Here is a 144179-nt window from a genome sequence, read left to right as displayed (position 1 = left end):
AAATTGAACCAACCTTTTAGAATTTTTTTTCTTGACTAATACATGTTTATTTTTACTTATTTTTTAAATTTTAATTCCAGTATAGTAAACACACAGTGTTTTATTAGTTTCTGGTGTACAATATAGTGATAAACAATTCCATATATTACTTAGTGCTCATCAAGATAAGGGTACTCTTAATCCCCTTCACCTATTTCACCCAGTCCCTCCACCCATCTCCTCTCTGCTAACCATTAGTTTGTTCTCTATAGTTAAGAGTCTGTTTTTTGGTTTGTCTCTCCTTTTTTCCTTGTTCATTTGTTTTGTTTCTTAAATTCCACATATGAGTGAAATCATATGGTATTTCTTGTTCTCTGGTTTATTTCACTTAGCATCATGCTCTCTAGATGCATACATGTTGTTGCAAATAACAAGATTCATTCTTTTTTTGGCTGAATAATATTCCATTATAAACATACCACCTCTTCTTTATCCATTCATTTATTGTCGGATACTTGGTCTGCTTCCATAATTTGGCTGTGTAAATAATACTGCAATAAACATAGGGGTGCATGTATCCTTTTGAATCAGTGTTCTCGTATTCTTTGGGTAGATATCCAGTAGTGCAATTACTGGATCATATGGAAATTCTATTTTGAACTTTTCAAGGAACATACATATTGTCTCACACAGTGGCTACAACAGTTTGCATTCCCATCAACACACACAGGTTTCCTTTTTCTGCATATCCTCACCAACATTCTTTCTTGTGTTTTTGATTTTAGCCATTCTGACTGGTGTGAGGTGATACCTCATTGTGGTTTCGATTCGCATTTCCCTGATGATGAGTGACGTTGAGCATCTTTTCATGTGTCTGTTGGCCATCCATGTGTGGTCTTTGGAGAAATGTATCTTCATGTCTTCTGCCCATTTTTTAATTGAACTGTTTGTCTTTTTGATGTTGAGTTGTATAAGTTCTGCAATATTTTGGATACTAACCCTTTATTGAATATGTCATTTGCAAATATTCTCTTCCATTCAGTAGGTTGTCTTCTAGTTTTCTTGGTTGTTTCTTTTGCTGTGCAGAAGCTTTTTACTTTGATGTAATCCCAATAGTGTCTTTTTGCTTTTGTTTCCCTTGTATTAGGAGAGACATCTGGAAAGATACAGCTCTCATCTAGGATTTTTATAGTTTCAGGTCTCACATTTAGGTCCTTAATCCATTTTGAGTTTATTCTTGTGTAAGGTGTAAGAAAGTGGTCCAGTTTCTTTCTTTTGCATGTTGCTCTCCAGTTTTCCCAGCGATGTTTGTTGAAGAGACTGTCTTTTTCCTGTTCTACATTCTTGCCTCTTTGTTGAAGATCAATTGAATATATCATAGTGGGTTTATCCCTGGGCTCTCTATTCTGTTCTATTAATGTAAGTGTTGATTTTTGTACCAGTACCATACTGTTTTGATTACTACAGCTTTGTAATATAATTTGAAGTCCAGAATTGTGATGCCTCCAACTTTGTTTTTCTTTTTCAAACTTGCTTTGGCTATACAGGGTCTTTTGTGGTTCCTTACAAATTTGGGATTGTTTCTTTTAGTTCTGTGAAAAATACTGTCAGTATTTTGGTAGGAATTGCATTAAATGTGTAGATTGCTTTGAGTAGTATAGTCATTTTAACAATGTTTGTTCTTCCAATCCATGAGCATGGAATGTCTTTCCATTTATTTGTGTTGTCTTCACTTTCTTTTATCGATGTCTTATAGTTTTCAGAGTACAGATCTTTTACCTCCTTGGTTAAGTTTGTCCCTAGGTATTTTGTTCTTTTTGGTGTGATTGTAAATGTGATTGTCTCTTAATTTCTCTTTTTGCTGCTTCATTATTGGTGTATAGAAATGCAACCGATTTCTGTAGATTGATTTTGTATCCTGCAACATTACTGAATTCATTTATCAGTTCTAGTACTATTTTGGTGGAGTCTTTGGAGTTTTCTATGTATAGTATCATGTCATTAGTAAAAAGTGAAAGTTTTACTTCTTCCTTACCAATGTGGATACCTTTTATTCCTTTCTCTTGTCTGATTGCTGTGGAAAGGCTCTCCGTTTTTCACCATTGAGGATGATGTTAGCTGTGAGTTTTTAATACAAGGCCTTTATTATGTTGAGGTATGTTTCCTCTAACCTACTTTGTTGAGGATTTTTATCATGAATGGATGTTGTACTTTCTCAAATGCTTTTTCTACATCTATTGAAATGATCATATGGTTCTTACCCTTTCTCTTATTATGTGATGTATCACACTGATTGATTTGTGAATATTAAAGCATCCTTAAAACCCAGGAATAAATCCCACTTGATTGTGGTGAATGATTTTTTTTGTAAGGTATTGTTGCATCTGTGTTCATCAGATATCGGCCTATAGTTCTCTTTTTTTGTGGTGTCTTTATCTGGGTTTGGTGTCAGGGTAATGCTGGCCTTACAGAATAAATTTGGAAGTTTTCCTTCCTCCTCTATTTTTTTTTTTTTTTGAATCATTGTAGAAGAATTGGTATTAACTCTTTAAAGTTTTGGTAATGGGGCGCCGGGGGGGCTCAGCCATTAGGTGTCTGGCTTCGGCTCAGGTCATGATCCCAGGGTGCTGGGATCGAGCCCCGCATTGGGCTCCCTGCTCAGAGTTCCCTCTGCTTCTCCCTCTGCTTCTTCCCTCTGCCTGCTTCTCCCTCTCACACTCCCCTTGCTTGCGTTCCCTCTCTCGCTGTCTCTCTATGTCAAATAAATAAATCTTTTTTTTTTTAAGATTTTATTTATTTATTTGACAGAGATAGAGACAGCCAGCGAGAGAGGGAACACAAGCAGGGGGAGTGGGAGAGGAAGAAGCAGGCTCATAGCAGAGGAGCCCGATGCGGGGCCCGATCCCACAATGCCGGGATCACGCCCTGAGCCGAAGGCAGACGCCCAACCACTGTGCCACCCAGGCGCCCCCAAATAAATAAATCTTTAAAAAAAAAAATTTAAAAATTTAAAAAAATAAAGGTTTGGTAAAATTCACCTGTAACAAGAGAGCCATCTGGTCCTGGACTTCTGTTTTTAGGGACTTTTTTGATGTTTTGGGGAGTTTTTTGATTATTGTCTCAATTTCATTGCTGATAATCAGTCTGTTCAAATTCTCTATTTCTTCCTCATTCAGTTGTGGGACATTATATGTTTCTAGGAATTTGCTCATTTATTCTAGATTTCCAATTTTTTGCATATAATTTTTCATAATATTCTGTTACAATTGTTGGTATTTCTGTGGTTTCAGTTGTTGTTTGTCCTCTTATTTCAGATTCTGTTTATTTGAGTCCTTTTTTTTTTTTTATGAGTCTGGCTAAAGGTTTATCAATTTGGTTGATCTTTTCAAAGAACCAACTCCTGGTTTCATTGATCTGTTGGTGTTTTTAGTCTCTATTTTGTTTATTTTTGCTCTATATTATTTCCTTCTTTCTGCTTGTTTTGGGTTTTGTTTGTTGTTCTTTTTTTTTTTTTTTCTTAATATCCTTTAGGTGTAAGGTTAGGTTGAGGTTTTTCTTGCTTCTTGAGAAAGGCCTGTATTACTATAAATTTCCCTCTTAAAACCACTTTTGCTGCAGGGGCGCGTGGGTGGCTCAGTTGTTAAGTGTCTGCCTTTGGCTCAGGGCGTGATCCCAGCGTTCTGGGATCGAGCCCCGCATCAGGCTCCTCTGCTGGGAGCCTGCTTCTTCCTCTCCCACTCCCCCTGCTTGTGTTCCCTCTCTCGCTGGCTGTCTCTCTCTCTCTGTCAAATAAATAAATAAAATCTTTAAAAAAAACAAACAAACCACTTTTGTTGCATCCCAAAGATTTTGAAGCATTATGTTTTCATTTTCACTTGTCTCCATGTATTTTTTATTTCCTCTTTGATTTCTTGGTTTAGTAAGATGTTATTTAACCTCCATGTATTTGTACTCTCTCCAGATTTTTTCTTGTGGGTGATTTTTAATTTCTTAGAGTTGTGGTCAGAAAAGATGCGTGGTCTGACTTCAGTCTTTCTGAGTTTGTTCAGATTTATTTTATAGTCTATTATGTGACCTACTCTGGAGAATGTTCTCTGTGCACTTGACAAGAATGTGTGTTCTGCTGTTTTAGGTTGGAATGTTCTGAATATACCTGTTAAATCCATCTGATCCAATATGTCATTCAGAGCTACTGTTTCCTTGTTGATTTTCTGTCTGGATAAGTGTGGTGGTAAAGTCCCTTACTGTTATTATATTACTATTAATTCATTTCTTTATGTTTGTTATTAACTGCTTTTTGTATTTGGGTTCTCTCATGTTGGATGCATAAATACTTAAACTTGTTATATCTTCTTGTTGGATTGTCCCTTTTATGATTATATAGTGTCCTTCTTTGTCTCTTGTTACAGCTTTGTTTTAAAGTCTGTTTTTTTTTTTCTGATATAAGTATTGCTACCTCAGCTTTCTTTTCATATCCATTTCCATGATAAGTGTTTCTCCATCCCCTCACTTTCAATCTGTATGTGTCTTTAGGTCTGAAAAGAGTCTTTGTTGGCAGCTTTAAGTGGGTCTTGATTTTTTATACATTCCATCACCTTATGTCTTTTGACTGGAGAGTTTAGTCGTTCTGCATTCAAAGCAATTTTTGATAGGTATGTAATTATTGCCACTTTGTTACTTGTCTTGTGGTTGTTTTTGTAGTTCTTGTCTGTTCCTTTCTTCCCTTGCTCTCTTCTCTCATGATAAGGTGACTTTCTTTAATGAGATACTTGGATTTCTTTCTCTCTCTCTTTTTTTTTTCTTTTGCATATCTTTTTTAATCTGGTTTTTCATTTTTGGTTACTATTAGGTTTGTATATAACATCTTCTGCATACAGAAATCTATATTAAGTTGATGGTTGCTTAAGTTTGAACCGATTCTTTATTCCTCATCCCTCCCCACCTATGTTTTAGGCTTATGCTGTCATACTTTACATCCTTTTATTTTATGAGTCCCTTGACTGATTTTTACAGATATACTTACTTTTATTGCTTTTGTGCTTTCTACTTTTCTAACTCTTACTTATGATCGTTCCCTCCCACTGGTTAGTGGTCATGAATTCCTTTAACATTTATCTGGGAAACTCTTTATTTCCCTTCTATTCTGAATGATACTCTGCTAGATAGAGTATTCTTGCACTTTCAGCACTTTGAATGTATCATGCCATCCCCTTCTGACCTTCAAAGTTTCTATTGAAAAATCTGCTGATAGCCTTGTGGGATCCCTTGTATGTAACTGTTTTCTTTTCTCTTGCCACTTTTGAAATTCTTTCTTTATCACTACTTTGTGCCATTTTAATTACTGTGTGTCTTGGTGTGGACGTCCTTGGGCTGATTTTATTGGGGGAAATCTCTGTGCCTCTTGGATCTGGACTTCTGTTTCTTCCCCCAGATTTGGGAAATGTTCAGCTATTATTTCTTTAAGTAAAGAGTCTGTCCCATTTCTGTTGAAGCTTCTGCTTCTGGGATCCCTATTATACGAACGTTATTACATTTGATGAAGTTGCGGAGTTCCCTAAGTCTATTCTTATTTTGCGTAATTTTTTTCTCTTACCTGCTCAGCTTGATTACTTTCCATTACTCTGTCTTCCAGGTCATTGATTGGTTCTTCTGCTTTCTCTAGTCTGCTGTTTATTCCATCTAGTGTTTTTTTTTTTTTAAAGATTTATTTATTTATTTGACAGAGAGAGACAGCCAGCGAGAGAGGGAACACAAGCAGGGGCAGTGGGAGAGGAAGAAGCAGGCTCATAGCGGAAGAGCCTGATGTGGGACTCGATCCTGTAACGCCAGGATCACGCCCTGAGCCGAAGGCAGACGCTTAACCGCTGTGCCACCCAGGCGCCCCCCATCTAGTGTATTTTTAATTTCATTTATCATATTCTTCATCTCTGATTTGTTCTTTTTTATCTCTTTGTTAAAGGCGTCACTGAGGTCCTCTGTTCTTTTCTCAAGTCCAGTGAGTATTTTTATGATCATTATTTTAAATTCTCCATCGGGAATATTGCTTATCTCTGTTTTGCTTAGGTCTCTTGCTGTGATTCTGTCCTGTTCTTTCATTTGGGACATATTTCTCTGTCTCCTCATTTTGTGTCTGTTTCCACGTGTTAGGAAAGTCAGCTACATCTCCCTATTCTTGAAAGTAGTGACCTTATGAAGAAAAGGTCCTGTAGTGCCCTACAGTGGAATGTCCCCTGTTCATCAGAACCTGACACTTCAGGGGTGTCTTATGTGTATTGTGTGCATTCTGCTGTTGTAGCTGAGTCATCTGCATTGCGTCTCTTTGCCTGTTGTGGGCAGTGTTTGGTCCCTGTGGTGCTAGTGTGCCAGTCTAGGGACACCTGGGCTTGAGGTGAGTCAGACCAGGCATTTGCCAGAGATGCAATAGCACCAAACTGCAAGGTGCTTTCCCTCTGATATACCCTGAGAAATTTTCATTGGTGGGTGGCCTGCAATCACACCACCTGTCTGCCCCCAGCTCTCTGCTGGGGCATCAGTCTGACTGGTATGTGTGGTTATCTTTTCCTCTCCATGGGGCAGGAGTCACTTTGGAGTGGTGCTGGCCCCTGTTTGGGCAGCTTGCACACTGCCAGGCTTATGGCCCTGGTTTGCATGGGCTTTGGCCAAGAGCATGTTAGAGGAGACAGATCCACAAAGCACACAGGGGCAGGGCACACAGTTTTAATAAGATTTGGGTGGGTAAATGCAGCATTGTCAAGATTTGCACCAGTCTTTTGGGGGAGGGGACCTGCAGCACTGAGACTAAGGCAGGACTATCTCTGGAAAGGGCAGACCCACCAAAACACAGGGCACTGGGAGAGGGTTGGAGACCTAGGTGCACTGTTATCAATTAGGTAGGAGTATGGGCACTGCACTGGTTCCCATAGGTGGCCATGTGTTTATGCTGGGGGTAGGGGAGGGAAATAGCCCCTGCCTACTCCTTTGTTCCCAGAGTAGTCTCCTAGGGATGTCCCTCCAGGATGTGCTCTGACATTAGTAAACATCCCTCCTTCCTGTATGCCACAGGTGTTTTTCAAACTGCTGTTTCTATGCTGTACCTCACATGGGTTGTTTCTTGTGCTGTGTCTTTAAGGGCGAGGACTCAGTTTCCTCTGGCCCTCCTGGCTCTCCCAGAGCTGAGCCTGCTGATTTTTAAAAGTCACACTGGTTGTAACAAGGTGAACTTAGAGCCCTTCTTCTCTGCTTTCTTCCCAACAATCCCTAGAATTTCTTTTAAAAAGGAGGAAAGGGCGCCTGGGTGGCTCAGTCAGTTAAGTGTCTGCCTTCAGCTCAGGTCATGATCCCAGGGTCCTGGGATCAAGCACCATGCAGGGCTTCCTGCTCAGCGGGGAGTCTGATTCTCCCTCTTATTCTGCCCTGCGCCCTGAGTGCTGTCTCTCTCTCTCTCTCTCTCTCTCAACTAAATAAATTAAAAATCTTAAAAAAAAAAATGGAGGAGGAAAGTTTCATTCCAGCCCAACTAGCACAGCTGCCTGGGATACACAATCTTCATAAAGAATAGAGTGTGCTGGCAAAGGAACATTTGGTGCAGGGTTATATACGGTTTTTACATGAGAAGTTACAAATTATTAGACAAAAAATAATTCAGAATGTTGCAGACCTTAAGTTTCTAGTATATTCTGCGCCATATGACTTTAATGAGAACTAGGAAAGTTTTTTACTTTTTCTTATCTTTTGTGTTCAGAAATTTCCTTTTCGATTATTTTCTTTAATGAAGTAGATATACAGTGTGTGCTTGGGGCAGAAATAGAGCCCATGCTTTGAGGTTCTGACAAGTCATTTTGATCTTGATAAATGTTAAGTACAGCTTCCCTGGGAGCCAAGGTGCAGGGCCCACAAATATTAAAGTTGAAAATTACTTTATCAATTGATAAGGAAAGAGGTGGAACAAGTGTATAACAGGAAAATGAGAGGCAGCGGGGAAAGTCCTGTGGAAGCCGGGCTGTGTGAGTTCAGGGGAGCTCTTAACCTTCCTCCTCCACTTGCCTCACCATCCTCCTTGTCTATGGAAACTTTCTCATAAGGGACCAATGGTAAATATTTTAGAATTTGCCAGCCATTGGGTCTTTGTCACAACTATTCGGTGAGAGCATCCATAGACAGTAGGTAAACAAGTGGGTGTGGCTATATTCTATTAAGACTTTTGGGGCACACCTGGGTGACTCAGTCAGTTAGGTGTCTGCCTTCAGCTCAGGTTATGATCTCAAGGTCCTGGGATCAAGTCCCAATCAGGCTCTCCACTCAACAGGGAGTCTGCTTCTCCTTCTCACTCTCCCTCTGTGCTCTCTCTCTCAAATAAATAAATAAAATCTTAAAAAAAAAAAAAAAAAGATTTTAGGGGCACCTGGGAGGCTCAGTCTAGTTGAGTGACCAACTCTCGATTTCAGCTCGGATCGTGATCTTGGGGTCATGGGATTGAGCCCCATGTCAGGTTCCCCACTCAGTGGGAAGTCTACTTGGGATTCTGTCACTCTCCCTCTGCCCCTCCCCCTACTTGTGTGCTCTCTCCCTCGTTCAAATGAATGGATCTTGTAAAAAGTTAAAAAAAGACTTTATATTACAAAAGTAGGCAATGGCACAGGTTTGGCCTATAGGCCATGGCTTGCTCACCCTTGGTTTAGATAAATGTGATGCTTCTACATGCTAGGGGTTATCATTGAGTGATCATTCCATGTATTATTGTCTTATAAATAAGTTCCCAGTTCCAGAATCTCAATCTGTGTATCTCCTTCTATAGACATTTGGGTCAAATGGTATATAAAAAATCTGATTGTTTTGGAACAGAGATACAGAAAAGGAGTGTATTTACTCCATCTGTGTGAGCATCTCCAAGTGAGTGCCTACCTGGGTGCCTAGGCCTCACATCCACATGTCTGCACAACTAGTTATCTAACTCCCAGAAAATAGCACTGCTAGTAGCCCCTAGATAGGCCAAAGAGAAAGAAGTGGTGATGGACTATAGTCACTGGTAAAAAGGAAGAGGCTGGGGCGCCTGGGTGGCACAGCGGTTAAGCGTCTGCCTTCGGCTCAGGGCGTGATCCCGGCGTTCCGGGATCGAGTCCCACATCGGGTTCCTCGGCTAGGAGCCTGCTTCTTCCTCTCCCACTCCCCCTGCTTGTGTTCCCTCTCTCGCTGGCTGTCTCTATCTCTGTCGAATAAATAAATAAAATCTTTAAAAAAAAAAAAAGGAAGAGGCTGCTTTGGTTGGGCAGCTGGGGAGATCTGCCCAGGTCTACAGGCCTCTGTGAGTGAGTGAAGAGCCTAACATTTGGGTATATATCAAGGTGATTTCAGCTAGCGTGAGGGGGCTGGGCATTGGTGAAGGTTATACAGACATTTCAGGGGGTTTTCTGCCCACATGTGCCAGACATGATCTGCTCATTCCAAGCACAGATTAAGAAACAGAGTTCCGTCAATGCAGCGCAAGGTCATACCTAAGATATAAAGGCTTGCTGGCGCTGCCATCATGTGGTTACTCAAAATCATAATTTATCCAGTAATATATGAATGAGTGAATTTTCCTGTAAAAAAGGCTTTATTGATGTCAATATAGAATTTATAGAAATTTTATTATAATAATAAAGTAGAAATCCACATGTACAAATATATGTACGCAATGATAACATTGCCTCTGTATGTTTCCTAATGTAAACACTGGCTATAATGTAGGTTCTTGAAAGGTTAATTGAAATGAGTGAAGTGCTAAGGTCCTAAGCACCTGTGGAAAGAATGTTTCTACTTGGGTTCTCTCTCCTGGAAAAAGACTTGGATGCATGAAGTTTATTTGGGAAGTGATGTCAAGAAGCCAGAGGATGGGAGAAGGAGAAAAGAGAGAGTAAGTTGGGAAATTGAGAAAGTCAAAAAGGTGAATTATTGAGCTGATTCCTAGTGTGGGAGACTAGAGATAAGTCCCAAGGTGATATTCTGAAGAACCACATAGATTGCATTTCAGAATTGTCCCTTTGAAGGGCACTGTGGCAATTTATCCAACAACCCATGTTTCCCATTGACCGGGCGCTGCCATAGAGGTCTTTAACTCCCCGTAAACTTACAGACCATGCTTGCACAAAATGGGCTGCCTTTCACAGCCTGAAGAAAAACCTGAGAGAAAAGAGAAGAAAGATGCCTGAGGTAGGACATAGCAGGATGCTGACAGGTACCATGACTGCACTGCCACCTTGAGTGTGAGAATAGAGGCAAGAGACAGAATGAACAGGCAATAAATATTGGAAATAACTGAAGCCCAGGAATTGGGAAATATGGTGACCTAACCTGAATTGTCTTTTCAGACAAAGCTTTGTGCTAAAAGTAATTTAAATTCTAGACAAAGAAAAAGTTTCATCTTTTTAAAAGCAGTAAAAAAAATTGGCAGACTGGTAGCAAATAACGTCACAAGGCCAAATTCCCAGGGAAAGTGGGAACCCAAAGAGTTGGCTGGAGGTTTGAAGCTGCTTTTTCCTGGTGGTACTTGCCAAGCGGGGGAAGGTACCATCAGTTTTGAAGGTGTTATGAGATGAGGGGCCAGAATTTAAAAGCAGAGAGTCTATGGGGATGTAATGTAAGCATGGTGATTATAGTCAATAGTACTGTTTTGTGTATTTGAAAGTTGCTAGGATAATAAATCTTAAAGGCTCTCATTACAAGAAAAAACTATTAACTATGTGTGGTGATAGATGTTAACTAGACTTATTGTGATGATCATTTTGCAGTATCTATATGAAACCATTGTGTTGTACACCTGACTAATATAATGTTATATATCATTTGTGAGTATATGATATATCAATATAAATATATATATAAATGGTATCTTAATTTTTAAAAGCCACATAAAAAACCATGCACCTAATTAACAGAATATTATGATTCAGGATCAAAACTTGCTAGTCTGTTGCTATCAATAAGAAAAGTAAAAGGTAGAGAACTTGGTTTTAATAAAATGGTACTAAACCAATTATGAGAAGTAAAGGCAATATAAAATAGAAAGGATAATTCTATATTCTTGCCTTTCGAGAGCACTGAGGATTAAAGGGATGACAACACAGTTCCATTTGATACAAAAGGAAAGCAATGAAGCTTCAATAGAAAAGTGTCTTTATTATGAAGAAGTATGTTTTGTTGGAAAAATACAAATTCTTAGTTTAGAATTTCCCATACTAGAACCCTGTCAAAGTGGTCTTGCTGCTATTTTAGGCACTTAGAGTTCTGTTTCAAAAAATAATCACAGGTCAGGATACTCTTTACCCTAATTGAGGTAAATAAGTAATTTTCCTTTTTTTTTTTTTTAAGATTTACAGAAAACAGATACTGTCTCATCCTTCTGAACATTATCCATTGTTACACATCTGTTAGAGTCAATTAGAACCCCAGCCTCATTTAAAAATAAAATTAGAATGGGATATATGGAAAATAGAATAGAATAGTATACTTATTAATATATGTTAATAATCTACCATGTTCCAGACACTGTGCTAAACATGTTCAATGTTAATATATTAAGCATATTCACTACCATGCTTCATGTGATTATCAGTATGATTGTGCTAATTCATTGCCTCGAACTCCAAATCTACCTTCCATTTCCTGTTCTTACAAAATAGAGCTGAACCCTTTAAGTATTTTTGCTTTGCAAAATGGCACTAGGTTAAGCTTTGTCAGTTGAGCATGTAGGGAGGACAAAAAAAAAAAAGAGAGTCTAGTAGGAGACGTCCTTTAGATGTTAAAAGACTAACTCAGTAATTCTTAACATTTGCTACACGTGAACATCAACTGGGATGCTCTCAAAAGATGCTTATACTTGAACTCTGGATCCCTCACCAGAGACTGATATATTGGTCTGGACTTGGAGCTGAGCATGAGTTTTGGTTTGGTTTGGTTTGGTTTTTAAGATTTATTTATTTGAGAGGGAGCGTGCACACATGAGAGAGCCAGTGGTGGGGGGAGGGGCAAAAGGAGAGAATCTCAAGCAGACTCATGCCGAGCTCAGAGCCTCACCCGGAGCTCACACTCATGACCCTGAGATCATGACCTGAGCTGAAATCAAGAGCTGGATGCTCAATCGACTGAGCCACCCAGTATGAATGTTTTGTAAAGATGCCTCCCCATATGATTCTAATTGCAGTCAAGGATGAAAACAACTGGAGTAGAATTTCAAAGAAAGCGTGGACTAGAAGTAAATCTGCTATCCCTCTTTCCCAATGGATTGTGCCCAAGTTTGATTTGGTGCAATATGAAAAAGAGAAAAATAAAAGTGAAGAAAAGGTCCCTGGGAAACTATAATGACAAGCTGGCTATCACATATATTTGCAGCCTGGGGTTTATTTTAAATATAGGTTTTATTATTAATATTATTATTATTGTTATTATTCAAATATGATGAAGCTAGCAGATAAAGAGATGATTGCCATTGAAAAGATAGTTGTTACTCACAGTTCCCAAGCAGACAGGTCATGCCACACATGCAGAGCCACACAGGGAAGCAAGAGGGTCAGTCAGGAGGCAGAAGAAGCAAGGTAAAACATGGGTGAGAGCCTTTACTGTGATTTTTGCAAGAAGGATCAGGTGAGGCATGGTAGTAACCTGTCTTAGGATGGGCTAGTTTGAATAATTTCAGTGGGCTCTGGTGTATATGAGATATCTGACCCTCGGGTGATTAGAGCACACATGTAGATAGTGGCTCAGAGGGTAAAAGCTGATAGAGGAGATGGTTGGGGTATGGACTATAGACTGGTTGGTTTGTATGTGAAAGACACACCTACAGGGGAGTCCCTTCCTGTCTTAAGAATTGGCTAGCCCTGGGATGGTCAGTCTCTCTAGTGTCAGAAAAGCCCCACGATGCCAAGGCATTAAGCACGTAAGTTAGAAAATGTAGTTATTACAGTCTACGGCCATACCACCCTGAACGGGCCTGATCTCGTCTGTAGTTATTACAGGAGTACATCTCTTGGATGGTCCAGCAACTCAAGCCAAGGTCTTGGTTTAAGGTTTTTCTGAACGATTATCTAGACACCTGGAAGAATTAAATGTAAATTCTGCACAATGGGAGATAGTTTCCTTGATTTCTCATACAATCCCTATAAGAAATTTTTTAAGAAATTAAATAGAAATAAAGAGAAAAGTAACCAAGCTTAAAGGAATCAATGAGCAAACACCCCCCCACACACACACACAAGGAGACTAACAAAGTTGAAATATGGGAAATATTAAATACAGATGGCAATGGTTACTGTGGGCTTTCACTCCTTAAACAAATAAAAGACAAACTTTGAAATATTTGTAATAGTAAACTATATAAAGTGACATAGCATTCCAAAAGGAATGGAAATTTCTTTAAATGAAAATGGAATAACAAAAATATATTATTAAAAGCAGATTAGAGACATCTGTGGAAAGAATTGATGTACTGGGAGATAATTCAGAATAAAATATCCTGAGTGCAGTAGTAGCAGGAGCAGCAGAAGGGGGAGGGGACGGGAAGGAGGAGGAGGAAGAGGAAGAAGAAAGAAGGAAGAAGTGAGGAGTCAGGGAGGATAAGGCAAGAAGACCTGAACTATGTTGAATGGGGATTCCAGAACAAAAGAGAGGCTAATGCAATCTGAAAGAAATATTGGCTAATATTTTCCAGAGATGCTGAAAGATTCAAGACCAATTAATCAAATAGAATATTTTCTGAAAATCCACACATAGACACACCACGGTTGAGCTGCAGAACCGCAAGGACAAAGGGAAATCTCAAAATTAGTTGGCAAGATAGAACAACTAACATAAAATCAACAGGGATATAGAGGACTTGACATCACTATCAACCCACTAGACCTAATAGACTTCTGCAGATCACTTTCCCCAACAGCAGTGGAGTGAATACACTCTCTTCTGAAACACACATGAAACATTCTCCAAGGTAGGTCACATGCTAGGCCACAAAACAGTCCTCGGTAAAAAGGACGTAAATCATGTGAGGTATATTCACCAACCACAGTGGAATTAAATTCAAAATCAATAAAGAAGGAAATTTGGGGATCTACCAGTATGTGGAAATTAAATAGCATGCTCCTAAATAATGGATTAGTCAAAGAAGTGACAAGGGAAAATAGAAAATACTCTGAGATGAATAAAAGCAAGAACACATGACATACCAAATACCAAAATGGATGGATGCAGCAAAAGCAGAGTTTAGAGGGAAATTTAAGTCACATATTAGGCCATAAATCAAGTCTTAACAAATTGGGGAAGATTGAAATCATACCAAGTATCTTCTTCAACCACAGTGATATGAAACCCCTAAAATCAGAAATAAAACAAGTTGCCCACTCTCACTGCTTCTATTTAACATAGTACTGGGAGCCCTAGCCAGAGCATTTAGGGCAGAAAAAGAAGTAAAAGACTTCCAAATCAGAAAGGAAGATGTAAAATTATCTCAATTTGTAGAAAAACTTACCTTATTTGTAAAAAATACAAAACAAAATTCTAAATACTCCACAGAAAAATTACTGGAACAAATATATAAATTCAATAAAGTTGTATACAACATACAAAAATCAACATACAAAACTCAGTTGCATTTGTATACACTAACAATGAACTATGCAAAAAGGAAATTAAGAAAATAACCCTATTTACAATAGCATCAAAAAGAATAAAATACTTAGGATTATACTTAACCAAGGAGGTGAAAGACTATACATTGAAACATACAATGTATTGATGAAAGAAATTTTAAAAGGCACAAATAAATGGAAAGACATTCTGTGTCCATGTATTGAAAGATATATTATTTGTAACATGTCCCTACTACCCAAAGCAATCTACAGATTCAGTGCTATCCTCATCAAAATCCTAAGTGCAGTTTTTACAAAAACAGAAAAAATAATCCTAAAATTCACATAAAACCACAAAAAAACCAAGAATAGCCAAAGCGATCTTGAAAAGACAGAACAAAGCTGGATGTATCACACTTCCTAATTTCAAAATATATTACAAAACTACAGTAATTATAACAGTATGGTACGGCATAAAGACAGACATATAGAACAATGGCAAAGAATAGACAGTCCGGAAATCAAGCCACACATATATATGGTCGAATGATCTTCAGCAAGGGTGGGAAGAATACACAATGGAAAAAATGATCTTTTCAACAAATGGTGTTGGGAAAACTGAATATTCACATGTGAAAGAATAAAACTGGATCTCTGTCTGACACTGTATAAAAAATCAACTCAAAATGGAATAAAGACTTAAATATAAAACCTGAAACTGTAAAACTCCTTGAAGGAAACACAGGGCTATCTTCTTGACATTGGTTTTAGCAATGATTTCATTTCTCAGATAGGACACCAAAAGCACAGGCAACAAAAGCAAGAACAAACATGGAACTACATCAAACTAAAAAGCTTCTACACACACACACACACACACACACACACAACCCACAGGGTGAAAAGGCAACCTATGGAATGGGAGAAAGTATCTGATAAGGAGTTAATCTCCAAAATATATAAGGAAATCCTACAACTCAATAGTAAAAATACTAATAACCCAGTTTAAAAATGGGCTAAGGACTCAAATAGACATTTCTCCAATGAAGACATACAAATGGCAACAAATCTATGGAAAAAATATTTAACATCACTAATCAGAGAAATACAAATCAAAATCACACTGATAGACCACCTCACACCTATTAGATGGCTATTACCAAAAAATAAAAAAAAAGTGGAAAAAATAGAATTCGCAGATGGCGGGAGTGCAAAATAGAGTGGCTGCTCTGAAAAACAGTAAGGAATTTTCTCAAAAAATTAAAAATAGACTACCTTATGATCCACCAATCCCACATCTGGTTCTTATATCCAAAAGAATTGAAATCAGGATCTCAAAGAGTTATCTGCACTCCCATGTTCATTGCAGCATTATTCCCAGTAGCCAAGATATGGAAGCAATCCACATGGCCATCGACAGACAAATTAAGAAAATGTGATGTATCCATACAATGGAATATTATTCAGCCTTTTAAAAAAAGAAGGACATCCTGCCATTTGCATCAACATGGATAAATCTGGAAGGTGTTATGTAAATGAAATAAGGCAATCACAGAATAAATACTTCATGGTTCTACTTGTATGAGGTATCTAAAATTATAAAATTGTCAAACTTTTTTTTATAATAATTTTTTATTATGTTAGTCACCATATAGTACATCCCTAGTTTTTGATGTAAAGTTCCATGATTCATTACTTGCATATAACACCCAGTGCACCATGATATATGTACCCTCCTTAATACCCATCACCAGCCTATCCCATTCCCCCCCCCTCCCCTCTGAAGCCCTCAGTTTGTTTCCCAGAGTCCATAGCCTCTCATGGTTCATTCCCCCTTCTATTTACCCCCCTTTCTTCTTCCCTTTCTTCTCCTACCGATCTTCCTACTTCTTATGTTCCATAAATGAGTGAAACCATATGATAATTGTCTTTCTCTGCTTGACTTATTTTGCTTAGCATTATCTCCTCCAGTCCCATCCATGTTGCAGCAAATGTTGAGAAATCATTCTTTTTGATGGCTGAGTAATATTCCATTGTATATATGGACCACATCTTCTTAATCCAGTCATCTGTTGAAGGGCATCTCGGCTCCTTCCACGATTTAGCTATTGTGGACAATGCTGCTATGAACATTGGGATGCATATGGCCCTTCTCTTCACTACGTCTTTATCTCTGGGGTAAATACCCAGTAGTGCAATTGCTGGATCATAGGGTAGCTCAATTTTTAACTTTTTAAGGGACCTCCACACTGTTTTCCAAAGTGGCTGTACCAACTTGCATTCCCACCAACAGTATAAGAGGGATCCCCTTTCTCCACATCCTCTCCAACATTTGTTGTTTTCTGCCTTGTCATGAAATTGTCAAACTCTTAAAAGCAGAGAATAAAATGGTGGTTGCCGGGGGCTAGGAAGACGGGGGTAATGAAGAGTTGTGTTCAGTGGCTTTAAAGTTTCAGTTATGAAAGAGGAATAAGTTCTAGAAAACAGCTGTACAACATAGATCCTATAGTTAACAATAGTGTATTGTGCGCTTAAAATTGTGTTAAAAGAAGGTGGATCTCTTGTTAAATGTTCCTGAAGAAAAAAAACCCTCAAAATAAAAAAAAATAAAAAGCACAAGGAAACTTTTGCAGGTGATGGATGTTTATAACCTTAATTGTGATAATAGTTTCATGGTTGTATGCATATGTCCAAACTCATCAATTGTATACATTAAATAGATACAGTTTTTGGTATATCAATTATACCTCAATAAAGCTATTTTTATTTTTTTTTTAATTCTTTTTAAGTAGGCTCCACATGGAGCCCAGTGGGGGCTTGAACTCATGACCCTGAGATCAAGACCTGAGCTGATATCAAGAGTCGATAACCTAACCAACTGAGACACCCAGGTGCCCCTCAATAAAGCTTTTTTTTTTTTTTTTTAAATAATCCTGATGGCACCTAGGTCAAGAGGGAGATATTAATCATTGAAACGATCACTGAAACAGAAACCACAATTTACATAACTGTACTATGATTTACTAAATAGATAAATTATCCAAGCAAAACAAATTATCTAAGCTCAAACTCTTCTAACATTGGGTCATTTCAGCCTGTAGTTTTTTGAAGAGACCATAATCCTGCTGATCTAACAATAACTCATCAGGAACCCATGTGTTCTGAAGACAAAACTACAACTATATCAGCAACTCACCTACTTCATGAATCTAAGTAATCCCTGCCAACTCTATCCTGTGTTACTTCCACACACCTCCCACCCTCTCTAATGCCCCACTTTGGAGATGCTCCTGTGGTGTTCTATGGTGTGCATTTTCCCTTGCTGCAAAAAGCTAAATAAATCTAACCTTTCCCTTGGTGTATTTTGGTTGGTGAGTGTTAAAAATATAAAATCAGTTAAGAAAAAATTTTATAACATAAAGTGTAATTGAAAATTTTTTTATTTATTTGTTTGTTTATAGAGAGGGGAAGGGAGGGAGAGAGGGAGAGGGAGAGGCAGAGGGAGAGTCCGAAGCAGGTTCCACGCCCCCAGCAAGGAGCATGACATGGGGCTCAATCCCACAACCCCAAGATCATGACCTGAGCTGAAATTAAGTCAGACACTTAACTGACTGAGACACCCAGTCGCCCCTAGAATTGAAAAATTTTAAAATACATTCATATATATATATAATACATTCACATATATATATAAATTTTAAAATACATTCATATTTATATATATATAGTTTAGCCCACTAAAATCTCCTTGTAGCAATAGCACTCACAATAATGAGCAAATCCAGCACCCAGATTTTTGTTTTCAAATAATTTCTGTTCCTTATAAAGAAACAAACAAACAAAAAACCAAGCAAACCGTGCTCGTTGTTGAAATCGCAGATTCTAGGTGCAGGGGAAAAATACAAGTTGTGGCTAGGACATATTTCTATGCCAGAGAGCAAAAGTGCACTTAAAGATTAACAAGATCAGATCAAAAAGGATAGAGAAGCTAGCTTGATGAGCATACTGTGGACAAAATTGGGATAATTTTAACATCAAAAAGAATCATGACTATCAGTGATTATAATCATACAATCTAAGCAAGTATCTAGATCTAACTGTTAGTGACAGGAATGATGGGGGAAAGAAAAACAAGGTAAACAACACCATGATGAAATGAACAGCCAGATTCTATGGGATATTCTATAAGAAAACTAATCCAGTTTCCTCAAAAAGTCAATGGTGTCTAAAAAATGAATCATAAAAACACAGAATGACTCTTTTAGTTCAAGTATAAACATATATAAATGTAAACTTGGTTTGATCCTGGTTCAAAAATATAAATAAATAAGACAGCTATAAAAGTATTTTGAAAGGCAATTGGGGAAATTTGAACATAGGCTATCAGGTTATATTAGAGAATTACTAATTATTATCTTTATGAGGTGTGCTAATAGCATTGTGTTCATTTAGGAGAATGTACTTATTCTTAGGAGATGCATGCTGAAATGTTCAAGGATGAACTACATTGAAGTCTGCAACTTAGTTTTACATGGTTCATCCAAAAAAAGTGCAAAGAGAGCAAATGGAAAAATATTAACAAAAATGTAATCTTGATAAAAGGTATATTGGTGTTCATTACACTATTCTACTTTTCTGTATGTTTAAAATGTTTCCGTTTAAGGTCGGGAAGGAGAAAAGAACTGCCCAAGTGAACAAAGACATTCTTATAGCGCTGTTAAAAATATGTAAACACTGGGTACAGTCTAAATGTTCTACAATAAGAAATTGCTTAAATTCATTTGGTACATACAGTCTCTCCAGCCATAGAATGAATTCAGTCAGTCAATAAATATTATCTCAGCAAATTCTTTGCATCATCTATTACCCAAAGCCCTGAGGACAGAATGATAAAGAAGGTAGAGAAAGTCTCAGCTCCCAGGGAGCCTACATTGTCCTAAGGGAGCAGCTGAAACAAACAAGTGAGCGAGATCATTTCAGATAGGAAGGACACGTGGCATGAAGGAAATGCCAGACGTCAAAGGAGGCTCCCCAGATGGAGGGGTTAGGGAAGGCCACGTGGCTGTGGTAGTATTGGAGCTGAGGCTTGAACAACAGCAAGGAACCGACCAGGGGGACACCTTCTTAATCTTCCTGTCCTCACAAAGGAAAGCCAAGTGCAAAGACACTAATGTGAGCACGACAGTTTCCGCAACTTGGAAAGGATGGTGGAAATTATGTATCATAGCGTAGAAGGGGGTTGGCGAAATGTTGCGTGAGCAGAGTGATATAAACCCACTTCTGTAATAGGATATTTTTTGGGAGATATGTATGCATATGGGATGGTGCAGTGCAGACTGTCAACAGCAGAGCAGTGAGAGTGACTTTCATCGTCTTTCCTTCACTGCCTGCTTTCCCTAAAGCATACACAAATAAACGTGTTATTTTATAATAATTAAAAGAAAGATGTATGCCCCACCCTGGGGGGTCAAAACAAAAATGCAGCTGCAGAAGTAGCCCACAGCAACTCCCGGGTGCCTAGAATGAAGGTCAGTCTGGACACCTAAGAACGACCATTCTGATCCCTCCTGGTGATAGTCCAACAAGTGGCAGCCTGCCCTGTTCGAAAGTGAGGGCTTCATACATTTTTAATGAAGAAAATAGGAGAAACTTCTAATATGCTACCAGCAGCAGGAAACTGGCTGAGCCTATCAAATTAAATGAAAGACCTAGTGCAGCACTGACTGCTTGTCAGCGACCTGACTGCTGCCAGAGAGGGAAGCAACTCCCATTGGTGGGAGCCATGTGACCATTCCACCAATTTCCTTAACCATTCTGCCAACCAGTTTCATTAGTTTAGAGGAGTATGCCTGCTTATCAGAAGATACCCACAAGAGGGCAGCAGAGGGTTATTTGGGTTTTGTCTTTTGGTTTTTGTTTGTTTGTTTGTTTGTTTGTTTGTATTTTGTTTTGTTTTGTTTTTTAAGAGCTGGAGTCCTCTGTAGAACTTGAGAGAGGAAGACAGAGGGGAGAGGGGGATATTTTTAAATAAATTTTATGAAGAAGCAACTGTGCAAGAAATTTACAAACTTTGTAAAGTTTGTAAGAGTTTGTAAGAAGAGATTCAGGGGAAACAAGCCAAAGATGGTAGAAGAAAGCAGTAAGGAAATCTGATTCACCAGAACCTGCTATTAGGAAAACATAAAAGGGATGAAAGGAAATCAAGAATAAAGAAAGATCAACGTTTCTGAGATGACAGGAAATATTAGTCAGCAAACCAAATATTCCTTTTTATTGTACTGAGAGGTAGTTTTGTAGAAGTACCCAAACTTTATATATATAAGTATCCAAAGTTTTATGCCTTTACGTTTTTATTGTTATTTGGGATTAGAGCACCTACAAATACATATGTACTTGAAAAAATATATTTTAAGCCTTTAATTTCTGAAGGTTTTTTTTTTTTTCCTCCCTGTATGTTTTCCTTTCCTCTCTGTCTTTCATACAAGTAGCTGGCTCTGTTTCATTGCTTTTGGAGAGATTTGAAGCAGAGCCCAAAGCAACAATCTCCAGGTTCTATTTCACAAAACCTAAACCCATGGGAAAATTTAGATGTGTGGAGGAGAGAAAATAGCAAAGAGAATTTACAGGCGGAGTATCTTGGAGGAAGTAATCAGGATAGAGGGGCTTTTCCCAGCCCAGAAAAGGATTTTCCTAGGAGCAGTGGAGGAAGCACAAGAAAAGATACGGGGCCCTGGGAGCCAAGGGAGAGCCAAGACCCTAGAAAGCAATGACTGTGCCATTTTATTTATTTTCTTTAAGGATTTTAGTTATTTATTTGAGAGAGAGAGAGTGCACAAGAGCTTAAATGGGGGAGGGGGCAGAGGGCGAAGCAGACTCCCCACTGAGTAGGGAGCCCGCTGACACAGGAGTCCATCCCAGGACCGTGAGATCATGACCTGAGCTGAAGGCAGTCACTTAACTGACTGTGCCATTTTAGACAAAGGAGATCAAGCACAGAGTTGCAAAGGGCCTTGTGGTAGAGCCCAGAAAGACCCACGTAGGTCTGTGTGAGGCCCAGGACTGCCATTCCTGGCTGAGATGTGCGAAGGCCAAGTTGAGTCCTTATGGTGCTCAGGTGGGGCTCATCTACAACACAGTTCCCCCACTGGTCATGGCCAGCCCTTGTCACGTAACTACAGAGTGCTCTTACAGACCCTCACCAACTGGAGGATGGGAAGATCAAATGGGGAAGGGGATAGAGAGTCCCATCTTTCCCCAATCATATGTGATTCTGATTTTTTCCCCAGAGGTTTATTATCTAGGTATGAGCCTCCTAGACCCTTGGTTTTCCACTTAAAACCCCTTTCATCCATTTCCCTGATCACAGAAATAAGAGGTGGTAGAAAAGTGGGACAGGAACACTCAAGACAAGAGCTTCCTTATCAACATCTAGTGGGGAAAAGGGTGAAGTATTATCACGGTGAAAGTAAATTTGATGTGTTGTCTGTGGGTTTCATTTTCTTTTTCCCTTACCGTTCTTCTTGCTTAATGCCAGTAAAGTACTGAAGATATGCCTGCTGTGTATTAAATGTTGAAATAAAAAATAAGACCATTTGCTTACTGCTTTCTGGACTGTTGTAAGTCTTCGAAGCCTACCTATTCTCATAGTGTAGCAGGCCTAGAAGTCTGAATATCCCCTGGGGTAGAACCATCTCTTCTGACCTCTTAAGCATTCTAATCCCTTTTTCCTTTGAAGTGCCTTCTCTTTTCTTTGCCCGAAGGCCCCAGACACTTTCCCTCCAGCTATCTTTGCTCTCCACTCTGTCCTAAATAATGGCATTTCTCTGGATCCACTGCTAGGTGATACCCGTCTTGTCTGATAAACTACTATGTAGCTCTATGTGGTTTGCATTCTGGTTTCTAAACACAGAGTGTTTGGCTGTAAGTTCCAAGGTTTTTTCTTCCAGGGAACCTACATCTGCACATCCTTCTATGCTGAGGAGCCTCACAGCATAGCCAGATTATGAACTGGCTCCCCTGCTTTAATCTGTTGACGTTATCCCATCATTTGACAAGTATTCAGTAAGAGTTTGCTGTGTTGCGGGCATTGTGCTGCATGTTAGGGGATCAAAACAAATAAGCCCTTGTCTTTTTATCTTTAAGGGTTTGTAGGTAACTAGGAAGGGACAGAGTTGAGGTTATTTAGCTCCACAGTTAATTTTCTGGAATTTTCACCAAAAGCAAGCAGGGCATGTCCAAAATCTGCTATGAAGTGCAATCATTTTCCTCTTGATCCGTGGTTAAGAAATGCATTCTTGTCGGTCAGGGCATTTTTGAAATGGCTGACTGTGTCTCCAATACACACACATACATACACTTTTATTAATCATTTTGTCCTGCTTAATCCGTGGGTAGCATGGAATGGCAGAGTTTTGGAAAGCATGCCCCAAATCCTGGGCTGAACTCAGCATGACCCCTTGCTTCCTTTTTCCCATTGGCTCTTTCCAACCCCAACTTGGCTTTGGAAAGTTCAGTCCACACTTGGCAGAAACTAAGGTGCTGACTAATTGTTGACCTAAGCTTTTTTTCAAAGCTTAAGTTGAATCATATTGAGGGAAATTCAACCAAAACAGCCATCATATTCCTTACAGTTGAACTACTATAGTAGTGAAGTGATACTTCTTCCAAATTTACTAATTTGACTGGAAGGAGCCTCTCCTGTGACTGGTTACTTTTTAGAAAGGCTGACTAAAACCAAATTTTCCTTTGAGAATGCCAGATAACCTTCCAGATGAAGTATTTTTATAGACAGTTGTAATTACCTAGGACAGATCCAAGGGTATGACCCCCGGAGTTCCCATGTCTTAGATGGGCTTTGAGCCAGGAAGGCCAGAATGTGCTCAGGTGGGTCACACAGCCTTCCTGGAGCTCTGTGCTCAGACCCCTCCTCACTCTCCTACAGGAGGCCCAGAGGAGGGGAAAGGGGAGAGGAGTGACAGCTTCCATACCATTCACTGACAGACTCCTAATTTCACCGCAAAGCTCGCCTGTTGGGGCCGGCAGAAAGGTTGAGTGATTACACTGAGTTTATAGTCACTATGGGCAACCTGATAACAGTACAGTTTTTATTAAATTAATGGCAAGTCTCGCCAGCTAAGTGTTTTGTTTTTGCTGGCATCCTTTCCTTAGTTCTAAAACTGAGACTGTGCATAAATGGAATGTGAACTGCAATTTTAGGGGCTTCAGAAGAGATCACTGCCCACCTTGCAGAGCCACATCTTTAGCTTGAGACTGGGATTTCTGTTTTAATGCAAATATCGCTGGGAGAGGCAGCCATTACACCTTATGGATCCTTTACATCTTGACCTAGATGAATTTCAGATTACTTCCTGTGACACAACTGACTAGGGCAGGTGAGATCAAGAATAGGAGGAGTGGGAGAGTGAGCACCTGAATGGGAAATAGACACAGATCTATACAGAAGTACTCAAGGGAGATGTGGCTGCTGCAAAATGTTATTCCCAGCCAACTGTAGTTAGAGCAAAGAATCTTCTGGCTGATACCTCTCCATGGTCACATTTTTCAGAATATTTATTCCTAGAGATAGAACTCTGTCTTTGTGAGACAGAGAGCTTGTATACACGGTCATATTTAAATAACTGTGCCTCTAGAGTAAAGTAAATGTTTATAGATCTGTAGATACACAACCCAGAAAGTGTGCATTTAATTTCTTGCTCCAGAATTAAGGCTTTGGACATATCGGAAAGGACTTGATAGCCCATAGGTCTCCAGTATGTAGAAATGATCAGTGTCCACAGAGTCTCCAAAGTTGGGAGCTCCTGTTTGCAATCATGTCTGTATGTGAAGGGACTTCATAAAGTGGTATTCCGATGCTATAATTTTATGGTGATAGAAACATTCTCATAACACTGCACCTTTTGCTATAATTGTAGGTTAAGCAAAAAGCCTGTTTATATTCCAAAGATAATTCCCAGTCCCTGTGCACAAAGGCACTATTTATCCCTCAATAATTTGTAGTAAATGCTAGAAATAGTTCTCTAGTACCTGTAAACATTAGTCTTCGTGTCTCATCCAGTGCCAAGAATCAAAGATTACACTTGTCATTTTCATTAAATTCCAATAAAAATTAAAATAAAAAACTTAAGGGACCTCAGCAAATTTAGCATATGGAAGAATAAAAGTTCTTGAGTGCCAAAAATTATTTCTTTATGTATAGAAGAAAGGACTCTGCCTGTTAGAAATTAAGATGTATGATATATTTTTAAAACACATGGTACTTATATAGGGACAGACACATAGACCAATGGATCTGAATATCAAGTTAAGAAGTAGGTCCATGTGCATATAGAAACTTGCCTTGTGATGGATATGGTCCCAAAAATAAGTGGAGAAAGAATGTGTGGCTTGTAAGATGGTATTAAGAAAACCAGTCATTAGATGGGAAATAAATAAGTTGGATCTCTACCTCACTCATAACATACACAAAGGTGAGCTTGGAAGCTTTAAGGAACTAAGAGTAGAAAGGAATCTGTAAAGATAATAGAAGAAAACATAGGAGAGCATCTTTGTTATTTTGGGGTGGGGAGGAAATTTTTAATAAGACCCCAAAGTCATATGCCATAGGAGGAAAATTATGGAGTTTCTTTTCATCAAAAGAACCTACTAAAATACAGGAGATTGAGCAAAGATAGTTATAGCATCAATAACTAATCTGTCTATATCTGAGTATTTCTAGAATATAAGTCAAAGGTAAAGTTAAGAAAAGGATGAGGATTTGGACAAGACATTTGAAATATCTAGCCCCAACAAGGAAATAGCATTTAGAACATTCAAGGAATAGCAGTACATTAACAAAAAGCAACAACAAAAATCTAGTTAAGCCAAAAAAAAAGAAATGAGCAAAGAATTTATATCCATATAAATTTATATGTGTGTGTGTGTGTGTGTGTGTGTGTGTGTGTGTGTGTGTGTGTTTATAACTTGACAGGAGAAACCTGAAAACCAGCAAGTATATAAACTTATGCTTAACTTCACTCGTGCTCAAAGAAATTCAAAAATAAATGATAGTGGGGCACCCGAGTGGCTCAGTCAGTTATGCATCTGCCTTTGGCTCAGGTCATGATCTCAGGGTCAAGGAAACTAGTCAAGGAAATGGATTCTCTTGTGGCCCTCCAGAGAGAACCAACACCTGGATTTTAGCCCCATAAGACCCATTTCAGACTTCTGACTTCCAGAACTATAAGAAAATAAATTTGTGTTGTTTTAAGTCACTACGTTTATGGTGATTTGTTCCAGCAGCAATAGAAAACTCATACAATTAGAAATATTTCAGACTCACTTTAAGATCTTCAGAGCTGTCCGAAAGGTAGTAGATACGTTTCCAACAAGGTTTAGCAACTAGTTAATACCAGATGTGGAATTAGCATCTGGGTCTCTCGATGCCTCAGTGCTAGGCTATTTCCACTGCATCTTTCAGTAGACACGCCTCAGTGTCTGGAGTAACAGCAACATGGAATTTGGAGTCAAATTAAATACAGACATTAAAAGTGTGTGACTTGTTTCCAAGAGAGCACAAGTTTAAACATCAGGCACAGAGACAAAATAATCCCTGTGGTTTTGTTATAGTGAATAGCCCAAGATAAAAAAAGAAATGTTTCTATGCTTAAAATCCAAATTTGGCTGTATGTGCAGTAGTGCAGTTCAGGTTGTATTCAGCTGCTGTGGCAATGCTATCTGCACATACTCATCAGTTCTTAATAAGAATCCCTTTCACAAGGTGAGGACAGCTACAAAAGATTCTATTATGGAGATCACTGTAATATTATAAAAAGAAAAGAAAAAGACTGTTGGAGTTGAAATCAGAATTAGGTTCAACTTCCAGCTCTGCCATTAGCTCTGTGACCTGGGTAAATCAGTTCACCTCTCTGGGTCTCAGATTCCTTATCCATGCAAGGACCCACATAGTCCATTACAGCTCTTCCATGCTAGAATATTCAGTGCTCTCTCAGGAAACTGAACCAGGCTGGGGCCAGAGAGAGGAGCCCTAATGTTCACCTGGTACCTCCTAAGAACCTGATGCTGTGCTCTTTGCTTCACCTCTGTCCTGCTAGTCCATACTCACAGCTCCACAACGTCATATTATGATACACGTTCCACAAAAGAGGAGACAGAGACCCAGGGAGTTCAAGTAACATACTCAACTTCATGCAGCAGTGTTAGTTAGAACCGATTCTGTCTGACTTGAAATGTAGTGGTCTACCACACCATGCCATCTCCCATCTCCTCCCCAAAGGTATATAATGAAACTAACACACATTTTTCAGGATGTAGACATTTCCACATGCATTTGTCCATTCACTCCTATCTGCAACCCTGCGACAGAGCTGAGGCTGATGAGGAAACCAACTCAGACAGTTTTCAGAAACCTGTCCAAGGTCACAGAGCTGGGAAATGGCAGACATGGCAGACCTTGGATTTGAGTCTCTGTTACACTTTGCTCCTTTCACGATGCCCCAGCACCCTCCTCTGCCACCACTAAAGGGACCTTGAGTAAGTCACTTAACATCTTTGAACTTTAATTCCTACTACTGTAAGATCTCAATTATAATACCTGCCCCTAAAGCCATCCTAAGGATTACAGAAGTCTGAGAAAGTATTTTCCAAGCTCTTAAGAATATACAAATGACAGGAGTGTTTCAGCTTCCCCTGAGCAGTGTTCATTTCTGTCATCTGTTTTAGCCTCTTCTTGAAAGTTTAGACAGAACAATCATGACACATCAGGAACTAAATACCTCTATGAAATATGATTCTGTAATGTCTAGCACAGGCTGCAGGCTCACTAAACATGTGTTTGCTAAGAGAAGAGCCATTAATCAGTAGCTGTCCAGAAAGACAGTCCTAGCAAATGCTCAGATCGTCAATAACAGCATCTAGGGTAATAGTCCATTAACTGGTATTGAAAACACAATTTCATGTCACTGCATTTCAGTGCCAAGGAAGATCCATTTGCCAAGAATGAAGTCCAGTATAACACTGAACCTGCTGTGGGATGGCAAAACCAAAACCAAGTCAACAGAAAAATTGTTTTGTAGGACAGATCATACAAAGTGGTTTTTCCTGCCATCTTGGTAAATGAAGATACAATGTGGTTAGCAGACACATCATCAACCACAAAGAAGGAGCTGTGTTGTCATGGCAAACCAGTCCTATCTGCAAATTCCTATGACATTAATGTACCCATCATATGGACTCACTTGAGATATAGCTGGATGTTTTCATGAGATTGACTTGGTTCTTGTTAATCATTACATTTTCCTTCATAGTAATTGTATTAATTTTTTTGTAAGTAAAGAGGCACCTTCTTTTGCTTTGTCTTAAGCAATGGTATAGTCTGTGAAAGGAGGAGATGGTGGGCCAGAGAAAAGAAAGGAGATAAAGAGGGTTCTTCACAATGATAAATGTTTATTTCATGAAAAAGTTATAATGTTTCCATGATTTTATTAATAATAGAGCCTCAAAATCAATCCTCAAACAAATGTCCAGTTGTTGAAATCATAGACTGTGTATTTGGCCACAAGAAATTAACCTAGTAATGAAAAATAAAAGGTAACTAGAAAAATATCTATGTATTTTAAATAACCTGTGAGTCAAAAAGAAGTAACAGTGAGAGTGAGAAATTATTTTCAACACTTCTTTGTAATAATAAATGGTGTATACATTCTTAATTTGAGTGACAGTCTCTGGGGTTATTTTTTGCTATCTAAAATATTTCTGTTCTGTTGGAAAGATACAGCATGGTACTTTCAGATCAAATATAATTCTCTGCTTTGTGAAAACACATTCTGAGAATCAGGATTGAATATTCATTTGTTAAATGTTAATAACATCCCATAATGTCTCAAGTTAGTTCTTGTTGGCTAGAAGCTAAGTGTTTATATATGTGTGTGTGTGTGTGTATTTTTTTGTATATGTCTTTTTTTGAGAGAGAGAGAGCGTGCACTTGGTGGGGGGAGGAGAAGAAGAGGGAGGAGCAAAGAATCTCAAGCAGTCTTCTTGCTGGGAGAGGGGGAGTGCTTCGATCTCAAAACCCTGAGATCATGACCCGAGCCAAAGTCAAGAGTCAGTCACTTAACTGACTGAGCCACCTAGGCGCCCCTAGGTTTATATTTTTAAATAACAATGGAAGAAAAAAATAGATCCAGTCACTTTATTTTAGTTTTGTATCATGTGTGTCAATCCCTGAAGGGAAAGAAGGTCTCTTTAATGTGATTTTCTGTTTGCCTAATTACATGAGTTTATGAGTAAAGACAATATGCTAGTCAAAATAATTTCTCAGCCTGACATAATAAGGATCAGCTTGCTATATTGGGAATAGTTTTAATTTTTAAAAATCTTATAATGAACTAGTCAAAAGAACACTTTCAAAAATCCTTTCTTTAATGGAATATTTACCTGTTGATGAGTTTCTTTGACTAGCGTTGTCGTTTACTTTGATTTTGAATTAATAACTTATATATTGAAAATAAACCACAGGTCTACCATGAAAAGTTGCTGGAGAATCACAGATGGCTCATTTTAAAAGGACATTACTGAAATATTTTTAATTAGAAATTTTGAAATATGTGGAGTCATTTCAAATTATTCCTGGGAATAGGAATCAGGAATGACTTCAATTCTCATACATCCCCAAAGCTGCTGCTTCTATCAATCCTTTTATTATTGTATAGATTCTGGAGGTGGAAGACATGTGCTTGGGTCTTAGCTCTGCTGCATACTAGCTGCATGCTTAAATTCTCTGAACATGTTTCTTCCTCTGTCAAATGGGCATAATGATGATACCTCAAGGGTTTATCTTTATCAAATCTGTCATGACTATGAAAATGTTTTATAAATTATACATGTTAATTAGTATTAAATGTTAATAAGTAACAAAATTCTACTATCAGTTATCAGCCTTAGAGACAAAGAACATACATTTTAAGTTCTTCCCTGTTCTATTACAATATTGAAAAAGCAAAGAAAGGTATTTAAAACACTCGGCAAATGAAAGTCATGAGTTGACCTGGGTATAACTGAATCTGTGGAATACTGAGGAGCTCGAAAAATTGTCTCCAGATTATTTTGCAAGCTCACTCTACAGGGAATGTGCTAACACAATTTAGTAAAAAATTACATGAATATTCTATCACATGGAGATGATAGTGGTGTGCGTTGCAGGGACTAGAAAGATAAATAAGGTAAAGTCTCTGTCTTCAAGAGCAAAGAGTAATGAATAGTCCTTCGTGATCCATCCATCAGTTGGGATCATTGTTTACAATATTATTCCCCCCATCTCTCTCCCTCTCTCCCTGGGTCTGCATGTCTTGCTGTGTAGCTGTATACACTTAAATGTACACACGTGTATATGGATATGGATGCACCATTGAGTATATGTTCATATATCATCTTAAGAGCCCCTGGGGTCATTTCTTACTCACAAAATTACTTATCCCACAACAAATTCTTATCTCAGTCTTTCCCACCTCAGTAAATGGCACCACCATTAACCTGGTTGTTTGAACTATAGGGAGCCTTGAAAAATAAGAGTGAAAATAAACACTGTTTTATAAATGAACTTGAAATCATAAGAGAAGATATAGTTAATAATGATTGAAGGTTTGTATGCCAGATACAGCCCATCTCATTTAAACCTCAGAACTATGCTATCAGTAGATACTTCTGTCAATCCAATGTGCAGATTAGGAAACTTAGATTCATGGTTTTAATAGCTTGCCCAAGGCCCTACAGGTAACGTGTGATAAAACCTGGAATTAAAACCTAACTCTGTCTTTTTGTAGAAACCATTTTCTGTGTGTGTGTGTGTGTGTGTTCATAAAAGTATGCGTAATGATTACCAAAAAAATGTAATAAGGAAAGCAAACTTAAACATTTAATCTGTAATGTGAAAAGTACAAAAAACCTTCTAGGCATATTTATAATAATCAGATAAAGATTAAAATGTCAGAGTCATAAAAGGACACATGTTAGGGGAATATACTGATTCCTCTTTAAGAACTCAAGGGCGCCTGGGTGGCTCAGTTGGTTAAGCGTCTATTGAGCCTGCTTGGGATTCTCGCTCTCCCTCTCTCTCTGTTCCCCCACCCCTACTTGCATATCTCTCTCTCTCTAAAAATACATACACACATATGTATATACATCAATGAAAATAAAGGAACCCATCAAGATATTTCAGTGGACCGTGTTGCTGTCTTAATACGGTAAATTGTTTTCAAAGATGGCCAACATCCTCTTGTCTCAGGATACTCAGGCCACTTCATCCTGGAGAGACGGAGTCTATTTCTCTTCTCTTTGAATAGGGACTGTCCTTGTAACTTGTTTTGTCAAAAATTATATGGCAGAAGTGACTCTTTGACAATTCAAAGCCAAGGCCTCAAAAAACATGGTAGTTCCTGTTTTTACCTCTTGGAAGGTAGCAACCATATAAAAAAGTTCAACCACCACGTTAGAGAGCCACTTGGATGGATAGGTGGGTGCCTGGAAGAATGGGTAGATGAATAGATAGTTAGACAGATGACAGATAGATAGACCAATAAATAGATATATAGACACCATGTATATAGAGAGAAGCCCTGGTAAATATGAGATTTTGAAGGAAAAGACAGAAGCCCAGCCAATCTCCAGCTGATCCAGCTCCCCACCCCGCCATGAGGCAGTAGACTTGCAAGTGAAACTTATAAAAGTCCCATTTTCAATTGAACCACCCAGGCAATACCATATGAACAAAGACAAGCCATCCCCACTGAACCCTGTCCCAAATGCAGAATCATGAGAAAATGAATCGTCGTTTCTGCCTGTTGTTTTAGTTACCTATTGCTGTGTAGCAAACCACCGCAAATTATAAGCAATACGTAACTGAAACACCTAGAAAATTGGTTCATATTATATTTTACATGGAGCAGCAGAGCCAAAAGTTATGAATGTAAAATGGCTTGCTCAGTTTGTAATCAAGCTGAAGCTAAACAGTAAGTCCTTATTACTTGTAGCTTAGTGGAGGCTGTGACTCTTTTGTTAATATAATGCCTCTAGTGACTTATTTTTGATGTTCAGATTTGGAAATAGCAGGGCTCTGGGCAAACATCCCATTTACCTCTCAAGGGAAATATAACAGATTTTGAAAGGTTAAGACAAAAAACCTAAGTCTTTTGAGAGATACGATTAAGAAACTGGGGTATCCAAACAAATTATAAATAGAAAATGTTCCTCCCAAAGTCTTTTTCAGTTTATTTAGTTTAAAACGGCATAAATTAAATTTAGTGAAGCTGCAGAGTTTGAAAAGGAGAATAAAAGAAGTTTAAAAAATGTCAGAAATCATTTTACAATAGCTGGAGACAAAGTCAAGTTAACTTTTTTTTAGAATTCCTGCCAAGCTGGGAAAAACAGATGAATGAGCTCCAGAGCCAACCCTCATCCTCAAAGGAGGCACTAGTTTCAGTCCCTCCTCCACTAAAGTTCAGTAAGAACTGTTGGAAGAGAGCAGTATTTTCTTGGATTGGATTTCAGATCCCAATCTGTCTTCATTGGTCATCTCGTGAAATGGGAAATGGCCAGAATGCAGACAAAACCAAAGGCTAGGAAAGGTTTCTGGATATTAAGAAATACGGTAAATGACTGCAAAGGAGACTCAGAAAACCTCTATGGAAATTCTGGAGGTAAAGGCCATCTGTCTGGCACATGTGTCACTGCGTGGATCACCGAATTTGATGGTCGATTGAGGTGATTGAGGGCCCTGTCCTCCCTGAGTAAGTCGCATGCATCCCTATCAATGCTGCAAGGCCAGCCCAGGAGGACACTATTCCTCACCAAGGACACATGAGTAGCTGCCCTTTCCTGCTGGATGCCCCAAAGAAGATCTCTCTCTTGGCAGCAGGGTATTCCGGAAACCTTTCTAAATTATATTAAGTGACAAGGACGTTTACATGCCAGCAATCTCTAGCTTTTTGACCCTTCCAAATCTAGTTACGCAGTGATCTAACAAACCTAAACTGTATCATGAATTTAAGAAATAATCAGTATATGCTCCAGGCTCTGAGCTGGAGAGCACATATGAAGAGTAAGAACTCTCTAATAAATAAATAAATCAAAGTAACTAATTCACAAATTATTTAAATTCCTATCTCTAAAACGAATTGTTTAGATAAGACTCTCAGTCACTGCAATCAGCACAAGAAGGGTTTTTGCTGAGCCAACTACCCTGACACAAAACAGAGTAATAGTACCTTATATTTTTCTTAAATTCCATTGATTTTATTCTTAATAGTTAAAATATCCATAGGATTCAAAATTCAAATGGGTGTAGTGTTAAAAGTCAAATTCCCATCCTGGCTACCCACCACCCTGTTCCTTTGCCGTGAGTTTCTTATATCGTCTTCTAAAGACATTTTATGCCTTTCAGGCATATGTTTTCCCCTTCCCACATGTTTTCAAACTATAAATGGACACTTTCTATCTGTGTATTGTCCTGCAGTGCACATTAAGATAAATTATGTTTTTAAGCCTCAGAACTCCCTGAGGTAGGCATTCGTTGTACACAAGTAAAGATACTGAGAAAACATTCAAAACACTTAACCCAAGGCAGAGATGGTACATAAACCTAGCTCTTCTTATTCCAGTCGACGTTCCCTTCACTGCACTCCAATATCTTTATTAATTCATTCATCCCTCCATTTATTTAGCACATATACATATACATATATACATATATTTTTTAGTAAGCTCCACACCCAACATGGGGCTTGAATTCATGATTCTGAGAGCAAGAGTCACATGCTCTAATGACTGAGCCAGCCAGGTGCCCCATTTAGCAAATATATATTAAGCTCCCATTATACGGAAAATATTATGTTAGATGTTTTGGGGTATATATATTTTGATTAGACTATTTCTTCTTCCTAAGAGCTTAAAATGTACAGTGAAAATAAAAGATAGACTGTTACAGTGTAGTTTTACAGCTGTACAAATTAATATGAAAGTCCTGCAGAGGAAGCAACTATTTTGCCTTGAGATATCAAAAAACGTTTCATGGTAGAAATGGCATTTGTGTCAAGCTTTGAACTACAAGTAGAACAGAAATAATGCAAACGTATCTGTACAAATGAACTGAATATATTTACAAAGTGTTCTAAGCATGGCAGAGTAATTTAGTTATGTAAATAAAGAACTTTCCATAGGAACAAAATGTGCAACCTCCCAAAATTCATTAATTTCTTCACATAGTCTTCTTTTATTCAACATCAAAATTGCATATTTAGGGGCGCCTGGGTGGCACAGTGGTTAAGCGTCTGCCTTCGGCTCAGGGTGTGATCCCGGCGTTATGGGATCGAGCCCCACATCAGGCTCTTCCGCTATGAGCCTGCTTCTTCCTCTCCCACTCCCTCTGCTTGTGTTCCTCTCTCACTGGCTGTCTCTATCTCTGTCGAATAAATAAAAATAAAATCTTTAAAAAAAATTGCATATTTAGTTATAAAGATGTGTTACTTTATGTAGAGTATAGCATATTTTGGACATTGAATAAAAGAGTAAAGCACACTAGTCTTATCTTCTACTTCTTGCAGTGACAAAGGAATCAGATCAACCCTCCCACATAGAACAACTAAAAGAAGTGGAAAAAATATGCAAACATATGTCTCAGGGCATCAAAGCACTAAGAAGGTAAGGAAAAATTAGGTGGCCAGTTTTGGATGAAGAAACCCAGAGGATTAAACCCAACAGTTGGGGCTGCTTTTCTCCTAAGGATATCTGCCAACTCCAGCAGTGACAAGTGAGAGGCCCAGAAGCTGAGCCAGGATGTAAACAAATTCACATGGTTAGTAGGACAAAATTAGGGTTCAGGACCTGCCAAGGATTGAAGACCCTGATAGCGCATTAGCTTTTTATGGGAATCTCAAAGGACCCTACAATACAAATAAGCTATTATCTAGAAGGGGCAGGCCTTTTAGGGACTCGTGTTCAGCTTTGAATATAATCTAATCTATTATATAATATATACTATATAATATAATCTACTATATAATATAATCTATATAATATAATCTAATCAATTCCTGATTAGATATTTGGGTTTGCAAACAAAAATGCTCTCTAGAAGAATATGACATAATCCTAAACATTTAACAATCTCTATAATTTTCTAACACAATTTTCAATGTCCAATACTCAATCAAAATTAACAAGCCAATGATGAGGCAAGTCAAAAAAAACACGAAGTAAAAAAAAAATAAGTCCACGGGCAATACAAATAATGAATGACCAGATATGTACTTTTTAAAAGTTATGGTTAACATGGTTAAAGAAATTTTTTAAAAGATTGAGTTTTCCAAGAACTAGAAACCTTTTTCTCTTAAGGATCTCGAAAGAAGGAAATTGTGCCAGATGATACAACGTGGGTGAACCCTTAAGACAGCATGCTAAATGAAATAGACCAGTCACAAAAGGACAAATATTGTGTGATTCCACTTATATGAGGTAGCTACAGTAGTCAAAACCAGCGACAGGAAGTGGAATGGTGGTTGCCGGGGGCCGGGGAAGGCGGAATAAGGAGTCATTGTTTAATGGGTATGAGTTTCACTTTGGGAACATCAAAAAGTTGTAGAAATGGATGGTGGTGATGACAGCATGACAGTGTGAATGTACTTCATGCCACTGAACTGTACGCATAAATAATGATTAAAATAGTAAATTGTATGTTATGTATATTTTGCCACAATAAAAAACTATAAGGGGAAAAAAGAATCACATGGAAACTGTAGAATTAAAAAAAATACAATCACTGGAATTAAGAACTCAGTGGATAAATTACGGCCAGATTAGAATGCCTTATATTACTGCTGAAGAGGGATTTGTGGGAATGACAATAGATCATAAGAAAAAAAGCCAGAATAAATCAAAAAGACAAAAGATGAAAAATACAGTAAATTATATAAGAGATAGAGGGGATATAGTGATGTATAACATTTACTTGACTTTCAGGGGGAAAAAAACATGAGAGAATGAGGCAGAAGTAATATTTGCAGAGATAATAAATGAAAAATCCCCACTCAATACCACTAAACTGTACACTTAAAAGTGAGTGAGATGAGGGGCACCTGGATGACTTAGTTGGTTGAGCGACTGTCTCTTGGTGTCAGCTCAGGTCACGATTTCAGGGTCGTGAGATCAAGCCCCACCTCATCTGCTTGAGATTCTTTCTCCCTTCGCCTCCCCCCCCCCCACGTCTCTGTCGGGCTCCCTGCTCAGCGGGGAGTCTGCTTCTCCCCCTCCCTATGTCTCTCCCCCTGCTTGTGTGCTCTCTCCATCTCTCTCTCAAATGAATAAATAAAATCTTTTAAAATAAATAAGTAAATCTTTTAAAAGGAGAGTGAGATAGTAAATTTTGTGTTATGTATATTTTACCACAATTAAAAATGTAAAAATTTTGAAAATAGTATCTCTGAGTTTAAATTACATAGAAAATTAAAATCACTACAAAAAAACATTTAAATAGGGAGAGAATATAAATGTAGTTCAAATGTTCTGTTCTTCTCATACATTCAAAAATGTAAGAATAAAGAGTTGAAATTAAAATGATGGAAAAATGATATACCATAGAAACTCTAACCAAAATAAAGCTAGTATAGCTATATTAATATCAGAAATTAGGCTTTAGAAGGAGCCGAGATGCCCTGCAACAGATGACTGGATTAAGAAGTTGTGGTCCATATATACAATGGAATATTACTCAGCAATCAGAAAGAACGAGTTCTCAACATTTGCTACAACATGGACGGCACTGGAGGAGATAATGCTTAGTGAAATAAGTCAAGCAGAGAAAGACAACTATCATATGATTTCTCTCATCTATGGAACATAAGAACTAGAATGATCAGTAGGGGAAGAAAGGGATAAAGAAAGGGGGGTAATCAGAAGGGGGAATGAAACATGAGAGACTATGGAATATGAGAAACAAACTGAGGGCTACAGAGGGGAGGGGGGTGGGGGAATGGGATAGACCGGTGATGGGTAGTAAGGAGGGCACATATTGCATGGTGCACTGGGTGTTATACACAACTAATGAATCATCGAGCCTTACATCGAAAACCGGGGATGTACTGTATGGTGACTAACATAATATAATAAAAAATCATTATTAAAAAAAAAAAAAGAAATTAGGCTTTAAGAGAAAAAATATTTCTGTAGATAAAGAGAGCCACTTAATGGTAGAGAAAGTATAATAATTCTAGATCTGTATGCATCTGATAATAACGCAGCTTCAAATGGTATGAAACAAAAATTAACCAAAACTTCAAAGAGAAATACATAAATCTATGCATAGTAGGAAATTTTAGCATGCCTCTCTCATTGCTAAAACAATCAGACAAAAATATTAGTAAGTCTAGAGAAGTTTTGAACAACACAATAATAATCACTTAATTGATAAGCCATTATTATTGTGAAACCAGCCCTACACCAAACAACTACAGCTGTCATTTTTTTGAACACTTGCTGGGCCATAAAACAAGTCACAGATTTAAAAAGTTGCAGTCATACAGAACATATTCTTACACCACAGTGGAATTAAGCTAGAAACCAATAGTGCAAAGATAAAGTGAAAAGTTGGAACTTTAAAAACATACTTTGTAAATAACCTGTAAGCTAAAATGGAAAATGAAATGAAAATTACAAAATACTTTGAACAGAATAATGAAAACAGTCAATACCAAAACTTCTAGGATTCAACTAAAGCCAAACATCTTTGGCCTTAAAATGCATATGTTAGTGATGCCTGGGTGGTTCAGTCGGTTGAGCGTCTACCCTCAGCTTAGCTTATGTTCCCAGGGTCCTGGGCTTAAATCCCGCATCAGGCTCCCTGCTCAGTGGGGAGTCTGCTTCTCCCTCTACCTGCTGCTCCCTCTGCTTATGTGTTCCCTCTCTCTCTCTCTCTTCCTCTGGCAAACAAACAAATAAATATTTTTTAAAGGAGAAAAGATAAAAAATCAGTGAGTTAAGCTCAATTACAAAACTTAAGAAAAAGAATAGCAAATTAAATCCAAAGAAATTAGAGGGGAAAAAAATATAAGAGCAACTAACAAAACAGAAAAACAAACAATTAGCAAAGAAGATAAACAATGCCTAAAACTTATTATTTGGAATGTGAAAGTACTGATTAATCCTGGGCAAGCCTGATTAAGAAAAAGAGGGAAAGTATAAAATAAATAATATTGGTCATATACAAGGTAAAATCAATATGGAACAGAAAGACATTAGAAATATCATAAGAGAATATTATGAAAAATAGTATTCAAATAAATTTGAAAATTTGATGTAAATAACTACATTTCTTCAGAAAAACATAACTTTCTAGAACTTATAAGAGAAGAAATAGAAAATTTAAATGGTACTATAACAATGAAAGGAATTGAATAATTAAAATACTTACCATAAAAAAGTCTCCAGGCCCAAAGGATTGCAAAAAAATTTCTACCAAATACACTACAGGAAAACTGAAGTGTATGTCTTTCTTACTGATGATCATTGATGCAAATATCCCAAACCAAACAAGACCAAATGAATACAACAATATATAAAAGGAATAGTGATTCACAACTGATTTGAGATTATTCAAAGAATGAAAAATTTTTAATTCAATTAATTTTTAAATCTATTGAGATAATCCTTCACATTAACAAAATTAAAAAGCCATATGATTGTCTCAAAAATGCAGAAACTACTCATTCATAATTAATATAGCAAACTATAAAGAGAGGATCTTCTTAATTTCCAAAAACTACATATAAAACAATTACAGAAAACACCATACCTAATGATTCAATGCCATTAGTGGATCTTTCAAAAATAGAAATAATACAATGCCAATAGGGGTCCTCCAATGTAACCATTTCTATTTCACACATTTGGACACTCTAGCCGGTAAAATGAATGAAGAAAAAGAAATGAAATAATTGGAAATCTGTCATTATTTGCAAATGGCATAAAAACATACATAAAATAAAAAAATTATCAGTCACATACACAATGTCAATATTATAAAACTCAACTATATTTCTATTTACAATATACCGTAGGTATATATGTCTGTGAAAACTAAAATTTAAAAAGATGTTACTTATATTGACATAAATAAGCATCAGATATCTAGAAATTAATTTGTTTTGATGTTCAAGATATCTACATGGAAAATTATAAAACAGAGAGAAACCAAATAAAATCATATATACTATATTCAGGAATAGAAAGCCTTAAAATTGTAAAGATCAAAGCCTCAAAGTGATCTATGAAGTAATTGCAATCTCAATAAAAATCACAGCAGATTTGTATATGTATGTTAATTTTCAAACAAATTCTAAGATTTAGATCAGAACACAAAGGGCCAGGGTGCCTGGCTGGTTCACTCAGATGAGCGTGCAACTCTTGATCTCAGGATCATGAGTTTGAGTCTCACGTTGGATGTAGAGATTACTAAAAATAAATAAATAGGGACATGTGGGTGGCTCAGTCGGTTAAACATCTCCCCCTGGCTCAGGTCATGAACCCAGGGTCCTGGGCAGACTCCTTGCTCAGCAGACGTCTGCTTCTCCCTCTCCCTCTGCCTGCTGCTCCTCCTGGTTGGGTTCACTCTCTCTCTCTCTCTCTTTCTGTCAAATAAACAAACAAACAAACTTAAAAAAAAAGAATACAAAGGGCCAAGAGTAGCCAAGACACTTTGAAAGAACAGCTGGGAAGACCTGCTTTATCAGATATCAAGAATTATTATAAAGCTACAGTAACTAAGACATCTTGGTAAGATGGCATTGAAACAAAAATAGACAAATAGAACAATGGACCAAATCAGGGCACAGAAAGCAGACTCACATATACATGGACCCTTGTTCTGTTAAAAAGATAGCACTGCCCATTTGGACAAAATAAGTGAAGGGGATTAAAAGGCAAAACCTTCACTTACAAAATGAATTAAGACGTGGGGATGTTATATACAATATAGGGAATATAGTCAATAATATTGTAGCAACTTTGTATGGTGACAAATGATAACTGTACTTCTTGTGGCCACCATTTTGTAATGTATATAAATATCAATATACTACGTTGTACACCTGAAACTAATACAATATTATATGTCAATTATTCAATAAAAAAATTTTTTAAAGTAGCATCTGGGAAAGGCTGATACAGGATTAATTAGATAGTGATGTAAAAAAAAATGAAACATTACCTCTGCCTCACACTATAAACAAAAACCAATTCTAGTGGATTGTAGACTTATATATGAAAGGAAAAACAAAAAAGCTTCCAGAAGAAATCATGGGAAAATATCAGGATTTCGAGACAGGGAAAAATAAAGAGGCCCCAAAAAGCAAAAACCATAAAGGAAAAGATTAATGAATTGGATGAGATTTAAATTATGAATGTAAGTTCATAAAAAGACTCTATTAAGGTAATAAAAAAGTGGGAGGAGATATTTTCAACCCATAAGCTATAAGAGTACATATCCAGAATATATGGTTCTCTTAAATAGGCTGTCACAGAATAAAATATCCATTGGCCAATGAACATATGAAAAGGTTCTCAACCTCACTGATCATCTAGGAAATGCAACACACCCATCAGAATATCTAAAATTAAAGACTGATAATATCAAGTGCCAGCAAAGCTAATAAGCAGGAACTTTTGTCCTCTTCAAGTGTGGTGTAAATTAGTACAACCACTTTGAAATACCATTTACTAAAATAGTCACGTATACCCTAAGACCCTATGTAGCATGGCTGTCTACGTAATTTGTAGGTCTAATGCAAAGTAAAAATACAAGCAGTTGTTCAAATCACAGGGAAAAAAGTGCTATTAAAGTTAATAAAACATAAAAATGTTTCCTTTCTTCCACATTCTCTTTGGCAACTTTGTCAGGATGTTGTTTATTTTCTCATTAATGCCATTCTAAAAGAAGAAAAATTAAATTTTAAATTATTAGTATGAATTATACCATTGATCTCTGTATTGTGCAATGGCAATTTTTTTGTTTTATTAGTGAGAGAGGGAGGGGGAAGGGGAGAGGGACAGAGAGAATCCCAAGCAGGCTCCATGCCCAGCGTGGAGCCCGAGGCAAGGCCGGGCTTGATGCCACGATCCCACAACCCTGAGATAATGATCTGAGCCAAAATCCCGAGTCAGACGCTTCACCAACTGAGCCCCCCCCCCCCCGTCGCCCCTGTGTAATGCCAGTTTTAAGCACAGATATAAGGGCATTTAACTCATACATGTAATCACCAAAATTTCACAACTTTTATTTTATAGTCTGTTCAAGCACATGTATTTTATTCTGCCAAACTGTGGAAGTTGCACAAAACTAACTGCTGTTTCTATTCACTTCTCCATATGCTCACGTTCTCCACCTTTGGCCTACTGACGACTAGGGAAAGACTAACAGGAAAAGCAGCTAGAGTTTGTCCCACTCCTCCTTTTCCTGCGCTGTCAGCATTTTCAGAGTGAAGTAGTTGGCTAATAAAGGGAAGTTCTGTTTCTTAGAAGACGCTGCGTTCTTTCCCCATCTGATGCAAGCTCGCTTTGAAAGAAAGCACAGCCTCGCAAGTCTGGCGGTGCCCCGCTTACTCAGTCTGTAGCTGCAACAGACATACCTTAAACTTGTTTTGAGTCTTGTTGAACCCCATGAATTATGGGTTCGTGGGATATTGGTCATATGCAAATGAAGCCACAAGGAACTGGGAACGTGCATACTGTGCCTTTCTCCTCCGCTTGTGCACATGTTCCTTATCTCAACAAATTTCGATTACAAACCCTAAGTTTCAAGATCAAGAATTTCCGGACAGTAACAGCAGAGCCTTAAACCAAGGGCAGGGTCCTTGTGAGCCCAGGCCCACCTGGGACTGGACAAGTTGCATGCCCATGTAGCCAGACCTGCCCAGCGATCTGCCCCCAGATTTATAGCCAATGGAAATGCATGCATATGTGCTCCAAAAGACATGCTCAAGAACTTTCAAAATGCCTTGTCTCTACTAACTTCAACTGGAAATAATTCAAATGTCTGCTAACGTGAAATGTCTCAGTCAGTTAAGCCTCTGCCTTTGGCTCAGGCCATGATCCCGGGATCCTGGAATGGAGTCCATCCATTGGGCTCCCTGCTCAGTGGGGAGCCTGCTTCTCCCTCTGCCTGCCACTCCCCCTGCTTGTGCTCTCTCTGTCTGATAAACAAATAAATAAAATCTTTAAAAGAAGAACAAATACATTCTTTGTGATTCCTTTCATATCAAGTTGTAAAACCACCAAAATGATGCTAGAAGTCAGGATAATGTATACTCCTAGGAAAGAAGGAAGGAGGCATTGATTGAAAGATGAATGAAGATAATACCCTGTCTTTTGGCCTGGGTGGTAATTACACAGCTGAGTTGACTTTGTAATAGTTTATTGGGCTGAACATTTATAATTTGTTCATTTTTCTGAGTTAAGTCATACTTAATTCTAGTTTTTCAATTAAAAACTGAAAATATGGAAAAATATAGGGAAAATATGGAAAAAAGTATTCCTGTATTTTTATTTATTATAGTTCTTCAGTGGAAATTATGAGTTGATAAAAAATTTTTATTTGACAAAATATTAATAATGATATATAGCATCTGCTACAATAATCATAGAAACATTAGTCAATGAGCACATTACAGACTTTTAAGTTTGATGCTTAGGAAATTCCTCTTTCATTACTATTACAATTCACCATCAGAGAGCTTTACTTTTCTAATGACATGATTTACTCCTCATAGCTGTAGGTTGTTCCATCTACCCCCAAATATCATGATAATGGAATGATTCATGGAAATTGAGATTTTTGTTAATGTTATTATTTCCTATAAGATTATGATTTTGTCAACATACATATAGTGATTTCTTAAATTTCTGCCTATAATTATCATGCATTGAGGGGAAAAAAGAAAGGAGAACAAACCTTGAATTCTTTTATGGACTCCTTGTTCAAGAGAACAAAAGTAACAATCCAGCCAGTCCGTGATGACAGCAATGTCTTGATTCCTATAACTGGTGAACACGTAAAGCATGTGAATTCATAATAATTAAGTTCCCACTCCTAGTGAGTTGGTTGTAGGAGTAAGTAATCTGTGAGAATCTTTTATTTCTGATGTAACTGGAAGAGGGATCTGTGAGAAGCAGAGAAATTCTCTAAGAAGACTGAAGTCTGGCCACAAGAGGGCGTTGTGAGGAGCAGAAAAGCTGATCCCAAGGCATAGAGATCTACAGCCATCAAGTGCCTTAAGAGAGATACTAACATCACCTTTATCACTAGCTGCAACCATTCCAAATCCTGTACAGCTTTTTGCCCTTAGGGTAAATTAAGAAAAATAGGTAATCAGTAACTACTTTTCCTGTTAGTTGACTCTACTTAATAAATAGCCCTCTTCCTTTTTTAGGACCTGATGTTGAATACTCAATTTAAACAGCCCATGTGGATATATTAGGGAAGACTAGAATAAGTTCCTTTCTCCCATCTTCAATTCTTCTAGTGAACTCCAGTTCCTACGAGAACAATGGATGACAACAGAACCGTTCTAGAACTATTCCAACCTTTTGTGACCATTAAATGTTACCTACTTATTGGATTAACACTACCTTGTTTGGCATCTATGTAGAAAAATGAAAAATATAAATGAAAATTACAATTGACAAGGTTCTATAACAATTCTGTACCTAAGGAATGAACAGATATGCTGTGACTATACCATGTCTGTGATATTTAATTGTAGCTTTTAAATCATTTTTATATATCTTTTTCAAATTCATGGATTTCCTCTGTATAAGTCTTACTCAGGTTGTAATACATTAATTGTTCAAAGTTAACTAGAAGTCAGCAAAGAGGAAGTATTTGTAATGACAAGGTAGGTGATGAAAACCCTTTGACCACATATTATTTAACCACAAATCTGAAGAAAGAAGCCACAAGATAAAGCCAGAAGTAGGAGTTGTCCATTTTCACTGCTAAGAATATGCTCAATTCGTTGATGTCAGTGCTTTATAAATTAGCCGTGCATGCAAGATTTCTTTTTCCTTTACTCTTTGCCTAAACTAGATTGTGGAATTTAATAACCAATTCCTTTAATGCCTTCATATAATTAATATTACTTAAGATATGGTTATATAACTAAAATAACTAATACTACTTTTTAGAGGGTGGGGTTAAGATAGTTTATATCTTAAAATCAGACAACTGGGAAACAAGTTAAAACTATCTAAAACTATCTTCCTCAGTCAGCATGTTGCCTGCAGTGGTTTTGAAGGTATGTCCACAAGTTCGTCGAATCTTCTCCCTTCAAGAGGTAAAGCTTAATTCCCTTCCCCTTGAATTTAGGTTAATTTTAATGACTAATTGCTGATGATTTGGGTAGAGCAGATGTGATGGTTTTCAGTTCTGAGATTAGAGTGTAAAGAGTCTACAGCTTCCTCATTGGGAATGTGCGCCTTTTGTCCTGGATCACTGAGTCAGAGAGAAATCATGTCATAACAGCCCTGTGGAAAGAGGCCCATGTGAGGAGGAACAGCCAGGGAAATGAGCCTGGAAATAGAACCCCAGCCCCAACTAAGCCTCCATAGCCTGCAGCCCAGCTGACAGTCCAACTGCAGCCACATGAGACATCTTGAAACAGAACAATCTGCTAAGCTGCTCCAAGCTTCCTGACCCTTGGAAACTGGGAGATAATCAATATTTGTTGTTTAAAGCTGTTGTGTTTGGGAGTAATGTATTAGAAAGTAGACAGCTACTATAGACCTTGGTGTCTGGAAGTGGGGTGCTGCCACAACAAAATTCTAAAATGTGGGAGTGGCTTAGGAACTGGGGAGTGGGCACTGAGGCAAACATTGATGAAAGGCCAAAGTGCCTTGAGGTAGCTATTAATGGATGCCACAGGGTCTTTAATAAGGCAGGGGGTGAGGGCTGGCAGGAAGGTGAAGTGATTGTTACTTAAACTCTGTTTCAATAGATATTTAATTAGAAAATGAGATGTCAGATCATATATACATTTGCAAATAAAGTTATAAGAACCAGTACTTTAAAAACCCCTCACCTGGGGCACCTGGGTAGCTCAGTTGGTTAAGCGTCCGACTCTTGATTTTGGTTCAGGTCATGATCTCAGGTTCCTAGGATCAAGCCTTGTGTCTGGCTCCCTACTGAGGTGGGGAATCTGCCTGAGGACTCCCCCCTCTCCGTCTGCCTTTCCCCCTGCTTGCTCACTCTCTCTCAAATAAATAAATATTTTTTAAAAAATAAATAAAACCCCTCACCTAATTGGATGATATAAAACATTGAGAATAGACTGGAAGGGTGAAGTCATAAAGAAATTTCACCTACTGGAAAGTTTTGTCCTTCTTCAAATGAGGTGAGGAAGTCTTTATGAAGCCCTTGGGAGACCATGTTCCCTGCACTGGGATGTGACCCAAGTCTGAGCGCTATGGTGGGATGCTGTGGCGACTGGTCTGAGGGCCAGCACAGAAATATTTAAGAGATTTGCCACTGTTGACTCATTAACAGAGAATGAGAGCTCGTCTTGGAATCATTTTTAAGGGGCTCTTACCTGTTCAATCACGGCTTTGGCCCTAGAGCACGAGGTCCCCCCAGCGTCTGGACTGCTAGAAATCTGGAAGCTAAGAAGGAGTGCCTGTCGCCAGCAGCATGAGGAGCACTGCAGTTCAGGCCGGTCTCAGAAAAAGTCAGCTTTAAACATCAGCCACCCAGAAAGGGAAAAGATAGAATGAAAGTACCTATCACGTAGGAACTTTCAGGTGCCTTTCCCCTTGTCCCTCCCTGAGCTCTGCTTTATGGTGTAACGTTCCGGGGAGATCTGAGGCTGCATCCTAGTCCCTCCCTGCTGAGGTTGCTAGGAAACAGCCCAGGACAGGAGGGGGGAGGAGAGGGGAAGGAAGTCTTACCTTTAAATGAAAACTAAAATGTGAACTAGACACACTAATTTCTGAATCAAGCTCTGTTTTGAAAGTTAAAGCAACCATGGGACTTTCTGTCATTAAGCCCCCTTGAGCTTTTATCCAGCAGCAGGAATAACATTTCACTTGCTGAATACAGTTTAAAGTGACAGTAGGAGGCAAAAATAAAATTGCTTTTCTTATTACATTCCTCAAACCATGCTTATTCAATATACCAGTTGTGCTTACTTTAATGAAAATACTATTAGGGCTAAATCATGAAAAAAATTTAATGGAAAATTGCATTGCTACCATGAAAACGTATGATTATAAATAATGGCCACAATGCCTTACATTTTAAAAGCTTTAAAAAAAACTTAAAAATCACCTTCACATCTTATTTTTCATTATCTCTACAACCCTCCACAGTGGTAGCAGGATAAGATATTAATTAAGTGCCACATCCAGAGACCTACCTACCCAGAGCTATCTAAACTCTCAGAGTTTGTAAATCCAATAAAGACTAATAAAATAAACGTATAAAGGACCCAGCTCAGCTTGGCTCCTCACCTCTGTATTTCCCCCCACCCAGAATCACTGGATCTGGATCCAGGTCCCCCCTGGCTGCTGGATCCCTAGACCTGACGCAGGGCTGCTCCAGCCCCGCATCCCAGAGCTGCCTGTTGCTCCCTTTGTTCTGAATCTGACTCTAGTGCTAGGTGCCACTTCTGAGATCTGGGCCTTCACTGAATTCCCACTTTGGGCATCTACCTCCTTCACTTGCAGCTGGCTTCTGCCCGTCTTCATTACTTGCCTATATTCCTTTTCCTTCCCAGGATTTCTTCTGAAGGTCATGTCTGAAGGATCGGAGGCCTGTCGAACAATCAGCCTAGGCGGTTGAGCCTTCATATCCCTTGACAAATCTTCCTCAAGTCTTCATTGCTATATCTTGCTCAAGTGCCAGAGTTCCCTGCTACTTCCAGGTCAATTCTGTTGCCAACTGTTAGCCTAGTTGAACCTGACTGTAGTCTTTGCAAAGTGTACTTAACCTGACAACGCAAACCTCCAGCTGATCATACTTTAGGGTCCAGCTCCCCTGTGGGTGGAATTATTGCCAGGTCCTATGCCCTCATCTTAACCTATTCCAATGGAAGTAATTGACATGCTCTACCAAATCTCAATAATAATGAGTTAACATCTGTTAATACCTTAGGTTCTAGTCACTGTGTGAAGTATGGTATTTTTTTGTCTGGTCTTACAACAGCCCTATGAGGTAGGTACCATTGCCTTTTACAAATGAGGAAATTGAGGCACATACTCAATTAGGTAACTTGCCCAATATTAATCGCTCGTAAGTGAAAAGGCCCGACTTGACTCAACCATGTGGAAGTTTCTAGGAAACTTGATAATTTAATGCATGCACATTCAATAGGGAAAAAAGGCATTCCATTGATCCAGGCAATGACACAAAAAAACTTAAACCTTGTATAAAAGAAAGCTAAATGCATTTTACGAAAAGGAAAGACAAGTGAGAACAGATTTTCTCACACAGGTGAGAAAAACTACAAAGAGGAAAAAAACAGTTGAGACTGCTACTAGACAACTGGACAACATTTGTCAAGAGACACAAGAGAAAAAGAACCTTCTGTCGCCAAAACCCTGGAGAGGGAAGGAAGCCCGACCTTAGCCCGGCTTGGACAAGAGCTGGAATCTCTCCCAAGCGCTGTGGGAAGCTGTTGGTCTGGCATGTCGAGCACTTTAATTCACTGTTCAGGAGGGTTTTCTACCGTCTAAGGAGAGAGAATGTGTGACATAGCTGAGTTTGGAGCCCAACAGAATGAGGGTCCGCAGCATCCAGGCTCCACCTCAGACTTTGAGATGATCAGCTAGTTTTTTCTGAGTCTCAGTTTCCTCAGTTATAAAATGGGAATATTAGCATCTACCATTCAAGATTAAGTTGTTGATGAGAGATACGTATGTCAATAACCACCACAGTGCCGAGCACAGCACAAATGCTTGGCAAATATTTAATGATAACTTGCTGATGGGTGGAGAGAGAAGGGGAAAGACCACTATGATGCCAAGAAAAAGATTCTAAGCTGTATGCCTAGCTCCCGGCACACAGCAGGCAAGCAATAAATATTTGTTGGGTGAACAAAGGAGTAACACAAGGAATAGATACATCCTAGTGACTCCACCTCATGACCCAGAATATAGTGCTTACATAAGAGAGGGCAGCATATGTCCTGGCATCTGAGGTGCCCCTCAAGGTTCTGTCATCCTCTGGGTCTCAGGGCTTCCAGATTCTGCAGGCTCTGAGGCAGGGCTCTGTCCCATTGCCACACCAGGCTGTCCTCGGGTGCTCGCCTGCTTTTCTTAGGCATATAGGATTCATTCGAAGTAATACACGTCATGCCTGTTCCGTTTCAGAACCTTCATACATCTCATGAGAATTTTTCTAGGCTTTTCGCTGGAGATAGGGCGGGTGGAGAAAAGGATAAACTGGTCATTTCAAAAGGTAGGTTCCTTAGTTGCTGGACTAACCTCGACGTCCAGATTCACGTTGTGGTAAAAGAGGGGCAAAGGGCATTACCTGAATATGAACACGTGAAAATTCTGAAGTGGCACAGATGTGACATCTATTACTTTGAAGAAGAATTGCAAGTTGGAGAGAAGGAATAGAAGGAGTGCCAGGAGTGGGCAGGATGGATCAAAGGAAAGTCACTATAGAATAAAGTCATACAAGAAAAATGCTTCGTCACACAGCAAAGTTTTTATCTCATTCTGAGAGACTGTGCTCACTCCATTACCGAGAATGAAATAACCTACAGCATCATAATGAGCTGAAGATGTTTAATCCTGGGATCTTTTTATAAAGAAGGAACAAAGAGTTACATATACTGCTGGCATTGAAGAGTAGCTAAAACTAGTAAATGATGCCATCTTGCACGCAATTAATAAAATACCCAAAGCTGGTGACATGGAAAGGGGAAGCCAGATGCTTCCAGGGGCCCACGCTTTGTGTGAGGGCTGACTCCCCAGAGCAAAAATGAATGCTAATGAAGAGAACTAACTATTGAAAGAGATGACTGGAGTCATCATATGCTGGTTGGTTTGGTTCCAACTCAAACAGCCAACCAGTCTGTGGTGCTCTGAGATCTTGCTACAGGCTGGCACCGTGCAACAAATAGCCCATCTGTATTGCTGGGGATGGCACCAATGAGAGCAGATATCTATTTACATAAAGACAGATTTCAACAGCTAAAATGAGCCTATATTTGGCATGGCTTACTCATAAAAACTGAGCATTTAATATGCCAGTAGGCTATAATTGGTCCAATGAATTGTTTTCTTCATGCATGGTAAATTTTCAGTGTTTTTCAAGAGGCTAAACCCACAATTTGCAAGGGCTTAAAGCTAGCTAACTAGAAAAGTTATTTTACATGTAGTTGGAGTGTAACAGTCTGGCTCTTTGTACTCAAAAAGTACTTATTACTTCCTTTCAAAATCAAGGGGGGGGGGTTGGTTGCTTTTTTTTATGGTTTATAAAATGGTTAAAAAAAAAAGAAGAAGAAGAAGAAGAAGCAGCATGCACTTTGGAGTCCAATGGAACTGGATTGTAAACTTCTTTCCAGTCCTTGCCGGCTGTGTAATCACAGTAATTTATGGGGCTCTGTTCCTGATCTACAAAATAAGGATAGGAACACTCACCTCAAAAACTGTTCTGATGCTGAATGGGACAAAGAAAACTTAGCAAAAAGTATGAAAAAAATGAATATTAAATAAATACTAGTTACCTCTGCTTTCTTCTTCTCTACACCCAATGTTCCAAGAGAATCAAATACAGTGTTTTAAAATTTAAAATCGTTATAGCTGTAATGGTAACAGGTATACCCCTAACACTAGTGCACAAATTGAATTTTTAAAAATCTTATTAAAAATAATGTTTAAATCAGAGTTTACACTTTAAAAGAATTCTGTAAAGTATCCTTGCTTAGAATAAATAACCACCCCTCATCAATCTGTTTTAAAATCCTGGGTTTCTGTCTCCTCTATGAATACTTTGCCTAACGGGGGATCTATCTCTTTTTAGTTCTTTGTAAGCCAATAATTACATATTTATTCATCAATGTCAGTAGATGTTGGAAAAGAGTATTGTATAATGTTTATTATGTTTCCTATCTAAAAACATACTGTCATCAGAAAGGTAATATTTTATTTATTCCAAATCATGGGTCATTGTTACATTTCAGTCTTCCTTGGAAAGGGACTGCCTGGGGTGTGTGTGTGTGTGTGTGTGTGTGATAACATAAAACAGAAGCATATATTCCATCTAGGACATAGTAGATGTTTAATAACTTTTTGTTTATTTTAGCAAATATTAAGCTATTATCAACCACTGACACTTCTAGAATTGACTCAATGGGGCAGAATCCCAAGGGTTAGTAAGTGGAGAAAGAAGATTGAAAGCATGGAGAGAGGGTCTTATCCCCTCCATTTGCAGTCGACTTTGGAGTTGTGGGCACTGAAGGGAAATATAAAGCCATTGAACATAAAAATCCAGTGTAAATGGAATATATCTGATAGAAAACATGGAAATACTAAAAATCGGTGTATAGATTATTGTCTTAATATATTGTCATTGTCTTAAAATGCTCTTCTGTTGTTGGATCATAAAAACAAAATGATAACCAAAATGCTAGTGAATTGTAGGTCAGTCTGATTTTGTAGGGAATGCAGCGTCAGTGGTGGTGATCTAGCAGCAGATACCGATCATTAGTACCATTGCTTCACCTGTTCTGCTTAATCCAGCTGATGCAGCGTCAGTGGTGGTGATCTAGCAGCAGATACCGATCATTAGTACCATTGCTTCACCTGTTCTGCTTAATCCAGCTGATGCAGCGTCAGTGGTGGTGATCTAGCAGCAGATACCGATCATTAGTACCATTGCTTCACCTGTTCTGCTTAATCCAGCTGATGCAGCGTCAGTGGTGGTGATCTAGCAGCAGATACCGATCATTAGTACCATTGCTTCACCTGTTCTGCTTAATCCAGCTGTGAATTCTGAATTTATTTCCAATGAGAAGAGATAAGGAATCATTTCCTAAGGACAATTTAGTTTTAAATTCTCCTAGAAACTGCTGTAAGAAACCTAAAAAAAAAAAAAAAAATTGAAATGCCATCTGCTAAACAAGTATTCTGGCATGACAAATTTAAACAATGTGAAACCCAAGAGATTAAAAATATGCAATCATACTACCAATCTTGGCTGGCATTAAAAAAGCAGATGTTAGAGGAAACTTTAGAAAGTATCCCATTAGAATATAATATATCTAAATTTCTCCCAAATGTCTTTGTTATAACTCCCCCCAATATTCATATGTCAATGAGGTCTTTGTGATTTTGTTGTTGAAGTTATTAACTTGTCAGATTGCGCTGGTTTTTCTGGGTCTGAAATTATAACTTCTGCTTTAGGAGAATGGGGGAGGTACTGTTCTGTGATAAAATAACCACTCGGAAATACATCTGTGGTATTGGAAAGACACACCATTTGAAGTGGTGAGTGCTACTGAGAGGGTTACTTATCTGCTAATATATTTTAAATTAACAAGACAAAGCAAGTGATTTCTAGCTCCCCACTACACGGGCCCTGCCATATATGGGGTTTAGTAAGGTACGTAACTTAACATTTCAGTGGGATTTTATTCTTACTGGATGACAATTTCTCTTTAACCTAACCTTAAAAGCAAAGGTTTTGAAATTTGGTCTCTATAATCTACTTCGTTAAGCATCTTCATTGAAAGAAGAAAGCATTTATCACACCTCACGATGACTAGGTTCAGTCTGTAAATCCTCCTTCTCTTTGTTCTTATTAAGAGATATCACACTGTCACTTACGAAAGAGAGACCGGGTGCATGCATAATCTGTTTATAAACATACAGCTCCTTCTGAAGAGGTTGCGGCAGCGTGCTGTTTAAGTTGGTGTTCATACAATACCTGACCATTTAGCACTTGACCACAATGGGGCTTCGGGGCACATAGAGCCACTTGAAGTCTCTCTATGGCCTATTAACCTGAAGGAAAATATTTGCCCTGCAGGGCTCTTGCTTTAGGGAAATAGCTCTACTCCTTGCTAAACCAAATAATTTAAGCAGTATGAGTAGGAAATGGGTCCATGGGCAGTGTTCCCCAAATTCTCACCCTGGGATGACATTAACCAAGAGTTAATTGTTTGGCTCTGACAAGTCTGACCTGAGAAGGCTTAGGCCAAAGCCCAGGGCCTTCATATTCCTGAATGGCCATTGGGAACATTGGCACTCCCATACACGCCCTTGCTTTTTGTTTTTGTAATTTTCTCTATTTTTTTTCTTTTATTCTCCTTTCGTTTCTCTCTTCTTTACTTCTTGAACTCTTCTTTACCTCTGTTGAACTCTACTCCCAGTCTCTTTACTAAGACAGACTATCCATCCCTACATGCGATGGGTATTGGCTGCTATCGGCTCACACCACCTCCCTCAGGAGATGCCTGGGGATTTATGTATCCCCATATCACCACTTCTCTAAAGGACTCCCTCAACAAACCACCTACAGGAATTTCCATCTTAGCCTTACTTCTGGAATACTAGCCTAAGAAATTATTATTATTATTATTACAACAAATAGATCTTAGGCCTTCCACTAACAACCATAGACACCCAAAGCACTCCACTAAAGACAATGTTGATCTGTACTGGATCAAAGTTTCCCTTTCCTGGTTCCACTTCTGGCATGACAGTGTGCAACTCAGAGTCATTCCTCAGTACAACTAATGAAATCATTTCTAAAACCATTTAAAAATGCTTAACCCTAGGGGCATACAAAAAAATGGAAATGGCCCTATGGGCATACAGCAAATGAGGAAACATTCACTCAAGAATATTTACTAAAACTCCATAAAACTGCAAGAGCCTTGGTATTTGAACCAACACCCATACCCTCCCTTCTTCGAGCTCTGTGAGATGGGAACTCTACTCCAGTCTAGAACAGTCAAGAATACAAGGTTCTGAATTCCCCCAGCTTCTAATGGAGGGCTATTTTCCTGGGGAAGGGCAAGACATTAGCATTTCTCATGCCGCCCCTAACTACTAGTTGCTGAGGCAAACTTCTGGGCAAATGCAGGCAAGAGGAGGGGACTGCATTCTTCCACTTGCTCCCACTCAGGGGACAAAGCTCTACCTTGGGCACAGTAGAACACTGAGGTCCCAGGTGCCCTTGTCTCAGCTCATGGGCAGGGATACCATGCCAAGGGAAACAAGCCAAGGACACCTGGAGTATTGCCCACACATCCACTGAGTTCCCAGTTCTTTAAGCTGGAGTTTCACTTAGGGAGAAGTGAGCTATTGCTCCTTCCCTCAGCACCAGAGCTGTGGCTCAGAAATTTTGGCAGGGAGAAAAAGCAGGCCATAAAACAGAAAGCTCAAGATCTTTCCCTAAAGGAACCAACTTCATTTGCAATGGAATATGACGTTCAAGCCTAAGGGTGCTTTCAAAAACAGTAGAGGTTTTGGTGAAAGACAGTTGGGAGGAGATTGATAGATTCATGAAAGATATAGGCTGAACAGTGAACCAAAGAGTTGCTGGAGAAAAATCAGCAAAGAAACAGGTGAAAGAGCTTTCCTGGAGTCTGAGTAAACCTCAGACACTGATGTCAGGAACTGTGCCTCCAAAGGAGCCTGAATTTGATTGGATTAGTGTGTGAAGCTATTTATCCCCTACTGCATTTTACAAACAATAGAGCAAGCAACCAGCCATTAGGAGCACTACACAGATGGATGTGGGCACGTAACCAGACAGAGAACCACACCAAAACCACTGAACTTTCAGAGTGACTGTGAGCATATCCAAGGATGGGCCCCCGAGGAACAACATCATAGGCTTCACCGTGTGTGTGTGTGTGTGTGTGTGTGTGTGTGTGTGTGTGTGTGTGTGTTTAGCAGGGTGGAGGGGAGAAGAGGGGAAGAGATTTCACTAAAGTAATGTAACCAGTCCCTAAACAAGTAAACAAGCTAATAACAACAAGGGAAGGGAAGGATGACCCAGTACCCAAAGTTGTTATAATATGTGATCTAAAATATTCTGTTTCCAAAATATATGAGACATACAAAATAAACAGGAATATGTGACCCATATACCAGAAGAAAGGCAACAGAACTGCCTGTAAGAGTGACCACATGTCAGACTTGTCAGAAAGACTTCAAAGATGCCATTATAAATATGTTTAAAGAACTAAAGGAAACCAGGATTTTAGAAGTAAAGTGTGATGACAATGTTACATCGATTAATGTAATTAATGAAGAGATTAATGGAGAGATAGCAGTTATGAAAAAACCAAATGGAAATTCTGGAGTTGAAAAATGCAATAACTGAAATTTTAAGATTCTCTAGACAGGCTAAATAGAAAATTTGAACTGGCAGAAGAAAGAAGTAGAGAAATCAAAAATAATCAGTAGAAATCACATAATCCAAAGGACAGACAGAAAAAGAATGAAGAGAGATGAACAGAGCTTCAGAGAAATTTGAGACACTATTAAGTACACCAAAATACCTACAATGGCAGTACCAGAAGAACAGAGAGAGAATGAACCAGAGAAAATATCTGAAAAATTAATGGCTGAAAACTTCCCAAATTTACTGAAAACCATAAATCCACACATCCAGGGAGTTCAACAAACAGTAAGAAGGATAAACTCAAAGAGATCCATAAATAGATGCATCATAGTAAAAATGCCAAAGAAATTTTGAAAGCAGCAAGAGAAAAATGATTCCCCACTTATACGGAAGTTCAATTACTATTAACAGTCAACTTCTCATCAGAAACATTGGATGTCTGAAGGCAATGGGATAACATATTCAAAGCCTTCAAATTTAGAAAACTGTCAACCAGAACCCTATATCTAGCAAAACTATCATTCAAGAATGAAAGTGAAATAAAGACATTTGGGTAAATAAAAACTGAGAGAATCTGTTGCTAGCTGATCTGCCTTAGAAGAAATACTAAAGCAAGTTCAACAAACTGAAAGCTGTTGTAACCCCAGAAAGTAATCTAAACACACACACACACACACACACACACACACACACACACACACACCAAAGAGCACTGGTAAAGGTAATTATGAAATTATACGAATGTAAATACATATTTCTTATCCATTGTTCTCTTAACTAAAGAGCATAAAGCAATATGTATGTAATTGTATTGTTGGGCCTATAACATACAGAAATGTAATGTATTTGCTCATAACAGCACAAGGAGGTGTGGGGGGACAAAGGTATACTGGGTCAAGAATTGACTTTAGATGTTAACTTGAATCCACAGGAACAAATGCAGAGAACCTAAAATGATAAATAAGATGGTTAGTACAACAGAAGCCGCAAATTATGTACTTGTTCTTTCCTCTTCTCTCAGCTTCTTTAAAAGACATATAAGTAACAACAATTATTGTTATTGGGTTTATAACATTTATAGAGGTAATACATAACAATACCACAATAACAGAGAAAAGGGGCTAGAGCTATATGGGAACAATGTCTCTACATCTCACTGGAATTGTTAATATAATTCTGAGCTGTTTTTGACAAGATATATATGGTAAGCCCTAAAGCAATCGCTAAGGAAATAAGTAAAAATATATAGCAGTGAAATCATTAAAGAAGTTAAAATGCAACATTAGAAAATATTCAAGTAATGAAAACGTAAGTAGTAAAGGAGAAATAGATGAACAAAAAAGACTTGAGGCATATAGAAAACATATGGCAAGGGTAAGTCCAGCTGTGCTCGTAACAGATGTGAATGGACTAAATAATTCAATCACAAGGCAGAAATTGTCAAACTGGGTTTAAAAATAAAACAGGATCCAACCACATGCTGTCTACAGGAGATACAGTTTGTTGCCAAATTACACATAAATTGAAAGTAAAAGGATAGAAAAAGATACATTATGTAAACAACAACAATAGAGCTGGAGGAACAGTTTATAATGATGAAACTATCAATCCATCAGAAAGATATAACAATTATAAACATATGCACCTAACAACAAAACACCAAAGATATGGAACAAAAATTGAAAACAATGAAAAGAGAAATATATACATATATATATAACATTCCATATCATTTTTAAGCCCTGGCCAGCATTTATTGTAAGTCCAAATGCACAGTTTGGGAGTACTTGATACAGAATTCATTCTTTTATACTTCTTATTTAAAAAAATTAACATACCTGAGAGTTAGCCTAATAGAAGGTAAAAAGTTTAAATTCAATAAAACTAAAATAACTAAAATTGCTTTTTTTACTTCTTAATCAGTTATTTTGGCCTCATACAAAAACAATCTCAGATGATTTCTTTAAATGAAAACAAAACAAAACAGAAATCACTTGACTGGCTGAGCTCTCCAGGAGATCTTTATATGGCAAAGTACAGGTTTTAAAAATCCACCAAAGCCTGACATTTTGTCCTATGGTTATTGCAACTAGGTGCATTTAGAGGACATTGATTTTGTTTAATAGCGGTTATATTGAGATGTAATTCACCACAAAATTCACCTTTTTAGGGTATACAGTTCATTGTCTTTTAGTATTATTCTCACAGTTGTGTAATCATCATCATTGTCTAATGTGAGAACATTATGTCACCCCAAAAATAAATACTATACCCATTAGCAGTCACTCTCTGCCCCTTCTCCCCCAACCCTTAACACACTATTTGTGTGTGTGTGTGTGTGTGTGTGTGTGTGTGTGTGTATTTGCCTATTATAGATATTTCATATAAATGGAATCATATGGTATGTGGTCTTTTGTGACTGGTTTCTTTCACTTAGCATATTTCCAAGGTCCATCTGTGTTGTAGCATTTATCTATACCTCATTACTTTTTATGGCCAAAAAATATTCCATTATATCGATATACCACAATTGCTTTATCCATTCATCGGTTGATTGATATTTAGGCTGTTTCTACCTTTTGGTTATTATGAATAATGCTGCTGTGAACATTCATTAATAGGTTTTTGTGTGGTGACATTTCATTTATCTTGGTGACATTTCATTTATCTTGAGTATATTCCTAGGGGTAGAATTTCTGGGTCATAGAGTTATTCTATGTTCAACATTTTGAGAAGCTGCCAGGCTGTCTTTCAAGATAGCTACACCATTTTTCAATCCCATCAGCAATGTTACGAGGATTCCAGTATTTCCACATCCTCACTGAGACTTGTCATTGTCTTTTTATTCTAATCATCCTAATGAGTTCTAAGTAGTATCTCCTTATAGTTTTGTTGAGTATCTTTTCATATGCTTATTGTCCATTCATATATCTTTTTTTAAGAAATGTCAACACATATTTTGCCCATTTTACAACCGTGTTTTTGTCTTTTTTTATTGTTGAGTTTTGTTTTTGTACATTCGGGATACAAGTCCCTTATCTGATATATGATTTATAAATATTTTCTACCATTCTGTGGGTTGTTTTTTTGCTTTCTCAACATTGATATTGTAATTAATGCTGTCCTTCTCTTTTTATTCACAATGAGTGAGAAAGAATACAAAATTTGTACAAATGTACAGATACAAATGCTCTTAAGGAAGGTCAGAAATAGAAGGCAAAGAAAGTTTGGTGCAAATAATGTCATCTTCAATGACATAACACCAAATATGTACTTGAAACAGTAAAATATGTCCATCTGCCATATCCTATTTCTAAAATCCAGGACTTCTGAACTCAAATCAGACTCTGCCATCAAAAACCATTTAACTGAATTCCTGCACTATGAATATCTCCAGTAGAGAGCACTAATGTTTCTTGAATATTTTGTGTAAGTAGTGTTAAAACGAGAAAAGGCTTAGGAAGCAATCACTATCCTTTCTGATTCCCACACATCTAGGAACCTAAGACACAAGGGCATTTATTCCACATTCATTAGCAGTTTATTGAGCACCCACTATCCCCAGGTACCATGTTAGGTCTTGGGATATGCAAGAAGAACCATATACTTTTCACTCTCAAGGAATTTAGAGTCTAGTAAAGAAGTTTGGCCTAATCTCCCAATAACCCCTTCTTCTATCCATCAAGGAAAGCATTTACTAACTAATCACCCACTTCCCTATCTCTAACCACACACATACATGTAGAAAAATGCATAGACTAACTGTCCTTGTTTGAAAACAATAGATTGAGAAGGGTCTTAGAGATAATCTACTCAAAACCTCTCATTTTGTGCATGGAAACTCTTAGTTCAGAGTGGTTCACTTACCAAAGATCATGATAAGAGCAAAATTAGTATGTTTCTGGAGCTATTCTAACCATATTATTTATTTAATCCTTACCACAACCCATTTTTCAAGTAGAAAACTAAGGCTAAGAGAAATTAAATAATAACAAAACTCAAACAGCTCATAAGGGCAAAGCCAACATTTGAACCCAAGTAGCCTTGCTCCAGAATCCATGCTTTTAGCCACTATGCTATATTTAGGTAGCTATTTCTAAAGGTAGTTATAATTTGTTGACTCCTATTTTTGCACTGTCCTATATGCTAATCATCATGGTTTCTGGCATCTGCAGAGCCAATCCTCTGGTCAAGTATTATCAAAGAAACCTCAAGATACTATGACACTTCAAAGCCACAAGCCACTCAAGTTGGAAAAAATGGCCCAATGCCAATGTGGATGTATATGTTACCAAGAAAGAGAAGACGAAGACGTTCACGGCCATGAGATCTGGTAATAAGTGATTCTTTTCTTAGCTAACTTTGAAAAATGTTGCCACTTGTGCATTATCCCCTCGTTTTCTCAAAGCATCCCTATGTACTCCTTTGCACTTCCAAATGCCAGTCTTTTAAATGTGTTGATTCTTCAGGCAGGTGTCAACATGTTAAACTGTGGGGGCTGAAGAGGACAGAGCTAGGGATTAAATCCTGAGACGAATATACAGAGTAGAGAATATGTGCATTTCAGAAATCACAGACTCCATTCTGCTTCATTTATTCATTCATCACTCAGCAAATATTTACTCTGTGGCCAGTATGTGCAAATCACTGTACCAGTTTTTGGGGGTGCATAGTACATGTGATGGATGTAGCCTTTATCCCCCAGAAGATGTTAGGGATCTGCAATTAAGCAGTTGTCATCTTTCAACCCTCTGGGCCTCTGAATGATGGCCGGGCTACAGGAGGATTCAGAGTGACTCAGCAAGGCTAGGGACTGCTAATAGATGACAGCACTCTTAGGTATACAGAGTATAGAGGTACGAGAATATTGTTCAGAAGTGACTATAATACACTGAGTAATTTGTGTGAACTTTAAAGTAGTTTATAAATAGAAATTTTTATTTGCATTTTGATTGTTATTTACTCAGAATGCACATAATCTTTTTGTCTTGGGCCCTGAAGAGCAAAATACTATATCTGCTTTTTGAACTGATAAGTAAATTAAGTAAATCCAGGAATTTTGACATTCAAGTTCACTCAAAGATAAAGATGAAAGTGTAAAGTTTCCACCTACCTGTATACCTGTTTTCATCCCCAGGATGCTTCCCCCTCATCTTTCTTATAATCAAGCTGTCCATAACTCCCCCAGCTACGCAAGGCCTTTGTCAGTCACCAGAAGCTGGCTGTTCTACTCACTAAAACAACAGGTTCCTTTGAAGCCCTGAGTTCTTTAATTCACTCATCGAGTCTCAATTTCTCTGAGAAGTTTTTCCCCCTTTAACCTACCTTCTCCTCTGCTAGTGTAAGCCTTAGTACTTTACCTACCAGTTTTGTAATGAAAAAGAACATCTGCTTTATTTTTTTACTGCCCTTTTTCATAAGGTAATTAGATCCTATTAAGCTATGATAAAGCATATTTGAGTCATAGGCTCTGAGCCATGTCAATATCCTGGGTTAGGAGATTCTACTGGGCCCCATATTTGCTCACTTATCTGGCTACAGATTTGCCTCTATTTTTTCAAGTTTTAAAACCTTTACACTTCTTGAGGGGATGTGTCCTTTTGCTTTTATATGCTCCAAAAACAATAGTTTGGTGGAGATAGTAAATTGGATGCAAAGAAGTTTGCAGAGCTAGGTCAGTAGAAGAATAAGTAGGTAATTGGAAAGTATGTCTGCATTTAGATACGAAGGATTCAGGAGACCAAGCCAAAGAGGATGGAGTTGTGGGGACAGACTGGACTTTGGTTAGTTAGTCTTCATGGATTTATCACATCCAGCCTAACATTCTCTGGAGGAATGCTGAGAGACTGTGGACCTGAGGAAGGCAAAGGCTGCATCCATCATATGGACCAGTGTATCCCCAGAAACTAGTATGGTATTTTGCATGGGATAAATGCTTGTTGGATGAAAAATGAGTGAAATGAAGTCTGAGACTTCTAAAACATGAATGAACTAAATCCATCTTCTCTTCTGATATAGTTCACAATAGATATATTAAACACCTTGTAAAATAGAAACTCCTCCCTACACCGTTAATGGCTTGACCTAGGTCTCGTGGCCAGAAGAGCCATGAGTAGAACCCAAGACTCCAACTCCAGTGCTCTTTCTTGCACATATCTCTTTCTTCTCCAGCTCTAAAATGTTCTGAATCCTGTTCTTTTACGATTATTTTTTTTATTCTTAATAAAGCACAGAGCTATATTAGCTCCTACCCTTAAACAATCAGTTTAGGGGCACCTGGGTGGCTCAGTGAGTTAAATGTCTGACTCCTGATTTTTAGCTCAGGTCATGCTGTCAGGGTTGTGAAATCAAGCCCTGCATTGGTCTCCACACTGGGTGTGGAGCCTGCTTATGATTTTCTCTCTCCCTCTGCCTCTCCCCCAACCTCTCTCTCTCTCTCTAAAAAAAGAAGAATCAGTTTAGACGAGAATTGAAGTCCAGTATTCAATGTATATTATAATTAACAGATGACCTAATATCAGGCCAAGAAATGCACAGGCATGCGCACATGCACACACAGCTGCTGAAGGGTAAAAAAAGGGGGAGAAATCAAGGTCTGGCTGGTGTTAGACTTGCATTACCTTCAACCAGATAAATGGAAGGGTTTACTACGGGGAACCTCAGAAACCAGTCACTGTAACAACACCAGGAAACCTCTTGCCCAGATTGCAATGTGGTTCATGGCGCACAGAGTGAATCCTTGCAGGATCCCAGCAAGCACTGTCCAGTCACTAGCAGAACTCATCAGGGCTTTTTAAAACCACTTTGCAGAAGCTGAGGAGTACCAACTCTGCTTTAATTCTAGGCTTTCAGCCTGGCTTCACTTGCAAATATTTTCTTAGAAGTCACCTCCTTTTTATTGTTAGAAAAGGGACAAAAGTCAGTAACTGGCTGGCTGCTGTATGGTGGATTCCAATATGTGACCCAGAAGACAGTATGTATTCTTTAAATGGGATGCATGGGAAACTTTCAAAGAAATATTTGGACAACTTCCCAGAAGACAGATCAGCTGGGGATGTCGGGCATCCTGCTGCAGGAATTGGTGTTTTTCCTTCGGAGAAGAGGCTGGGAGGTCACCTCTATAGCACTTTTCTCATAAGTAAGGGGCAGCATACAGTTCAGGCAGAGGGGGCAATTAGCATGGTGGGTGGTGAGAACACAGAGTAACTAGTCATGAATATTTCAGACTGCGACCATGATAAGGGATCATCTCACACTGAATTGCACAGCAGCCTTGCACAATTGCAGTCTGGATTTCTAGGTCAAGCTACTTTATTCCAAACACATGTGCAATGTCCTACTCATCCTGTCCTCAGAATTCCCACCACCGAACTCATCCTCAGGGGTTATTCTCAGAATTTTCCCCAGGCCCAGGAAAACGAATGTTAAACTTCTGAAGCCAGTACATTGAAAAGGCCAAGAAAACATGGTGAAGTATTCGCCAAAAATAAAAAGTCTTTATCAATAACAGTGTGCTCAGCCATATACAGCTGAACCAGGGGGATTCAGGCAAACTTTCTGAGAATGAAAAACTGTGAATAACTTCTAATTTTTGTTCTTTTCTTTTGACCTGACATCTCGGTAAAACTAACAAACTTGAACCATGATGCTGAGTCTTTATTTATTTATGTATTTAGCTGAGACGATATTTAAAAGTAATATGCCAGTTTAGAATCTTAAAGCTAACCAAACTTCTTCAGACCCATGTTCAGTATGATTCTCTTTCAACCTTGCATGGCCCACCAACCCTCCTCTTTAAGATGCTGTATGCTCTCTGGATATAACTTCTACACTAGAATGCATATCTTTAAGAAAATGATATACTATATTTATCTCGGTATTTCCCTCCCCCCTGTCAGGTCCCCAGTCTTTCTTTTATACTGTGTAGACATTCAATGTTCAATTAACTTAAAGAAAGAGGATTTTTCATTATCATAAATAATTTTTAGAATACAGAATTAGAAAAGTACTGTTAATATTGGATAATATTCCATCTTCCATTAATCATAAAAATTTTCTCAAGACTCAGAAAAAATGAAACTCTTATCAAGACAGCCACATGGAGCATAGCTTATGCTGATGACACTCAGAGATGTGTGGGTTTTGTTTTGTTTTTTTCTCTTTCAGAGAATCAGCTCAGAGGTAGCCTGCCAACATTTTAGACTTCAATTAATTTGGCTGTGGAAATAGTGATTGAGTCTTGTAGAATTTTTTTTTTTACCAAAATAACTTAATCAGAGAGTCCCTTAGAGAATTTCAGATACTCCTCTAATCCTGTAAGGACTGACATATTCTAAGTCATATTCTAAGACTCCATGGGTCCTGTTTTCAAAGAGATTACAATGTAGTGGTAAAACTGGGTACAGACATAAAAAGCCAAACAGTATTTGTGTTTCTCATTATACGGTCTACCCTGGGAGGCCAGTAGTTTCCAGTTAGTAAATATTTTCTCTTCGTTATGGTCCCATACTATGTGCATACTGTTAAAGTTCTCCAAGACTAGGATTAATGCAAGCAGGAGCTTATATGAAGCATCACAGGAGGAAGAAGAAACAAGAGAAACATATATTGGATATTTCAGAGGAGGGTTCCCAGAAGAATATCACAAATTCAAAAGCCCACATCCTCTAGTGACAATAATAAATGTTGTCATCATGGAGGGTGACTTTGTTCATGAGAATTGGAATAAAATAAATGTATTTATAAGTGACATATCTGAGATTAACCCAGAGCTAATGCAGTCTTAATGAACTCAATGACTTTAACTTCGTGCGAATGGCACCTTGGATTACCAAGCATGGAAGTCAGCTTTTAATTCATACCATCATTGGAATTGGAATCTTAACAGATCATCTGGTTTATAATCTTTTATTTTATAGACGAAGGGACTGATTCCCAAGGAAGTTAAGTCACTACTCACAGTCACACAGGTAGTGATATTGCTGTGATAGAAGATGGATTATCTGTCCATGGATTTGGAAGGGAAAAGAAAATTCCTTTCCAAACATTCAAAGATACATATGGAAAATTAGACATTTTCAGTTTTTGATCTCATGAATTTATAATTAGTATTGCTTGTAACAGTCACTTTTTTCCTTGCTTCATATTTAGTTCTGTATATTTTTCATCTTCCTCTGCAGGTGGTAAGCCGTTTGAGGAGCAAACCTGAGCCTAAATTGACTTAATAGACCTGTACACACACAGCGTCTCACACATAAACTCAGTAAAAACTCTGTGAATGACCAAATGCAGAAATGCTCTTTCAACCTTTCCTCCAAGGTTCAGGAAGAAGACAGCTGCCAACCCAGAATGGAAGGGACAAGGAAAGAATAGAGCAGTGTCAGAAAGACAGACTTCTTCTTATTCCCTTTCAGAGTAATTCAAATTGTAGTCCTAATCTGAACAGTCTTTGTAGGACACAATTGGTCTCGTATAACCTAGTTGTGCCCGTTTCTTTACTTCATTTACACAAACCCATCAGATCTGCCCCCCAAATGCTGTGTCTTTTATAGTCATCGTTTTATTCCTTTGGGAGGTCCCTCTACAAACAATTTTTTTAATGGGCATGTGATTGCCATAGCAACTCAGAGATATAAATGTTGCCTAATTGAATCATTGTGTTGAAGATGATAGTCTGTGCAAAAAGCACGAGATAAATCTGGGGCGGGGGGATGAGAGTGGGGACTGAATGAGGGTGACAATATTAAGTCTCTGAATTCTTGGGTTTGAATTAATTTTTTGTTTGTTCCATAAGGTGCATTGTTACTTTTCAAAGGCAGGGCCCCAACTGTAGAAGGAACCAAGTAGGGCAGTAGATGGGGTGGACCAGCAGTTTATTAGCAGTAAAACGGTGGTGATGGGTAAAGCATGGCCCCTCTACCATGTTCCCTCCCCGTCCCAAGGGTAAGGACTTCTGAGAGAGATGGATGATGTTGGAGACCCAGAACCCTAACTTAAGCCGTTTGGTTTGGCACAACTGTAAACTCTCCGGTCCAGGGACTGGGCCCTGGGGCCTTCCTAAGCCCGCTGAGTAAAGAAAGGTAAAGGGACTTCTGAGTTAAGAGGTAGGTTCCCCCGTGCTCCACCTGATCCTTCCCTCAGGGCCCAGTACATATTATGTAAATAACAAGTTACTCAGGGGTGCCCACGTGAAAAGGCGGGGGGGGGGGGGGCCGGGAATACAGTACTTCCAAAGTCTCTTGTCCGGTGCGCCCGGCGGACGGCCCTAAGCCCCCGTCCCTCCCGTCTCTCGAGAACAGCCCCCGCGCTTTCCAGCCCCCCGCGAGTCGTGTAGCTGTGCACTGCTGCCCGCCGACCCGAGGCTGTGGCGAGCCGGCCGGGGCGGCCACATGGCGCGCTCCGGGTGACGGCAGCTGCGCTTTGTTTCCACGGCTAGGGGTGAGTCACCGGCCCCCGCGCGCCCAAAGCTGGGCACACATTCGGGCCGAGGCTGCTGCAAATTTTACAGCAGGGGCAGCTACCGAAGCAGCCGCTGCCTCTTCCCCCTCTTCCTCCTCCGCCTCTGCCACCGCCACCGCCACCCCGCGGCCGCCGCCTCCGCCTCCCGCCTCCGCCCAGTCCCCTCCTCCTCCACACGCGAACTTAGTCAGCGGTTCGCGCCGCCGCGCCGCGATTGGCCGGCGGAACGCGCCGCGTCACAATGGAGCCGGTTGGAGGCGGCGAGCCCGGCAGCGCTGGGGCTTCCCGCTGAGCCCGCAGCAGCCGTCAGCCGAGAAAGTGCAGGCGCGGGGCCGCCGCCGGCGCGCCCGGAGCGGCGCGGGGCGCACGCGGCCGGGAGCGCGGGCGCCCAGGGTTGGGGTCGCGCAGGTAGGTCGGAGCGGGGCGCCCCCCGCTCCCGGAGGAGGAGCCGCGCGGACCCCGCGGGTGGAGGCGGAGGACGGGGTGAGGGGACGCAGCAGGTGGGGTTGGCCGAGCAGGTGCGGTTACCTGCCCGCGCCTCACCTGCGAGCCGGGCCTGCAGGCAGGTGGCGCGGCCGGAGATGAGTGGCAGCTTTGCTGCTCCCTTGTCTCCGGGAGAGAGGGAGCGACACCCCTGAGAGGACCTCTCCTGGGTGCTGGGGTCATTCGGGGCAAGAGAAGTGGGCGGCCACGACGGGGCGGTCCCCTCTCCGCCGCTGGAGCCTCGGCGCTGCACCTGATTGTGAGCCCTCCGCGCGGTGCGGGAACAGGGTTCTGGTTTCCCAGGCTAGAGTGGGCAGACCTCTCCCGAGGGCGTCCGCCTTTGGTCGCTCCCCTTTGCCCCCTGCCCTTGCGCTGTTCTTTGACAAACTCGTTGGTTACTCAATGTTCGCCTTCCATTTAATGGTATTGGGGTTCGTTTGTTTGAAAGGGGTGGGGGGGCAACCTATACCCACATAGAGAAGCCAAGAGTTTCCTTCTAGGCTACAGTTGAGCAGGTGCTGAGAGGTCAGAAGGCAGGAGGCTCGGTGTTGGCACACTACTCTGTGTCCCAACTGACTTCCCAAAGTCCATAGGTTGCCTTTGGTTAGATGACATTTGTGGAAGACTTTTCTTTGTAGTCAGAAAGACTCTGCAACCTCCTTTCCCTTCCCAAGAAAATGACAAACCTAAATTTAAAAACAAAAACCTATGCCTGAACTTTCTTGAATACATTAGCCTTGCCTAAAAACTGTTTTTAAAATTCTGGAAAAGATAGCAGTATGAAAATTTTAAATTGCAAATATGTAGCCAATTTGAAATACTCAATTTGTTCCCTGCTTTCTAGGAGAAAATTAAATGGCATGTGTCTTTATGAGACTGTGCTGTCTCTTAAACTAAAGTGTAGGGTTGAAGCACACAGAAGTCAAAATGCAGTAAAATTATTTAACAATTCCAGTGTCCTCCATGTGTTCAAGTTGTACCTCCTGAGAACCCAAAATGCTCCTTTGAGTTGTGGGTACTAAGGTGACTTTCTTTTGCCCCTGGCTTTCCTAGTCCGAAGCTCCACTCTTGAAGAGAATATAAAATGACGACTAATCCTCCAAGTAATTGGGCCTGTGTGATTTAAGAATATAAGCCTTAACATGTCTGATACTACTTTAAGTTCAGGTAATGAAGGAGGCAAAGTTGTTACTGATGGTACAGTTGAGTCATGGCACTTTTTCTTATACCTACTATCCCCCTAAAATGTTTTATAGCAAAAAATAAAAATCTGCTTGTTAGAATTAAATTTACTATTCTTCAAAACTTACTCTGTTTTTCTTCGACTGGAAAGGTGTTCCAACATGTCCAGCCTAACATGTATATTTTCACATTTGGAGTGATTTCATTTAACTGCTTGTTAAGATTTGCTTTTCTAAGACCATTCCCCATTGCTGTTTCATTCTTCAGAATCCTCAGAATGAAAGCACCAACATTAATTAAAATGAAAAGGGCCCTAATCAATACAACGTGAAGAAGATACCAGATCTCCAAGGTTTTTTTTTAATAGACTTCATTTTTTTAGAGCAATTTTAGGTTCACAGCAGAATTGAAAGTAAAGTGCAGAGGTTTCTCTTAAAGCTCCCTCCCCCCCATGTATAGCCTGCCCCATTATCAACATCCCCTGCCAGAGTGGTACCTTCATTATAATCAGTGAGCCTACACTGACACATCATTATCACCCAAAGTCCATAGTGTACGTTAAGGTTCACTCTTGATGGTGTACAAATATGTAGTAACATGTATCCACCACTGTAATAACAGACAATGATACTATGTCACAGTAGCACTGCCCTAAACATCCTCTGTGCTCCGCCTTTTCATCCCCCAACCCCAACAACAACTGATCTTTTTATGGTCTCCATAGTTTTGACTTTTCCAGACTATCATAGTTGGAATCATACAGTCTGTAGCCTTTTTGGATTGGCTTCTTACACTTAGTATTATGCATTTAAGTTTCCTCCGGGCCTTTTCGTGGCTTGATAGCTCACTTCTTTTTTAGAGCTGAATAATATTCCATTATCACTACAAGTTTTTTAAGACTGTGTGGGTATTTTCCTGCAGTGGCCTGAAATTCGTGATGCTTTTGTTCTGTTTTCTTGAAGTTGAAACAGGCAAATATTTTAATATGTAAAAGATTCTTCCTTTAGCCAATGTTTTTATTTGTAAACAACTTAAAAAAAATTTTTCAAACCTTTTTAATGGTATCTGAGTATTTTTATGTGCTTTTCTAATTTTTTTTTTTTACTGCCCATACAAAAAATAGCGTATTTAATCCTGGATTTTCATTTGGTGTCTTTCAAGTTGAATTTCCAAACTTTATTTTTTTTCTCTATTCCATCCCCTTGCTAGCATACACTGATAATATCAGAAATGAATGTATGCTAAGGCTGTCGTGTTACTCCAGACTTGGTAGAATGGTTTGCCTTGCCTTCCACGTAGCATGTCCTTCTCTGTTTGCCCAACTAAGAGAATACTGGATGTTCCACGAACAGTTCAAACCATTGAGTGTGACCACTCAAAAGGAATCTGGGAGGTCCAGTTACAGCGCAGAATTTTTCTTTAACCAGTTGTAAAATGCATTCTCATCTCTGTCGTGTGTGTTTTCAGATTCTTGTCCTTTCTTTTATTGCTATCACCTACTTTCATTTTATTTCCCATCTGTATTCTCTATACCTCCTACATACCTTTATTGTGAGTTAGTTTTTTTCTGATGTTTAAAATTGTGCCTTTGGCAGACATAAATTATTCTTCCTTTTCTGAATCACGGAGATTGATCTTAAATAAAATGAGGCTTAACTCCAGTCACTGAATCTCTCTGCTAAGTTCTTATCACTGCTGTTCATTTAGAAATTGAGCAAAGGGTAATAATAAACTCCCTGTTCTGTGACTTCCTCTCATTTAGGATTCTGCTCAATTGCAACACAATTTAAATTCACTTCTTCAGTGCTGTTGTGAACCTGTGTAAAGGAAATGAATAAAAATGAGTTGTCAGAGCTTTGTTCTTGACCTTTCCTTTTGCCTTTTTAACCTTTACGCTGTCTTTGATATGGGTCACATGATTCTGCTTGTCCCTCTCCAGACCGTGTATCTTTGAGCTTCATCTCCTGCTTCTTCAATTTCAGAATTCCTTGTAATTCTTTCTTCTTGTCTGTCTCATCCTGTGGCCATTTCCAGGGCTCCATTCTCTGGCGCTTACTCCTCAGCCAACAGCATCTTTCTCAGAAGCTACCAGCTGCGCTGCTTCTGTTTCTCCTGTTTCCAGCTCAGTGCAGGTGACTGAGCTCTCCCCCCACCCATCTCTGATGGAGACTAAATTCTTCATTGTTGAGTAGCATATTCCTTTTGATTCTCTTCTCACGTGTGCGATTGGAGAGCATATTTGAACCTTACTTCTTTTCTTCTGTAAAATTCCTTTTCAGCCTTTTTACACGGCCGCCCTCCCCACAGTCAATTGCAGATTATAAACAGGAGTTCTTCAGTTTCTACCTAAGAGTGTGGACTTTGCAGAAGGGCCTGATGAACCAGTTGCTGGATTAGTTAAGATTAGCTGCCAGTCATAGAGACCGCAAAGGACAGTGGTTTAAACAAAGTGATATTTGTTTCTCTTTCACACGAAAGAGACAATCCAGGGCTGGTATAATGGTATTACAGTCTTCTGAGACCTAGGCTGGTTCCACCTTATAGATCTACCACACATCAGAAGAGGCCTTCAACCTCATGGTCCTAGATGGAGCCATCACACGTGGGTTCCGAGTAGTAGAAAGGAGGAAAGAAGGAAGGTAGGAAAAAAGGGGAAAGGCAGTTTCCCAGAGGTGGTCATACTTATTCCCAGCAAACTTGGGCCCCACTAAAATGTGGAAGGTTCATATCCTTAGGAAAGAGGGAAGGAGTATTGTGATAGCCAATCGCCACAGTTATTCTACACCTCTGTTTTCTTGACTCTTATTACCCATTTTACAGGATTCTTAGGATTAAAGGAAATATTAACCTTCAAGCATCTAATACAGTATCTGGCATAAAACAAGCTTTCAGTAGATGATAGTTCATGTTTCTCCTTATTCCTTTGTCATAAATTGCCTGGTTTCCCTGCTACCACATCACTGACATGCAGATCCTATTTTTTTAAATACTTAAATTATTTGCCGCAGTTGGTAGTATCAGACTGTATGTAGTCTTGTACCTTTCCATGAGAAGATGCAATGCATTATTTCTAAATGTCAGCGTTTACTTCTTAGCTTAATGCATGGCTTAGATTAAAAACCTAGCTCTTGTAATCGAATAGACCTGCATGGGAACCCCCGCTCCACCGCTTCCTCGCTGTGCAATCCTAGCCTCCTGTACCCTCAATTTCCTCATCTGCAAGATGGGGCAAGAATCGGATAGGAGGATTAAAGTAGGAGTGCCTAATAAACTGCCCGATGAAGTAAATGGTAACTTTATTTAAAATTTGGCCTAATCTGGGTGAATCTTTCTGAGAATGAACTCTTATTCCATTAAAAAAAAAAAGTTTTCAAATTGTTCATCTTCATACATATCCAAATAAGCATTGTTAAATTGTTACACTTTTTGAGAGTTGTCTCCAAAATCAGTTTGAACCCAACTAGCAGCAAAGTCTTTCCTATACTTTTTTTATCAAAAACAGAACAGCTCAGCCTTAACCTTCTTCAACCTTGATTTGAATGATTTTTGGCTGATCTGCTTTCAGAAGCTGAAACATCTCCACCAATGAGTGTATTTCATAGTGGTTTTTAAGCATCTACTTAGTAAACAGCTACTGTGTGCCCAACACCGTGCCACGTTCTGGGGACAGAAGGTAAGCAAAAATGTACATGGTCCCTGCCCCCATGGAGGTTGCGGGTTACTGGGGGAGACAGGTGAATCGATCACTGCAATTAAATGAAAAATTGCCACGACAAATTTGTTAAGAAGGAGAAGGGTGTCTGGGTGGCTCAATCATTAAGGGTCTGCTTTCTAGCTCAGTCGTTAAGGGCCTGCTTTCAGCTCAGGTCATGATCCCAGGATCCTGGGATCAAGCCCCAAATTGGGCTTCCTGCTCTGCAGGGAGTCCGCTTCTCCCTCCCCCCTTCCCCTGCGCCCTCTCCCTCTCCCCTTCTCCCTGCTCGTACTCTCTCTGTCAAATAAACAAAATCTTTTTTTAAAGAAAGGAGAAGTACAGATGGTATGGAAGCACACGTGGATGTCCTATGGTTACAGGTAAATGGTGACTTTAGGAAGAAAAAATTGGCCAGTGAGCTGAAGTAAAGAGATGGCGTGGGAGTGTAGTTTGAAATGAGCTCAGACATGAAATGAGCCTGCCCCTAGGCATGGATCATAACATGTCACAGATCTCCAGCACCATTCCAAAGAAAGCATTTCAGAATGCTTGGAGCCATCTTTAAAGTAAGTGTATATAATCTATAACTTCTCCGTGTGATACTCTGAAAGGGGCTACATAATCCAGAAATAATTTAATTCTTTTATAATTTATTCATGCTACAGTGGCAAACTTTCAATACAGATACTTTTTTTGATACACCGAGCAGATGCATCTAAGAAAGTTGGCTATGAAGTAGGATCTTTTCAGAGAGGTCATCAGGTTGATCTGCGTCACCCTTAGCAAGTGGAATTTAAAGCCATTTGGCTGAATGAGGGCCATGTGAAAGACGGTTGGCAGAAGACTAGGTAGCCCATAAAGCAGCAGTAGAAAATGACCACGGGATGGGAGGCATGGGCAGTGTGTTCCAGAAGCTGGCTAGACTGTGCCCCAGGTGGCCTGTGTCAGGGCCAGTAGGCAACCCCAACATCCAGTCCCTCCAAGGCTTTCAGGTGTACATAGACAAGAACCCAGCTCAGCACATTGGCTTTGGGGTGCCATTTTTCCTTCCCCTCCAGCTGAGCTACGGGGGGATCCTTTGGAGGAAATGTCGCCTTTCTAGTCCAGGAGGGTGGGCAAGGAGGCTCCGCTTGCGTGCAGTGTGCTAGGGCTCGGCCAAGCCTTGGGGGCAGAGCCACCTGCTGTGATACTGCAGATTGTTTCTTGCCCTGAGTGGATAAATATAAAATGAATTCTGTTCCTCTAAAGATTTTTAAGCTCATCTCTCTAGGCAAAACTAAATGAGTTTGTTCTTGGCCCTATTTCAATGCCAAAATAGGCAGTCCTTACTGAGCAATGGCTTGTCTTCCCAAAGCGTTTGTGAGTCATAATGCAGTTTGCTGCGCATGGTGGCTTGCAGGCTTCCCCGAGAGAGTTGATGCTGTGCCAGTGCTGCCCTAAGGGGCCACAGGTCTTTCACCTTCACCCTCCCAGGAGTACCCTTGGAACTGGGACTTCCTTTCACTCCCTACTTGCCCTGGTATTTGGAATTCCTCCCTCCGTGGCACACCAACCTTGTTCCCACCTCAGGGACTTCTCAGTTGCTGTTCCCTGTCTGGAAATGCTCTTCCCTTATGAATTTACATGAATGCTTCTATCTCCTCAGTGAACGGTCAGCTCAAATGGGACTTCAGAGATGCTTTCCCTGATCTCCTCAGATAAAGGACCCGCGTCCCCCACACCTGCCCCATCATAGGTCTTTCAGATCTTGGTGTATTGTTTGCTTGCTTATTTGTCTTCCACTCCCCTTGCCCCCGACAGAATATAAGTTCTGCTGAACATATGGGTCTTGTCTTCCTTGTTTACCTCCTCTCGAGCCTGGTATATCGGAAGCTTCCCAAACTGTTGCATATGATATTGGGCACAAAAATTTACCCCTTTGAGCAGAGACTGGGGATAATACCTGCACTGCCTGCCTCACAGAACAAATGAGGGACTGGAGTCAGTGTACTGAAGATACTTCTGTTTCCCCAAAACTAGTTATTTGTCTTCTCAGAGTCCATATTTTTGGAAATAGCAATACTATTTACCCAATTACATAACCCATGAAATCTAGAAGTCATTCTGGGCTTTTCCTTGCCTCATTCCCCCCAACCGCTCCTTGTACAGTTTGTAACCAACTTGTCCAGGGACCATGTCCTTCAGGTTTTTCCATCCGCACTCTCCCTCCATGGCCCTTTCACTGCCCTGAGTCAGGACAGCTGCTACGGGTCTTCCAGCTGGTAGTTAGGTTTGTCGTCTTCTGTATCCTCCACGCCCTGCAAATTTGTTGTCCACACTGCAGGCAAATCTCATACCATGACTGCCCAGTTCAATAACCTTTAATGACTTGCTTTGCCACAGGATCGAGTCCAAATGTCTTGGTGAACCATATAATCAAGTCTTCCTTTGTCTGCTTCCACAACTTTCCAGCTTCACCTCTTGCCACCCTGTCATTTCTAAATCACCGATGTATGCACCATGGACAGTGTGCACAGTCACACTCCCCACCAGCCGTTCTAAACTCTTAGCAGTATACGGAGGAAGGCATGAGGTAGCCAGATGGCTGTACTCCATGGCTTTGTTCCTTCCCTCTACCCAGAACGCTGGTATCCTCTTGTCAATCACCTGCCCATCTTTCAAGGATCAGTTCAAGCATATGTATACTGAAAAACCATTGCAGATACTCTCCCTCTGCCTTCCACCCACGAGAGCTCTGCATTCCCTCCTCTGTGCTGCCTTGAGTTTTGTACACCTATTGTAATATCTGTGCCACGGAACACCTCTGTCACCTCCTAGATGCTCTTGTAAGGATTATTTTGTTTATCTCCTGGACTTCCTGGGCCGGGCATCATACTTGGCATGTACATGAATATCTGGGAAAGAATTAGGAATAAAACTCCACATACTTATTACCTAGTCCTGGGATTTGTTTTGGTAACACACTTTTGACTGGTATTTGACCAAAATTTGAAAGCTCTCCTTGAAGGTTGGAAGTAGGAAGGGATATTGCATATATGCTATTAATAGATATCAGTTGAATGGCCCAAATATGTTGTCAATGAACTAGTGCTTATTGAATATTTATTGTGTTCAGAGTTATGGATTTGGTAACTTGCAGGGGATGCTTTAGACAGATTTTGCACTTTTCTGAACTAGTTCTGGTTTCGTCTCTCTATTAGAAGTCAAAACTTTAGATAGTCAACACAAGCTCTTGGCTTAGAGGTAGTTTAGTGTAGTATCTCTGATTTTTTTTCTTCCAGTACCCCTTAAAGGATTTTGAAAAACTATGTGCTCTCCCCAATACACTTTAAAAGTTAATATCTAGGGGCACCTGGGTGGCTCTGTTGGTTAAGCATCTGGCTTCAGCTCAGGTCATGATCTCAGGGTGCTGGAATCGAGCCCTGAGTCTGGCTCCCCGCTCAGTGGGGAGTCTGCTTGTCTCTCTCCCTCTGCCCCTCCCCCCTGCTTGTGCGCTCTCTCTCTCTCTCAAATAAATACATAAAATCTTTAAAAATAAATAAATGAAAGTTAATATCTAAAGTTTTTTTTATAATTTAGATAGTTCTGAAAGGTGACATTTCTGATATTATAAATATTGATTTCTTTAGAAAACACTCTTTGTGATCTACCCAATGGAAACTAAATTAAATACCAAAGTAATTTGATGTCTATTATAACATCATCTAAAAAACATAAGAACAAGCTCTTCCAGAAGTCAGGAATTTTGCATAGTTGTTTCCCTTATGGAACTCATTTCATTTCTCTTTTCCTATAAAACTTAATCCCATTGTAACATTCTTATGTTTGAAAATCTTCCATTGATTACCTTTTCAAACTCTTGTGAGACACACACATTCATACATACTATATATCGTTTTTTTAAAGTTCTTGTGACAGTAAGGCTCTGTTTAATAAAATCTCTTTGGGTTAAGTTGTCACGATTTTTACTAGTACACAACTGATCAAAAGAACAAGTATATTAGAATTTTGATGAATTACTTTTAGATATAGGTAAACTTTTACAGGAAAATCATCTCTCGAGATTAATGGGGCTTAAAAATAGTTTATTTGTACACAAATATTACTTACTGGTAGAGTAAGATAGCCTTTTTTATCAAATCAAGTGTTTCTTTTTTTAATGTGCTATTTAAGAAATCTTGCTACATAAATAAGTACATGGGGATGAAGGCAGTGTAATTTACCCTTTTTTTTTTAGAGAGGGAGAGGGGCAGAAGAAGAGCGAGATCTTAAGGAAGCTCCACGCCCAGCACAGAGCTGGACATGGGTTTGATCTCACAACCCTGAGATCATGACCTGAGCCGAAGTCAAGAGTCATATGTTTGACTGAGCCACGGCGCCCCAACTCTATTTTTAAACTCCTGAGTTACATGCCAAAAGTTAGCTAGTGACTGATCCCAAAAATGATTTTCAGTTTTTCTATTCTATTCAGTTTTCTATTGTCTGTTGATTAGGTCTTGCTCTAGCTTTCAGGCAAAAAAATGGAAACTTTCCCCTGACTTCAAAACGATTTGTTTCTCAGTCATGAAAGTCGTTTACTTACACTGCATCTGTAAGCTTTACAGGCATTTCAGAATGGCCCTCTGTTTGGGGCTTGGAGATTTTTACATCCCAAGGCAGTGCGCTAGAAGCAGACTCATGAAAGGTGAGATAGTTGCCTTTCTTTCAGAATGTGGGAAAAGATAAATGTGAAAAAGAAAAAAAGGAGATGGCTAGAAAGAATCAAGATCACGTCTGGTATTTTGGAGCAGATACTTTTGAACAAGGGTTAATTGACGATCTACAAATAGATTCTACCAGAGTACCCCTCTCTCAAAAAAAACAAAAAACAAAAACCCAAATCTCATGCCCTGTTTGCAGATCAAGTGGTTTGGCTGCTACAGAAAACTCTTCAGTCAAATTAGCTGTCAACTCTAACGGAAAGGGTCCCTAATAGGCCAATTTAAAGATTTTCTCTTGGGGGGGTAGAGACATTCAATGGGGAAAGAGAGTGGTTAGAGCACACCACTTCTTTATATATACCCGATGAAAGTTAATTTGACACCAAAGTGATTTAATCACCATCATCCATTTTAAGAACACACAAATTTTCCCAAAACAGTTAGAAATTGTATATAATTTTTTATACCCACCGTTAGACTAGAAAATAGAACATTGCAAAAAGAACACGGGTAAAGATCACTAGACACTTGACGGAAGGTGAGCTGGGTCAGTAGGTGACTGGTTTCTTTCTTTTTTTTTTTTTTAAATGATTTTTTATTATATTATGTTAGTTACCATACAGTACATTCCCGGTTTCCGATGTAAGGCTCGATGATTCATTAGTTGCGTATAACACCCAGTGCACCATGCAATACGTGCCCTCCTTACTACCCATCACCAGTCTATCCCGTTCCCCCACCCCCTCCCCTCTGAGGCCCTCAGTTTGTTTCTCATAGTCCATAGTCTCTCATGTTTCATTCCCCCTTCTGATTACCCCCCTTTCTTTATCCCTTTCTTCCCCTACCAATCATCCTAGTTCTAATGTTCCATAGATGAGAGAAATCATATGATAGTTGTCTTTCTCTGCTTGACTTATTTCACTTAGCATTATCTCCTCCAGTGCCGTCCATGTTGCAGCAAATGTTGAGAAATCGTTCTTTCTGATAGCTGAGTAATATTCCATTGTATATATGGACCACAACTTCTTAATCCAGTCATCTGTTGAAGGGCATCTCGGCTCCTTCCACGATTTAGCTGTTGTGGACATTGCTGCTATGAACATTGGGGTGCATATGGCCCTTCTCTTCACTACGTCTGTATCTTTGGGGTAAACACCCAGTAGTGCAATGGCTGGATCATAGGGTAGCTCAATTTTTAACTTTTTAAGGGACCTCCACACTGTTTTCCAGAGTGGCTGTACCAACTTGCATTCCCACCAACAATGTAGGAGGGATCCCCTTTCTCCACATCCTCTCCAGCAATTGTTGTTTCTTGCCTTGTCTATTTTTGCCATTGTAACTGGCGTAAGGTGGTATCTCAGTGTGGTTTTGATTTGAATTTCCCTGATGGCTAATGATTTTGAACATTTTTTCATGTGTCTGTTAGCCACTTGTATGTCCTCATTGGAAAAGTCTGTTTATATCTTCTGCCCATTTTATGATTTGTTTATTTGTTTCTTGTGTATTGAGTTTGAGAAGTTCTTTGTGGAAGTAGGTGACTGGTTTCTAAGAAAAAGTCTCAGTCCTATTGGGGGAAAAGATATTTTTCAGAGTTTTATCAAGAATGCTAATTTCTTCCCAGGAGAAGGCTGTGAATTACAGCATGCTAAAAGGATTGGTCCCAGGCTAGATTTGGGATATTTTTTTCTTTATGGAGTAATGCATCCCAAAGGGTGAGGAGTTGAGCCTGCTGTCATCCTGCTGAATAAGGAGGCTTTCCTGGGGTCCTTCCAGTTCCTGGATGCCCTGGCCCTGTAACAAAGAACTCTGTACAGATGTCCCCTGCTCTCTTACCTTCCCCCAAATCTTATAGCTAATCTCTCCTGAAGTACTTTACAGGAACCCCCACCACGTTACTTATGTTTGTACATCACTTTTAACATACTCGAGCTTTCATTCTCCTGATGACCTGCAGTAGGGGGGGCAAATATTATCTGCAGGATATAAACATGGAAACGGAGTTTGTAAGGGGACATGGCTTGTCTAGGCAAACCCAACAAGTTAGTGCAGATCTGATACTTGATGAAGCAGCTTTTTCTACAGTATATTGCCTGGCGCCTTTTCCCAGATGTGTTACTTTATAAAAGGCTCTGAGGATTGGAAAACTTGCCTTAAAGATTAAGTAAAATAGATATGCTTGCAATGTGCTTAGTAAAATGCATGGCTGTTAGTAGGCCCCCAGACTTAAAAAAAGAAAGAAAGGAAAGGAAAGGAAAGGAAAGGAAAAGAATGTATTCGAGTTTTTGTTCTGCCATGCTTTATTTTATGGCTTTTAAAAAATTAATTCATTTTGGTTTTTTTGAGCACTTAATACTTGCTAGGCATTGTGCCAGGCACTGGGAATAAATCCAACAGTGAAAAGAGAAAAAAACCTTTTTTTGCATGGAGCATACATCCTAGAGGAGGGAATATAGATAATAAGCAAATGCAAGATAAAATGTCATGTACTAAATGCTATGAAGAAAAATAAAGCAGTGTAAAGGGCTAGAGGGTGGTTGTTGTGGGGTTTAGATGGGGTGGTCAGGGACAGCCTCCCTGGAGTGGGGACTTGAAAAGACCTGAATTTTATGCTTACCAGAGTCTGAGTTCGAAGACTTGGCTTTATTTGGGTAAGTTGATTCAAGTCATGGTATTCTAGAGTCATGTGGAAGAGACCTTGCAGAGTATCTCTTGATTTTTAACTTTATGTTATAGATATCCTTGAGGGTCTTTTCCAGAATAATATGCATATACTCATATGCATAACATTTTAATATGCCTTGAGATCATCCTTAGGTCCCCTCAAGTTCATATCCCCATTCTACTTCACTCCTTTCTTTTTCCTAATAAGACATTAAGGTTGAGAAAGGCAAAGTAAAAATTGTCCACAGAGTCACAACTAATTAGTGGCTGAGTCAAGATTCCCACAAAGTTGTCTGTTGCTTTTTCCACTAAAATCTGTAAGTTGCTGGAGTAGTTTTTTGTTTTGTTTTGTTTTGTTTGGGTGGGGGTGGGGGTGGTTGTGTTGTTGTTGTTGTTGTTGTTGTTGTTGTTGTTGTTGTTGAGAGAGGGGGATAGGGAGGTGCTGAGGGAAAGAAAGAATCTTAAGCAGGCTCCACACCCGGTGCAGAGCCTGACATGGGGCTCGATCTCACAACCCTGAGATCATGACCTGAGCCAAAATCAAGAGTCAGATGCTTAACCGACATGCGCCACCCGGGTGCCTCAGTTGTTAGAATGTTGGATTCTCTAAAACAATTGTAGTCTATAAAGCATCTTTTTTTTTTTTTTTTGGCACCATTTTTATTTACACAGAGTAGACACATGTAGTAAAAAGCCTGTGTAGTAAAACAAGTAGTTTATGTAGCTAGTGTGGCTCCTTTTCCTATTTCCTGACCAGATACAATGTAAATAACATCCCAGGTATTCCAAATACCCTACCTAGAAAGGAGGACTCAGGCAGGCCCCAGCAAAGGAAAAAGAAAAAGAAGATCTTGGAATGGGAAGAGTTCTTACAGGTGTAACTTTGGCCCATCATGACTTTAAAGAGCATAGAGGGACTGGTAGTGTGAAGATCTCTGAACCTATGGAGAGCAGAGGGGCTGCAGATGGTAACGGCCTTGCCCCAGTTTCAACTGAGGCAGTGACTCCCTAAGATGAAACAACAGTCACCCCCACTCACCACCCAGTGATTTCCTTTTGGGACATTTTATACAAAAACTTGGAAAATAAGCTTGTCACTTTCAGAAAAATAGTCATTGTATCAACTTATCTTCTCAGCCACACTTCCTTAACAGATGTCACAACTTTTGGTACTACAAAGTAACCAAAAAAATTTAATAGTAATCGTCCATACTGTGAGAGGAGTACCTGATTTCCAGAATTGCAGGCTGTTGTAAAAATTTCAATTTGCATACAAGATTTTCTAATAAAATATTTCTGGCTTTAAAACCTCAGAAACCTAGCAAGTCCACCTCCTATAAATATTGATATTTATTGACTTTTTAGGCTGCTCTCTGCTGTGGCCCACTTAAAGACAAAAACGACTTTTTTCAGTTAGCTTGCCCATTAATGTATTCACAGCTCTGATAGAAGAAGCTTTAGCCTTTTCTCTCTTAATCAGTGAAAGGCCCTTTCCCCCATATTCTCCATCCCCACCCCCATTTTGGGGTATTTCTAGCCTACTTTTCCATCTGTGTGCCTTGTTACTATGGTGATGGGCACCATAGAAAGAGAGAGAACAAAGCAGATGTAATGCGCATCTCCTACACGGTTTACAATGCTAAAAAGGGATCTAGGTTTTTCAGGCTTGGCTTGATCTCTATTGGTGGCAGAACTGGACCAAACCAACTTGGGGGGGGGCGGGTACCTGGGGCTACAAGCTGATTTAGGCTTCACTGTTCCCATTGTTCTGTACTTCACCAGACCCTTCTCTACCCATGAGTCAGGAGGGTGAAGGAAGAGAAATGGGAGCCTGCAGAGAGGATGCAGTACAGAAATTAGTGCCACAGTCACCCCACTGCAAAAGACAAGTATTTCTGCCAAAGCATATCACATGAGAGGGAATCTTGGACTGGTTCTAAGGTTTACCAGTTATTAATCCTATTGCTTGATTTTGCATTGTTTGACTGAATCTTCTAATAGAGAAGATTTACCAGTTTAAGCTTTCTTTCCTTCAAGGTACGTAGATTTTTTTAAAAAAATTAAATAACTAACTTGATTACTGCTAACAGTTTGTAGTGTTTGCTCCCATCCATTGAATTTCTTTAAAACAAGTTGTTAAACTACTAATGTGTGCTTGTTGTGTGCTTGCTTTAGAAAGACAATGAAGGGGCGCCTGGGTGGCACAGCGGTTAAGCGCATCTGCCTTCGGCTCAGGGCGTGATCCTGGCGTTGTGGGATCGAGCCCCATATCAGGCTCCTCTGCTGTGAGCCTGCTTCTTCCTCTCCCACTCCCCCTGCTTGTGTTCCCTCTCTCGCTGGCTGTCTCTATCTCTGTCGAATAAATAAATAAAATCTTTAAAAAAAAAAAAAAAAAAAAAGAAAGACAATGAAGTATTTTCTAGATATTGTAGAAATTGGTGTTTTCCATAAGATCTGGGAGAAGATGCCCGTAGGTATTTTTTTACATTTTTTGAAGTAATCTTTACTGCCTAAAGTGGGGCTTGAGCTTACACCCCTGAGATCGAGAGTCACATGCTTTACTGATTGAGCCAGCCAGGCACCCCCCATAGGTATTTTTTATCCTTCCACGTGCATGTTTATTCTTTCATATATTACATCTTCATGTATCATATTCTTGAGTGCTCCTAATGAATTACCCAAAGATTAAGTAAAATATTCCAGTTACTCCGCCTTCTGGACAATTATTTTTATTTTTTATTATTATTTTTTTTTAGAGAAAGAGCATGTGCACAAATAGGGGTAGGGGAGGGGCAGAAGGCAAGGGAGAGAATGTTTTTTGTTTTTTTGTTTTTTTAGATTTTATTTGAGAGAGACAGAGAACATGGAGACAGAGAACAGGGAGAAGAGCAGAGAGTAGAGGGAGAGGGGCAAGCAGAATCCCTGCTGAGAAGACACAGGATTTGATACCAGGACCCTGAGATGATGACCTGAGCCAAAGTCAGAGGCTTAACTGATTGAGCCACCCAGGCGCCCCAGGAGAGAGAATCTTATGTGGGCTCCCTGCTTAGTGCAGAGTCTGACGCAGGGCTCGATCTCATGACCCTGACTTTCATGACCTGAGCCAAAATCAGGAATCAGACACTTAACCGACTGAGCCACCCAGGTGCCCCTGGAGAATTATTTTTTAGTTTATTGTTATTTTTTAGGTTTTGCTTTGCTTATATTTTTATATTTAAGGGGCATGTACAGGGTAAAATAATTTAGCACAGTGTTTTAGATATAAGGTCCCCAAACATGACAAATTTTTGGAGCTAAAGGAAGCGGAACGTTCCATGTACCTACTGCACTGTGGCATGAGAGCCTGAAGTCCCTTCTAGCTGTAACTTATTTCTTTGGCCATGTGGTCCTTTCTTTTTACCTGATAAACGTGCATTTTGCCTGTTTTGTTATCTGCTGTAATGGCTTTCACACTGATGTGAAAATATACTTAGAATCAACCCCACACTCTATGACTTTCTTAAATACCTACACAGTGTATGCCTCGCCACCAAAGGCAGCTTTCCCCCTTCGTGGAATGCAGACATCCCTGGAGTGGTAGTTGGAACTCAGTGCTGACTCTGGCTCAGCCTCCGCCTGGGGTGCGCTTGGAGACGCACTTTTAACCCAATAAACAAGCGCACAGCTTAATCAGGAGGAGCCACAAGGAAGATTTTGAAACCAGAGGAGATGTCAGATTTGTTTTGGAAAGTAATGCCAGCAGCTGTATGGAGGATGTGTTGGAGATAAGAGAGGACATCTTGGGAGACCAAGCAGAGCAGTGGGGTTGGAAGAGGGGAGACTAATATGGAAGAAACTTGAGAAAGAAGTTGTAAGATTAAATAGTCCCATTTCCTTTCCTCACAAGGATCCTGTGGCAATTAATGCCAACTATGCTCACCGAAGTTTTACTGGTTTGACTGTTAACTCCTAACTTGTCAATCATTTTTCATAGAAGGAATGGATTAAGTTCTCTCCTGATTACCTGTTGGGTCCCCCCAAAGCCTCAAATGTCAGAGTACTGGTGAATATATGTTATATTAGCAGAAGTTTAAAAATCATAGCTTCTGCTATAGACTACTTGTTTCCCCCTCAAATTCATATGTGGAAACCTAAGCTCCAAGGTGATGGCATTAGGAAGTGGGGCCTTTGGGAGGTGATGAGGTCATGAGGGGGGAGCCCTTATAAAAGAGAATCCAGAGAGCTGCCTGCCCCTCCTACCGTGTGAGGACATGGTGGAGAAGAGATTTGCGAACCAAGAAGCAGGTTCTCACCAGACACTGAGTCTCATAGCATCTTAATCATCTTAATATTGGACTTCTCAGTCTCCAGAAGTGTGAGAACTTAATATTTGTTGATGAAGCCCCCCTCCCCCATCTATGGTAGTTTGTTATAGACTAAGGCAGGTTCTAAGCATGGATGTCCTGTGACTGGAATTGAGAAGAGACTTAGGAGAAGTAATATTTGTTCTGTGGCAAGAATAAGGACACTCTGCACAGGAGAGGGCTGCTGACACCAGGGCATCACTCCACGCAGGACAGCTCCTTGTCTTCCAGAAGGCCTGAAAACTGTGGGCACGTTGGGTATATTCTGTAGCCAGAGGAGAACAGAGCTTGTATTTGTGAGGAGTTTACTCCTTTGTGGGCGACTGTTCTCTGATCCCTCCCACGCGGAGGGAGTTTCCATTGCTTTTGATGGTATCATCAATGTGAAGGTCGAAAGTAGGCCAGGTAGAATTATTTCTCCTTTTGCAATTAAGAAGCCGGCATTCTGACCGACTGTGTAGCCTGGCTAAAGTTAAGGCAGCCGGGAGGCAGGATTCAAGTTCACTCTGCTCTGTCATTTTGCTCCGACTTCTGCTACACTTATTACTGAATGAAGGAGGGCATGAACAAATGCACTTATTTTGTCTTTTGTTGGTTCCACTAGGTAAGCTCCTTTTTATTCTTCTCAAAGATTTCTTGGAAGATTATTCCCATTCATGCTCGTGGTACTATTATGAGTTTACTAGTTGTGCTGGCTTAGGTCAGTCACACAGCTCGGCTTCCCTTGCTTCATCTCCAAAAACAATCCTCACGGAGTTGTTGGGAGCCTTGAATAAGTTAATTGACATAAAGGGTTTAGAAGACTAGTTAAGGTACGGTGCCCTTGTGACGAGCACCAGCTTCCCTGATTCTTACCATAAACCGCGGGTATTCAACTACTTCAGCCTCACATCCGCTACGTGGGGCAAAGTATTCCCACACTGGGCTTGTTTTTGTCTTATTTACCTAGGAGGAACTGGTAGGGCAAGTTCTACCTGATTCTTTGGATAATTTATAATTTGTCATTTCACTTAACTAGGCTTAAATGGAGCTTTTCCCTGGTCATTTTTAAAGTACAGTCAAATTGCTTAATGCTGACAAATTAGGCTTGTATAATTATTGATCAAATAGGCACACTATAGACAAATTAGGAAAAATTAGACCTGTCCCAGCACCAGATCAGAAACGCCTCTGAGTTGTTGTAATAGCCTGAAACTTTTTCAATCTTCCCATTCTCCAAAATTCAATTTTGAATTATTCAGCAGATGGACAAGTAAAAAAGAAAACCAAACCCCAAAGAACTATGGTTTCACATTTTTGATGGATATTTGGAGATAGGTAGACTTTAACCTTGAAAAATCGTTCATGCAAATTGACCATCTTAGGGACAGTACTCAAAATCGCACAAGTTGAGACATTATAAAATTCTTTTCATTTGCTAAAAGTCCTAGAATTCCTTTGTGGGTTTGTTGTTTTGTTTTGTTTTCTCCTGTTATACATGAGGGTAACAGAATCAGTGACTGATGTGGTTTCCTTATTTTAAATGGGTCTATGTGAGAGAAGGATTATTCTAATCATCTCATTTTTGGAAAACAAAGCATAATTTGAAAAATCTCTGTGAGTATGTGTGTTTATGGAGAGCAAGGTGTAAAGCCACACAGGGCTTACCTGGTGTGTGCAGGGGAAGAGGGAGGAGAGGAAGGACATTCTTTTTCTCTAGTTTACCCTTACAATGCTTGTATTTTTCCTCTTCAGGAAAGTCATCAGAGAAGTTACACGTGGTGAAGTCTTATAAAAAAACTTCTTGTTAAACAAAATGTTTCCTTTCCTAATGAGATTCTGCGTTAGTGCTTTGTTGTCAGTGTGCTGGGAATTTTGAAATATCCTCTGCGTATTTCTGTGATTTTAACCTAATAATCTCATTTGGATTTACCAGGTTTAGCAGCTGTTGTTTTCACCGACTATTGCTAAATTACATTAATGTCCAGAGTTGAAAAACTCTTTTTTCTTCCTTGACCAAGATTATTTCATTTTTTGGGTTGTTTTTTTTTTTTATTAAGATTTTATTTGTTTATTTGACAGAGAGTGCAAGAGAGCACAGCAGGGGGAGAGGTAGAGGGAGAGGGAGAAGCAAACTCCCCACTGAGCAGGGAGCCCATGACTCTGGACTCAATCCCAGGACCCAGGGATCATGACCTGAGCGGAAGGCAGATGCCCAACCGACCGAGCCACCCAGGTGCCCCAAGATTATTTAAAGTTTTATAAAATGTAAGCCTTTTTTCCAACCCTTGTAATTTTCATTTTCTTGCAAGGAAACTTACAATATTAACATTCCAATGGATGACATAGGTAGGCTGAACGTCTCTCCCAGGACACTGGTGCAGCTTGTAGCGTGGTATGTACAACAGTGTTTTTCTGATACAGCCATCTATCCTCTTTTCTACTGGGAGAAGGAGAGACCACGGTTCCATTGTAATTTAAGCAGTGTTTGGTGTGATACGATAAATGGTTGCACTTTGATATTAATGATTATTCTTTGGCAAAGCAGACTGCAAAATTGAGAGGCCAAAGGCTTTGATAATGTCCTAGGAGAGCATAAACTTAGAATGACAACAACTTTGTTGGGTAATTCTGCAGTTTTGTTTGGAGGGAATTGGATGATGAATTTTGCCTTTCCATTTAATTATTTCGTGTTAACAGGGTTCTTTTTAAGTAGCTGACAATATATCTTGCTTCCTTTGCTATTTCTTTTTAGGGCTCCTTCAATTCGTCTGTTTTAATTACAAGGCCATGGTTTTTGAAGTCTCAGAAAGAAAGATATGCTCTTCTGTTCCTCCCAGGGTTAATTCTGTTGATTCTGAATCCCACCTGATCTCTATACTACCTATCACATTCCCATTTTCCCTGTTGAGAGCTTAAATTTCCCTCCTACATTCAGGATCTAAAGCAGTTTTCCTTGTTGTCAAGTCATACGGCCAAACATTTCTGTATTTACAGGTAATGGCGTGTATCAACAACATGCTCTATCAGTTACAAAGCTATTTTTACATGTATAATTGCATTTGATTCTGACAATGCAGTGAGGGAAAGGGGGAGCATAACTGCAGTTAATTCCTATTTTATGGGTGGGCTCTGAGAAGTCACTCAGACCCAAAATAACACACAAACAGAAGGGTGGGGAGAACCCAGGCTCTTCAACTCCACGTCCAGTGTTATTTCTGCCTTGTCATACTGTGCCATCGTACCCTGGTCTGTGCCAGGAGACATTTCTCATATAAGGAATTTGGTCAATATACTGTGTAAAATTGTTGGACCAAATGTAATGCACTTTTAAAACCAAAATATTATTCTTTAATTCTTTCCCTTCTAAGCATTTGTTATTGCTGTGTATGTGTGGTGAGAGAGATTTCCTGCTTTCCAGGCTAAGGATGTTATAAGTGAACGATTTAAGAGGTTAGGAACCACAGAATAGCAATAAGAGAGATGTCCCAATGTGACATGAGTAAGTGACAAGTTCAGTGGAAACAACGTAGGAGGTGAGACCTTGCATGACGACATGGAATTAGGAAAGATGGGGGTGGGGGGAGGGAATGTCTAAGCAGAGGTGTGCAGGAAGGAATGGATATAATACTGAAATAGTTGTGGATGAAATGATATATCCAGGAGGACTCAAAATAATCTTGGGCGTGGGTGTAATAGGAGTTGATAATTGTTGAAGCTGGGTGAAGGAGACATTCGGACTTCCTTATACTATTATTGATACTTTTGCATGTGTTAGGAATTATGTTCCTAATAAAAAGTTTAAAATTAAAAAATGGCACAGGAAGTGAGTATGGCTGGCCTACCTGGAATAAAGGGTTTTTTCACAGGCATAGTGGGGAATGATGTTGGGAAGGCAGTTGGGTATCAGATTTGGTAGGAGAGGGCATTCGTGACTATATCCTGTGGCGTCTGGGGGAGTACTGATAGACACTAGACTTCATTGACTGGACTTGAGTCTTATCATGAGGTCAAGGCGGAGTTGTAGTGCAGCCTGGCATCCTCATGAGGATGGAAGGATGGCCACAACCCACTTCAATCTGTGTAGGTCCCACTCCATCTCGTCTGGTATATTCAGTCCTGGAAGGCACGTTAAAAAATAGCTTTTTACAAACCCGAGTTTCCATGGTGGGACACCTCGGGCACAGAAGAGTATCTCACATCTTGTTGAGAATCTTCCTAGCAGAAGATTCATTAACTTAAGCTTGTCTCCCTGGAGGGGACTTATTTTCCCTTCTGCCAAGTCCCTCTCCTACCCCTTTCCATACGCTCTCTTTCTGTGGGCCTAGGAGTGGGCAGTTAAAAGGGAACAGAGTCATTACCACGATTCTCCAGTAATATGAAGGTACGTGTGCGTGGTGGAATCTAATCTCCTGAAAACAGATTTTAACAGCAGACTGAGCTATACGTGGTGGCTCTGAACCATTTGGAAAGCCTGATGCTTTACGGTAGCTTTCTGAAGCAAAGTTCCTTCTTCTCCTGTTTAAAATGTTTCTCTACTGCTGAGGAGAAAAGAGGAAAGACATGTCAGAGATCTGGAGAGTTGGTACTATAAGGAATTATTAATTGTTTGGGTGTGATTCAGTAGCGTGCCAGAGCAGACAAGAGCCACGGTTTATTCTCAGGAACTCCTGCAAGCCAGCTGTTAAACACAGCCATGAAACAGTTAAATTATAGACACTTGAGCTATCAAAATAAAAGTGATACTCAGAACTCATCACTTCCTAATGATTTTACTGTAATTTGCTATTATCCATGCTCCTAAGAGTACTTCTGTCTCATGTATCTGCATAGTGCAAGTCCCACGTCATGGTGTCTGTGCATTTCTTCCAACCCCACATTCAGTGCCATCATGTCAGTAGCTCGAAATTGGCTGTGGTGGGAATAGTTCTGCCATACAAACTGGCAAAGACTGCGAATCAGGGCCTTTTCTTTCCCCCTGGAGAACTGATTGTTGAGTATCTACCAGCACACTGGGTATGATTAGGGTATTCTGGTTATATGTTTTAAAGGCTCTTTACTTTTTAGAGATACATTCTGAAATAGAACAGATAAAATATGATTTCTAGAATTTATTTCAAGTAATCCAGTGAGGGTGGGTATTGGATTGTTATATCAGAGTGCTGGGCACATGGACTTCATTATACCCTTCTCCTTACGTTTAGGTATGTCTAAAATTTTCCATAATAAAAAGTTAAAAACAGCAATTAAGGAATGCTACAATGGCAATAAATAAGTTGCCTTTTCCCAGTAGATAGTCTGGTACCTCTCGGTCCCTCAACTTTGATGCCAACATTCCTTTGATGAAGTATTATTCTCTAATTGTAGAGCCGTATTTGGAGTTGGTTCACATAGATCACTGAGTTTAAATGGCTGTTTCTTATGAAATAAAATCAAGAAATCACGATGTGCAGTCTGCCATACCCATGAGGACAGAGGAACCCAGGAGAACCCTCCCTAGGACACTGAAAAGCTTTCTCTTCACCGTGGGGGAAAATGCATTTGCTGGATTGCAATCCTGTTTGCAGTACCAGTTGTACAAACAGGAGACAATGAATCAAGTTATTGCTCAACAGGCTACTTCAGATTACATGACAGCTGTGTACCCTTTAGATTTATTTTCAGTCTAGCTGATTTGAGTCATTGCTCAAGAAAGGAGCGCTGTCAAGTGAATTGTCTTCTGTGCAGATGACGAGAGCCTTTCTAAACATTGCCTTGCTGATACAAGCGATGTGTTCAGAATTGTTGGCCTATGAATTCAGTTAGACCCAATCCAGTGACTTCAGAAACAGCATAGGTTACGTACTGACTGCATTTCACAAAGAGTGCACAAACACAGTGTATTTCCTCCCACGTGTCTAGACATCAAATGGAAAATGTGTAGCATAGATTACATAGAATATATCTCTTTTTCCCTAAATTTATGGTAAGAAAGTAGCCTAGAATATCTGTTTTGTAATTTTAAGTTATGTGAGTCTCTGGTCCATGTAGAAAGACAGACCTAAACTGTTCTGTAGGTTTAACCACAGGGGGAAAAAATCAGTGTCAAGCAATGAAAACAACAGATGTCAAACTCAGGTAACCTGGGTCAGAATAACAAAATGAAGCCTAGACTGAAACAGGAATCGAGATCAGGAAACCAGAAGTGAGAGTAGCACGAGTAGGACAAGAACCATGACTCGTCCTCCTAAGACAGAGCTAGACAGAGGGGTCACCGGGAGAACCTGGGACGTTTTGAGACCTGGCTGCGGTTTTCCCCTTGTCAACTCCTTTGTACCCATAATCTTCAGTGACCTCTGGGTCCCACCACAGCATAAGTCCTGAAGGAATTTCTTCAGAGTCTATAAAGAGAAATCATGGTTCAAGATTAAGTTGAAGCATGCAGCTTGAGACATGAATGCTAAGGAAAAACACATGTTAAATTCTTGAAGTATAAGAATCGCAGGACTATTATTGATTCACTCCACCATAACGTACTGAGCTCCTCCTATCTGGCTAAGTGCTGGGCATGCCTCAGTGCGCCCTACAGGTAGAAGCCCCGTGTTCTCAGAGCTTACTGCCTAGTGGGTAGATCTAGACAATAGACTAATTGTATAGTACATTAAACAGAGATGAATTAGAGAAAAGCAAAACAGGAAATATTCTCCAGAATTAGATTCCCCAAGGATACATTTTCCAAGTCTATCAAAGCTAGCAAAGATGATAGTTATAAAGATACGAAACACACCACATCTGGAATTCCTTTGTGTTTCCTTTAACTCTCTTGGTAAACCAAATATATTCACTCTTTTTACCACCACTAAGTTTAGAGCACAAATGAAAGTTGAAGTACTGTGGGAGAGGTAGCAGCTTTTTTTTTTTTTTTTTTAACACTGAAGTAAAGTGAAATATATGCCCTTACATATTTTGTGAGAGTGTTGGCAGTTCACGACCAGGAAGGCAATGGAGCCCCTACAACAAGGAGGCTTTGATTACTGTCAGGTGTCTTTGATTACTTCCAATCCTGTTTACCTCCAGTTGGACAGACAAGTGGAAGCCATTCAAAGCAAAGAGGTTGTGTGTGTGTGTGTGTGTGTGACAAAATACAGGCATTATATATTAATCAAGTTGATTGTCTTCATAAAAATTTAGTCTCATCCTTAAATGGAAATATTTAGAAAGGAAGGTACAAATGAATTTTTTATAGGAGATGGACCCAGGGTACCGTAAGTTTTTTATTTTAAATAATTTTTTCCAAGTTACCAAGCTTCTATAAACCCAGTATTAGCCAGAGTCAGTGCCAAAAATGTGCAGTATAACAAATTCAGTTATATGTCCTCCTCTTCCTAGAGCATCCTGCAAACTCAGTGTTTTAAAACCACACTCATCACTCTCCTCCACAAATTTTCACCATTGATCCTTGGCCAAGACTAGGGTGGTCACTTGGCCTTGAGCCGTGGGAGTCCTGAACATCTAGTCTGCCACCAAGTCCTCTGACCAATACCTGAGAAACCCTAGAATCCATGTCCATAAGCTATTTAGTAGAGTACCTGCCTGAAGATGCTTAAAAGTGTTTGCTTTTATACCCTTTTCTCCTCCCATCTAGGCACATCTTAGTTCAAACCTTCTTTCTTGTTTTCCCCTTGGACTATTGATCTGGTTCTCTACCTATGTTGTATATTTCCCCTTCTAATGAATCCTCCTTGCTACCACCAAAGGTGCAAATTCTAAATTTCTAAACTTAAAATTTGACACTGACCATATCATGTCACTCCCTTGCATAAAACCCCTTGTTGACTCCATGGACATGGTGCCCATGTCTCTTTATGACATGACCCTAAATGTCCCTTCATCTCACCTTGCTCTGCTTTCCTACTAGCTTCACTCTTGAGAGCAACACTCAGTCAAAACTTAGCTATGCCTGACTCCTTATAAAGGTTTTAAACCTTAATTAGGCTAATAAATTATCCTTGATTTAGAGCGAAAGAGCAAAATTCATGGGCTTGCTCATTGGTCTTCCAGTGAACATTGGAATATTAACTAGCACTTTACAATAAAGCCTTTTACCAGCCCGGCTTGATTCCTCTTTCCTGTCCCCATCTCTCTCACCAGCCAATATTTGTCAGGTTTTTCCCTCATAATACTACTTAAATTCCTTCATCCCTTGTCGTTTTCACTGACATCCCTCGTTCAGGTCTTCACTACTTAGTTCTTGAATTACTACAGTGGGATCCTACCTGGTTCCCTTGCCTTCGTTCTGTCTCACTCTCTTCTCCTGCCCCCTGTATCTCCTGTGTCCCCCACCCCCAGGTTAGTCCTCCTGAAACATGGCTTGCATTCTGTTTTAGAATCTCTCATGGTTCTCTTTTGTGAGTCAAGTCAAGCCATATTCTTCATTCTGGAATGTTAATCCTAACTGTCCTCACTATGTCACTTGTTTGTGAAGTCATCTCCCTCTGACTATGGACATTCTCCTCAGTGGGACCTGCTGCCTGTTGCTCTTCGTAACTTCCAGATCTCTCTGTTCTTGTTCTTCTACAGCTGGAGTTCTTCTTTCTGATCCAGCTCCTGCCTGTCCCTACAGGCTCAGATGCATATCGCCCAGGCTGCTTTCTTTAGTCCCTTTGCTGACCTTTGTACGAGGCAGCTTTGGATGGTAGGAAGAACACGATGGTTGGTATCAGTTATGGGATCAAGCTCATGTTCACAAAATGTGGCTTAGACAACTTGTTTTTCCCTCTCTGAACTGGTATCCTTATCATAAAATTGAGCAAACGATTTAAATGACTTATGGGGAAAAAATGCTCCATAAACTTTAAAGCATCATGCAGCTGTATCTCATTTTTGTTTCAACTACATACTGTTTATAATATATTTTGATATTGATGTTTGATGTTGATAATATATTTTCCCGTTGCCTAATCACTTAGAGTGTATTTCTCATCTTCCTAAATTTATGCATATTTTAGGGGTTGATCTAAGATGAAATACAAAAATAAAATGAATCTCAGTTACTGTTATTCCTTCTTGTCTTATCCATCCCACATCATAGCATACATTTAATAAGTTTTCCCATCAAGAGAATCCAATGAATAAAAGTGTAAAGTTTCAGGCACGATAGGAAAGAACTGTACAGGGAGTGAGAGAGCAGCAAGAAGAGAACAAGGTGACCAGAGAGAAAAAGCCCATCTAGGGAATTGGCCCCCTCAATACTGACTTTTTTCATGGGTCCATGGACAAGCTCAGAGGCCGTCTCTGCACCCTTTTTATACCCCAGCAGTAGAGTTGCCTCACTTGCATAGGAGTCACAGTTCTCGCACAGAGTAGGCTCGCAATGTTTGTTGGACTCACTACCCGCATAATTTTCCTGCTGTGACGCATCCTTACGCACACACAGTATGTTTCTATGCACACGTGTACGTGCCAGTGGATTTGTCTATCACTGCTTGTAATTATTCACATTTCTCTTTCCCTTTAAATTTCCTTGTCACATGTAGCAGGAGCGTGTCTGCTTCCTCTGCAGAGTGACGCTGATCCATTTGCAATGTGTTTGTGCAGAGACGGGGGTGCCTGATCCCTTGAGAAAGTCATAGGTACCTCCAGGAACTATTTATTTAAATTGCTAAGAAATATCCAAAAATATAGCATTATAATATTAAACTTATTCAAATCATACTTAAAATTGATAAGAATAAAGAATAATAATCAGCAAATAAGAACTCATTTTTGCAAGGCTGTCTTCTCGCCCCTCTCCCACAGGCAGTTTCCTGGGAACAAGAGATATGGTAGTGGAGTGCAGGAGTTTCTCATTCTGCTTAGTGTCCACCTTCGAAGAAAAATACCAACTGGCCACTCTTCCTGGATAACACTGTCCTTGGCCAGTAAGAATAACCATTGGGTACGCACAACTCTTACTATGCCTGCGCCACAGGGTCTTAGTACTCACTTAAAAAACAAACTAATCAAACAGTAAAATACAGTTCCTGTTTTCAGGGAATTTGTGGAGGGTAAGGGAATGATAGGAACCCCTGCAAAACAGTTACAAGACGCGGGATTTGCTCATTACCTTAGAAGCCAGGGTTACGTTTCTCCAAAGCAGGTCATTAAGGATTTGCGATTGTTTTGTTTCAGAGTAGAATTAGTGGCGTGGAAAATGCTAGCTTGAAACTGTGTTCTCCGCTCACCAGGCAGGCTGGGCGAGTGCTCACTCTTGAGATGACCCAGCCTGGCTGCAAGACAAGACATTTGCATAGAATATCAGGGAAATTGCCAAACAACAAAATGAAGACTTATGCTTTTGAGATTCCTCTTATTGCTGCTTTAATTAAATTGAAGTTTCCAAAGGAATGGACTTTCAAATGAAATTTTAATAGCGCCTCAGCTAATTCCAACGTATTCTTTCATTTTCCTCAGCTTTCACAATGTGATCATACTTGGTTTCACTTCCTGGTTTGTCCACACCAGCCTGTTGTTGCTGGGAAATATTTAAATAAAGCATTTATGAAAGAAGAATATTGTTTTGTAATGGATGAAAGCATTTGGGTTTGATTTTGATTTAGTTCGTGGAGTAATTTTTATAGTAGGAAGATTTCTGACGCCTGAACTGGCAAATCGGTTGCCCAAAGAAAACTTTAAAAACAACAACAAAAAAAACCCCAAAAAACCTTTGGCACTGCAGTTAATTAAGTTACCTTGTGGTGCAGTTGTCTACAGAGCTCTTTGATGAGGTACCAGTTGTGAAACAAATGAAATGTTGGCCCATAATTAGAGTAATTGTAACTTGATTTTAAGCAGAGGCTTGATTGCATGGTGAGTGACATAATGCCTAAGGATTTTTCCAAAAGAAGGGCCCAGGATATTCTTAAGCTGATGGCTTACTTATGGTGTGTTTCACATGGCCACTAGTCTGTCTGGCACCATTTTGTGTGTGTTTTTTAAATGACTGTTCTTGTGTGTTACAGCATTGCATGAAGTATTTGGCTGTTAATTCTAAAAGTGATATTTTTACCCCAAAGCATCTAATTTCACCAAGGTTTTCAGGTACCATCTAATGTCAAAAAAAACAAAACAAAAAAAACAACTGATCAAATCCATTTCTTTTGAAAGCACCAGTGAAACCGAAAAAGTCTGCTCCCTCAAAATCTAATTGTTTTGTCCAGGTGCATCATTTGACTGGCTACCCTGAAAGTTTAAATTTTTTGTTAGATAGGCTCTACACCCAGTGTGGAACCAGACATGGGGCTTGAACCCCCAACCCTGAGATCAAGACCTGAGCTGAGATAAAGAGTCGGATGCCTAACTGACCGAACCACCCAGGTGCCCCTGAAAGTTTAATTGTTTTAAGCATAACTATTTTTCTACTTGAGATTTTAGTTTTTCAGTTCATTTATGTTTTATTTTATGAGGTGATCTGATATCTACCCTAATACAGAAATAGGCCTCCTGCTCTTGTTGTCAAACCCCCTGCAATGAATTCTTCCTGATGCTTTCAAATTAATTTCCCTGATACACACTAATATGCCTATAAGTGTATTTTTTCCATCATTCCCCTGCTCAGATGCCATCAATAGTTCCCTACTGGTTATATGATCAAATCTAAATTACTTTCTGCTCTCATAAAAATATTTGGCTATTGATTCTAAAAGTGAAATTAAACTGACATTAAGTGACTCTGAAACAATCATTTCTCGGTGCCTGTCATGCACTAATAAGGCCTGAGCTATGTCTTGGAAAGTTCTTAGCCTGACATTGGAGACTTTCTTTACTATTTAACCGTCCTCTACTTATCTCCATTATTTCCGTCTCAAAAATTCCATTCCACTCTTTACTATTTAACTGTCATCTACTTATCTCCATTATTTGTGTCTCAAAAATTCCATTCCATCTGTATATGTTTCTTCACTAACTCCTAAAATTCACCTTGGCATTCTCCTACCTTCTTTATTTGTTCTTCCATTCCTCCACATAAAATACTATGTGCCCTATTATTAAGTCTCCTCCCTTCAACCTCCTTATCCCTTTGCCTCCCACCTAGATAAATCTTTTGCATCTTTCTTGACCACTCATAACTCCTATGCAGAAACTATTATTCCCTTTGTGTATATTGCCCTAAGATGCAACTGTAATCCATTTGAGCTTTCCTGTATTCATGCTTTATTTCATGAAAGCATGAGCTCCTTTTGAGGGTCTAGTCTGAGGTTGACACACACCCTTCTATTCCCTTCAACATCAGGGATGATGCTTTGCACCTTTGCAGAGGCGAGGTCATGATTGTCAAATGCACCTAGTGTCAGAGTGGATATAAGATATGACATCCTGTAACAGTTTCTGTTGGGGTCCCATCTCTGGCCATGACACAGTTGGTGGTACATAGGGTCCTCTTTATTTCTACATCCATTCAACTAGCAGCAGCTAAATTGTGGCCTTCCTTGAATGGGTAAGACTTTCCACAATAAAAACAGATGGTGTTGTCAAATATGAATGGAAAAACATTATTTCTTGTGTGTGGCAAGGGGAAGAAGAAAGAACAGAGGGGGGAACAAACACACCATTAGCTTTCTTGGCACAATCTGCCTTTCAAGTTTGGTTGCTAAGAAATAACCGTAGATTCATTTGCTGTGTACAAAGGAGAAACTTAGGTCACTAACCCAGAGATTATGCTTCTTATGCAGCTGAATTAGTCACTGAGCCAGACAAAGCCCCACCCTGATTTAGAAGTCATGTGTTAAACTTCCAGTTGGGGAATGTGACTTTTGTCTCCTGAGAAGCCATCAAAACTCTGAAATTCCCAGAGGGAATGTGGTTTCTCTGCTTTGCTAACACCAAATGAAGCTGCAGAGCCCTGCCGAGTTCTGAAGCCCAAAGCCAAGCCAGTGTGCAGAAACACTGTCTGTCACCTTTGTAATGTGGGCCTTCTACCTGATTCCTATTCGTTATTTGTGGGTTCTTTTAGAAGCCTGACCTTACTTTCTCACTTCAGTATGCCCTGAATGACCTGAAATTATTCTTAATGCCATGGCTGAGCTAAATCTTTCTTCTTTGCTGATAGGGCTTGAATCTGCTAAATGACTCAGGGGCCTTTGCATGTCAAATGGAATTTGGAGACTTGAAGACAAGATGATGTGGTGATCGTAGAAAGTTGCTGTGGTCTTTGCTCCAAGCAAGGGGATCTAATCTTGATTCTTTTATCCATCCATTTAATGTTTAATAGCAGCTTCTGCCCGTAAGAACACAGGGGGATACAGCATGATACATGTAGACCAGACCTCATAGAACTTGTAGTTTAGAGGGAAATAAACTTTTAATTGAACAACTGCATGAAGGTGTGTGATGAGCACTGTGAACCGAGGGATAGAAAACTAAGAGCTCATTGTGATGGGCTTGGTCAGAGTGGTCAGGAAAGGCTTTCCTTAGGAAGAATGTTAAGTCATGGACTCAGGAAATCAGTGGCTTAAATGACTATCGTGGTTGGGCTTTGAAGGTGAGCTTGAACTTCTAGGAGAACTGCTTTGCACTCTTTCAAATTGCAGGAGAATTAGCCCTCAGGTGTGACTGTTCCTATGCAGTTCTGTGCTACAAGTGGTACAATATGTATCTGGTCTTTGCCCCTGGTTCCTGGCACAGCATTAAAACCCTTGAAATTTCCTGACAGGAGCATCTTTTGTTACTCATAATGAGCCCCTCTCAGCCATACTTGAGTTTATTCTAATGGGGTGACTCTGGGTGGGCCCATTGAGAGCTTCGGGTTGGGGGCTAGTCACCAGAGGAACCAACCATGTGATTAGAGGGTTGGAAATTTCAATCTACCCTTGACCTCTGGGGAGGGGGGAAGGACTGGAGAGTCTTCATTGCCAATGGCCAGTGACTTAATCAACCATGCCTAGGTAATGAAAGTTCCGCAAACACTCCTCAAGGATAAGGTTTGGGAGCTTTCCAGTTGGTGCTTGGGAGGTTGGCATATTCAGATTGGGCATGGACGCTCCATACCCACCTCCCCCTCCCGCACTAAGACTGCCACCAAATACCATGCCCGAAGCATCACTTCCTCTTCCATTTGGCTGTTCCTGAGTTGTATCCTTTACAATGAGCCTGCTGGTTTGTAAGTGTTTTCCTGAGTTCTTTGAGTCATTCAAGTGAATTATCAGACCTGAGGGGGTTATGGGAACCCTTGGATTGATAACCAAGTCAGACAGAAGAGTGGGTTGTCGGGGTCCTGGGACTTATGACTGGTGTCTGAGGTGTGGGGGCAGTCTTGTGGGACTGAGCCCTTAAACCCATTGGAGTCTCAACGCTGACTCCAGGTAGTGTCAGAATAGGACTGCATAGTAGGGCACCCACGTGGTGTCAGAAAAAAGACATCTCATCAGGTTTACTCTAAATGTAAACCAGACGTGTTTCTGCTCCAGCAGAGGAGCAAATGGAAATCAGTGATTCTGACCAGGAGCCATAGCCACGTTGCAAACATGAAGCACTGATTTAACACCCAGGTGAACGTGGACTTTTTACCTGAAACATAGATGCCAGAGGAGCTGGCTCTTTCGAAACTGACCTGTGTCTCTGTGCTCTTGCTGGATGCTTCACTCTTCCCACACCTTCTTCCAGGGAAGAGATACGCAATGTCAGTGCACTGGAATGCTTCCAAAGGCCTTCTCTGGGCTGGGCGGGTAGGCGTGGCTGCACTTCTCAGGCTCTGTGAGCCAGAGGTAGTGGGGGTTGTGTCCTCTTTTCTTCTTTTCTTTCTCCAATGGACAGAATGTAAATGGTCCAGTATCAGCCCATGATTGCAAGGTTGATGTGGAAAAGAAGTTTTTACTTTCATTGTTGTCTTCCCACTGTGCAACTCTTTGTTTGGGCTACATATTTCTACGTGGACCCCTGGGCCTTTTGGAAAAATTCCTTTTGACTTTTGTAGTGGGACTTCAATGTTAGGAGGTGTCAATGACCTTGTAACACTCGCTGTTTTGTTTCCTTGGAACCAAAGTGGTATAAATAAAGCTCACTTCATGGGTTGTTTTGTTTCAATTTAAGATAATATTCCAAGGCCAAAAGCATCCTCTTTCAAAATTAGTTTACTGGCAAAAAAAAAATGGCTTTCTTTATAAGAGTTCACCCTTACATTTATATGCCATTTTAATGATTCCAAAGCACTTCTACAATATTTATTTCACCACCAATGTCAACCCTTGGGGCCTGTATGATTGTCCATATTGTAAAGGCGAGGACTGGAGGCCTGGACTGGATGAGTTGATTTGCTTAAGCCCATGCAGATCGTGGTGGAGGCAGGCCGGGGACTTTGAAGTGCACATTTTCCACACTGCAGTCATGGAAAGCCAGCCCCTGCCTCTAATTCTTGCTTGTGGGGGGAATGGAGAAGTGAGGCCTCACTTGATGAGCAACAGGACCCCAGGGTTGGGGGAATAGGAGATATAAAAATAAATAAAAATTGGACAGTTTGCACTTACCTAAAGTGACTCCAGAACACTTATAGGGCAACACACCAGCAGGACGAGCAATCACTCTCTACTCCCAGAATTGATGGCCATAGCAATGACTGCTGCTGACCACGGAGGAGAATACTTCTGTAAAAATGCCCAGTATCTGGGAGCATAGACACCAGTAACATGTAGGTAGAAACAGAGCTAAAGGCTTTAAAAATCCCTTCTCAGCACTAGTCCCAACTGGATCTGAATCCATGACACAGGCAGCGAGAGCTGGAGTTGGGGGGGTTGGGGGGCATACCTGACTTGTCAGGTTGAATGAATGCCCACAGTGAGCCATAGAGTGAAGCATCCTTTCTTCCTAGTCCAGCTAGTCTCAAGTGAGTGATGATCTCGGAATATATGACCCAATCTGCCCAGCCTTTTGGAGTCAAGACCTTGCATTCCTGGGAAGGAAATAGCAAGAGCCAATAAAAAGCAAGAGAAGCCAGATAGCATTTATTCCCATCACGTTCCATTGCCAGGCTTCCCGACCCCTCCTTGTGATATTATTTTGACTTTATTTATTTTTTTAAGATTTTATTCATTTATTCGACAGAGATAGAGACAGCCAGCGAGAGAGGGAACACAAGCAGGGGGAGTGGGAGAGGAAGAAGCAGGCTCATACCAGAGAAGCCTGATGTGGGGCTCGATCCCAGAATGCCGGGATCACGCCCTGAGCCGAAGGCAGACGCTTAACCGCTGTGCCACCCAGGCGCCCCTATTTTGACTTTAAAACAACAACAACAACAACAACAACAAAAACCAGGAGGGTTTAATATGTTTTAGAAAGTGCTCTCTGACTGCAGTTTGGACATGGGGCCAAGGAGGGCAAGAGAGGAAGACGTTTCAGTTCAAAGATTCAGGAGGCTCTCCCCAAGACAGTGGTAGCAGGGATGTAGAAGGGGCTAGTTTAAGAAAAGAACAGGTAGATTTGTGGAAAGAGAATGAAAGAAGGTTTGGGGGCAGGTGCCTGAGCTCTTGATGTTGCTATCAACCTTCGGCATCTTTCAGCTGTCAGTCTTGATGTTGCTACCAACATTCAGGGATCCAAGAAATGTGGGTTTGGTGTGGGTGTGACCAGAAATGGTGGATTTAGTCTGGGATGTGCTGAGTGTGAGTTGCTTCTGCACATCTCAGTAGATAGCCAGGAAGAAGTTAGGGAGATGATTTTGAGGCTCAAAGTTAGAGAGCAGGGCTCACCATGTAGTTTTGGGGATCACCTACACAGAGGTGGTGGATGACCCTTTAGAATAGAGGATATCGCTTGAGGAACACCTGTGCCAGTAGCAGAGAAGCTACCGGCCAAGAGCTGAATCCCGGTGAACCCCAGTGCTTAAGGGATGGGTTTGTATTAGGACCCTTGCATGGTTCCCAGTTACCTTTTACCTTCAGTTAAAATCAGTGCTTTTGTTACTATGCTTGACCCAATGACCTTCTTTTCTTGCTATGGACCCACTTTTACTCTCTTTTTAGCAAGATTGATTTATTAGTTGTCAATCATAGACCATTCATTGCTCTCTAAGAAAACCTACACTGTTTGTCTTGGAGTTCATGTTTTCCCTGGTGCTGTCACCGTTTTCTTTTAAGTCCCTGTTCAATTCTTGCCACTCCAGAAGAGTTTTCAGATTAAGTGTCCCCCAGCTCCAGCTGCAATTAGTCAACTCAGAGGACAGTGGGATGATGGAAGCGGAGGGTCTATCGATCATTTGGCTTTCTCTCCAATGTGACAAGTAAGGAAAGTCAGGTCAAATGAGGCCAGGTGACTCACTCAACGTTATACTGTCAGATTGAGTCTCCTGACACCTAGGCAGGGGTTCTTTCTGTTAAGCCACGCTGCCTTGTGATTTTGATTCTTCCCTCTGCCACCTTGATGGTGACTTAAACATCCAGTCTCATTCCCTCATCCTCCTCCAGTATAGCCCTACAGAGAGGCAGAGCAGCGATTTCTCTTATTAAATTAGCTCTCATTTGATATGGATCATTACCTCTACCCTCTTGTGCCTTGGATGGTCATTTCCACCCCACATATCCAGAGCCCAAAGAAGTAACAAGGCAATCCTACAAAAATGAGTTCATAATTATGAGAATCTCAGGAATTGGTTGATTGATTGATTGATTGATTGATGAGTGTTAAGTGCCCAGTAAGTATGTCTGCCATCACTCATGCAAAGGTTTATGATTGCTCTTCTTTAATTACTTCCCAATACACATGCCATCTCTCCCTCCCCCGCTCCCACCCCCCATCCACCATCTGCCCTTCTCCCCAGCCCTCCTTCATATTAGGCTATCCTTGATGCCTTTCGCTAGATTGGCCTCTTAATAAAAGATTAATAAGAGGCTCAAATACTTTTCAAACCCATATAAAGTTATTGGTGGTTTTTGTAAACATGTGGGTGCTTCAATGGTTATTTTAGGGAGAAAAAGAAGATCTCATATGTGTATTTACCTATTCACTAGGACATTTTTGAATGTGTTCATATATGGCTGTTTCTCTAGTAGAAAAGAAGATCTATGCCTTTTCTGGACAAATTACTAAGATCATATTCTCTCATGCAGCTAGATCTTTCTAATTCAAGGTGACAAACAAAACTGATAAACAGTATTATAATTTAGGGGTTATGGGTAAAGTAAATTTGACACAGTAAATATATTTTTTCTGTGTCGATATGCCTTCTAGTACATCAGGACCCACTGTATATTTAATTTGTGTAATCCATTTATGTTCATTTCAAAGCAGAATGGCTTTTGTTTTACATGATTATCGGTATATTTTGTGATAAAATATACATAACAAAAAAGTAGCATTTTTTAAAAGATTTTATTTATTTATTTGACAGAGAAAGAGAGACAGTGAGAGAGGGAACACAAGCAAGGGGAATGGGAGAGGGAGGAGGAGGCTTCCTGCTGAGCAGGGAGCCCAGTGCAGGGCTCGATCCCAGCACCCTGGGATCATGACCTGAGCCGAAGGCAGACACTTAACAACAGAGCCACCCAGGGGCCCCCCAAAAATATACCATCTTAACCATTTTTAGATGTATAGTTCTATGACATTAAGTTCATGCGCACTGTTGTGCAACTATGGATTTCAAAACATGACCTTTGCTTGGGTGACGTTGGCGATATCTGACGTGCCTGCAGCATGATTCTTGACTGGGAAGACACTCACTGCATCAGAAAGTGGGGGTAACTTATTTTTGCATGGGCTTGTATTGTTTTGGCCTCCCAACACTCTGTCTGTGGGCCATATATTAAATAATTGGGGTAAGTTATGTTTCTATTTCACAACATTTTCTAGTAACAGTAGTCATGTGATATATTGCAAATCTGGCGTGAAAATCACTCATTTAGGTGGAAAACGCAACCCCCTGACATCCAATCTGGTTTCTCTTTACAGGCTAATACTTTAAAGCCAATCTTTAAAGGATTAATTTTAGATAAAGCTGCTACTCTGTTAATAAATTAGCATTTTTGAGTGCTTACTTCCTACCTGCTGCTGTGCTAAACATTTGATTGATGGTTACCTCATTTAATTCTTTCTTTTAAGATTTTATTTTTTTTATTTGAGAGAGAGAGAGAGAGAGAGAGAGAGAGCGCGCGCGCCTGCGCATGAGGGGAGGGGGGGGGGGTGCAGAAGAAAGCTCCCCGCTGAGCAGGGAGCCCGAGGCAGGGCTGGATCCCAGGACCCTGGGATCATGACCTGAGCCGAAGGCAGCTGCTTAACCCACGGAGCCACACAGGTGCCTCCACCTTATTTAATTTTTGAAATAACTCCATTGTCCCTGTTTTACAAATGAAAAAATTGGTACTTAGCTTATCCAATGTCAAGCAGGTGGTAAATGACAAAGTTAGAGTTCGATCAGACCTTAACCATTCTGCTGCACTCCCTTCCAGATTTCTCAAACATTTGTAAGAGTTTTGTAATAATAACTAGGCCTAACAACATAACTAACGTATTAAAAGTAACTAACATACTGAAGGCATGTGATACTTCTTTATTAAGTCATTCAGAAAGAATGTCGTATGTAGGGGATATGCTATTAATTTATTTTAACCACATTTTAATAGGAAAGCCAAGAAGAAAAACCTTGTAAAATATCATTTAAATACAGATTAAACCTCAGTTATTCCTCTTGTCACTATATTGCTGGGGGACTGTTTCTGTGCAGGGGGCTGTGCCTGCAGGACGCACCCTTGCTCTCCAACATGTCAATCTCAATTATGTCATAGAGGCAAGCAGGGTGGAGGGAGCATTTGTTGATTCTGTTTCATGAGTTGGAATACTGAGTAATGAGCTAGGAAACCTCTACAGAACTGATTTTTTGATTGTGTCTTTTGGTTCCTCTAAGAGATAGATTGTAGATTTTTTTTTTAAAGAGAGATGCCACATTCTATATAAAACTCCTTTTTATATAGTTCACGGAAGAGGCGGTATAGCAGATGGCTCATAGTGCTGGTTGCTGTGAATTCGGGGTTCGCTTTGGGAGCTTGAGCAAGTTTCTAAATTTCTCCAGTCCTCAACGTTCTCACCTTTAGAGCTGAGATTATAATATCTACCCCACTAAATACACAGTCAATGTTAGCCTTCCCATTTCCATCTCCTTCTACCTTTTTAATTCAGCAGATAATTGTTAAAAGGATGTCTTGTGTGTTAGGTCCTTTTCAGGACACTGTATTCTTCTAAGAGCTCAAAGCAAGAGGCAGGAAAGGCATCTAACGTGCTCTTTGCGATGTAGATTAATGGCAGTATAATAGAACTATCAGCACTCCCTAAGTGCTCCGGAAGCCTGAAGGGTGGAGCAACTACTTGTTTAGGGGTAGAGTGGGTAGCAGCATTCATTTTAAACATCTTTTGTATTTAACGGTCATTTAATACTTGGTGAACATTAAACCTTTATGTTTTAGAGTCAGAAGTTAACTCGACCTAAATACTAGGTTGATTTTCAGCGCACGGCAATTTGCTATTTGTCATTGGGTTTAGAAAATGTTCTCCTGGATTACAGCATTCTTTACAGTGATCACTATCAGAAGTAATTGATTTTAGGAGACTGAAACCATCCAGAGACATGTAATATTTTTGGCTTGATCATAGCTCACAGGAATTGTGGAATTATAATACTTAGGGAGCACCCAGTATCTGGCAGACCCCGAGGAGGCAGGAAATGTCCTTGCCTTCGCCGAGCCTGTGGTCTTGGCATTGGGCTTGGAGAGGGAATCCGCTCCCAGCACAGCATGATACACACCATCCTTGTTGGGGTGAAAACTTGGTACTTCCCCTGGTCTTGGCATTATTTCTGTTGCATTGTACTTTTAACTTGTACAAAAGAATTGTGAAATCATAATTTGATAAAATATTAAGGTCATTTAGGAGTGCTGTGGCATTTATCCGGTGATCCATCACTGATTCAAAATGACTCACCGTCATTAGAATGCAGCCAGTCATGCTAAATTTGACAGCAGTTCTCCATTCAGATTTGTGAAATGTCATCTTTGGTGGCTACACTGAAAAGTATTAATTTTTCTCTGTTCTTCCAGAAGGGTGAAGGCTTGGCCTCTGCTTCTGAACCTCTGCACCTCTCATGGGGTGATGGAAATGCCAGAGGTTCTGCTCTGCTTTCCCACCTTTCCAGACCCATTGTGTGTGTACACCAGTTGTGTTTATAGATCATTCAGAGAGCCAGGCCTCTTCCCCCATACCCTTGGTTCCTAACTGGCTGGTAAACCCTGATCTAGTATTATTGGTTCACTCAGTCATTATTTACTTAATAGTTATGGTAGGGATTGAGATATGGGGGTCCAAGAGATAGGCTAATAATTTGTTACCCTGGGCAGGCTGATGATTTGATGCCACTTCAGACTGTTGTCCTCTAAATATTTGTTCACAACATTTTTAAGAGGAAAAGCCAAGCCCTGGATGAGAGGGAAGAGGGTAGGCAAAGAATCCCTCAAATCCCCCTTCTGCCAGTTCCTAGGATCTCAATGACCAGAAGAAAAATAGCAGACCCCTTCTTTTTCCTTCCAAGCATATTCTCTACAATCCCTGAGAAAAGTTCTAGTGGGTACTATTTTTGTTTCATCTAGTTAAGTTTCCAGAGATGTTTTCAGCACCCCATTGATGAGTCTGTATGTGGAAACTGCCGTAACATCCAGGCTTTTAATCTAGCCCTGGAAAGAGGCACTGGGATAGATCCCAGAAATGCAGATAACTGAGATGCTGCCTCAGCACTCCAGGAACTTGAGGCAATAGCTTATTCTATGCTATCAAACAGCATGAGAGACTGTTAATGTAGTAGGAACCCAGATGGAGGAGCAGTGAATTCAGCCTGTGGAGGTCAAGGTGGCTTGTGGAGGTGATTCATGGAGGTGACGCCAGGGTGGGACAGATGGTGAAAAAAAATTTTTTAAAAGATTTTATTTATTTATTTGACAGAGAGACAGCCAGCAAGAGAGGGAACACAAGCAAGGGGAGTGGGAGAGGAAGAAGCTGGCTCCCAGCGGAGGAGGGAGCCCGATGCAGGGCTTGATCCCAGGACCCTGGGATCAGGCCCTGAGCCAATGGCAGATGCTTAACGACTGACTCACCCAGGCGCCCCCAGATGGTGAAATGAAATGTCCCTCTTTAAAGTACATCTGGTATTCCTGGTTTGAACTTTTCAAACTGATGAAATAGGCTACTTTAATTTTATAGAACCTAAAGCCTTAAACTTATGGGACTGCTCAAGGCAGGGTGAATGTGATATTGCAGTAATTCTTGTCATATCTGACTTACAAAATGAGATCAAGTTACTAGGCAGAGATTCTTGACTTCTTGCTGAGCCTTAAAGGGAAAGATTTTTTTTAACCATCTCTAAGACACAAATTCACGCCAATGGAAAGCCATTCTCAGATTCCAAAGTTTTAGAGCAGTTCTTTGCTTAACTACAAAGGAGTTCGTTTTGTCAATCTCCCCTATCTCTACTGACCAGAAGGAAATAAGAGCATCCAGACTTCTCAGTTTTCAAAGCAAAAGGCGTGGGGCCTCTTGTTTTTCTATCATAGTTGATTGTCGCCTATTGTTCTTTAATCCACAGTCACTTGGAAATATTCCCTTGAATGTCCTTCACTGGGAACCTTTTGAAGGGAGCTCTTCTTTGGGAAAGGGAATTCTTAATGTTATGTTGGTCACCTCCAAATCTTCCAGAATAGATTTTTTTTTAAGATTGTCTCGGAATTGACTTTTTAAGTAAAAATGAACATCTGTCATGTCCTGCCAGTGGGGAGGGAAAATATTTTTGAGGGGGTAGTTAGGGGGTTTCCTAACACTCATTAGCATTGCAAGCTGGAGAAGCCACTGATGCCGCAGCCTGTGTCAGCCGCTGGGCCCGCCAGTGTTGCCCTGACAGTCCAGTCCTGGGTTTTCTTGCCTCAGGTGGACTGTTACTATATTCTGACAAGCACTGTCATTTAGTATGTTCACATTGCATTTTTCTACCTTGTACTTTTGTTTGCTGCTGGGGAGAAAGAAAGGTGATAACTTGTGCTATAATTTCTAAAATTAGTTTGAGTGGTTTGGTTTTAGTCTAGATAAAGAGACCGAGCTACATTTTGTTGTTTTTTAACTTGACGTCTCACACTGAGATGACAAGTTATCATTCGGAGGGAGCTTTCATTACACTTATATCTTCTCAGCAAAATATTCCTCTGGTATAGGTAAATGTGTAGTAGAAAAGAAGAATGAGGGGTGCCTGGGTGGCTCAGTCAGTCAAGTGTCTGCCTTTGGCTCAGGTCATGATCCCAGGGTCCTGGGATTGAGCCCCACGTCAGGTTCCCTGCTCAGCAGAGAGCCTGCTTCTCCCTCTCCCTCTGCTGCTCCCCCTGCTTGTACTCTCTCTCAGATAAATAAATAAAATATTTTTTAAAAAAAGAAAGAAAAGAAGAATGAAACTCGCTAGTAAAACATGTTGAAAAGCATTCAACTCAACCCCATCAAAGAAATGCAAAATAAACAATAAGATAATTTGGGATAGAATTAGCCAAGTTTTTTTGTTTTTGTTATTTAATGATGATTCCCACATCTGGTAAGGGTACTACTCATATACTGTTTATAGAAAAGAAAATTCGTATAACCTTCTTGAGAAATAATTTGTTGTTATGTATCAGAGCTTTTAAAATGTTTATGCCCTCTGGCCCATTACACTCTTTTAGAGATCTTTGCAAAGGAAATCATATGAACAGAGTACAGGGATGTTTACATTATTATTAGTGATAAAAAGGGAAAATCTAAGATTCAATAGGGAAATGATTTTGTAAACCATGACATATCTATGTATGAACTATTATGCTTCCATCAAAAATGATGTTTAGAGGGACGCCTTGCTGTCTCAGTCAGTGGAACATGCAACTCTTGAACCTAGGGTTGTGAGTTGGGTATGGAGATTACTTAAAAATACAATCCTTTTTAAAAAATGCTGCTTAGAGAAACTGTAACAACATTAAGAAAGCCTATGATAAATAATAAGAGGCCAAAATATTGTGCTATTGAATTTTACAATGGCATAATTGTGTCAAACAGCAGGACAGCAAACAACAACCAAAAAACAAAACAAACAAACAAAAAAACCAAAACAAAAACAACAATAAAAACTGGAAAAAGAAACTATCCCAAATATTCCCCCCAACTTTATCCCCCTTTTTTATATAAGAAACACAGATATTTCCAATAGGTTTTTCTATTATTTATAAAATGAGTGGTACCGAGATATAATGCTTATCTCATTCTTAATTAAAAATCGAATGTTCGTATTTTATGCCATATAAATTGCTGTGGCGATGACATTAAATGTGTAACGTGGGACAGTGATTTTTGTCTCCCCCTGGGTATTAGTTGACTGCCTTTGCAGGCGATCAGAAGGTGACCTCTATAATAACACTCACTTTTTAAGTTGTATGTTTCATAAAGTTATTATAGATTTTGGAAATCTTAGAACCAAATGGATAACTTGCCTTGCAGTCCTGTGATGAGTAAAATGTAACAATATGTTTATGATTTCTCTTTAGGAATTTTTCAAATAGAAACTAATTGCAGAGTTTCCGGTTGACCAGCATTCATAGGGTAAGATTAACATTCTGAATTGTGAACACATGGTAAAGATAATTACTATTACATTGGTAGCTTGGGGCAAATACTGAATACTTAGTATGTAAAAAGAGATTATTATTCCTACAGACCTTTTGCATAAAATCCTTTTGATATTTTTAAACCAGTTAATAAACAAAAATTAAATCTGTATACATTTTGGTAAAATGTCCTCTTCCCGTCCTTCGTTGGTCTTGTATGTTGCAGAGTATATGTGTGTGTGTGTACGTTTTTTTTAAACCTTAAAGATCTGAAGAGTATAATGTCTATGACAGATTTAGACTCCATGTCTATATTTTTCTGATTTTTGTTTAAGGTAGTGTTTTTTAGGCGTGGAGTTGGTTTGCCATGTTTCCATAAATAAACAATGGCCATCCTTTCCCAGATTACATAAGTCAGAAATAAGCAAGCCCCATATCTGTTGCTTTCTACAAACATCATTTATCTTTTATAGTTGTGGAAGATTAATCTTAAATTAGCTCTGTGGGAGAGCTTTTGACTTTGACATAATGAACAATTAATTTGAACACTGTATTAAGTAGCATGACTCTCTAATATTGTGAATACGACAGATGTCTTGAAAAGTGTGCTGCCCAGCTCTGAACATATATAATCCAGGTGAGGCAGTGGTTAATACATTGGGTCTGTCCTCTGTGTATTGTGAACACCCTTCTTTTGTAGATGAAAGTATAGATCCTTTGATTTCTTGAGTATATCCACATATCCCTGCTGATTCGTTGAGTTGACTATGAATATTTAAAAGCTAGTATCAGGGGTGCCTGGGTGGCACAGTTGGTTAAGTGTCCATCTCTTGGTTTTGGCTCAGGTTGTGATCTTAGGGTTATGAGATGGAGCCCTGTGTAGGCCTATGTACCCCCCCATTGACCCCCGCGCTCTGCGTAGAGTCTGCTTAAGTTTCCCTCTCCATCTCCCTCTGCCCCTCCCCTCCTCTCTCTAAAAAAATAACTTAAAAAAAAAAAAAGAAAATTAATATCAGATCAGCTCCTTCTCTACTTATGGCTCTTAGGTGGCTTTTCCATTCCTCCTGGACTATTTATTATCCAAACTTTGTATATTGGCTGCAGGCCCTCTCATTCTTCTGCTTTCCCCAGGCTCCTAACATCCCAGCGGGGTGGCCTCCCTTCTGATCTGCACCCATTCTAAGCTTCTTGCTCCTTCTATTTGGAATGAGCTTCCCCAATATAATTGCATGGCCAGCTTTATTCAGATCTAAAGAAGTCTTCCTTGACTGCCCAATCTAAAGGAGCTCTATATTCTTCATGGCATTTATGATTCTACTGTGTTTATATATTTGGTTGTCTTTCTTTCCTTCTTCCTCAGTAAGGTCCCTGAGAGCAGGGATCTTTCTGTCTTGCACAACCGTATTTCCTGAATGCTTCAACCTCCATGAGGCGTGTAATAGGTATCCTACAGACTAAAGTCCTGACCTCTCTTTGAGAAGTGCTACTGTTCAGGGATGTTCCACCCATTCTCTTGGGTATTTTCTCTGTATAGAATCAAATGTAGTACTTATTAGGTTTAGCCATCATGCCACCCATTTGGCCCTGGTGACAGCATGACATGGTGGTGCTTTCAACTATGCATGTCTTCTCTCTACAATAGGATTGTAAATCCCATGAAAGTAGAAACAAGGTCTCATATTTCCTTGGTATGCCTTTGTAGTCCTAGCCTCCCTAACTGAGTGCATTTAAATGTTAACTTTAGAGAAAGGGTTAAGACTAGTAGCTTAACCATATTTTTAATATTTCTAGAGTAATGTTTCTGGTTTGCCACAAAGCTAAAAAAAAAAATCCCATTTTGATTTATAGTTTAAAAATTGTAACATAGAAATATTCTGACTACATTTGCAAGTTCATGTTACAAAACTCTGTTTATTTCATTAAGAAGGCCTATTATTAATTAGACTAGATGGGCAGAATCAAGGCTATCAACTTCCCATTTCTTTTCGAATTAGGAAATTTGTCCATAATTCCATGCCCTAGAGAAGTAGCTTAAACATCTCTACGCTTTAGTTTTCTTACTCGTAGAGTCTAATCTCCATGGTTTCTTCCTGAATTAAATAGCCCATATGATTCTGCTCTTGTGCAAAGTAGGTCACCTATGGGAGAAGTAGCAGAAGCAAATGGAATGATGATCTCTGCTATCAGCCAGACATTTGAAAGGAGAGCATGTAGATTCACAAGAGACGACACAGGAACTGAGTTTGGATCCACTTGATGGCTTGCTTACTGTGGGTGGTGGGAGGGGGAGTCAAGAAAATATTTTTAGGAACAATGAAGACGGTGGAGGAGGGTCTGAGGTTGCCTTCTGCTTGTATATTCGAAGAGTCATGTAGCCACTGGTGGCTTATTTGCCAGTATTAATATTATAATGTGACTGTAACTTCTTTCATTTTAAATGTATTCTAGGTAATTTGGTAGCTTACTAAACGCATCAAAGAACTGAGAATGCTTTTCCTAAAAAGACAATTACCAGCTACATTAAATAAATCTTGTGTTCCAGATCTGTCAGAAACAAGGAAAAGTAAAACAATGTTTTGTTTTGTTTTTAAGTTCAGAACAACTCAGATTTAATTAGGATTTCTAGAGTTATTCCCATGGTGTTAATTGTCATATTCAGTAACTATCTTCTGGGGCTTCAGATGATTAATTTTCCTAATATTTAGAATATTATTTATGATTATTTGGAAACCCATTACCGCTGTACAGCTTTGGGTCAGAAACTGCCGAATGGTAGTTACACATCACTTCTCTCCTTTGGTTTCTCTGTGTTATTGACCATGATGTCACACTCTTTCCTTGAAACTGATTTCCTTTCCAGAAACACCGTGCTCCTCCTTTATCTCACTGACCCTGCTTCTCTCTCCCACTTTGTTCTTCCTGATCTCAGAGTTCTTCTTCATGTGATATATTATCCAGGGGAGAGATGCTGTTCTTCACTCACTCAGTTCTTTCTCTCAAAGGACTAACTCATTTCTCTGGCAGGATCAACTACTTAAATGTTCTTGAGTTCCTTTGGCGAATTAAAGATGGATGTAAATACTTTGTGATTTTTCCAGCTGGAGTCTGTTTCCCTTCCCTTTAAAAATCTGGACTAGCCTGGTTACCTTTTTCGAATCCTCGAGTCTGGCAGAAGTGATGTGGAGTAATTTCTGAGGCTGGACTTTAAAGAGATTGGTAGCTTCCACTATCGTGTGCTTGCAGTGTTCCGTGGAACTTAGCCACCTTGCCGTGGGAAAGCCTAACCAGCCATGTATGTGGAGCAGTGGCAAGGCCCCTAGTCATTAGCCTAAGCTGAGCTGCAGGACCAGCAGACAGCCCGAATGCCAGTCCTGTGACTGAGGCACGTTAGACCTTCCAGCCATCCCACCATTCCAGCCAACACCATGTGAAACAGAAGATCTGCCTCATCATCCCACAGAATCATGAGAAATGACAAATGGTTGTTTTAGCCACTAAGTTTTAGAATGATTTTTTTTTGCATAGCAATAAAGAACTAAAACAAAAATTGGTGCCTGAAGTGAGGTGCTTCCATAACAAAACATCTGGCATTGGCTTGGAGACCAGGGGACAATGAAGGTGCGAAGGGAAGTAAGATGACTATTAATGGTGGCTGGAAGGGCAGTGAGGAAATTGCTATTGGGGGATATAAAACGATACCCTTGTTCCTACTGATAGAAACACTGACAAGATTGACACCTCCAGTAACATGGAAGATGGAAAATGAACCTAATGGATTTGTGTATCTAGCTTAGGAGATTTTCCAGCAGAATATCAGAAGTGCCAGAGCGCCTGGGTGGTTCAGTGGATTAAGCGTCCAACTCTTGATCTCAGCTCGGGTGATCTCAGGGTCATGAGTTCAAGCCCTGCCTTGGGCTCCATGCTGGGCATGGAGCCTACTTAAAAAAAAATATTTGAAGTGCCAAATGACTTTTTTTAACCATGCCCAAGTATTGCAAGAGAGAGATGAATTAAAGAAGAGACTGTTCAGATTTTAAGCAGACTTTAGAGGATATATTTCCAATCCAGAATTGTCTAGGGTTTTAAATAAAACTGTTCTCCATTCCCAGCTTTTCCACCCAGCAAAAGGTACACAAAGTAAGAAATGGCCTCAGGTTGAAAGATCAGATCCAGAGTACCACTGCCAGTAAAACTTAATCTCACGGTGCAAACAAAAACCAGGGCCTCTCTCGCTGTTAAGACCCTGTATGATGACTTCAAAAAGATGTTAAGGCCATGCCTCCTGGATCTTCTCTGCTAGATAACAGGGCTTCTAAGGACCTTAAGAAAGCTGTTCCACAGCCTCCTAGACCTAATTTAGATGACAAAATCCTGGACTTCAAGCCTGAACTTGAGCCATAGTCAGATGAAATTTTGAGGGGCTTGTAAGAAGGTGAGTGTTGCTTTGCATGTAGGAGGAAGGACTAGAAATCATTTGGGAGCAGGGAGAGCGGGTGAGTTAAGCCTGGCTGTATATCTGCTACCACTCCTCCCATTGAGAAGTCACGTTTCCCCTCCTCTGTCCTCTAGAATCTGGGCTGGCTGTGTGACTCCTTTGACTGATAACATGTGGTGGACATGACACTGTGTAGCTTTGAGGGCTGGGCCATAACAGAATTGCAGTTTTCACCTTTGTGCTTGGAAGGCACCGTCTTAGAACCCAACCACGCTATGTGAGGACCCTCAGACAGCCATGAGGGGTCTCACCGGAAGTGCCAGCCAGCAGCCAACTCCAACCACCAGCCTGATGAATGAGGGCATTCTGGATCTTCCAGCCACTCTTGTGGCAGCCGATACCATGAAGTAAAAGAACCATCACAGAATCATGAGAAATAGAGCCCTATTGTTTTTTTAAGCCGTTAATATTTAGAATAAGCAGAATAGTTAGCCAAAATCCTTCCGTTCTTCATGAGCTGAGTGATGGCCTCTCCCGGGAATGGCCCTATTACCTTAGCTACACCCTGCCTAACATCTGAGCGTATTTCTTTCTGCTTTCTGATATGCTCAGTTATTTACTGTACAAATATTTGTTGTACACCACGTGCTAGAAACTGTGGAAGATACTATATAATACCATAGACTCAAGATCTGGATCCATTTGACTCCTGCTTCTCCATGGACCCCTCTATCTGCTGTTGCTAAGTGGTGTTGAATTTTCATTTACAGTGACTATTTCGTTCATTGCTTTCCTTTCAAATGTGTGCAAACCCTTTCCCTCATTACTTCAGCCCACGTGATTGAAATAACCTTTCATCTGGACCCCGTTGTCTCTGATTCCTCCTCAAACCACCCTACAAGTCTCTACAGCTCCGTGACTCCCTGTTCTGCTGCCTCGCACACCTGGGTCTCGGGTCTCTGAAGGGCTCACGGAGTGGCTGTCGTGGTTACTGGTAGTCTGTGGAGAGGGGCAGCACTCTAGACATCTAGTGAAACTTCCAGGAAGATTTAAAAGGTCATCACTTTTGCCAGATATTTTATTGCTAATCTGTCTCATGAGTTTTCTCCTCCTGCAGAGATTTGGAGGAAACAAAAAAAAAAAGTACTGGTCTCAGCTAGACCAGTTGAATTGCTTGATCGGATGCAGGAGTAGGGCCTGGATTTGCGGTTCTTTTTTAAAAGCACTCCAGGTTATTCTAATGTGAAGCCAAAATTGAGAACCACTATCTTAGATTCTCAAGAAATGGTCTCTGTACCAGCAGCATCAACAAACTAGAAGTTTTTTAGATGTGCCCATTCCTGGGGCCTACTTCAAACCTAATGAATCAGAAACAATGAGGTGGGACCTAGCACCTTCTGTTTTAATAAGCTCTCCAGTGATTTTTATGAACATTAATGTTAGAAAAACATTTTACTGGGAGTGCCTGGGTGGCTCAGTTGTTGAGTGTCTGCCTTCGGGTCAGGGCGTGATCCCAGAGTTCTGGGATCGAGCCCCACATCAGGCTCCTCCTCTGGGAGCCTGCTTCTTCCTCTCCCACTCCCCCTGCTTGTGTTCCCTCTCTTGCTGGCTGTCTCTCTCGCTGTCAAAAAAATAAATAAAATCTTAAAAAAAAATTTTAGAAAAACACTTTATAAATCTTAGTTCCCTTCTAGGAAGTCTCAAAACTACAACTAAATTTGGGAAGGGTGTTTATTATTTGAAAGTTGCTCTATTGACAAGATCTGAAACAATTGGTAAAGGACATAAACTGGCATACCAAGTGTCTTGCTAGTGATCATTTGAGTTCTTGAGAAATGCTGAGTGATTATCATCGCATCTCTGAAGAATGGTTCACGGGGTTATTTAGTCTAAAGAAAAGGAGGAAATTAATCAAGGATACTGATGCACTGTGTCCCAGAGAGAGAACTCAAAGAGGTGAATTTAAACTTCCGTTGGATATATGTTAGGCCCAAGAAACATCTTTTGATGAGAAGTGGAACTAAACATTTTGAAGGGATATAAGGCAATTTCTAAATCGATGTGCAGTGAGAGCATAGAGAAACCCTGTTTGGAATTGTTTGGTTATATCCCTGCCTGGGGTCAGAGACAGAGATCTTTGAAGTAGTGTCCAGTTCTCTGCATAGAATGACTCTAAATACCATCTGATCAGCATTTGTTTATTTTTTCACGGTTGTTTTGGAAATGCTTTCAAAGTAAAATAGGGACTAGTGGGAAGTAAAGATGCCTAACTTGAGTGCTCTTGTTTCAATCCTAGAGGCTTTAGGGTGAGATTGTCAAATGAATTCATGTGCTTTGAAGAGCTTTTATGATTTTTTTAATGAGGTTTAAAAGCTAAAGGAATGGAATTAGGACCATAAAATCCTTTACTGTTAACATGGTTTCTTTGAACTGATTTAGTGCATTTGTATATTAGAAATAGAAATTTGATTTAGATTGAATCCTCACTGTTTGCAAAAATATGGTCTGGAAAAAATTTTCTAGACATACAAACAGTATTAAATTTTGTAATGACAAAGGACAGCTATGCTCTAGTTCTTGAGTTAAACACTTTAATTAGGAAAATTAACATCATTTAATATATAGGAATGCTTGCGATTTTTCATACATCATTAAATCCGGATGCTATATATTTAAATGGGAAGCCTTAGTTCAGTGGAAGATGTTTAGTAGAAAAAGTTTAGCTGGGAAAGTAGATTATATAGACTGTTACAGGGGGACATTGTAGAAAACTGTGTATTTGCATCCTTCTTTTTCAAAAGACTACAGTAGAACCCAGTTACAATGCAGTTGTTGGGCTAAGTTGATGTCTTAGTCTGTTCCGCTGCTTTAAGCAGCTACCACAGACTGGGTGACTTAAATAGCATTTATTTCTCACAGTGCCTGGAGGCTGGGAAGTTCAAGATCAAGGCACCGGCAGATTCTAAGGAGAGCTTACTTCCTAGTTTATAGACAGCCACCTGCTTGCTGTATCCTCGCCTGGTGGAAGGGGCAAGAGAGCCCTCTGGAATGCCTTTTATAAGGGTACTAACCCCAGTCATGAGGGTTCCACCCTCGTAATCTGAGGCTCCGCTTCCTGACACTATCACTTTGGGAGTCAGGATTTCAACATATATATTTTAGGGGGACAAAATATTTAGTCCATTGCAGTTGGGGAAGAGAGAGAAATATTCAGCTTTTTCTTTAGCCCTTGAAAAAACTTAGTGGTATAGTTAATTGGATGTAATGAGACAGTGTATTCTGCCGTGGACAAGGTTTGAGATTTGTGTCTGAGGACCTAGGTTCTAACTGGAACTATTTCTTTTTTTTTTTTTTTTTTTTTTTTTATTAATAATGATTTTTTATTATATTATGTTAGTCACCATACAGTACATCCCCGGTTTTCGATGTAAGGCTCGATGATTCATTAGTTGTGTATAACACCCAGTGCACCATGCAATATGTGCCCTCCTTACTACCCATCACCGGTCTATCCCATTCCCCCACCCCCCTCCCCTCTGTAGCCCTCAGTTTGTTTCTCATAGTCCATGGTCTCTCATGTTTCATTCCCCCTTCTGATTACCCCCCCTTTCTTTATCCCTTTCTTCCCCTACTGATCATTCTAGTTCTTATGTTCCATAGATGAGAGAAATCATATGATAGTTGTCTTTCTCTGCTTGACTTATTTCACTAAGCATTATCTCCTCCAGTGCCGTCCATGTTGTAGCAAATGTTGAGAACTCATTCTTTCTGTGGAACTATTTCTTGACAGTTTTGTCACCTGGAACAGGGTAGCTCCTTTGCGCCTGCTTTATTTTCCATGTTTTAAAATGTAAAGAATAATAATATTTATCTAATGGTTTATTATATGAAAGAAATTACTGTAAATGAAAGTGCTTTGAAAGTAGGAAAACAGATATTAGCTTATAAATAGTACATTTTAATTTGCTCTCTTATTGACAAGGCATTCCTCAATGGAAATCTGAATTAGGTGATGAGAGGGAAAGTTTATAATTTCTTAAGAGGGTAAACAGGAAAAGTTCTTTACAAATCATTTTTAGTTAGTATAAATATGGTAAACCTGTAGTTAGCTGTGGTTCTCTTAATAGATTAGTTATAATAGTTTCTCATATTATTATTTAAAAGTACATGTTTCAAAATATTACTGTAGTTGGAGGTTTGTGACTCTTCTTTCATAGAAATACTGTGTTTAGAGTAGAAAATGTGTTTGCAATATTTAAAAGAAACTGTATTGTACAAGAAGTATCAGGATGGCTGAATAGTATTCTGGAATTATGCAATAAATTCTCTCCTGGTACATTACAGATGCAACGCAGTGGAAGAATATGTAAACTGTTTCACACCTCAAATATCTTTATCATACTTGCTGCACATAAATGCAGTTGTGTATCATATGTTGTAAGTCTTTTAAAAATGAATTGTGAATAAGAAACTCATACCCTAGTGGTGCTATCTAAGTATGAATTAGTACAGAGCTAGGTTGTCATACACACGAACTGTGCTTTCTGGCCTGCAAAATAACTTGATACTGGATAATAGTTATCAAGCAGGCTTTATTGCACATGGATTGGTAAATCCAAAATAAATTTCAGACACGCCCAACTTTTTGATCTTTGAAAATGACAAGGTCACAAGAGAATTACTTGAAAATATCTGAGAACAACTTGGGGTTGGTACAATGAGCTGGATTTCAAGTACTTAATAAACCAAAAAATAATTGTATCTTCAGGGAAAATATATTACCATTCCCAGCAACTTTTCAGGGGTACCATAGGCACTAAAAAAATGCAGTTTCCATACCAAGTTAAAATTTTTGTATGTTTTAGAATGTTCCCATATTTCAAACTGATCGATATATATGTAGTTTAAATTATTACAAGTCATTGTTTGAAGTAGATGCTAAGAATGGCATTTATTAACCTACAAGGTTAAAAAAAAGGTAATATAAAGGATAGCTACATTTAATAATATCATAATTTCAGAGAATTTCAGCCATATTTCTGAGCTGTGTCTTCCAAAGTTATTAACTTGTGACTGTTTCTAATGAAATCAGTAGGCTAAATTTGAAGAGCACGGAGTCTTATTTGGAGGGATGTGTGGTTTTAAATTAGGATGCAGAAATTACGTGATTTGACAGGCCATCTGATCAATGCAAATAAGACCAACTGTGTATGAGGACTGAATGAGAGAAATTAACATATGTAGGCTGCTTGGAAAAGCTAAGTGTTCATCTAAGTGTTGTAAATATGGCATTTTTAAATACATTAACATCTAACTTTCCGTAGAAACTTCTCTGTAATTTAAGGGAGTTTGGGGGCTGAGTATGATCTCATATATGGGTGGGGTCGTGTATATATATATAGCTTTGCCAAAATGTCTTCCAGTGTGAAAAGTAAACTGATCTATGAAAATCTATTTGCCATATCATGATGATGTCTTATGATGGAGAGGGTCTCTGAAGACAGTATCTCCATTTTCGTTTGAAATACAGCAGCTGTTATAAGCTATCTATGCTTTCTCATAGGATGAAGACAAACACAGAGATGGTGTGTCTAAGAAATTTCAAAAGGTGTCGGCCTCCTGATTGAAGTACAGTCAACTTATTGGATTCATTTTTTTCATCCAGTAAGTATAAATATTTAAAGTACATTATTTTGGTCAATGTTGACTTGTGTTCTTTGTTGAATAAATATTCGCTCTCTGTCAAATACCCTTATCATGGTTGGGCCATTTGTGTTTACTTCTTCTGCAATTTCAGTTGTATGTCTTAAATGACTTTAACTCTCAGGACCTTTAAGAGGACAAATACAGCCATAAACTGAGCTGGCAGAGCTCTTAGAGATGATCTGGTTCATTCTCTTTATCCATTAAAAGACGATGCTACTGTAATTTTTTTTCTTACCAGATATGTCATTAGATCCAAATATTTCCTTTTATTTGTCTTACTCTGTGCCCTGTTATAGGTGGTCTGGATTTTACTAGTTAGCTATTTTTTAAACAATTGATTTCTCTTAGGTTGAACATTACATAACTCATTGCTGTAAGGAGCATTGTCTGAATACTTTTTAATATGAAAAAATGCAAAATCTACCTCTTGTTTTTCTGAAGGCAGAAATAATTCAATAGTAGAGTATACCCTTAATCATTTATCCATTAGTACTCTGCCCTCAAAACAGTAATCATGAGAGAGAGTCCCCCTAGTAGCATGTTCTTTTTTTTTTTTTTTTTTTTTGACAGCACAAGCAGGGGGAGCAGCAGGCAGAGGGAGAGGGAGACTCCCTGCTGAGCAGAGAGCCCAACGCAGGGCTCGATCCCAGGACCCAGGGCTGAATACTCTGAGTTGGACGTGAACTAAGTTACAAACAAGAGCTTGCGGGGAGAGGAGATAACGCATTAGCTCACAGTTTGTTTCGAACGTAGAACCGGTAGATCCCTCTAATCCTAAGGGATAATTATATAAAGCCATGCTTGCTCAAAAGGGGTTCCCCGTAGTGGTTGAAACACAACTCCTAAGCCCTAACTGATGCTCCAGACATGGGGTAGGATGTGAAAAAGAGCTTATTTCAGACCATTTGGAAGGTATAAAATGTGGCTATAAGAAACAGGTAGCAGAAGAATACGTTTTCCTAATGTTGATTGAAGAAAACGTGGCTTCTGGTTTTTAATAGCTTGGCCGAGAGTCAAGATCTGGAGGAAATTAGATAGTTGCTTTACAACCTGCCCCGCGTATCTCTAGAGAGCCAGTCTGGCTACCACCAAATGGTCTGTCATCGGAAGGACTTTAGAGTGCACAGCTGGGAGGGCCAAAGTTTTCAAATGAAACCAGAAGACAGTTAGAGCCTTTGATCAGCCCCGCCTTCCAGGTTTTGTCCCGGAGCTAAATCCTACTTGGGTACCTACAAGCCATTAGAGTTAAATGCTTTTTTTTGGATACTTGCTTCAGTGGCTTTTCTTTCCTTTTCCTCTTCCAGTTCCTGTACTCCTACAAAGGAAAGTCATGATTACACTCACAGAGCTGAAGTGTTTAGCAGATGCCCAGTCATCTTATCACATCCTGAAACCATGGTGGGACGTCTTCTGGTATTACATCACCCTCATCATGCTGCTGGTGGCCGTGCTGGCCGGAGCTCTCCAGCTCACACAGAGCAGGGTTCTGTGCTGTCTTCCATGTAAGGTGGAGTTCGACAATCACTGTGCTGTGCCTTGGGACCTCCTGAAAGCCAGCGCCAACACCTCCTCTGATCCCGGGACCCCGCTTCCGCTCCCCCTCAGAATCCAGAATGACCTCCACCGACAGCAGTACTCCTACATCGACGCCGTCTGTTACGAGAAGCAGCTCCATTGGTTCGCCAAGTTCTTCCCCTACCTGGTGCTCCTGCACACACTCATCTTTGCGGCCTGCAGCAACTTTTGGCTTCACTACCCCAGTACTAGCTCCAGGCTCGAGCATTTCGTGGCCATCCTTCACAAGTGCTTCGACTCTCCATGGACCACCCGTGCCCTGTCCGAAACGGTGGCCGAGCAATCGGTGAGGCCCCTGACACTCTCCAAGTCCAAGGTTCTGCTTTCGTCCTCAGGGTGCTCAGCCGACGTTGAATCCAGCAAGCAGTCATTGCCCTACCCACAGCCTGGCTTGGAGTCAGCTGGCATCGAAGGCCCAACTTCCAGTGTCCTGGACAAGAAGGAGGGCGAACAGGCCAAAGCCATCTTTGAAAAAGTGAAGAGGTTCCGCATGCACGTGGAGCAGAAGGACGTCATTTATAGAGTGTATCTGAAGCAGATCATCGTGAAAGTCGTTCTGTTTGTCCTCATCATAACTTACGTTCCGTATTTTCTAAGCTACATCACTCTTGAAATTGACTGTCCGGTCGATGTGCAGGCTTTCACGGGCTACAAGCGCTACCAGTGCGTCTACTCCCTGGCAGAAATATTTAAGGTCCTGGCTTCGTTTTACGTGATTTTGGTTATACTCTATGGTCTCACTTCCTCCTACAGCTTATGGTGGATGCTGAGGAGTTCTCTGAAGCAATACTCCTTTGAGGCGTTGAGAGAAAAGAGCAACTACAGCGATATCCCTGACGTCAAGAATGACTTCGCCTTCATCCTCCATCTGGCCGACCAGTATGACCCTCTTTATTCCAAACGCTTCTCCATATTCCTGTCGGAGGTCAGTGAGAACAAACTGAAACAGATCAACCTCAATAACGAATGGACAGTTGAGAAACTGAAAAGTAAGCTTGTGAAAAATTCCCAGGACAAGGTAGAGCTGCGTCTTTTTATGCTCAGCGGTCTTCCAGACAATGTCTTTGAGCTGACAGAAATCGAAGTGCTCAGCCTGGAGCTCATCCCGGAGGTCAAGCTGCCCTCTGCGGTCTCGCAGCTGGTCAACCTCAAGGAGCTTCACGTGTACCATTCCTCCCTGGTGGTGGACCACCCGGCGCTGGGATTTCTGGAGGAGAATTTAAAAATCCTCCGCCTGAAATTTACTGAAATGGGGAAAATCCCACGCTGGGTATTTCGCCTGAAGAACCTCAAGGAACTTTATCTGTCGGGCTGCGTCCTACCCGAGCAGTTGAGCACCGTGCAGTTGGAGGGCTTTCAGGACTTAAAAAGCCTGAGGGCCCTCTACTTGAAGAGCAGCCTCTCCCGGATCCCGCAAGTCATCACAGACCTCCTGCCTTCGCTGCAGAAGCTGTCCCTCGATAATGAGGGGAGCAAACTGGTTGTGCTAAACAACTTGAAAAAGATGGTCCATCTGAAAAGCCTGGAGCTGATCAGCTGTGACCTGGAACGCATCCCACACTCCATTTTCAGCCTGAACAATTTGCATGAGTTAGATCTAAAAGAAAATAACCTTAAAACTGTGGAAGAGATCATTAGCTTTCAGCATCTCCAGAATCTTTCCTGCTTAAAGTTGTGGCACAATAACATTGCTTATATTCCTGCCCAGATTGGGGCGCTGTCTAATCTAGAGCAGCTCTCTCTGAACCATAATAATATTGAGAATCTGCCCCTGCAGCTTTTCCTATGCACCAAACTACATTATTTGGATCTAAGCTATAACCACCTGACCTTCATTCCAGAAGAAATCCAGTATCTGAGTAATTTGCAGTACTTTGCTGTGACCAACAACAACGTAAGTAAATCCATTCTTCCCTTCATTTAGCCAGTCTTTGGAGCATCTGCTGTTGCAGTGTGTAATGTGGGTAAAGAAAATGGGCTTTCAGTCCTAAGCAGCATCCCCTGAGCCTGGCCTGACTACCACTTACTAGACGCGTGAATGTGAGTAAATTACCAAAACACTGAGCATCAGTTTTTAATCTAACTTACACGTTGTCATGGAGATTTTATGAGAAAAATATGTATATAAGCACTGGGCACAGTTCCTGGCACATAGTAATTGCTCAACGAATGTTCTCTTTATTCTCTTTCCCCATTTTTTACATAAACATCACAGTTGAAGTATTTTAAACTAATTAGTTATAACAGAGCTTACTTTTCATTTTGGAAAGATCTTAAGTAGTTAGAAAGCTTCATAAAAGTTTTTAGCTTTCCAGATCTGTCATAGGAGAAGAACTTTTTGTTAAAAATACTGGGATCATGAATTATTCATAAATCTTTTTTTGTGATGCAGTAAAAAAGACTTGAAATCTACATGCATGTCTAGAAAGACAATTTAAAATGAAAGGCCTGGTTCTATAATGCAACACTAGGGCTTCTTAGAAGCTTTTTCCAGCATCCATACTTTAAAAATGAACCATAATTTGCAACAGTAAAGCCAAGTTAAGGAAAACTTGACTTCACTGAAACAAGAAAAAAAAAATAAATGAGTAGTTTCCTAGGTTAAAATGTGAAGCAGGAGGGAAAAGAAAAAAAAATCGTGCTAGCCAAAAGGGCAAGAGAGTGATGGCAATGTCCATATGAGAAGAAGAAAAAAAAATCAGACATCAGGTCTGCCAAAAAATTAAAGTGATCTTCCTGTTCTAGAAAAATGGGAGCTATTTTCTTCTACCCCACCCCCAAAAATGTAATATCTCCTAGACTTTTTGTAATTCATATTTCATGCTAAATATGACTATGAGCATGGTGTTGGCTAATAAACATATTAATCCCCAGACATTATTTTCAAAAACCATGGATTGTTGGGAAAACACCAGAAAGCTGGGGAATGAGAACAAAATTCCTGCTGATTTTTAGAACCCCAAGACTTGACTCATATGTTCAAAGGCTAGAACCCATTCTAAGATAAATGAGAAATGTTCAAGTCTTAAAGGATTATGAGGCTGTAAAGCTCCTCAAGGGTTGATCTAGATTAGCACTGTTCATCAGAATTACCTGAGGGGCTCGGCAAACCACCAATTGCTGGGCCCCACGCAGAGTTTCTGATTCAGTAGGTCTGGTGTAGGATCCAACAGTCGACAGTTCTAAAAAATCCCAGGTGAAGCTGATTCTGCTGGAATGGTGACCATACTTTGAAAACTAGAGGTCTAGAGATTTATGATTAGTGTTGTTTAATCATGTAGTTCATTAATATTAATATTTTGGTTATACTTTTCCCATTGTTAAATCAATAATAAAAAATATGAGTAATTATTTTGAAAGGCATTGGTTCCACTAAGTTGTGATGTGGTTCTATCACTACATGAATTTTTTGAAAGTTGTAGCTGATTAAATTGTTAGCTGGCCATGAATTATTTAAATGTGTACACGGGTTAGTGTGTTTTCCTAGTTTAATGTAATAAAACCTTAAGACCATTGGTACTTTTGACACCAAGTTTATTGACATGACCACGTCTAAAAGAGAAACTAGGTGTGCGTATCAGCCACATTTTATCTTGAGTAGGGGAGGATACTTGGCGCATGTGAAAAGTCCTATGCTGAAGGCAGTTTATGGCCAAAATAGAATGCTATCTTAGGCTGAGTTGTCTCAGAAGTCTGATAACCAGCAGTCGCGGAGCATCCCAGAGCCATAACAATGACTATGACTCCTTTGAATGGGTGAGGAACACTCTTCTCAGAACTGTGAAGAGACTTCTTTAATCAGAATATGGAGAAAGTGGAACTCGCTCAGAAGACAGCAGCCAGAGATGTGAAAAGTTCTCCGATGGAACAGTTAGCCTAAAGATAGGAAGTATTGGGGAGGGAAGGGAAAAAGAATAGTCCACAATATTGGTCTTTAAATATTTGGAAGACTTAAATAGAAATCTTCTTGCAAGTAACCTTCTTACAAGTTAGAACCAAGACAAGCAGGGGAAAGATTTCTCATATTCCCCCAAAAGCTGTCCAAAAATTAGACCTTCAAGAAGAGGGAAGTGATTTCTTATTAATTAAACTGTCCAGATATAGGTTGTCAACCACTTGGTAGGAATGTTGTTAAAGGGAATTAGGGATTCATGTTTCAGCTTCAATGTTCCTTCTAACTTTGAGATTCCTAAGATTCTATGAGATAGACCAAAATATTTTTTTTAAATAGAAAATAAAACATCAACTCGGATGCATAAATATTTAGATATGCATACACTCAGAAATGTGAGTTGATTCATCCATTTGGAATAAAAGTTAGTGAAGGTTCCTGAAAGGAAAGGTTTTAAAATACTCTTCTAGTCAGCAGTATACCAGGTTCATGGATGGAGTCAACAAATGCTCTGTGGTTAAGAAGAAAAGACATTTATTGAAAGGATGTTTTATCTCTCATATTATCACTGGAAAGGCTGTAGGATTGAGCTTGGAAAACCATCAGGCATGAAGATAAATAACCAAAAGGTCAAAAGCATAGCACAAAAGCAAAATGGTGAGGGTACCCTGCCGCTGACCATCCCAGCACCAGGCACAGTGCTCGCTGCCCCTGAAAATGGGGCTGCTACTGCAGCCCTTGCCCTCCCACAAAATAAGTTCTTCATGGTTTCTGATGCCTAGAGACACTAGCCTCAATTTAAAGTCCAAGTCTGAGCCCCTGACTGGCAGAGCTTGCAAACTCCCACCCCACACTCAAGCTGTAAATGATCTGGGAACACTAGAATCTGGTGTTGTCAGTTCCTCCAGTGGGAAGTGGACTCTGCTTCCCACCAGAAGTCCCACCGAGATGAGGTAGGGAATTCTCCAAACATTGAGGATACTGGGCATCCCCCAAATGACAGACATTCACAAGGAGGGCACTCTAGAGTTTCTTCAACAACATAGTAATAGGTGTTATCACACAAAACACTAAACATTTCTTTTTATCATATTTTTTGCTGCAGGATTCCTCAGAGCCTTTTGTAGTTGAATATGCATTGTGCTTCTCCAAGAGGGAGGTATGATATGCAATGTTTGCCAAATATATTTGAGCAAGGTGCTCTTTTTTTTTTTTTAATTTGATTTTAAGTAATCTTTATACCCAATGTGGGGCTCCAACTTACAACTACAAGATCAGGGGTCACATGCTCTACTGACGGAGCCAGCCAGGAGCCCAAGATGCTTTTTTTTATAGTAGCTCTTGAGAGGAGTGTTCCTAAGAACACTGAGTGTTGGGGAAATGTAAAAGGATAGAGGTCATGTGCAGAGGCATGCCCAGATGTAATAAGAGATGAGAGCATTTAGACGTTGCGTCAGAATGGAGAATGCCTTGCAGTCTGCCAGTCAAGTTCAGGTTTAAGTTCATTGGACAGTAGGTGGGGTCAGACTTGAGCTTGAAAGTGATATTTAGCATGAACTGGTACCTTCAAAGGAGGCTCTAATTGTAACCCATTTAGAGGGGTTGGGAGAGTACAATCAAGAAATAAAACCCCTTGAAAAAGTTTAATCAGTTATGATTTAGAAGTAGAATATAAACTAAAAACAAAAAGGAAGATTTATATCTGAAAGGAACATCATGGACCATCAAGTCGGCAAACTGCAGCCTGGGACCAAAACCCACCCACAGCCTGAGTTAAGAATGCTTTTTAAATTTGTATACAGCCCAACCTAAGAATGGTTTTTTAAAAATTTTAATGGTCAGGGAAAATTTTCTTTAAATAACATTTTGTCTCACATGAAAACTATATGAAATTCAAATCTCAGTAGCCATGAATAAATTCCATGGTTCTCATTTGTGGGCCTATATTACAAAAGAATTATCCTCAATTGTTATTCTATTTTGAATTTCCTCGTTTTAAAACATATGAAATTTTTTCTCTCTTGCTGTATACGCACCTACATAATATTTTCAGTTTTGCTTCTTCACCCACAAAGCCTAAAATATTTCCTATCCTACGCATTTAGAGAAAAACTTTTCCAGCCCCTGCTCTAGTTACTGCCCTCATTTTACTGATACTGAAACTGATGCTTAGAGCAATTTGCCTGACGTCTGAATCTTCCTTGCGATGGATCTGGGATGGAACCCAAGAGCTCCGGCTCCCACTCTGGCACTCCCTCTGCTGCATCTCAGATGCGTCAAACCAAATGCTATTACGGGGGAAGCAGGGGTGTGTGTGGATGGCGTGGGAGATGGGAGAGGACGAGGCAGCTTCTCTATGCCAGTGGCCAAGCGTGTTGGGATTATGGTGGTGGTGAATGTAACGGAGAAGCATAGGAAAGGGGGAGGACTTAATAGTTTGTCTCAAATCTTAAAAACCACTCCAATTTACACCTAGGTCTTCCAACTTCTACATTTGTGCATTTAATGCATTTCTTTTATTAACTCAAAGACTTGTAGCTGGAAGTAGAAATTCCTTCTGAAAATCATTTCTGTGGTGGAGCTCGTGTTTGACATCGTAACTTAGAAATGGAAGTATTCATTTTTGTTTCCTGAAATGACTGGATTTGATGGATTTGGTTAACGAGTTCTGAGATGATGTGTTCAATGGCCAGAAAAAAAGGGAAATCTGACATTGAGAAAGATTCTGAAGTAAGGTCTCAGCCTCTGGAAACGGGGGAGTATTTAATTCTCAAATGTCAGCAATAGATACATCCTTCCTTGGATGTTCTGGGGGCTCTACTGCATTTTGTGCAAGAGAATTCTAGGATGTAGCATTAGTTTCTCTCTTTTTTCAGTTTATTTGCTAGCTAGTTGCATGTATAGTTTATAGTTTTTTTCTGTCAAACCATTCTGCATATGAAGTCTATCATCTTCCTGATGGTCTGCAAACATTTCTTTTGATTTTTAAAAAGAAATTGGTAGTCCATGAGGAATAAATGCTATCTAAAATTTTTTTATAAAATGTTTTGTCCCAGGCAAAATGTTTTTGGTGTTCTTGTAAGTTTCAGGGTAAATTTTTTTTTTTTAAGATTTTATTTATCCATTTGCCAGAGAGAGAGAGAAAGAGAGAGTACAAGCAGGGGGAGCAGCAGGGAGAGGGAGAAGCAGGCTCCCCACTGAGCAGGGAGCCCAATGTGGGACTTGATCCCAGGGGATCATGACTGGAGCTGAAGGCAGATGCTTAACTGACTGAGCCACCCAGGCGTCCCCAGGGTAAACTATTTATAAAGGTGTTAGATTTTTCAGGATAAAATTGCTGAATTGAAGGAAAGTCCTGCATCTCTAACACAGCTCCCCAGCCTCCTTTAACGTAATTGAATTCGGGGAGGTGAAGACAGGTCCTATGCCTCAGCTGGGTGCTGACACCGAGAGAAAGTCCCCAAGATGGACACTTGGCACTCGGGAAGGAGAACCACTGACCACAGCCCTTGACTCACTTGCATGACAGTAGCACAGCGAGGCGCCCTGGTGGCTCACTCCCACTGCCTTGTGAAATCCCTCTCCTGTGTTAGGGTGCTGAGAAGTCACTGAAATCACAAATTCGGAAATTTGGAAGAAGATTCGTGAGAACATGGTAGTGCTGATTGCCAGACAGAAGAGTGATGGCTGTGGCTTCAGGGTATTCACCCAGTGGAAATGAGTCCAATTAAGCAAGGTATTTGCTGGGCATCCGGAAGCTAGCTGAAGTAGGGAGATGGAGGGGTCCCTGATACAGTCTCTGGCACAGTCCCTCCTTCCTGGCACCCACTACAGACTGATTATTCACATAACTGTTTAGTATTTCTCACCTACTAGACCGGGGCTTCTCAAATGGGGGCACTTTTGTGCCTATGGAGACATTTGTCTGGAGACATTTTTGATGATCACAAGTGAGGGGGTGCGTAGCACTGGCTTCTAGTAGGCAGAGTTCCAGGGAGGCTGCTAAATAGTCTGCGAGACCCAGGGCACCCCCACCAAAAGGAAGATCTCACCCAGAATGTCAACGGTGCCGAGGTTCAGAAACCATGCGTTAGACCATGGTTCTGTCTTGCTCAGCACTTTATCCCCAACACCTGACTGGGAGCCTGGCACAAAAGCAGGCTCTCTGCATGCATTTACGGAATACAGATGAGCCAAGACTACCGTCTTTTCTCAGCTGGCTTGCCTAAGTCATTGCGTAGACCCGAATAGGCACTCTCAGGCTTGAGCTTGCGTTGCACAGGACGGACTGTTTACTCTACTTGTACCTCAGTGACCCCACTTCTGAGCTGCAGGTGTATGACCAGAAGGGGGTGCATTAGAAAGGGGTTACGTTTCTCCTGTCTCTTATCTTTCTGCCACATCTCTACATTGAAATCTGCATACGTGTGGTTTTGCATCTGCATTCTTGAGAAGAGAATGACGTGGAAAGGTAGATATTTTCCCTTTGCTTATAGCTAGTATTTTGGTGTACAATGATGAGCTTTACTGAATGCCATGCTTAACAGTGGTGATCCTTCAGTTTTTTACGAGGATAGCCAGTACCGAGTGTATGTGCGGGTGATGGAGGAGAGGGGAATTTCCAATATAGTGAGCATTTGGATGCAGTTTGACCATTTTTTAGTTTGTATAGAGGAGATAGTTCTGGATGGCCCCGGAAATGCCAGCAGAGAGCTGGCTCAGTGGGACTGCGTTAGCCCATCAGAGGAGCAGGCTGAGCCCTTGAGTGCCCCTTTCATGCCTGTGTCTAACAAAGCCACATCCTGAACCAAGGAAGGAGCCTGCACTATTTCATAGTTGCAAAGGTGCCGCCTCCACAGGCACATAAATATGGGAAGCATTATAAATCGGGGTGTGTGCTGTCCAGCACTGCCTGGTGCAAACTCCCCTCTCAGTGGTATGACAGGAGTGGAGGATGCTTCTCTAAGCTCTTCTGCGGATGGGGGCTCCCTTAGAAATTCACATGCAACCCACCCACCACATGGGGGAGCAGCTCATTTGAGCAGTCCTAGGAGTTGACCTAATTTCAGGCTATTTATCATATTTTAAATTATTTCTCCATGTTACATGGTTTAATTGAAACTGCCAGAGGGCAGGTAGAAGGGAGTGTAGATGGAGAGGGAAGTGAGCTGCGTACGTATAATTGAGCATGTCTTCTTGTCAGTGCTTCTGTTGACGTGTGTCTTTTAACAGAATGAAGTTTTCAGTCTCTAGTTTGAAACCCCTAGAAATAGCCTTGTGTCTGTGCTCACAGTGTTTTTGAGGGTATTACTCATCACATTACACAGTGACTCTTTTTTTTTTTTTTAAGATTTTCTTTATTTATTTGACAGAGAGAGAGAAAGCTAGAGAGGGAACACAAGCAGGGGGAGTGGGAGAGGGAGAAGCAGACTCCCCACTGAGCAGGGAGCCTGATGTGGGGCTCGATCCCAGGACCCCGGGATCATGACCCGAGCTGAAGGCAGATGCTTAATGACTGAGCCACCCAGGCGCCCCACACAGTAACTTTTTATAAGGACTCTTGAGAACAAGTTATTTCTGATCCTTGGCCTCAAGATTAATTATGATTTTCCTAAAATACTGTTGTAGTTTGTTTTATCTTAGGGACCATGAGTAGGTGACTAATTAGGTTTTGTTTGAGAATTGCTTGTTAGAATGCTTAGAATCACATCTTTTGCCCACCCACATATGCGGCAAGGGTTTAGAAGTTCATGGTAGCCCCAGCGCCGACTTCAAGTCAGGATGTTCTTATTTTTCCTTTATCTTTTCCGTCTCCTTCACATTTATCATCCTTGTTCTATGAATTCCTGTAAATGTCCGGAAGTGTTTTGGAAGAAGGTAGGGGTATAAATAAGCAGATGCATTGTCAGAGGCCGTAGGAAACCAGTTTTACTGGCTTCTTTTTTTCCCTTTCCAGATTGAGACGCTACCAGATGGGCTGTTTCAGTGCAAAAAGCTGCAGTGTTTACTTTTGGGGAAAAATAGCCTGATGAGTTTGTCCCCTCACGTGGGTGAGCTGTCGAACCTTACTCATCTGGAGCTCATCGGTAATTACCTGGAAACACTTCCTCCCGAACTGGAAGGATGTCAGTCCCTAAAACGGAGCTGTCTGATTGTAGAGGAGAACTTGCTCAACACGCTTCCTCTCCCGATAACAGAACGTTTGCAGACGTGCTTAGATAAATGTTGACCTAAGGAGGAAATAATTTTTAAAGTTTGCCCCAGGGCTTTAAACGAGAACTAAAATTTTCTAAGTTATAAAGATGAAAAATGGGTAATAATTATGACTAACTATAACCAAATGTCTTTAAAGCAACTCAGTGTCTAGCCCTAAATTAAACAGGTAAAAAGTGTTAACACTGAACTTAAGTTTTGTGAATAACTGATCTTTAACTTATTAAGATGTGAGAAGTACACTTCGAGGGTGGCATGGGGCCATGAAATTACTGAACCCCTACCTTGCAGTTTCTACCTTGAAGACTAGATATTCTTCCATCTCCCTCCCCCAGTCCCCATTACTTACTTATTTGCACACTTGTTTTACCTGACTTCCTGTCTTGATATTTATCACCTAGACTATAAATTCATCAATATAAATGTCCTTGATGTATACTCAACACTGTCTTTGATTTATGCGCTCAAATATTTTTAGGCAGGGTGTACCTTGTGCTTGGCCGATTTCCTTCTTGGCTTGATTTTACTTCCTGTCCCAGCTCGCTTGAGTCTTCCTTCATCTTGTTTTCTCTTAACAATGGTGAACCCTAAAAAAAAGGCCCCAAAACAAGGGTGAACCCTGAGAAAGTGCCTGTCTTTGGCCCTTGCAGAGAAAAGGACAGGGTACTTAGGACGTGTCACCCTTGGGGCATCCTGAAAATTACTCTCATTTCCTAAATTGTCTTCTTACATATCACCAAACCTTTTTTATTTGCTAATCATTTTTATATTAAATGTAAAACATACAACTATTTTCTATGGTATAATCTTGGATTCAAAATCTGTGAGAATAATTTTTGTTAGGTACAGAGAACCCCTGCGTTCCTTTAAGAATTGACTGTTAATACACTTGGTTTGGGCTGCTTACGAGTCTCACACTTGTGTGCACCCTGCTCCGGAATGTTCTTGTACTCTGCAGCTCATTACTTTTGGATCACACAAGCCTTGTGTGTCATGCCCTAAAATATTGGAGGGGTTCCTTGTACGAGGATGGCCGCATCATCTACCTCTCTTCCCTGGTCGCTGTGCTATTGTACGGGTACAATTCTTAATTACTTCAAAAGCTGTGATGGAGGGGAGAGGTACAGATTCCAGTCCTTAAAACTGATGTCAAAACACTTGGAGAAATTAAGACTTCGAGCAAAATACTTTCCTTCTCCACCGCATGATCTCTAGATATGATGATAATGTGAAACACTCCCCTCTATCCAGTATTTGAGAATTCTCAAAGCTCACAAAGCAGTAGATCTATTTAATGGACATTCATCTCATGCCTTTGTCTCACTTTCCTGGAATACGTTTTGCCCTTTTTTTTACAAAGAGCTTTGTGTTTAGCCTTTTATTAGCATGCATATTGTAAAATGAATAAAGTCAGCTGACTCATTTTTGGGAAATGCACATTTTTACCACGGTTTTCTCTAATGGATCTAGGCATGATGATGCCGGTCTCGTTTTGGGTGTTAGCTGTAAGGTAACCTATTAACCGCGCCTAGACAAAACTGGAAAACACTATGGGTAAGGTACTGTAAACATGGAATTGTGATGTGCGGTGTGTTGTTTCTTGCTTTGCCCCTTCCAGAAAGATGAAACTGAGTCTTTAAATTATAGCAAAACGTAGCTCCCCTCACCTGCTGCACACCCCTGAACTGAAGCTTAGAAAAAGGAATTGCTTGTGTCAAATGTAATTTGAATAATATGAGCTATAAAACTATAAGCACCAAAAGCTGCCTGAAACATTATTTCTATTCTGAATGAGAAGAAACAGTGTAAAAATGTTAATTCTTACCAAAACTTGCCTTTAGTCAGAACATTCGAGTTCTCAGGGACCCAGGCATAACTGATGAAACTTTCTTCTAGGACTTTAGAAAACAGATTCTGACTCTATCTAGGGTTTTGTTCTTTGCATTTTTTTTAATGTAAGTTAAGGCCGTTTTAATGTTTCACAATAAAATTGTCATGTGTACTGATTTCAGTGTTGGATAGGATTTATCTTAAGTTTTTGGACTATGGAAAATGATGCATGGAGAGATATGGAAATGTTTGTAGCCATATCATTAGCCATAATTTCTATGAAAAATCCCACCTCCAATTTCAGATTTGCTACCATTCTCACCAACTAGACCTTCTCCACAGCTAGTCACACTGGTTGTGTTCCCCTGCAAACGTCACTGACTAAATTTTCCTTATCGCTTCTTTCAATTTCTGGAAGCACATTACTTACTATCAGGATCAATACTGAATATCGTAAGCTGCTTTCCAAACACTAGGGTATGGTTACTGGTACAAACCTTGGGCTTTGATGCCATAGTTTTTAGATTTCTGTCTTATTTCAGTCTTACACACCAGTGTTTAGGTAGCTTTGAAATAATGGCACTGACGCAATGAACGCGAGACCACCACTTGACATATTGGAAATGTGGTATTGGAGGCCACCTCTACCGCACTGTGGGAGCAGAGCTTCATTTGTGAGTGTTCATATTCATTTAAGATGATTTTCCAAGAGGCAAATGCGGTTTATTGAATTAGGACACATTAGTTGGCACTGGATCTCCAAGAATGTATAGTGCATTTTCCAAAAAATACACGTGGATGTATCAGAACAACGCTGAGGGCTTATGCCAGCGATGGCATAGGTTCATTTCATTCCCATACGCACACAGACACACACACACACACACACACACACACACCCTGGGCAGTTTTGAGCACTCCTGCTAAGGTTTAGTGTTCTTGCCCTAACCTACGTTAGGATACATCTGGTGGCACACAGACACTGTGTTTTCATTCTTCATCCTCAGTCTTCATTGTTCTCCCTGGATGTCACCATATTTCGCTGTCACTTAACAAATGTTTGCGTTAAACAGGGTAAGTAGAGCTCCGTGGGCTCTCCGCGCTGTGGCGCGGCTCGTCGTGTGGTAAGCTTGCTACTGCGCTGTGGTAAGCTGCAGTGGGTTCTTTGCATAATAATATTGTTTGAGAGCGACAATATTTGTTTCTGTGCCTCGTGCGTTTCATGATTCCAATTTTGTATGTTTAATTAAAATATTGCGTAATGATGGGTTCAGAAACCATTAAAATAATCAAACAGCTACTCTGTGGGTTGGCAGCTTTATTTCCCAGTGTTTTCTATAAAACCCTCCTTCCATCCTTACGTTCTCTGAGCTTCGTCCTCCCTGCATACGTGTGTTGTTTTCCCTCTCCCCTCACCTCCTTAAATTTGGTCGGCACTTGTGTATCACAGAATATATTTGTGCTAAAGAACTCCCAGTGATGCTTGAGCATGTCTATATTTGGGGGGAAGCCAGGGCCTCTAATGAGGCCTAATTGAGTTGTTCCTCTTTACCCACCCCTGCAGTATTGAGAGCTGATTTAAGCCATGGTCTCTCATCCGTACCACAAGCACGAGAATATAACCGTGAGTCCACTTGGTTTCCAGGAACTGTATATTGCATCAAGATCTGTGTTCATTTCCTTCTGGAAACAAGAGGAAGGCTGATGGGAGGGGGAGGAGCTCTTTCGTATCCTCGTTTGAATTATGAAGACATTATATACATGAAATGGTATAAACTAATGGCTGTTGGAAAATGTCCTGGATATAATTATTTCTTATCTTCAGTTGACTGTGAAAGCAGGGAAAACCTGCAGTCCTGTTTAACTGGTTTCTTCCTGTGTCTGGTCCATCACTTTTACATCCGCTGGGAGCTCTCTACTCAGTGCCTTTGGTAATGGGCTACATTCTCTTCAACTTTTTTTTTTATATGAACAATTTCATCAACGCTAAAGCATTAACACAGAATATGTGAGCTAAAGTCCGAGTTGAGACGGCTTCCAGTTGAACCTAATTCATGTTTCAGTTTTGCACTCACTTGTACAATACACCGCTGCGGAGAAAAACAACGATGAATGCCTCCTGCATGTTGTATATTATCTCTAACAGAGATGGTGCAATTTAAAAAATACGAAGGGGCATAGAATTAGAGTGGATACGTCTGTGCATATGTGTTGTGTGTAAACCTAAATATTTATGTGTAACTATTTTTAAAGCTCCTCAGATGTTTCACTCTGAGTGAAATAATGGGCCAGTCTTGGGTAGAGACATTTTCTTTGGTTAGCTTCATGGCGAAAGCAGCCATTTTTACTTTGTTGCCTCTTTTGAAACATGTACATAATCGGGTTTTGCTTCTGGTAATGAATTGTTAGAAAATATAAGATTTTTTTTTGTAAGTTGAATGTTTTCGGCCCTCAGGTTTACCATGTAAATCTGCATCTTGGTGGTGAACCCCTTTGCCTGAGATTCAGTGGTTTTTGGTAAACTTCACTGTTTTAAAGTACCTTTTGTGTAAAATACAGATTCAATTTTTATAACAAATGGCAAATAAAAACAGATTAAATGTTGGAAGAAGTTGACTGTACTGATTTGTCCCCAAGCAATTATACTGTTACATCATTCACCAGATGATGGATTTTAGATTTACGTGTGAATCTCCTAACCAGAGTAGGAGTTTTCAAAATATGCGACAACGATCACAAAATAATAAGCCCCCCAAAAGAGTTGGATTGATCCTCGAAGATGCTGGGGCAGGGGGCGGGGAGGGGTGATATCTGTCGTGACTCTAAATAGGTCCACCTTTCCAATGGTGTTCATCCTTGGGGACTGATGTTCACAAGGCGACCCAGCTCTCTCCCTCTCCTCTTGGCTCTCGTTTCTCCATTTACTGTTAGCTTAGCACTAACGCTGAATATGGACCAGATAAATAAAAAGTAAAGAACTGCAAGATGAGATTTTGAGATTTAGTAAAAGGGGGAAAATGGAATTATTGGGGAAAAATAAGCACATGATAGTTTGACCTTCTGGATAGAAGACTTTCCTCTCTGTCTCCCTGTCAAGGTCATACCCACACCCCCCCCCCCGCTACCCCCCCCCCCACACTTTCAGGAGCACATTAGAAAGCTGATCAAAGACTTTCCTCCACTGGAGGACAGAACTCGACATACTGAACCAGATTATGAAGGAAAGTGACCGCTGACACCAGCTGGCGTGTTGTACCCTGGAAACGCGGTACTGCAAGAAAGACATGCACCCACCTCGAAGTGCTTGAGAAATGGGAGACACACGAGGAAAGGAAGCCAGTCCCTGAGTTAAGATGTCTGCAGCCATTCAGGGACTGCCAGGGGCCTCGGGGCGCTGGGGACCTCTGCCCAAAGCCTCCAGGACAGTGACTGGGGGCACCGAGCATGCAGAAGTGTGACTTCGTTCTTCGACATTCCTTCCACCCTGCAACATGGCTTTTCCCGACTGTGACAGCGGTGAGGGCCTGACGGCAGGGGATCGATGCTCCCGCGCTGTTGAGGGCACGCTCCCCTTCTGGGGCTTCTCTAAAATTCCGTGCCTCCCTGCAGTCTCTGTCCCCCTCCTCTCTGAGCACTGCAGAAAAGCGGTTGATTCAAAGGCGAAGTGTCACACCTTGAACTCAAGCCCCATATTTACAGAAGAAAAGAGATCTGTATACCAAAGAAGGATCAGAAAAAAGGTCATTTTATAAAATGCATGGTCTTTTTTAAATTACAAATCTCTCTTCCCACTGTGTTGGCTCCTCAGTCTCTGGACTGGAATTATAAGTCCTGCCTCCCAAATACCGATGATCCTATCGAACTGCCTGTGTGCTACTCAGAAGCTTTTCAAATTATTTATCATAGATACCTTAAATTGTGTGTGCCTTTTTACACATGCCTGTTGCTTGTTCGGGGAGGGCCTGTCACACACCATTTTTTACTCTCTGCCTCCCTCTGCCGCTGAGATGAGAATAAATCAAATAGAAGGTGACCCGCTCTGACTTCCTCCCCCTTCATCCCAGTTCTCCTTGCCTCGCCTTTGCCTTTATCAAATGCTGCCCCGGAGGTAAGATCTTGACAATTCAGTCGCCCCTGCTTTCTCTCAGTGACTCCATCTCAGATGAGATGCGCTCAGAAAGCCTCATGCGGTGCCTGGCACCAGGACCTGACCAGACACGTGGGTGCCCGAGGCAGGTGAGAATTTGGCACCCCTTTAAAAAACCTGCTTTGACTATTTATTAAATACGCATTTGGTAGAGATAAGGGAATTGGTCTTCTATTAGTAAAAATCATGAACTTTCGGGGCGCCTGAGTAGCTCAGTCTGTTGAGAGGCCAACTCTTGATTTTGGCTCAGGTCATGATCTCAGGGTCGTGAGATCGAGCCCCGTGTCAGGCACAGAGCTCAGCACAGCATCTTCTTGCCCCTCGCCCTCTGCTCCTCCCCTCACACTCTCTCAAATAAGTAAATAAAATATTTAAAAATTAAAAAAAAAAAAAACATGAACTTTTGTGTCAACTGTCTAATTATTCCCTCCTCCCATAACAAAACTCTCAAGAGTAAAGTAGAGACAAGCCGGGGGCAGGGGTTGTAAGGCCAGTGAGAGTTCTCACGGCTCCTAGCATTGCTGTCAGTCACTCCCACTAGACAATCTCCTCCCAGGCCTCATGAGCAGGCCTGTCAGCTGCGGGGGCTCACCTCTCTATTTTCCCTTGTAAAGCCTGAAATACCTTACTCTCCTGGCCCCCACCCTCTCCCTTTCCAGATCACTCTCCCTCGCCCCTCCTCTGGTTGTGCTCTTTAGCATTTTCCTAATTACACACTCCGAGCTTACATATCCTCACCCATTACTAAATGCCACCTTTGAGAGTATTAGGTCATACTAAGAATGATGTTTTAGCTTGTACTCACCAAAATAAATGTCTTTCATTTATCAAGATTCTCCCTAGAAGGTGGTTTCTCGTCACAACTTCAAAGTCCAAATAAGAGACTTCTTCAATATACTGAATGGGAATAGGACAAATTTGCATTCCTTAGGCTGGTAACCTAAAGAATTGCATATGGAAACCTGAGTTAACGGGTCCCCTAATTCCAATTATTTCATTGATATTTTGTTCTGTGTAAATCAGTACCCGAGGCAAAAGTTTAAACCCCAGGAGGACCAAATGCCACCTGTGTTGAGGGGAGTTTCCTTCTAGTCTTTGCTTGAACTGGGTTTGGATTCACATCCTTGTCTTAGGGTCTCTATAGTGCTTCCCAGAGAAAGTACTTAGATCATTATGGGGAGAAGGGAACAGTTTTGTCACCCTTTTCATAATAGACAGAACCAGTGTCCAGCAATTGCTCTGTGAAAAGCCTGAAGATGCAGCCACGTGAAGGAGCATCGATTCAGTGTGCATTAAGAGGCTTAGGGAAAATCTACCCGGCTTGTGATACCTGGGTACATCATGAACCACCTTAATGATTTCAAATTGAGAAAAGATAAAAATCGAATCATTTTGTCCATGCTCCTTCAGCTTGGTGTCCAGCCCCGAAGGGGAAATAGCAACATGGCAGAGAGCTATAATGTTATTTAGCACCCGCTACGTGCCAGGTAGCAGGTTGTTTATGTGGGCTAGCTCATGCCATCCAACAGCCTTATTTGGTGTGTTATTCCTATTTTACAGATGAGAAAACAAACTTGGAAATTGTAACATTTTCCAAGGTCTCATGACTGTTCAGAAGAGGAGTCCCGTTCAACCTACAGGTCTCAAAGCCTGTCTCTGCAGAGGCATAGGTAAAGAATACAACTCAGCACCACATCCTCTCTCCCCCACCTTGGAGTTTGAAGACTCACAGATGCTGCTGTGTTTTTCAGAGCTCGCTGCCCTCTTCTCTTCCCTTTAAGCCCAGTGTTTCCTCCTCCATATTTGTCCTAGTTTGTCTTCTCCGAGCCAATGAGTCACTTCCTGTCCGTTTTATTTGCTCCCTCATTCCCAAATGTAATTCTAGAATTTCAGCACTTTCCAACTGGAAGGAACCATGTAGACTTTTCCGAAGCTGAAGACCTAACTGGCTTGTTTGAGATCACAGACCCACTGTCTGAGGGAGTTGCCACCTATCCGTTTGTCCCCTGGTGAGTACTCTTTGCTCTCTCCTGGGCTGGTTCTCGGAAGCCCAGAAAATCTATATTTAACCAAAGAGTGGAAGAGCCGAGATTAGCACCCAGGCCTCCTCCCTAACTCCAGTCCTGTGCATTCCCTAATAAGCTGCATTCATTCGAGCTGCCTCCTGTATCTTGGTAACAAGCCCTCCTGTGCACAGTGCGTTACTGGGCGCAAAGCAGTTTCGGTTCCGGTCCCCATTTCACCTACAAGAAAGCCAGGCTCTGAAAGAGACATCTTCAATAGTTACCGCATTGAGCATGTGCCATAGACTTTGTAAACATCATTAATGCTTGAAACATATTAAGGTAGGCATTATCTCCATCTACTAGGAAAAGAAGTAGGTCCAGGCAAGTTAAACGACATATTAGGTCATATATGAGATTGCATAGTATGCGGCAGAGCCAGGTTTTGAACTGGGGACTCTGTAGCACCAAATCTCCACTTGTTGTATAGCACACACTGTCAAGGTCACATGGCAAGCAAGGGATGGGGTGGTGAGTACAGCTGAGGATTTCGGCATCTAATACTGTCCTTTATAACGTACAGGCTCTGAATCTTCTGGGAGAAGACTGATATATACACACACATATGCACAAACACAGTTTCAAACACCCTTTAGTGTAAATATAAAATTTCATCCAAAGAGCTAATGTATTTTTAAATGTGGTTATTTTTGAAAAACGCAGTTTTTATTTAAATGTCCTAACCTAAACTCTGAGCACATTTGCTGTCATTAGCAGAATGGAATGCCATGCTGAATTTTGAGTCCTGTGGGAGATGTTGGGTAAAGACCCTCGTGCCGTCAAAAGGGATTGTTAACATTTTGGGTTTTGTTTCAAGGTACGGGTGAGGCTCGCAGTCAGTTTGGGTTTTACTGCAGAATTGCCGTTTAACTCCCCGAGAGTCCTGATTTATTATAGGGGATGCTGGCAGACATTTTAGACTTGCAAAATGACTACAATCACAGTTCAGGCAAAGGCGTTCTAAATTCCTTCTGCTGAGTTAGACATGTGGAGGAGCGGGTTATGCTGTCCTTATTGAATTCATGCCATGCTCCAGATAAGAAGCTGTGTTTCTCACCCCAAGCTGATGGTGTATCCCTCCCTGGTCTTGCCTTTTGGTTGAATGCACTGCTAAGCATGGAAAAAGCCATAAGTCAAGCGAAGAACCCACTCCTTGAAGCACCGATTCCCTTGGCATTTGCCTTTGGCTTCTTCAAAACGCCTGCCTTTCACGGCAAGTGGTACATCAGGTCAGCTGTCTCCGGGGTCTATACACCCAGTGGGACAGCAGCTCTTCGATGTTGCCTGTCCCCCACCTGCCACTGAGCTCTGCTAAGGAAGGGAAGATTACTTACCAAGCGACTCTGTGCAATCACATCGGGGGTTTTTTATATTCTTGTAGAAGATGAAAGAAATTGGCCCTTTTTCTTCTGGTGTTGAGTCTATAATTCCTCCTGCTTAGGAAAGAGTACCCATAGAGTGTTTTTCTGCAAGGAGGGAAATGAGCCAGATGGCTTGGGTGCTGCCTCGGCATAATCAGCGGAGACCCTGGCTGAGCCCGCGACTGGAGGGCCTGTAGGAAAATAACACATTTCTCTCTCATGGTGAGCCATACTTGGGGAATTTGGTGGTGCCGAGGATGCTGGAGACTGGTTCATCAGGGGAGAGGATATGGGGTCCTCGTGACTTCTGGAATTCAGCATCTGCCCTCGTGATGGCATTTCCAGTGTGATGTGCACATGTCAGCATGTTTTAGGGGTCTGGCCTAACTGAGCCTAATGAGAGGGTGAACTTTGAGCACATCATACATTTATTTTTGAGCTTTTGAAATGACTCATTGTTATGACATATGAAAAGACTTTTATTCACTAGAGAACCTAGAGCATAATAGCAACTGAAGGAGGGTGGAATTGTTTGAAAGAGCCGCTCCGCCACACCTCCGTGTCAGGAGAGCCAGGTGTGTAGTGAAGACGTGCTATCAAGGGCAGGCCAGATAGAACATTCTCAGCAGGGCCTTCATCATGCTCGGGTGACAGTTCCCAGTAATGACAAATGTCCTGGGGTTGCACAGGTAAAAAGGTGACTCGTGAGGTACTTGACCCTCCTGGGCTTTAACACCAAAGCTGGAAATCTGAGGCCGATCCATCACCACTGACACTGAGCCTGGAGTCTGACTCGGGGCCCACGGAGGCCTCCAAGCTTTCAGTTCTCAGGTTTCTGTTCCATGGGGCTCTGGGCTTAAGTGTCCAAGCAGCAGACAGGCTCAGTTGGAGAGACACACCTCCAGTCTTAGGTGGACTGAGACATGTCGGCTTCTCCCTGCATTTAGGGGACAGCTCCAACTGAGTGTCAGCTCCCACGACAGACTGTGGGCCCATCGGACTCCCCTGACATGCGGCGGGCTGTCCTGGAGCTGTGTGCTGTGCTCCTCCTCTGTGCCCTGGGGCCCAGCTCAGGCCTGTTTCAGGCCTAGGCTTGGGCTCCCATGGGTCTAGAAGGGAAAGCAAGATGATTGTCCTAGACACAGCGAGCGGATCAGCAGGCTACTGGGAAGGCGTTCCGTTTCACCCTGGCTTGGAAGCCTGTCTCCACCTGTAACACTTGAGTAGCCTTATCTCTCGGAGCCTCCGTTTCCTCTTCTGTAAAACGTAAACTCTAGTCCACAAGTACTAAGCATCTGCTCCCACCCAGCTACTGCCCTAGGTACTGAGGAGACAGTAGGATCAATGGGGACAAGACAAACAGGGTCCCACCTTCATGGAAATATGGCTGTAGGATGATTCCACGAGATTATATAAAATGCTTAGCATCTCGTCTGACCCTAGTAGTTGCTCACTGCCGGTTAGCTCTAATGACTTTTCCTCCAAATATGGTAGAAAATCTTTTAAAATGTGCACATTCTCACCTCTCACACATGTATTTCTCTTTGCCTAGAAGGCTCTTCCTTGCTCCTTTTGCCTAGCTAACTCCCGTTCATCCAGTCCTTGGGGTCAGTGGTCACTTCCTCAACCAGGTCTAAGTCCACAATCCCCTGTTGTGTGTTCACCTCGCAACTGGCACTCTAATTTGAGGTATCCATCACTTTGGTAACGACTACTTGTTCAGTGTCTGTGTACCTGACTAGACTGTGAAGCTGGTGTCGACATCATCCATGTCTACCGGAAGTCTGGGCTCCTGGCTTCGAGATGCTGCATAAGTATCTGGCCACCCAGCTGGCTGACACGTTAATGGGATGTTCTCCAAGTGAGAGAAGTATACTGGACCAGAAAAAGGAGAACCTGGCCCATCGGGAGCACACGGGCCCTTTCTTTCCTCCCTCTTTTCTCTGGCCTATATGAAGAGGAGGGACAACAAGAGACGGCTGACAAAACAGGCCATGCCCTGGGCAGCACCTACATCTCCCTGGAGGCAATCAGGAAGCCAAGTCACCGTGCAAAAGATGGCTGTTGGGTTGCCCATTGGTGACGAGATTTATCCGTTACCCCTCAGGGTGTTGCTGAGAACAGGGCAGTAGGAGTCTCCTTTGGGACCATGACCCACCGTCACACCCTCGTCTGCTCTCCCACAGCCAGGCAACATGATTTAAAGTAAAAGGTCTTGTCTCTGGTAACTAGATAGAAGAAGCTTGAAAAAATGAAATCCAATGCCACATGGCCAGAATGATGTCAGCCGCAGAAACGTGACCATGTTGACTTTTCGCTGTGTCACGCGGTATGAAAAGTGCCCCCAGCCTCAGTACGTTGAGAAAGAGACTTTGGCAAACACAGTCGTTTACATGTGACTCACTGCAAAGGTTCATGTTCTTGCCCTTTGGGACCCTGTGGGATGTAACAAAGCAGCAATGTGACCTGACCCCAGTGGTTTTCTTTTGGCCAGAATCCAAATGCTCTGGGCCATGCTGGACTTCCCACGTGCATTCCTACAAGCCCACCACATGGAACTGCATGGCAGGCCTCTTAGCCAGGCCTTTCTAAACCTCTGTGTGTCTTTTCCCATGCTGTTCTCTCCATCAGAAATTCCTTCCTTCCATGGAGATATGGAATAGTATCTGTCATTGACCTACCCATCATCTTTCTGTGTATTGGCCAACCCTCCATTCATTCTTCAAGACTAAAATGAAATATCATTTTGTCTCCAACACCTTTCTCTGACCCCCTTCCTTCTCCAAAATTGGATTTAGGTACTTTTATTCTGAATAACAATGTAGTGAGGTTATTTCTAGATTTCTTCCTCACTAAATTGATGACAGAAATTAAATCTTGTTCACTTTTTTACCCGCTTCAATGAGTACAGTGCCTAGCATGTTGCAGGTACAGAATGATAAACAGCAAAAAGCCAGGCATTGGCAAGCACGCCTAACTGCAAGGCTATGTGCCAGAAACTACGAGTGGGTGCTTCTGTGGACAGACTGTGAAAATGATGAAAAGTCATTGAAGGCTTGTGGACAAAGAAACAGCATAAGGAAGCAGAACTTTGGGTACATTATTTGAAGGTGTAATGGGTGTGGTGAAATTAGAGGTGAAAATCTTACACCCACTCTATAGATGAGAAAATTAAGGCTTGAGGAAGTTAAATGTTTTACCAAAACACACAGGGCTAGTAAGCAAAGAAATCTGCTTTAGCAGATCTGATTTCAGAGTTTGTGTTCTTAGATGCTATGCAAATCCTCAACCAAATCTTCAAACACTACCTTGAACTTGGGTCCTTTAGGTCTTCGGGGAATGCTCTCTCAGCAGTATTAAGTTTGACGCCAGAATGTCACTAACCCTTACTGGGACCCACTTTGATTTCCTCTTCGATACAATGAGAAACACTGAGCTAGGTGTCTATGAGGCCAATTTCCGGCTCTGAGATCCCAGGATTCTCTGTAGAATACCAGCACCCTTCTTAACCTGGCAATCAGCTCAGTCAACACGCAAGTGCCCTGGTGTATTGGCCCTCAAAACCTTTTCATGGGTTGCAATCATGACCCCAAAACACAACACAACCTATGAAATATTATCTTAGAGGCCTAATTATTCTTCCCAGATAGGTGTTTAAAATATACTTAGGCATTAAAGTATAACTGTTGGACTCAAAGTATCTTTTTTTTTTTTTTAGATTTTATTTATTTATTTGACAGAGAAAGAGACAGCCAGCGAGAGAGGGAACACAAGCAGGGGGAGTGGGAGAGGAAGAAGCAGGCTCATAGCAGAGAAGCCTGATGTGGGGCTCGATCCCATAACGCCGGGATCACGCCCTGAGCCGAAGGCAGACGCTTAACCGCTGTGCCACCCAGGCGCCCCAGAAAGTATCTTTATCTGAATAGTCTACATAAGGCCAAGTTTCCACTCCCTCTCCATGGCCTTAGGGACTTCATTCTACCTGTAATTCTGTATCATAGTGAAATAAAGTCCAGCACTGCATGCCCCAAACCTGTGGCACCCCACCCCATCACAGAAATCTCAATCTGACAATGCATGCAATTCTTTGACTTCAGGGTGAATTTTAGGGTTGAACACATCTGAAAATGTCTGTGTGGTTCAGAATGAACTCTGAAATGAAAAGTTCCCACCCAAACCACTGAATAACATCCTGTTGTTTTCATCAAATCTATGCAGTAACTCCTTTGATTTGGCTTTCGTTTGGAATGATCTGTCCGATGCCATTTTTCTGAAACATTCAGAACAAGATACAATCGCATTATGGTCAGCAACATAGAGTGGACCTTTCAGAGCATAAAGAAACATCTGTCCTCCATCTGCAGTGCTTAGAAAATAGGGCTTTCAATGGAGTACATTGTAGGACACTAATGCTTTTAAAAGGGCAAGAGATTCATTTCTACTCAAATCTCAGTTAGTATGTCTAACAGAATATTTTCATCTTACATACTGTTTTCCAAAGAGCATTTCAAAGAGCAGAGGGTTTAAGAACATAATCTCTGGGTTCAGCCAGACCTGGTTCAAATACCTGTATTATCACAGACTAGCTGCATGATCTGGAAAAGTGACTTAAGCCTGATAGTTTCAGGTTTCTTCAGGGACGTAAAATAGAGTAATAATACCTACCCTAAGAGATAATGTTTTCACAGAGACTGGCCCGCAGCAGAGCACTAAGTAAACATTGGTTCTCCTTTCGGCTTCGTGACTGCTGTTGTTCATGCCAGGGGCAAAACAGCCTGATTCCTGCGGCGGCTGAAAGAACACGGGATTGGGAATGAGAGGACCTGAATTTGCACTCCAGCGACCACTTACTAGGGGTGTGACCTTGGGGAAATCACTGAATCCTTCTCAACTCAGCTCCCTCATCTGTAAAACAAGGAAAATAAAAATAGCTAACTCGCTGGTAACAATCATGAGGTGCAAATGAGGCGATTTATGTGAATTGACTGCCAACGGCGAAGCTCTGTGTGTGTGGACTTACTTGTTGTTAGTATTGGGGACTGAATGTTGGTGTCACCCCAAAATGCGAATGTGGAAACCCTAAGCTCCAACATGATGGTATTAGGAGATGGGGCCTTGCAAGGTAATTAGTTGAGGTCACGGGGGTGGAGCCCCCATGAGGCGATCGGTGTACTTATAAGAAGAGAAAGAGGGGCATCCTGCTGGCTCAGTTGAAGACCGTGCAACTCTTGATCTCGGGGTCGTGAGTTTGAGCCCCATGTTGGGTGTAGAGATTACTTAAATAAATAAAAACTTAAAAAAGAAAAAAGAAGAAGAAGAAAAGGAGGAGGAGGAAAAACCCAGACCGCTCGCTCTCTGTGTCTTGTGATGGCAAGAAGTCAGTTGTCTATAAGCCAGGAAGAGAGCCCTCACCAAGAACCCAACTGGCGACACCTTGATCTTGGACTGCCAGCCTCTGGAACTGTGAGAAATGTTTATTGTTTAAGCCACTCAGTGTGTGGCGTTCTGTTAAAGAGGCCCAAACTGACCGTAACAGTACACCACCAGAACTCAAGAACATACCTAGTTTTGTTTTGTTACTGGGCATTTCGATTTATAAAAATCTTAGTGGAACACCTGGGTGGCTCAGTTGGTTAAGCGTTCGACTCTTCATTTCGGCTCAGGTCCTGATCTCAGGGTCGTGGGATCGAGCCCCATGTCCAGCTCCACACTCAACTCAGAGTCTGCCTGAGACTCTCTCTCCCTCTGCTCCTCCCCTGCTCACACATACTCTCTCTAAAATAAAAAAGCTTTTAAAAAATCTGAGTTATGTCCTTAAGTGATTATAATTTCCACCTAGCCACCAAAGTACAGATTCTGGGGCTGGACTAAGGCAGCACACATAAAAGTAGAATGTCTGCTTTCCCAACAGAGCTTCACCATTTCTATGTGTTTGTCTTAGACTGGACCTCTGTGAACATTTAAAATGTGGCCTGGTGAAGATTCCAATGTCTGAAGAGGTGCTGAGACAGGGAGGGTAGTTGTCTGTGGTTTCTGCCTATCAGGTGTGGTTTTGATGTTCTAATTGTTAGTTTTTCAGATTTCACCTCCCACCCCTTCCTAGAGCAGTTCAGCCGTCACCCCCCTCCTGGTTACCTGCTCCCCTTTGTCCTTCCCAGTGGGTGGAAGTCACTGGGCTTAGGACTTTGATATCAGCCAGACTTAAGTTTGAATCTTGCCTCCAAAACTTTCTAGCTGTGTTACTTTGGGCAAGTCACTTAACCTTTCTACCCCTCAGTTTCCTCATCTGTATAATGGGAGAGTATAATAACCATCTCCCAGGCGGTTGGGAAAATTAAGTAAGACAGTACCTTTAAAATTCTTCGAGTCACATCTGACAGTGGGTAGGTACTCATCAGTTTCACCTTCCTTTCTCCAAGCTCTCTTCTTACCCACTTCTCATACCTGATGATTGATACCTCTCTGGGAACCCTGGTGAGGCAACGGCTAACAGTGTCAATAGCTATGGTCAGCATGCAAGAAAGTGTCCCTGGGGAAACATTCATCAATACCCCTAAACTACAACTCCTGCCCCAAGTCTTTATAAAGGTTATGGCTTTGGAATATCTCAGTTAAAACAATAGACTCCTATGGAATATATTTGCTAATTGAGTATTTGAGTGAGTGTGTGTGTGTGTGTGTGTGTGTGTGTATGTGTGTGTGTGTGTGTGTGTGTGTAAGCTGGGATAGCCACAGAATATCGGGTGGATGCACAAAGAACTGGTAACCCTTGTAAAGATGGAATGAAAAGGGGCCACTTAAGGGGTTTTTAAATGGAGCCAGGAGGCCATGAAGGAGTTGGGCCTTATGCACGTCCTCACCTGGTGGAACCGTGAACTTTTGAAC

At 40.5% G+C, this 144179-nt stretch overlaps 1 protein-coding gene across 3 annotated transcripts; it reads left to right on the top strand.

Annotated features, from left to right (window-relative positions):
• The first annotated feature begins 64750 nt into the window (after positions 1-64750).
• LRRC8B (leucine rich repeat containing 8 VRAC subunit B) lies at positions 64751-132328 on the top strand. Of its 3 annotated transcripts, none has more exons than XM_026497644.4 (5): positions 64751-64848; positions 106013-106067; positions 116071-116171; positions 117518-119682; positions 127637-132328. In XM_026497644.4, the coding sequence occupies exons 4-5, from the start codon at positions 117544-117546 to the stop codon at positions 127907-127909; spliced, it is 2412 nt and encodes an 803-aa protein (XP_026353429.1). In that variant the 5' UTR covers positions 64751-64848; positions 106013-106067; positions 116071-116171; positions 117518-117543; the 3' UTR covers positions 127910-132328. The 3 variants fall into 3 exon arrangements, with proteins under 3 accessions (XP_026353429.1, XP_048076264.1, XP_057166469.1); XM_057310486.1 differs by lacking the exon at positions 64751-64848 and adding an exon at positions 79997-83750; XM_048220307.2 differs by lacking the exon at positions 106013-106067 and having other exon boundaries at positions 64761-64848.
• Positions 132329-144179: the final 11851 nt, after the last annotated feature.

The sequence above is a fragment of the Ursus arctos genome, unplaced genomic scaffold, assembly GCF_023065955.2.
Source record: "Ursus arctos isolate Adak ecotype North America unplaced genomic scaffold, UrsArc2.0 scaffold_12, whole genome shotgun sequence".
NCBI lineage: Eukaryota > Metazoa > Chordata > Mammalia > Carnivora > Ursidae > Ursus > Ursus arctos.
Note: the sequence above shows the minus strand (reverse complement) of the source record. Positions and strands in the feature narration are given on the sequence as shown.

What these genes read in the sequence shown, in the direction of transcription:
- LRRC8B (XM_026497644.4), top strand. Translation starts at nt 117,544, where the DNA reads ATGATTACACTCACAGAGCTGAAGTGTTTAGCAGATGCCCAGTCATCT. An exon ending in TTGCTGTGACCAACAACAAC is followed by an intron (nt 119,683 to 127,636) that starts GTAAGTAAATCC and finishes TTCCCTTTCCAG; the next exon opens with ATTGAGACGCTACCAGATGG.